This window comes from Seriola aureovittata, chromosome 12 (genome assembly GCF_021018895.1).
Source record: "Seriola aureovittata isolate HTS-2021-v1 ecotype China chromosome 12, ASM2101889v1, whole genome shotgun sequence".
Classification (NCBI taxonomy): Eukaryota; Metazoa; Chordata; class Actinopteri; order Carangiformes; family Carangidae; genus Seriola; species Seriola aureovittata.
This window is the reverse complement of record NC_079375.1, coordinates 20,577,419-20,699,314: the sequence shown is the minus strand read 5'-3', so window position 1 is coordinate 20,699,314 and position 121,896 is coordinate 20,577,419. Positions and strand designations below refer to the sequence as shown.

The 121,896-nt window shown below is 41.6% G+C and overlaps 6 protein-coding genes and 1 long non-coding RNA gene across 13 annotated transcripts in view; 2 read left to right on the top strand and 5 right to left on the bottom strand.

The window, feature by feature from the left end:
- Positions 1–922: 922 nt before the first annotated feature.
- On the bottom strand, positions 923–48,746 carry LOC130178387 (cAMP-specific 3',5'-cyclic phosphodiesterase 4B-like). 4 transcript variants are annotated; one of them, XM_056390533.1, is made up of 18 exons: positions 48,731–48,746; positions 46,042–46,111; positions 36,274–36,453; positions 31,644–31,891; positions 26,127–26,312; positions 25,990–26,026; positions 25,060–25,130; positions 24,317–24,366; positions 14,875–14,987; positions 7,305–7,398; positions 5,699–5,913; positions 5,514–5,612; positions 4,922–5,086; positions 4,542–4,641; positions 4,151–4,305; positions 3,897–4,019; positions 3,628–3,810; positions 923–3,534 (listed from the first exon to the last, which is right to left on the bottom strand). In XM_056390533.1, exons 3-18 carry the CDS (start codon positions 36,313–36,315, stop codon positions 3,157–3,159), a joined length of 2,259 nt encoding a protein of 752 aa, XP_056246508.1. In that variant the 5' UTR covers positions 36,316–36,453; positions 46,042–46,111; positions 48,731–48,746; the 3' UTR covers positions 923–3,156. The 4 variants fall into 4 exon arrangements, with proteins under 4 accessions (XP_056246508.1, XP_056246507.1, XP_056246509.1 ...); XM_056390532.1 differs by lacking the exon at positions 48,731–48,746 and adding an exon at positions 48,148–48,199; XM_056390534.1 differs by lacking the exons at positions 31,644–31,891; positions 36,274–36,453; positions 46,042–46,111; positions 48,731–48,746 and adding an exon at positions 30,252–30,496.
- Positions 48,747–48,750: 4 nt separating this feature from the next.
- On the top strand, positions 48,751–51,611 carry LOC130178393 (uncharacterized). Its single transcript, XR_008829153.1, has 3 exons — positions 48,751–48,933; positions 49,468–49,639; positions 50,417–51,611. It is a non-coding gene; the product is annotated as an uncharacterized LOC130178393 (long non-coding RNA).
- Positions 51,606–54,851, bottom strand: LOC130178392 (leptin receptor gene-related protein). The gene is made up of 4 exons (XM_056390544.1): positions 54,649–54,851; positions 54,204–54,279; positions 53,275–53,461; positions 51,606–53,172 (listed from the first exon to the last, which is right to left on the bottom strand). Exons 1-4 carry the CDS (start codon positions 54,662–54,664, stop codon positions 53,056–53,058), a joined length of 396 nt encoding a protein of 131 aa, XP_056246519.1. The 5' UTR covers positions 54,665–54,851; the 3' UTR covers positions 51,606–53,055.
- A 1,322-nt stretch (positions 54,852–56,173) lies between these two features.
- Positions 56,174–64,674, bottom strand: LOC130178334 (phosphoglucomutase-1-like). Its single transcript, XM_056390449.1, has 11 exons — positions 64,255–64,674; positions 62,667–62,829; positions 61,663–61,809; positions 61,292–61,417; positions 59,100–59,290; positions 58,797–58,951; positions 58,442–58,557; positions 58,205–58,340; positions 56,862–57,045; positions 56,558–56,686; positions 56,174–56,434 (listed from the first exon to the last, which is right to left on the bottom strand). The coding sequence occupies exons 1-11, from the start codon at positions 64,510–64,512 to the stop codon at positions 56,345–56,347; spliced, it is 1,695 nt and encodes a 564-aa protein (XP_056246424.1). The 5' UTR covers positions 64,513–64,674; the 3' UTR covers positions 56,174–56,344.
- Positions 64,675–65,253: 579 nt separating this feature from the next.
- Positions 65,254–70,756, bottom strand: LOC130178332 (angiopoietin-related protein 3-like). Its single transcript, XM_056390446.1, has 7 exons — positions 69,500–70,756; positions 69,184–69,294; positions 68,126–68,246; positions 67,657–67,770; positions 67,209–67,304; positions 66,756–67,028; positions 65,254–66,653 (listed from the first exon to the last, which is right to left on the bottom strand). The coding sequence occupies exons 1-7, from the start codon at positions 70,151–70,153 to the stop codon at positions 66,442–66,444; spliced, it is 1,581 nt and encodes a 526-aa protein (XP_056246421.1). The 5' UTR covers positions 70,154–70,756; the 3' UTR covers positions 65,254–66,441.
- Positions 70,757–76,585: 5,829 nt separating this feature from the next.
- On the top strand, positions 76,586–90,785 carry LOC130178346 (KN motif and ankyrin repeat domain-containing protein 4-like). 2 transcript variants are annotated; one of them, XM_056390459.1, is made up of 11 exons: positions 76,586–77,032; positions 82,357–82,431; positions 82,540–84,042; positions 85,601–85,676; positions 86,339–86,668; positions 86,844–86,928; positions 87,255–87,299; positions 87,822–88,041; positions 88,138–88,280; positions 88,862–89,062; positions 90,165–90,785. In XM_056390459.1, exons 2-11 carry the CDS (start codon positions 82,413–82,415, stop codon positions 90,255–90,257), a joined length of 2,715 nt encoding a protein of 904 aa, XP_056246434.1. In that variant the 5' UTR covers positions 76,586–77,032; positions 82,357–82,412; the 3' UTR covers positions 90,258–90,785. The 2 variants fall into 2 exon arrangements, with proteins under 2 accessions (XP_056246434.1, XP_056246435.1); XM_056390460.1 differs by lacking the exon at positions 87,255–87,299 and having other exon boundaries at positions 76,588–77,032.
- A 2,353-nt stretch (positions 90,786–93,138) lies between these two features.
- Positions 93,139–121,896, bottom strand: part of LOC130179043 (low-density lipoprotein receptor-related protein 8-like) — a 78,781-nt gene continuing 50,023 nt past the window's right edge. The window contains exons 6-18 of one of the 3 annotated variants that reach the window (XM_056391753.1): positions 120,185–120,307; positions 119,011–119,133; positions 114,208–114,327; positions 113,468–113,593; positions 109,915–110,086; positions 108,065–108,292; positions 105,598–105,716; positions 104,956–105,095; positions 101,983–102,124; positions 101,113–101,265; positions 98,897–99,187; positions 97,816–97,884; positions 93,139–95,888 (exon numbers count right to left, since the gene is read on the bottom strand). In XM_056391753.1, the coding sequence (XP_056247728.1) occupies positions 95,548–95,888; positions 97,816–97,884; positions 98,897–99,187; positions 101,113–101,265; positions 101,983–102,124; positions 104,956–105,095; positions 105,598–105,716; positions 108,065–108,292; positions 109,915–110,086; positions 113,468–113,593; positions 114,208–114,327; positions 119,011–119,133; positions 120,185–120,307 (2,147 nt within the window). In that variant the 3' untranslated portion in view covers positions 93,139–95,547. The remainder of the gene's footprint in view (positions 95,889–97,815; positions 97,885–98,896; positions 99,188–101,112; positions 101,266–101,982; positions 102,125–104,955; positions 105,096–105,597; positions 105,717–108,064; positions 108,293–109,914; positions 110,087–113,467; positions 113,594–114,207; positions 114,328–119,010; positions 119,134–120,184; positions 120,308–121,896) is intronic. The other 2 variants (XM_056391755.1, XM_056391754.1) reach the window with 2 other exon arrangements.

Sequence of the window (121,896 nt, the reverse complement as noted above, 5' to 3'; positions counted from 1 at the left end):
AACAAAGGACGTCTAGATCAGTGTTTCTCAGCAGTGGCCCATGACTACTGCCAGTTTTGTCGTAGCGTGTAGTTTTCATAGCTGAGTAATGAACGCCTTTTCAAACCTCCCTGACCACATGAATACAATAAACCACCTGGTAGGCTTTTAACAGACACACAGCGCTCTGTATGTCAGTTGCAGACCTGAGAACTGATGGCAGAATAAATATCTGGCTATTTATTAAGGTTTAAGGTTCATTAAAGAGACCTTCACTGAATCTACATTGTCGTCACAAAGGTCACTGAGCTTCCACAGAACATGAGCAGTGAAAATGAGATTACATCAGTAAATGTCTTAAGTTTTCCCTCCTCTGCTTTCTTGCACTTAGTCAGGCCCTTAAATCTGTTACAGTCATCTCTGCCTTCATGCTAATTTCACTCAACATCCCTCCTGCTGCTCACGTATTCCTGATGCTTATCAGTGGGTCAAGGTGCTCGCGGCTATGGGAGAGTGAATGCCCTACGGGCCCAGCACATAGCCGCACTATCTCTACCTTTCCTGTTTACATTGCTGCCTCAGTGTCCAGCACCAGTGGACTCATATCAGAGGGAGGAGATGGTGTCACTGGTGTCACTGCAGGGAAGTGACTAAAGACTGACTCGAGATGTTTTTCCTCCTTCTGTCATTTCCGCCTGGTTTTCCGCTCAGAGGTCCAAAACTGGAACCGTGGTGTGAACACAACCACATTAGCTGGTTTAATGTAACTGCATGTTTGTGCCTGTGGCTCTGAAGACGGATTTAAACTGAGTTGTGTATGATTGTTTCACTGCAGCTGGATATGAATAAAACACATCTGGCTGCCATGACATGTACATCAAACATTTTTCATCAGTCCTCCAGGTCGATCAGAGGACGATACAAAAATCTCTCAGACCACAGCTTTCTGTAATACATGCCCATTTTAATAATCTGATAGAAAACATTTGTTGAGCACAACATACACCATTTTACCATATATTGTGAGGAAAACACTGAAAAAATACATTTGAAACAATGTTATATATTTCAGCAAATATTCCTATAGCTGTACAATGACCCGTCACCGTACACAATATACTGCAGTAAATATCCAGCCTTCATAATCCGCCAGGAACAAGAGACAAAAAAACAAAAAGCTTCTTCTGCACCTCGTGTGAGGTGTTGTTGCTTCAGACTGTACAAACTTTTCTGGCTGAAATCTCAAACCAAACATTTCAAATCTGCCAAAACTGAACAGCATAACTTCATGTTATGGTCTTATAGCAAAACAGCTTGCTGAATACAATAAATCAGAACCACCAGACGAGTTCAGTCAAACTGATTTGACACGTGGTAGTGCATATAAATAATAACAAATATACAGTGAATATTATCAATCAATATCAATATTATCATGTACAAGGAAAAGATAATAAATACACTGTTACAAACAGCTGAAGGGTCAGCACAACACAGCTGGGTGCAACAAGGTTGTGCAACTGTGTAACCACTTACATACATGCACACGCACACACACACACACACACACACACACACACACACACACACACACACACACACACACACACACACACTCACACACACTCACAGGAGGTATCATGTCATGACACGATATTGACCTCCGCCTAATTCTGAAGGTTGCACCTTACAACGTGGTACCTTTAAGGTAGTGTTGGACAGATCAGCGACCAGCTGCAGAACTGTCGACATATTCAAAGTGCTGCAATAATAACTACAAGATACAATTATCATATCACTGACATGTGTCTGTATAAATGTGCACGCAGTCTTACAGTCATTCAAAGTTCAAAATGAGATACGGTGTAAAGCATATTCACGAGGATGGAATGCAGTTCACCACAACAGGTGTGTGTGTGTGTGTGTGTGTGTGTGTGTGTGTGTGTGTGTGTGTGTGTGTGAGCTCATGAAAAGAGGAATTACAAGGTGGAAACAGATTTCTAATACTGGAATATAGCTCAGCACAATACAAGGTTATGGATTTTATTTTATAAGATATTTTTGGTGCAGTTTAACTTTGTAATTAACTTTCAATGGCCTGATCTTTTTTTAAGCTACAGGAAGATGTGAAGGATTAATTTGACTTCTGGTTGGAAGTTCGACTTTTTACGTTAGAGAAGCATGTGATCACACTTGTCAGAGGTGGCAGTGAATTCATCAAAGTGCTTTTTTACAGGATCTTTGGAGTTTTGTTTTTTGTTTTTTTTGGTTGTTTTTGGACTCAAAAATATAAAATGTTTTTTCTCACTTTCAAGGAATCTGATCGATGAGTTATTTAATTACTTATGTAATGAATTATTGGAAAAAAAATATTTGGATAAATCAATAAAGTCTGTAAATTACTGATGCTTTACACACTCCTCTTTCTTTATGCCACAAAGTGCAAATTGTGCTGGGAAGTCAACTGATTTTTAGAAATACATCCACTGAACGCTTTTGTGAGAACAAGCTTATACTATTGCCAGAACATTAGGAAGACTGTGTGAGACAAAGATGTCCTCTCTGTAGAAAACTCGACACATTTTACAGCTACATGAATGTGTTCAATAAATTATAAAAACACTTACAAAAAAGACACGGCTGTAAAAAAAAAAAGGCACACAACTTTTTTTTTTTTTTTTCTTTTTTAGACAAGTGTTAGAAAAAACTACTTGGTTACAAATAACTTGCTGACCAGTAGTTTTGGTTGGACACTTTACCTGGTGGCATCCAATCCTGACACAATACTAAGAATCGTAATGAACATAAAAAATGTCCTGAAGTGCAAGTTTTGGATTTTTCTTTTTTTTTTTTTTACTTGTCCCAGTACACGGATTCATATCGTCCACTTCACCTTTTATGTCTGCGAGGACCAAGATGCAGCTCTGCCTCTGCAGTCTGACAGTAGTCCCTTCTTTAAAGAACAGAGGCCACACTCTTCCAGCTCCCTTCTAGAGCTCAAAAACAAACTGCCACAGGGTTTCCAAGCCTCGTTTGCAGGGGTGCCCCACATTTAGTCAGGCCCTCTTAGCCAGGCAGCTCCAAGGAGCCAGATTGCAGGATTGCTCCACTGCAATAAAATGAATTCAGCCAAAAACAGCAAAAACGTGCTGCACTCTAAGAACGCCATCAGTTCAGCTATGTTTCCGCTGGGGAGACGTCGCGCGTCGCCATTTCTACCCCGTCTTCATCAGAGGGGTGGCTTTGGAGTGTCACAGCGTCGCATCCGTCAGTTGTCTCCATCATCCCACTCTCCTCGTCACCACCCTCTCTGTCCTGGTCATCCAGAGTCAGTTCAAACTGAAATTTACTCGCCACAGGCCCCCCCTCCAACTCCCCGTGTGGGCCTCCTTCTCCGTCACTGGTGTAGAAGGGAGGGGAGGGGCTTTGGGGGATCATGCTCTGGTACCAGTTCCTGTTGTCCTCAAGTGTGTCAAGGATGTCCTGGGCGTCGGGGTGGACCAGGTCGGCCCACGTCTCCCACAGAGGGTGGACGATGTAGTCGATGAAGCCAACCTGGGAAAACAAACAGGGATGACGTCAGTAAAAAGGAAAAATAATCACAATACTAACTCGTCATCTTTGGAGCTGGATGTGTGTGTTGTCTACCTGTGTTCTCTCCACTGACGCTGTGTGTTTGTCACACATGGGGCTGATCTCCATCCCCCGCTCCCTCTCTCTGTCTCCCTGGTGGAAGAACTCATCCATGATCCTGTCTGTCCACTGCCGGTACAGATCCAGAGGTTTGGTGGGGTTGCTCAGGTCGGCACAGTGAACCATGTTACGCAGAACCTGCAGAAAGAAAATCAACAATTTAAGCATACTGCATATCTCTGTGGTGAGAGTGTGTATCGTGTGTGAAGACGTACGCCTCTTACCTGCATCCTGTCTGTGTAGTTGTCCAGCAGCAGGACTCCAGAGCTGGTCACCTTCTTGGTTTCCACCATCGTCTTCAGATCAGCCAACAGGCTCATGTGCTTAGACATGTCAGTTGCCAAAACCTAGGAGACATAAAGACATAGAGATTGATGTAAGAAATAATTCAGGAAAGGAGCAATAAAGTAGCCAAGACGTCATTTTGAATGCTAAAGCTGGCGTGCCGCCTCCGACAGATATGCAGACATTTCCTCACCATGTCTATGACCATTCTCCGCAGCGTCTGCTTCTGCTTCTTGGAGAGGTTTTGGAAGATGTCGCAGTTGTCTTCCTGCAGCAGTTTGAAGCCCACGGCCAGGTGGTGGTTCTCCAGCACTGACTCATCGTTGTACATCAGAGCCAGCTCCGAGTCTAAAGTCAGAGGAGGGAGGGAGAAATGACAGGAAGGGAGAAATTAAATTGAGCCTTTTAAACTCAGGTCAGGTAACTATGGTAACCATTCAAAGTCCCTAAAAACCCACGTTGTTGCCTTTGGAGACATATCCCGTTAAACCATGCACATATTTCTGCCTATTATGCTCACGCAGACTAAATAAATCAGAGCTCTTGACTTTTGCGACAGACGAGTGGCGGTGAAGAGCACTTACTGGTGTTGATGAGGAACTGGTTGGACACTCCTGGGTGGTCCACGTCGTGAATGGCTGCAGCGAAAATGGCTGCCAGGATCTCGAGATCAGTGAAGACCGCCTGTGTTTGAAGAGACGGAGGAAGAATAAACACAAATGAGCTTTCACAATTAATAAACTGGCTAAACAGAGACTGGTTATTCAGTGTGTTGTCCTCTAAGGAATGCAATTTTGAGATCATGCCAGTATTGGTGACGGTAATACCAGTCGCTTCAATAAATCATAGTAAATAGCTTGAGAAAAAGGCGAGGACATTTTAATGATGTCACGTTGCACCTACTAATCAAACGTGACTATTTTTCAGCTGCATTTTCGACCGAAACTGATTCTAAGTGACTTACATCCAGCGCGGGGGTGGACAGGAGGATGTGTGTGGACTGGGCTACGTCGGCGGCGTGCAGGCTGTTGTGGTAGGCCACGTCGGAGTGATAGTGGCCCTCCAGGGTCAGCATGAACGTCACAAAGGTGTCAGTTGGAATCTTGAACGTCCTCATCAGGTCTCGCTCCTGCGTGCGACACAAGAGGAAGAAAATGAGAAAAACAAGGCCTAAGCGATTCCTGAATGATAACGTTACAGCAGGTTGTTTGTCTTTTCAAGCATCTCTTACGGTGGATGTGTTCATCCGCAGACTAATAAAACCACATTCATCAAATTGTGAATCATATACTACAGAAAAGCAAAGGCTGAAATATGAAAATACGCTCTCCTGCCAAGAGGATGCACGGCTAGAAATCAATTTCAGCTGCTAATGTTCCTCTAGCAGATGCTCCTGCAGTGATACATCACAGAGGACATACTGTACACACCGACGTGGGCCACGCTTCATGCCTTCTATAGCAGCGTCTGTATGTATGAATGCTTTCACACTTTTATTTTGTTTTTTTCTGACTGGATGGTGGAAGATGAGGAGGATGACGAGGCAGGACACTGACCTGAAAGATGGTGTACATGATACATGTGAGCGGTCGGTTGTGGGTGTGCTCAGCCACTTTGAAGATATTCAGTCCCCATTTGTTGATGTCTTCCAGGTCCTATTAGAGAATAAATAAGACGACTGTGAGCGTCTCAGCAAATCACATAATTTATTTATTTTTTGGCTGTATAATCTGTCATCTACCTTCGACAGCAGCTCCTCCTGGTCCGTCTTGACCCCGAAGCGATTGCCTGTGCTCCCAGAGATGCTGGGCGTGTGGCTGACCTTCCTCACCCCGCTGATCTGAGTCATCATCCCCCCCTGCTGCTGCTGCTGCTGCTGCTGCTGCTGGCCCTGCCTCCTCTTCCTCTCCCTGGACTTTGGAACTGGACATGGAAGCTCCAACTCATTCTGCTTGTCTGGAGAAAATGGAGACGGGACACACAAAAAGATTAAGACAATGTTTTTCAGACAAAAAACACGACGTCAAACTAAGCTACGGGTTGTTGGATATCACCCCGGCTTGTGTTGCCACTGTACTGAGCAAACAAAGTTAACACAGGGAGACAGTTGACCTCTCACACCTACATGACAACACTTTAAAACTACACTGACAGTTATCTAATCAGCAACCAATTCTTCAGTTAGTCTTCTTCACTAAGAATACATTTCTGTTGCCAGCAGCAAAGACAAAAGAATTTTGTTTTAATTACATACAGAAATATTCCAATACAGAGGTGATGAGAATGTTATTACAACATAAAGGGTCAAGTGATCTGACCATGTGTCAGTGGCCCATGGATTCGGAGAAACTGAGCCCTGTTGTAACAACAATCCAGAGAATTGTGGAAAACTGGTTCATATTGAGCTGAAATGTTTAGAGGAGGGACTTATTAATATGCGGGTTTGTTTGCAGCATGTGATTCAAGTCTGTCTGCTGGTTGAGTGTGATTCTCACATGCTGCACACAGCTGACAGTGTGTGTGAGTGCAAGGCTCCGTCAGTCTGTGCATGTGCACCACACACACCGCAGTGAGAAAAAATATCTCAGCTGCATCCTCCACAAAGCACAGGAAGAGAAAGATCTCTCTCTCTCTCTCTCTCTCTCTACACCTGACAGGAGTTAGCTGCAATGCAGATGACAACAATAACCGCTAAAGCTTCAAAGAAAAGTTCTCGCGTTTGTCTCCTCTCCTCGGAGCAGAAAACGCTCTCGCTGCACCACTTCTATTGTTAGGAAAGGTCTAGTTTCTCCACCATGCATCATCCATCGCCTTGTTGGATGGGGAGGTGGAAAAGCTGAGGGGCAGACTGGCTGTCTGTTTTGCAGGGCGAGCGAGCTGGCTGACTGGCTGCGAGTCACGAAACGCCGCCGGGCTTGTAAGAGACAAGGAAACACTGCTGTCCTGATGATGAATAATGCAGTGTCTATCTGAACCTGATGGCACTGTGTGCACACAAACATTTTCCCTCTCCCCCACTCACTGCCCTGATCTCTCCTGAGGGAAGTCTTCCCTGAGTTAACCCCCCCCTCCCCTCCCCACACACACATCTCTCTGCAGTCAGAGCGAGGGGACTCTGTCTCTCTCTCTCCCCCAGACCAGATCAGACTGGTTTGAGAGCAGTGGTGCAGACCAACTATGAGTTTCTCTACTACTTATCACATGCCCTGCGTAACCTCACAACCTCTGCCACAAACAGACTGTGTGAGTCCCGGAGGATGTTGGCTCATTTGAGTCTCTCATTGCAGTGATGCATACAATACATTTTGTGATGGTCTGTGTGTGTGCGAGTGTGTTGCAGTGCTCACCTAGGAAGGTGTTGGAGATGTACTCTGACACTTGGTTGCCTGAGCGACTCATCTCAGACAGGTGGCTTAGCTCCCGGTTCAGCATCCTCTTGAACTAGAGGCAAAGAGGTTTAAAAAATACATCAGGTTAAATAATCTGTACAAGCAAACACATATTCATTAAATCATTTTACTTCTGTTTCCAGGCAAACAGAAGAAGCATTTCCTGTTATTTTCCACTGGAATATGTCCCATGAGAACATGGCCTCTGTTTCTTATGCGCCATATAAGGTCTGTGTTTATGTTTTCTTGGTCCTGGTTTGAGTTAGCCACTAAGACACTTGACTGCTTAGCATTTCAACAAACAAAATACTGCAATGCATAATATACAAAAAGCTAATGTTTATGCACAATTTTCCAGGGGAACAAAATGCGCCAGATTTTTTGTCAGTGCACGCAACCACTGAGCTAATCAAACACATCCAAGTGTGTGATCAAAACACAATCAAATCAATGTGGGTAATCTGAGACACTTCAACAGCTGCAATGAAAAGGCATGAACACACACACACACACACACACACACACACACACACACACACACACACACACACACAGAGAGTCCCATCTATGGCAAATCTCCTCTGGGACACACCTTGATGTATCCCCAGGACACAGAGAACAGGTAGTTGGCCTCAGGCATGGTGCTGAGCTGTGCTGAGCCCCTGGTGCTCCCCAGCAGAAGCCCTGTATGCTCCTCTCTGAGTGGACCCCCAAGGCTGCGCTCAGCCCTACTGCCTGAAGCTCAAGGCGCCACCAAATCGCCGCTGTTCCAACGGTCGACTATGGTAGAAAAACGCCCTGAACTCTCTAGAGAGGGGCTGTGGTGGACCCCTACATCCCTGGCCAAATGCGCCTCCTCATAGCGTCGCCCACTGTTTTCCAGGATCGCGAGCCACTGGCGAGAGTGATGGAATCCCCCTGGACGCAATCAATTTCCAACCCTTTTCTCTCGCTCCCGCTGCCTCCGTCCGTCTCTCTGAACCTCTCTCTCCTCTTGCCACCATCCAAATGTTATCCAGTGACACGCAGGGTGGGGGGGGAGGTGGGTGGGAGGGTGGGGGGGAAATCCAGCCTTCCCAAGCCCAGATTGAGCAAGGAAGGAAGAAATTGCAGGCGCTAAGACAGAGAGAGAAAAGGAAAGGAGGGACGGAGAAAGGCGGAGAGGAGGAGGAGGGGGGTGCACTCTTGCTGTAAGTGTCCCCTGTGGCAGACAGGCTGGTGGAGTCTCTCTCTCTCTCTCTCTCTCTCTTTCTCTCTCTCTCTCTCTTTGCCTCCCACCCTTGCTAAAAACTGAGCCACGCACAGCACTGCAGAAAACGGGAGTTTGGAGAATCCCCCCCCCACACACATCGTTCTCTCTCTTTCTAGCTATTTCTCTCTCTTTCTCCCTCACTCCTATGCTCTCTGCAAAACCCCTCCCACCGTCTCTTTCGCCCCCCCATCTCTGTCTTCCTCCCTTCTTGATTTGCTCCCCTGCACAGTAATGCAGAACAGATCCAACGCATACTGCGCAATGTGAGGCTTCAAAGCACCGGAGTGTTTATCACATGGGCGAGGAGACGCTGGGTATTAATTTAGCAGACTGGGTTTGACTCTTTTTTATCTACATTTTAAGACTGGAACCACAAGCTGCTGTTCAGTCCTTAATCACTATGTTGGACTGTATTGTTCTCAGTATCAGCTATTGTCTACAATGTTACCCCAAGACAGTTTCCTGTCTCACTGCAGCAGTTTTCTGTATTTAAGACACAAATAGAGACGATGGGAGACGAACAGATGAAAGAGTGTTCAGTCTGCAGCCCACCAGTGTACCACCAATTGCACGACAACCTGAACGCCATGGCAACAGAGTCACGTGGCCCCCTCCGTCGTTCTCACAGTGGTCCCTACTCCAAACACATTGCATCACATCACACGCACACACACACACACACACGGGCACGTACAACCACACACATTCAATACACAATCTACAGCAGAGAAGCTCGAGACAGACACAACTAGGCTGAAAGCTGCAAGGACAGACTCTGTCTTTCTTACAGAACACAGATTCCGATCAGTGGTGCAAAATGGCTTTTCTTGTGAATAAAGAGAAGCACTAATGGAAAACCACATCAAACTCTTTATAATTAATACAATGGAATAATGGTGCAATCAATTCTATGTCCTGAAAACGTGATTGTGCTTTCCTGCTTCTATAATGTGTTCAAACATTATGAGAAAATAAATCAACCATGATTCTGCCTTTTGCCAGGGCTTTTATTATTTCTTACAATGGGGTCTTTTCTTTTCAGACTGGACCAGACTCTCTCTGGTCTCAACAGCTGTCTAATAGCTGTCAAGCAGACAGCTAACATCTACTTGACTGTGAAACTTGAATACCACTTTCAAAGCGTTGGCTGCACTCAAAACCCAGACTGCCAGAGGCAGTCCATAAAAATCAAAGAGAGCTCGTAAGAACAAAAATTTGAGCTTGGAATCAGACGGCTTTATTCCATTCAAAGGGAACTTGTAATTGATTCTTTAAAGCAGCGGAACAGTGTGGATTTGTGTGACCTCTAGGAAATGAATCAGGCACGAAGCCACATGTCAGTCACCCAGGGTCATGTAGTTCAAGCTCAGACACACAGCATACGCTCACGGCATGGTGACAAGTAGATGACTGTGCTCGGGAGAACAAATTACTCAAGGCATGGCATTAACTCATACATCCTTTTGCGTTAGCAGAGAATGCATACATTCAGAACAAACCCTCAATTTATGAAACCCAGAGAAGTTACATAAACGCTACCGAAAAAAAAATGTTGTGGTCAGTTCCCAGACATTGATGAGCTGATGCCTCATCAAGTTTGAATATTCAAAATAGGTGCACCCTGAAGCCATTGTCTTGCAAAATGTAAAAGTAAATGATATGTTAGGAAGTAGGCTAAAACACGATTAACACCTAAACTCGTCAAAATTAACACAAAAAGTTTTTTAAAAGATTATTAAGCCACACTGCAAGCTTTGTCCTGCTGACCTGAATCCTAAAGGAACCGAACCAACACAAGATTCTCAATGTAATCTGTAAAAAAAGAATCTAAATTCAATATTTAATCATTTTTTATAAGGTGATTAATTAACTTAGATGAAATCTATAATATATTCCTGGATAAATCACACTCTCCATGTGGCAAACCACACTCTCACACACACAGTGTAAGCAGCTTCACAACTAACTCACCTTTTTCCAACTCGTAAGCATCCCAAAGTTTTTCTTCTGCTTTTCAGAACAACATAGTCCCATTGTTACTTAAAAAAACCCAAACACAACACAAAAGAAATCCCGTAAAGTTACACGAGCAGTAACTCTTTTCAGCGTGTCTGAGACTCTGCCTGCTTCCTCTCTCTATTCTGTTTTGTGAAGTGGCACCGGGCAGGAAACGTATAGCGATAAAGCTGACTTGACTTGACTGACTGGCCTACACAGTCTAACAAGAGATCGATGGCTCCTCCCCCCCCGACACAGGCCCGAGCATGTAGTCCCACCTACTTCCCTTTTACTTGATAAAGTAATTCACTGAGGTCATTTACTGGTAGACATCCTGCTTCCTAACATGGCCTCAGGCACCAAACAACTAACATACCTGAGCTCATCACTGAAAAGTCCCTGAAAACAAGCTTGGCAGATTGTAATACTGACACACTGTGGCGGAAAATGACAAAAAGATAGATATTTGGGACAAGTCTTTAAAAGTTGGCTCAGTTCCTTGAACCTTGAATGAAACAGCAGAAACAGAAACCTGATTGCACAGCAGTGGTGTTGCGATATGATGTCAAAGCTGTTCCTGTGCAATCTGACAAAAGCCCAGAGTGAGCTAATGCTGCCTCCGTCCCATGTGTGGCTGTTTACAGTGTCAACACACGGCGGATGAGGCCCAGCAAGTTTTCACACTTTAGCAACATTAGAAAGACACATTTCCTAGAAGGTGTTGATCAAAAGTAGGTAAGAAGCATGGAAACAGGTTTCATATTTACCTCCCTCATTCTGCCTTATTTTCCATGATAACAGAGGTTAAACTTTTTAATTACAATTAGGCACCATAATCACTACTGTAGCTTGTCTGATCTCCTCACCACCCTTTCAGTCAAAAGGAATCACAACACTATAATTTAATGTCCATTACCCTGCTACAGCTACAGGCCCACCACTACATCTGTTTCAATAATTTTGTCATTTTTTCCCCACTGAAGACGGCGGGGCTTCAAAGATGAAGTGACCACACGTGAGTTAAAGTTTCCTACCCGCTCGCGCTCTGCTCGGGGGCTCGCTCGCACGCTAACCCGCAAAGCGCTAAACTCCTCTAACTGGATTCAGATGGCAGTGTTTGTCCAAGGCCGTCACCAGCATCAGCATGGAAGTGTGGCGAGGCTAATGATAGTGAGGGGCAGGGAAGCAGCGCCTCGCACTGAGGTCACAGCGACCAGACTGGTGGTCAGCAGGGTGTGTGGTCCCATAGCCCCGGATACACCTGTGCCCTTGGACACTGAAAGTGGAGACACCCTGGGTTTGATCGTGGGTTCAATTACATCCTCTCTGGTTCCGAAAAGAAATGGTCTCTTTGTCGGGCATCATGTCATATGAATGCTGGGGAGAAGCAAAAGTCTGCAGATGCTGCATTAATGGTGCAATAATATAAAGGTATTTGACACCAATTTTGCAATAAAAGCATGACTGATATTATTTATTTCCAACTCTGTACAATTGCACAACAATCCAGCCCACTGATAAATCTGAACTGGAACATGATAAACTGCTGACCTCTGCTCTTTCAAAAGCATCATTGGTCAACAATTGTTAGTGGGGGTATTGGTTCATATTGAGACTCTGAGTCATGGCAAATTATGTGCCCGGCCAGGGCGACCAGGCGGCTGTGCTGCACTGTGCTGCGCCTGCAGGGCCTTGTGCTCATTGTCTTGACAGTCCCAGTGACGTCCCAAAGACTCAACCTGGCCGCCTGGTCAAAGCGCAGCTATTGTCGTCTAGTAACCAGGGAGCAGAGGAGGAGGGGGGGAGGGGGGGCACAGGAAATAAAGAGACGGGAAACTGGTGTCACGGTCACAGCCACCCGGCACGGTATGACAGCACCCCTCCCCATCCCGATCCGCCCTCAGACCACAGTATAGAAGACAGGAGGAAATGGACAACGCCACCCTGGGTGTTCAGAATCTGACGCCGCCACACAGTCTCCACAGTCTGCTCGGGGGTTGAGTAAAACTGTGCAGTGTATAGTAATTTGATTGAGCTCTACACAAATGAAATACGCAGCAAGAAGCATTTTTCTGCATCAAAGCAACGGGAAGTAATTAGTTCTAAATAGCTGCTTTGTGTAGTCTTGCAGTACCACAATGTGTTTATTTAGCTTCACTTAAAACAAATAAGAAAGCTGACTTTATAAAATTTTAAACGACAAGTTGGATTCATCCAGTCCATCATGCCAATTAATGAGAATGGATTCTTTATCTTTTTAACTACTCTAGCGGGGTTCTCCAGGGTTGGTTTAGACATTCATGGGGCCTGGAGGATGAGTTCCCGTGACTTTGGGGATCTTCTGACTTTTCCTCCAGAGCCGCTATGAGTTTTCAGTTTTTTTTTGTGCAATTATTAAGCATTGGATGATTGCCATGAAAGTTGTTTTCAAAAGACACAAGTCATCTACGATAAATTGGAACAAACATTGCTAAACAGAGGCTCACATGATGGCCAACAACCCTCGAGGTGTTAATCAGCCCACAAGAAGTTAAACGCCTGGAACTGAAGACGGTGAAACATCCTCAAGAAACTCAGGCAAGTCCACTCTCTTTCGTATGGCACTTAGAAAGGAACCGGCGCCACATCTGAAGGATTTAGCTTGCCAACATTTGTGTCGCCATTTCTAAGTTCCTGACATGCTAATATGTGAAATTAATATGGGAGCATTTATTGTTTTGACTGACCAAACTGCGTTATTGTCTGCGTTTGTAAATTCTTAAATTACAAATGTTTGGTCCGACATAAACTTCAGAACTAAATTGAAAAATATCAGCTATTGTTGCAGCACTGCCTCTTTGTTTCAAAGCAGACATGCACCAGATGTGACCTTCCTTGCTCAACAGCTGGTGAAAAATATCAATACAAAGGAGAATAAATTGAGTGTTTTTAATTGGCAGTCTCTGCAACAGAGACTCACGAGTCATTACTACATGTGAATAAGACAAGAAGATTTGATTGATTGGGGTATTCAGTTAAAGCTACTCTGAACTTTAGTCTAATCAGTCTTCGTTTTATCTGTTAATCTTAAACTATAGTCTGGATCAACTTTTGTCTGTCAGTTGAATGTGACCTTTTAAGATGACGTCAGTTGAGAAAGAGTGCCCATGTCCCACAAAGCCCAACATAACAACAGAGCCAACATCCACGCCACCATAACACAATGACAAATGCATCTGTGTGCAGTTTAAATCACACTGTAACTACTCCTGTATAACAGCCTGTTGCATAACACACCATGTGTCTCAGGTCGTTTGAATAAGGAAAGGACATTGAAGCAGAACGCTTTCTGTGGAACACAGGCAATGCTATGCCTGCTATGCTATTCAAAGATAACAGGAACTCAGTCATGTATGCAAAACAAACACTGCACACACACTTTTTTTTTTCTTTTTTATACAAGAGATCCATAAAATGATGATGCCAGCTGATACACTACCACAGAACAGCTGTTACTTTGCAAGTGCGTCAGTGTGGCAAAAAGCAATTTACATTTTGCATACCCTGTGCAAATGGACAACCACACTGCAACAAAAACCTATTGTACAGCTGTGAACAAGTCAGTCAAGCCTTTAGTCTCAATATCATGGCTTCTGACAGCATACTACAGAATACGTAGTTGTTTAGTAGATATATTAGATATAGCTAGATTGAACCTGTGAAATTATCACCTCTGGTCTAAATCTTTGTTTCAGTGTGCTGTGTTCCTGGGAGATCTTATGGTGATCATTTGTGCACTGGGTGGAACAGGCACTGACACAGTGAAATGTATGTTAAGAGTTTAAGCTGCACTGTAAGACGCGTTTATAATTATCAGACATTCTGAGCACAGAGCTGTTTATGTGCCAATATCAGATTACAGGTTCCTCCGCTGAACTTAAAGAATTATCGATCGTCTCAAACTCCCTATTTTCTGAGTTCACTTCTTTTTTTTTTTTTAACCCCAGATCCCCTCATACATGATTCCCTTCAGCTAATTGTTCAAAATATTCAAAATATTATGTTCTGTTTGAAGAAGAGAAATGTGTGTTGCACAGGAAGATGTTTAAATGAGGATCAACATTAACAATTGCAGTTTCATTTGCAAAAGTCCCATCCATCCGAGAACAGATTTTTAACATTTAAAAAAAAAACAAAAAAACACTGCATTTGATGTATGGATATAAAAACATTTGAGCAAATACATTGTTTGCATATATACACACATAAATATATTGTATATTAAATGAATTGTCTTACCTTGTTGGAGGCCATGTCACTGACAGAGCGGTAGGTCTGGATGGTCTCCAACTGGTCCAGACACCAGTCCAGCTCCTCCATGGTCTCCATAGCCAGCTTCTGGTAGGACTCATCTGCCAACAGACACATGGACACGTAATCAGGGCCAAGAGGATCCATGTCCATAGCCGAGCCCCCCGACACCATGCACGCAGGTCCGAGGGTCCCAGAGTGGCTTGATCGTACTGAGGACTGGCCCGCAGGACATCCGGGAGAGGCAGAGGAAGAGGGGGAGGTGTGTACACAAAGCTCCTTCATCTCGTTACGCTCCACCGCCTCAGAAAGTTCAGGGAAGTCGTACTCTCAGACAAACTGAGGCTAGAGTTACTGTTTGCTGACTCTCCCTCTCTGTAGGCTCTTTCTCTCTGTACCCCCTCATTCCCTCGCTCTCATGCGCTCTGCAAACCCCCCTCCCACTCTGTCTGCCCCCCCCCCCCTCTCTCAGTACCAACTGAGCCAGTGGCTTGCAAACTAGGCGGTCTGCTGCCTCCTGCTGTTGATGTGTCTGTGACCCCCCCCCCATTCAAACACATACAAACTGTGTGTACATAGAGGTACAGTACACAACCCCAAAGCCTGAGGAGAAGCTTTTGGTGAAAGAGATCCATCTGGCTTTGCTTTTTTATATTACCTTTGTAACATTTTCATACAAACAAATGCATCAAACACCTAATATTTTAAAAGTACAGGAACAAGAAGAGAAACGTCAGGAAGATGAGGCAGAGACAAAAAACACTGCTTTAGCTTATTTAATGCACTTTGTCAAATACTGATGACTTCCTTTCTGAAACATGCAGACCACTTCAAGGCTGTACTCTGCTGAACTGTAGCAGCAGCTCACACCACACCACCATGCTTCACAAACTGGCTCTCTCCTCTCTGAACCTCTCTGAGGGAGAGAGAGAAAAAAAAAAAAAATTATATCAAACACCAAGCTCTGTATTTGCACAAGCAACACGAGAGGCAAACTTTGACTCCCTGAATTGGAGGGAGGCCAGGCCAGGGTCTCGCTGTGTGCCAAAGAAACCAAAGCACTTCCTCTTTGGCCCTGAACTCACACAAAACATGGAGCGGAATTACTGAATGGCGGAGTGACTGTTTAGGACAATCATAGCTGTCATTCGGTGAAATAGCTCTGTCGTTAGCAGCTATGACTCACGCGCGGTAGGCGGATTAGTTTTAGGAAGTAAAAAAGTGGTTTATAAGAAACGCACTGAGATGATAAAACAGGAAACAAACTAAGAAGCATCATATTCTGATATGCCAGGGAGAATGTTGATTCAACAAATTTCTGCCTGGAGGGAGCAAACACTCAGCGCATCTGGATCGCCCCGTTTTCCTTTTTCTACGGAAAAGACTGATCTCTACTTCATAGGGCTTCACACATGGAAGAAATTTGCTCCATATGCTTAGCACAACAGGACAGCCAGCGTGCTGCTCCCCAATTTACGTCAATATAGTGGATCAAAGCACTTCAAAGCACAGCGATGGCGCACAGACTCTGAACCACTGGCGTTTAACAAAGAACTTCAATCTCAGACAACCTATGTGCAGTTAAGGAAACCTCCCTCCATTGAAAAGGCATCAGAACAACATGATGAGGGCGACTCTTCTGAATCACAAAGGACAATCACATTTTGTCGTTTAAGTTTGACTGTGTGTGTTTTTTGTTTTTTTTAGAAATCATGCCACTGGCTCCTCAGATTACATGAGGAAGACTGCTAGCATTAGCCACATTCCTCAGGTCAGAGCAGTTTTCCTTTACTTGCGATCCAGGTTGGAGATTCAAAGAACCCTTGGCTACAATATACCGCTGGACGCCAAGCTTCGTGGTCCAAACTATTCACAGGAACCACTGGCATCCGAGCCATGTAAAAATCAGTGACATAGAGCAGAAAGTACAACATCAAAGCAGCTCATGCACAAGGTGGTGAGCTGTTGAAACTGGGTATATATCCATGTGCGGCCGGCTTGAGCCATAGGGGCAAGTTGCTGTTGCCAAGAAGGTGCGACCACATCCTGCCCCTGTTCCCTCCGATGAGGGTATATAGAGACATTAGACATTTTAACAGGCAGTCGGCGAATATCAAAGAGCTGGCTCTTTCAAACCACCTGTATGACCAGGGTTCAGGTCATTTTGAAACTGGCAGCTGCTTCATGCACACAGGCCAGAATTTGATGGCAGTAAACCAGTCAGATGTAGACTGCAGAACAAAAGTTTACTGGCTTTGGTCTCTGGCTTCGAACCATTTGCGTAAAAGCAAGATCACTGAAGCAGAACTTCACACATTCATCTCTGGTGTTTCCTATGGATGACAACAGTTGGACCCCGGGGCCATGCTGCGCTAGTATGACTCACGTAATAATCAGATTTGCGAGTAAAGTTGTAATTAATGTGCACACACGCACACAGTAGGAGTAGATGGGACTGCTGAAGCCATCGTCACCTCTGGTCGATCATAAATACAGTGCTAAATGGGCTGACAGACGTTTCACAATGTCACCAGTCAAAGGTGGCGTGACGAAGTTTCAGTCTGAAAAACCTGCTCCCAGACAGAGTGCGAGGTACTTTTCCAGCCTGTTTTTCAGTGGAAGTCTTTTTTTTTTTCTTTTTTTTTTCTTCAGCGAGTCCTAATGCTTTGGCCATATGCTGGAGGCTGCCCAGAGGACAACAGACCTCAGTGTGCAGACAGACCCCGTCTGCCTCCCCTCTCTCCCCCCTCTCCCTCCATCTCTCTCCCCCTATAGGGCCACAAACCGACCTCTGTGAGAGCCATCAACTGCACTAACGACCGGGGCTGGGCTCAAACACCCCCACACTCCCCCACCTCCATTCCCGCCCGAGACACCTTCCACTCACATCCACCTCACACTGCCCCTCTCTGTGCTCTCAGCCCACCCCCCAAAACCTGTTTCTCTTGCTGTCTGGCTGAAGCTTGGTCTGCACAACTCTTCTGTCTCATCTATTATACCACCTACTGATGAGCTGTAGCCAGTCATGGATTAAATATTCAGATCCTTTATTCAAGTAAAAGTAATAATACCATAGTAATAAAAATAAAATTATTACAAGAAAAGTCCTGCATTCAAAATGTTACTCAAGTACAGAGACATTATCAGAAAACCGTACTTCAGTATTAAAAGTAAAGTTTGCAGAGTGACTCCCGTCAGAGATGTTATAATTGTCTATATGTCATTATTTCAGTTTTTATTACTAATGCATTAACATGTAAGCAGCAGGTCAAGAGGAATCAAATTAAAGGGGAAACCAACATTAAGTGTCTTAGTAAGGTGTCTGGTCACCACGTGCCTCCAGAGCAGCTCCAATGCTCCGTGACACTGATTCTACAAATCTTTGAAGGGATGAACGACTTTCTTCCAAACGACGTTCCCCTCATTTAAAGTGTTGAGCGCTGTCTTACATGTTGGTCCAAGATCTCCCTGTGACTGTGATGGTCACAGCACTTGATTCACATGATTTTTATACTTATTAAACAATTCAGTGACCCCTTAAGCCCAATGGATGGGGGCATTGTCATCCTGTTCCACTCATTTTATGTTTATCCCTTTATATACTGTTAGGTAGTTTAGTCTATAAGAATGTATCATGTTTTTTGTCTGTAAAATCAAAATCTGCAGAAACTTGTGATTATAAATTTCAAATAAATGCAGCACAATAAAAAAACAAAAAAAACAGAGAGATGCATAAAGTAGCATAAAAATGGAAAAGCATAAATTAAGTACTTTTCCCGTATAATGTACTTTATTATTCAGTAAATGTACTCAGTCATTTCCCACCATAGGTTTCTGTGTGTAAGCTGCTTTACAGGCTTGACATACTGTACAGTTGAGTATTTGATTTTTCATGGTGAGGTTGACTTCAACACAGTGACTAATATGACTTAAGTTGTGTTTATTCATTCTAGTTGGACTCGTCAGAGAGTAATGCAGCCAGTTATAACAGCGAGTCAATGAAAGAGACTTGAGTCACCGCCGGCAGGTAAAGAGAAAACAGCTATGAGCTATCTGCATGTACGCAAACACACACACACATTCCACATCTTGACCTCAGCACGTTATGAAGATAGAAAACACATACTTGGACACTGCTACGTGCACATACTCAGCTCTGTTTGTGCCTCACTGCGCACTATACGTGGAGTTGAGACAGAAAGGGTGGTTGGGTTGGAATGAATCACCTTTGTATCACCCCACTGCCCCCACCCCACCCACCACCACTAATGTACGTCAGTGTGTTCACTAGTGCAGAGAAGCAGAAAAAGAGTGTGACATAAGGAAACAGAGAGAAAGAGAAAGAGAAATAGGGAAGTATCTTAATTCAACAAATGTTTATCAGATCACAAAGGAACACAAAGGGGTTATCTTGACAGGTGAACAGTCAACACTTTACACACCTGGTGGGAAAATACACTCAGACTAAAAAGAAGACTGTAAATATCTTGAAGTTGTTTAGTGACTTGCCCAAAGCAAAAATTAACTGTTTCCTCTTAGAGTAAATCATTTGCATAGTGTTGCTCTACACTGCTTCAAAGTCAGAAAATATCTGCTTTGTCATTTTGACATTTAATATACTCATGTATTTTATTCATGTTTTTTTTTTAACAAAGAATATATTTTCAGAAGAAATGTAATTTATATATATATTTAGGAGTTTTGTTTAAATATTGGTAAAACATATTTTTATATATAATAACACAGATCAGATAAATATTGAGTTACAGAAAAAGTGAATTCATTCATGTGCTGTATGTAAATCCTTTTGTAGTTTAACATTTGTAAAATTGTACACAGATGTGTACGCAACATTTTTGCTTTTATTACTTTAGAACTGTTTACTTGGTTGTGCCATTTCAGCTGTTTTATTAAGTGTATTTTTGTGCATATAATTTACTTTAACGGCAGGATCATACATAACCTCTCCCCAAGGGTCAGTAACATCTCGTCTGATCTGTAATCTTTATTTATTTATTTTTAATCAGATTATGAGGAAAAAGGAACCAGTCACAGAAAAAGACACATACTTCCCATTTACTGATTATCAGAACAATAAGTGACGAATTTCCGTATATGCAAGGTTTGATATTGATACCTCCATTGAAAAGGGTGACTACTGTATGAGAGAGAATCTGATAAGACGCCGCGGTGTCACTGTGTCGCTGTGGAGTAACCTCTGGGGAACCAGTGGTGTGATGGACATTCACAGAAAGTCCAACCCTGAAACCACTTTATCGCCCTTTTTGTCTTCTGGTACAAACAGCCCTCACAGCTGATTATGTGTCTTCATAGTTTACAACTATGGTATAATCTTCTCACCTATCAACACAAAAGGCCTCAACAGATACGCAAACACACACACTGACATACACTGACATACACCTCATCAAGGCCAGTTTGACAGCTCCTTCACAATGCACCATGGAGCTGTGTTGGCATGGGCCAGCTTGAGGGATGGGCCGCAGCGAGGTTTATGACTGTGCTGACGTCAATGACATAATTCAAATACTTAACCAGGCTGCACGCTTCCAGCCCTGCAGATCCTCTCCTCTGGCTGCGAGCCTGGAAAACCTGACATGGATTCATGCTGCGGAGCAGAGTAGCTGTTGCAGACAGGAGTGGAGCGGACTGGCCAGACTGAAAATGACCGCTCAAATTTGTTCTGGGCGTCAGTGTGTGGCCTGCTGTCTGTCTCCGTGTCCATTCACTCATCTGGTTATTTGTATTTCAAATGTGAGCGAGTAGACTTCCTCGTATTTTGAAAGACGGTCTCACACACAAACACTCTGTGCTTGAATAAATAATAAAAACTTCAACAGTGCTACCACAATGTTGTCAGACAGCATATCGTTAAACATTTGCATTGGATCCAGTATTGATCCAAGTGTTAAAGTATCTTTACAACTAGACAAAATCATCAAAGCTAATTTAACATATACTTTAGTTACAGCAGGTTTGGTTGCAACTGTTTCACCTGAGAAATTAGACTTCAGACACCACAGCTTCACTTTGTCCTTGCAGCTGGCGTCTGTATCTTATGATACACTTCTATGTGTGCACATTCACACTTACACAATACAACGACTGACTAGACTGCAACACTCCTAGACCAATTTAAAACTGATTACTCCTTGTTATTTGTCATCAGAGTGCATATTACCGGTAATTGACACATGCTTTTCTCTATCTTTATGCTGTTGGAATATCCTGTTAGTCCTTCATTATTTCTCTTTCAGAACATGTTTACAAAATGAGACAATAGATGAATGAGTAACGCTTATTGTGCAGGGCCCCACACCCTGGCCTGTTTACGCACAAAGTCACGTGTTTTAAAGGCAGAGAATGTGTATGTATGTATGAATGCAGCTGTCTCACATACTGAGTTCATTTTGCACAGTTTGAACTGTATCAGATTCACGGGAAACGGCTCGCTGAGCAGCTGACACACATGCATCCCATGAAGAAAGACAAGCAGGGTGCAAATAAATAAGAGGAAAAATAATTAATTGATGAGAAATAGAAAATAACCTAATAAAAACATCATAGCAAGTGTATGATGATTTAAACCCTAGGCACAATGTCTCTGTCAGGGCAGTTGCTGCTCCTAATAACATACTGTGCATAGTACATCCTATGAATTTGAAAGGGATCCACAGTGCAATAAATCCTACAGCAATAGATGTAGATATTGTTTTAGAGGAACAGCTGAACATTTTGTGAAATACACTTATTTGCTTTCTTGCCGAGAGTTCAATGAGAAGGTCGATACTCTGCTCGAAACTGTCCGTTAAAAAAAGAAGTCGACAGCCGGTAGCCATTTAGCTTAGCTTAGCATAAAGACTGGAAACAAGGGGAAACAGCTAGCCTGGCTCTGCGCAAGTGTAACCAAATCTGTCAACCTGAACTTCTTGAAAACAATATCCAACAAAAACCAAAGTGCAATCCCAAAAATGTATATTTTTATGGGGGTTATTTACCTGACTTGACCTAGAAATCATCCGGCACGGAAACAAAACAAACAGCCATAACAAAAACATCAGCTTCTCATTTTTAATCTTCTGCTTATGTACAAATTAAACATATGAGATATAATGTGAAAAAAGGAGATTTTTGTTACTTTTGGACAAAGCCAGACTAGCTAGCTCCTTTTCCCTATTTTCATATGGTGAGTCAAGCTGAAAGGATAAATAAACCGGCCTTATCTGGCCCCCCACGCTCTACTTTGGACAGCGATGCTTTAAACATTCATTTCTGGCCATTGTGTAAACAATAATTTGTAAAGGCCAGTCAAGGGGAACTTTCACTATGAGAACATGATGAGGTTTTACATCCTGCTTCTTGGTCAAATGACTAACCAAGTACCCTGGAGTCCCAACCCTCTGCGACAATATTCAGCTAGCGATAGCGGTCACAGATTATTTACCAGCGCTTGACGGTTAAGGACGTCATAATCCAGCATTTTCTTCAAAAGTGCTATTTATCAGTGGTAATATAGAGCAAAGCCTATAATCTGAATCAGTCAGGGAAGAGTGAGCCCTTTGTTGCCCGCCTGGCTCACGGGACTGTGTGTGAAGGGGCCAAGTTGGTTTGTGAAGCGTAAACTGCAAACTCACATGGGAAAAACTACAATCCCCTCACGTTACTGGAGTAAGATGTTTAATAGTGTAAACAGTCTGTGCTGACGCATTTGCAGCTGAGCTGATTTTTCTTTTTATACCCCCCTCCGCTCTGCTTCTTGTGTACTTTTACCCAGTGACTGCAGTCACGTTCCTGCTCTTATTGTTTATTTCATCCAGTTTGACCTTTTTTTTTTTTTTTTTTCTTTCTGCGTCTCCCCGATTGCATCTGATTAAAAGGTTCAGAAACTGTGACGTCTATGTCTGACCTTTGGTGTGTTTTCTTCCCGTCTCATTCCCTGCAACGATCTGGTAAATCTCTCACTCTTTCTTGAACCCTCTCTACGTCTGTCTCTCTTAATTTCGTGTTTTATTCTATGTCAGTGTGTCCTTCTCAAATCCCTTTATAGCTGTATTAAAAGCGCTCATACTCAGCCATCCCCGCTGAGCTCATGCCCAGAAAGACGCAGGTACCGTATCTTTTCCACCATTGGGGATAATATTGCCTCACTGAAAACACAGACGCAAAACAGGAAAAATCTGTTCTCCTTTTCCGGTTGAAGAGTTGACGAAAACGAGACAGAAAGCAGCACAAAGGAGGATATGAGGGCATCTTTTTTTCTGTGATATTGTTAATTGTTATAGTCCTCCTGAACAATCTGAACAATCACCATTACATAGCAGCAGGTGTAAACTGCATGTTCTTTCTATGCTTGGAAAAAGTTGATGACGGTGATGTTCTCTTGTGGGACTGGAGTTAAAAGCTGTGTAATGTGTCAAAGAGATTTCAAACAAATTCAAACAGACATTTGTTTTTCTCATTTTTATCTTCCCCATGCGTCACGATGGAAGGCAATAACGGGATGGTTTCACTCATCAGCGATTGCTTGGTTAGGTCAAGGTTTGTGAGAAGTGTGGAGGAGGAAGGACAATAGGAGACTCACACTTGTCTTGTATTTTTTCCTGCTGCGGGACTCTCCCAGCAGCTCATTTTGCTGATAGGAAGTGGAGGGCACCCGCGTGCAGGCTGTGCTGACGTCAGTCGGGCTTGAAGAACCAGTGCAGCAGGAACTAATATCCCCACCTCCCTCCTCCCCTTCTTTCACTTGTCCTCTCCCTCCTTCACATCTACCTGATCTGAATCCACACCATTAAATCTCTTTCTTCCGCTCTCACCCTCTTCCTTTCCGTGCCGACTGGTTGTAGCATCAAAACGTGGGAATTTTTGTGTTGTTATCAAATCACAGTTCCCTGTATCAGTAACTCAAAACATTTGTTTCTCTATGTATGTGTGAAAATGACACGGTGTAAGCATCTGTTACAATGCTCACATGGACATTTTCATACAGACACTGATTAGGTATTTCCATGCAAACGCTCACTTTGAGTGTGCACTGTATTTGCAAAGCCACACTCTATTTTATTGTCTGCACAGATATGAGACACAACACACTATCTCTGGGTTTTATGCATGAAACTGCACCCATTGGGATTAACACACTGGTGAATACCGACTAGGGCATATTTATGTTTGGATCATTATCCTTCATTCATTATTTATGTCTCTCAAATCTTTAGCAGGGCATTGTCTTCCACCAGCAGTTAATTCTGACATTTGCCTTCTTAGGACTTGCACAACTTCGAGAGTAAAAAGAACTGCATTGCATTGCATGCATGTTACAGTTTTCCACATTTCCTAGAATCATAACCTCGGATGAGGGTGAACCTAAACTCCCCTTATCATGCACTGAGAAGTTGGTGACGGTACTCACCTGACAGGCAGACTTTGGTCATAGAAGGCTGATTTGCAGCAGGAGACCTCCTGCAACCAAAGAGAAAAAGTCAAAAACTATTAAAACCAAAAGCCATGATGTGTAAGAAATGGTTGCATTTTTTTTTCTATAGTGTGATTTGGTTTCAGCAGTAGTCATTATTGCCACAGCACAAACACTGAAAACCGGGCCCTGTCACTTCTTTAAACTGGTCACAGGTCAGATTTTCTACCGTGCGACACCGTCATGTCTAATCCGTTTTTTTGGCTCACAGTGACCCCTCTCTCTGAGGTCGTATTGACTATGTGTCCACCTCTGGCCGACCTGATGCAAGTGCAGCTTTAGTGCTGACCCAGTTCAGTGATCAGAGGCAGCTTTCATGCACTCGAATGGGATGAGGTCACCTCCTCTTCTACCAAACATAAAATAAAAATGTCACGGGGTCCAGTTTAGGGTTCCAGTGGCGCTGCTGCAAACCAGCTTTAACATTAAAAATCCAAGCTTTCTGGATGTTTGAAGTTTAATGTGAGCGGCTCCTTCATGAGGCCACAGCACTAGAAATATCTTTGGTGCACTGGCGCCCCCGAGTGAGGGATGTAGGCATCTTGAATTGTGGCATTCCAAGAACTTCTATCAGCACACAAATGAAAATCACAATCCTTATACAGAAAGCTTCACTGCAGCACGTAGGCACTCTCACAAAACACAAGCAGATACTGTAACACATTTATGAGATGACTTACTTATTGGATGCACATTGTACATTTGTCAAGGTGGTGAAGTTGTTCCTGACAGTGCGAAGGCTCGCAAGAACCTAACAAAAATAATAAGAAGAGAAAAATTAGAAGACAAAGTCATATGTGGCAAAAAAAAAAAAAAAAAAACAGACAAAAAAGTTTAAGATACATAGAAATGCTCAAATTTCAATTTGACACTTGCAGGAGGGAATATACACAGTGATAATGTTAAATGTTCGGAGACACAATATTCATAGTATTGTGATAATGCGATGGCTGCTCCAAAGATGCACAAGAGTTTTCTGCATTTCTAAGCTTTTAAGTCGTCTCTTAAAGGGTTGGTGTATGGTGCAGCTGATTATGCAGACTCACTGACTGAGTGTTTTATCTGAATCATTTACAATAATTCATTAGTGGTGAATTAAGTCTGTGCAGCTGCCTCTCTATGATAAATGGTGCTTGTTGTTCCCACCCCCCCAAATCAACACAAATTAATTCTTAACCTTTAGGAATGATCTGCATTAGTTTAAATTCAGCAAATTCAATGTGTTTATTGGAGAGCAATCTCAAAGACTGCACCTCATGATCAGCAGTAATGAGCATCTAAGTTTCAAATAGAAAATATTGTCACGTGACATTATGATTGTTTGGGATTAACTTCATTCATTAGATTGAACAGAGTAAACAGGAATAATTGAATTAAAGTTTGGGATAATGGGTCTAAAATGACATTTCCATTGATGAGCAGACTTTGCAAGTCTAGTACAGGCCACCAGGGGGCAGACAAGTTCATCATGACTGAGTGAGAGAGGTACTTTCAGGATCCATGATCCAAAGTCTAAAAAGCCCTTGGCGAAATTGTGTTTCTCAAAAATATATTTAGGATGATTTTGATGTTTGCTGAAGCAGATTTATTGACTTGTAACAAGCTCTTACCTGAGCAAATGGAGTCACAATCAAGTCCTCTCCATGCCTGAAATGGGATGAAAGCAAAGACAAGTTACATACAAACACACACACAGTTGATCGTAGTGAAGTTGATATTTCAGAGGGCTGTGATGTAAACAACTCACAGTTCTCCAACAATGGAAGAGTTTCGAGACAAGGACTTTGGGGACAGTTCGTAGTCGCTGTCAGAGCGGTACAGGAAGGACTCTCTGCGCTGGCCATGGCTCGCCAAGTTGGGGTGTAGAACCAGACCCGGGGACGCCTGCAGGTCTGAAGGACTGCAGCACGTCGGGCCATTCTCCACTTCAAAGCTAGAAGCAGAGAGACGCACAACAGTATTCAGTACAAAAGACAGAAAAGGGGAAGAGACTCTGCAGCTGAAAAGGTATTTAGAGAATACTTACTATCATCAAATGAAATCTGTAAAAGTGTGTGGATGATATCTAAATCAACTTCTTGCACTGCAGGATTTCAGAAATCTAGTGATTTCACCATGTCTGAGTTTGATCAAACATCAGTCTAATCACTTTCAAAATCATCATCTTTATTTACAACGGCCTTTCAGTAAGCCGCCACTAAGTACTGACTTAGTGCAACATGCCAGAGAAGATGTAGTTGCATATACCCTGAAATGATCACTCAACCATCCATCCATGGCCTAAAAACAAAACTATTGTGCTCATTAAATAAGTAGGCATTGCTGGTCAGTGGAAGGGGGGGGGGGGGGGGGGGGGGGGGGGCTTTATTGGAAACTTCAGATCTGGTCTGTCTCACTGGAATACGTCCATGACAGCGCCATTTATCCCTATCCAGTAGAGAGAAAGCAGCACACACAGAGAGAGAGAGATTAGCTTCATGTGGTGGGACCACATGAAGCTATGGCGGGATGAAGGGCAAACTGTAGTGTTTATTTTTATACCCAACCATACTCAGTAGTCTTTGATACATGTACACATGATCTATTGTGTATAATAGTGTTTGTAATGACCTGCCCGGGGACTGCAGAGCACAGTAGCTAACAGCTAAATCTGAAAACAGCATCTCCTCAGTGCTTAATATTTTTGTACATTGTCCTTGACAAATAAATCTAATAAAGAAGAAATAAAAAAAATAAAAAACAGTCTAATTGAACACTGAGATATTTAGCAACGGTTGTCCATAGGCTTTTATATTAATACATAGAGTGCAATATAAAAATAACAATTTACAGAAAAGACAAAGGACGGACACTAAAAGCATTTATCACATATATGAAGGAAGAGCAAAACAACAAGCTGCGGATTTGATACACCATTTGTAAATTTTATCTGTAAGTCCTTTCAAGCAGCACGTTTTCTAATACCACAGCGAAGCCGCCACAGATGCTCATATGGATATAATCTTTGTCACCGTGGAGTCGGAGCAGGAGGAAAGGACAAGCTATTATGTAATCAGATGATCAAGTAAGATAGACCGGAGTTCAGAGGTGAAAGGTCAAGGTATCAGTGGCTTACAGGAACGACAGATGGCGAAACCATAAATAATAAAAAAAAAAAACTACTAAAAGTTTAGCTTGTATAATACAAACTCACAGGTTTATCGAAAATAAATTAGCATTTTATATTTTAGTCCGATTCTAGCACTCAACCATCTCCTCTCTAATCTGTCTTGTAATGGACTGACTGACCCACAGACCACTTCCCTATTTGCCCCACATTCATCCCCGCCTCTAATTTCTGATACATTTGGGATTAATTTGGCAAATATCCCGCTGAGACACTCTCTGTCCCACACCTCTGCCAGAGGAGCTCAGCTTAATGGGAAATGAGCAAAGTCTGTTTACACACATGCTGAACGATGAACGTCATCCGTGTAGTGTTTTGCGTCATCCAAATCTCAACTTCACACAACGTTAACAACATGCTTTACCAGCAGCAATCTAATCTTTTAATCTGATTGGGTCAGAAAACCATACTATGTTGATGACCGATCATTTCTGTGGATCTTGATAAACTGTAAACTCACAGCGACGGTCTGCCACAGTGGATGAAGGCTGCACATTAAACTCTTCTGGTAATGTAGTGCATAGTTATAGTTTCATGTCATAATCTACCGTTGATACAGTCGTTCTAAAACATAGAAATGTAGAGAATAAGAGAAAGAAAATGGCTCAAAATACCAAAACAGAGTCTATATTCAAAATGTCTGTTACAGGAACATATTTTTTAAATGATAAAAAAAGACATACTACAAAGAAGATCAATAAAAAGTCACCTGGGAGCCGAGAGGTGTGCTCTACTGATCACCTCCTCGCTGAAGTCAAAGTACCCAGCTCTGCACCTAGGGGACCTCCGTAACATTCTTCCTTCCCGTACGCCTCCTCTCTTATCATCAGGCAACAAAAAACACTGATGCTGCGGCTGCTCACTTGCACACACACACACACACACTAACACACTGACAGACCCCCTTTCTGTCCAGTAAGAGGCCACGTGCTGGACTAACGTAGGCTTGGCAGATGCTAACAGGCAGATCTGGGCTGGAACACAGCGAGCGGACTCACAGTGGCTCTGTTAATCTGACCGCCTGCCCCCTTTCCCTCTATATTAAACCACTGCAGATTAATCAGGGCGTTCATCATCCGACCCGCCCTTCAATTGGCCACCTATGACGCTCCATAAATGCATATGCATTATAGTGTACAGTGAAAAGGAGGGTATTAAAGTAGAAAATCCAGATTTTCATTCATCAACTCAGAAACTCTCACTAATGTGCATGTGAGGCAGTGTAGATATTTCACAGGAGGTCTGTGTTAGCACAAAGTAACGGCGAGTCCCTTTCACCTGGACTACGGCTCTCAGGTCGGGTCACAATCACAGGACCATTTTCCGCTTCCAAGGATTAAAATAACATGATCAGAAACACAGGAGAATACAGTTAGGTCATAGGTCACTCCTGCTATGAAATATGTATTTTAGGTAGGAGAGCAGGAGCGAAATGGTCCGAGGAGCAACTGTTAGTAGGGTAGAAGTGTGTGGGACAAAGTGTCACTGAGTGATATACAGTGCAACATGATCAGTAAAAGCATCCAGTTTAAGAATAGAGAAGCATGTCTGTTAACGTGACAGGATACTCTTCTTTGTCAGAGTGCTATCCTTACAACATGACCTAAAATAACATTCATGTTCTAGTTCTGGCAGAAAACAGCATATTAATGATCAAAATTCACTGTTAATTCAACAGTTTGTCAGTGTTTATATACTGCACTTCCAAATCAGTAGAGTTGGTTTACATTAAAGCTATCTGAATAGTGTTACTGGGTGACATTTGGAGGACTGAGAAGAACCAGAGCCTCCCATTATTATCTGAGTTAAAACAGGAACAAAGAAACAAATTTCCCGTCTTAAAAGGAAAAAAAAAAAAAAAAAAAAAAAAAAAAAAAAAAGCAGGACTCCAGCAGTAAAATCAGAATCCAGAGAATAAAATAATATCTGCAACTCAACTAAATAATCTTGAGCAGTGGTGAGTATTTATTCATGCCAGGGTCAGAGGAGCACAGTTCATTCCAGAGGAAAAACACTTGGCACTCTGCTCTGCTCAGCTTGTACTTTTCAGTGTTTCAACAATATAAACACACTTTGGGATGAAATAAGGTCGTCACCTTTTGCACATTCCAACAAATAAAGAAAAGCAGCACATGATTTCTACAAGGTTTATTCAATAAACTCTTCTCAATTTTGAAAATTCCCAACTCTTGTAATTCCACTACAGTTCCTTCTGTCTATACGGCAACATGTTCATATATAGCATCTGTAGACATTCTTATATCGTACAGATCGTAAAGCACTTTGAGACGAATGTGTGAGTTTGGGCTTTATACGTGATCGCCAGAAAACCTCGACTGGACTGAACTCAAGAAATGCAGGAAACTGTGGCGAACTGCCATCATCAGACTCTGCAAGTTATTGTCAGAGTGTTTTTAAATACCAATCAATCTCTGATAAAAACCTCGGGGATCCAACACACACCGGAGTAGGGACATTTCTGGATACTTGAAATAAACTACTGCTAAATAAGGGGTCTGTGTGAGTCAATAACTACATGTAAATCACCAGGCACTTACTGTAGCTCTTCAAGCAATCAATAAATAAACTGAGTTGACAAATAGAGACAAACAGTGCGGAAACGGCTACTTGAGTTACGTTTCTTTTACTGTCTTTGACGCAGCCTCTTTCTCTCACACATAACAAACAAGCCAACCAAATCCTTACCAGGTGTTTGCTACAGTGAAGCGTCTGTATCGACGTAGATGCCTGTTCACGACCTGCTTGCGAAAGCATCTCGGTGAGCTGTGTGGAGAGAGTTTCTGGCCAGGATCAACGGCAACAACACTGCAAGAGTCAGACTGGTCCAACCCGAGCTCCCTGTTCTCTCCCCTGTCTTCCATTAGCGTCTCTGCTTTACAACCAGGTACAGAGTGATGGCACTTTCCTGGCATTTAAAAGCTGCTGCCTTCCCGAGAAACAGCTGCAATCACACTGTCCGGAAAACTATCACGGCCTTTTCTAACCTGTTTTATAATAATACAGAATCAGAGCTTATCATGTTGTAATCAGGTTTCAAAGAGCAACACTGAGCACAAGACAAATATTTGCTCATAATATGACTGATTAATTTGATTGGTACATGTCTTTCGAACATCCTCCCTGCAAATCCAAATCAACACCCTCAGCAAGCTGATTGGCTAGTCGGCAACAGCTGGAAAAAAACACACCGAGAGTTATGGAGCGTCCGCAGTGTCACGCAATAAACGGAGCAAAAGTTTTCCAGCTCACGAACTTTCATCCAGATAAATGCAAGACAGGCTTTTAAAAAGCAGTAGAGCAGAGGATGAGTGTGACAGAGATGAAAGCAACAGATGAGAGTCAGCGTACAGTGTGTCTCTGAAGCCCACAATCATCTGTGGTTTTAGTGGGTTCAAAGAAAAAACTTGCAATTTGCAATTCAATAATGTAGAGTGGTAACCATCATAAAAAAAAATATATATAAATAAATAAATCTGATGCATGTTTCCTAAATTAATGCTGCCATGGAACAGCAGCCTACTGTAGTCTACCTCAAAAAGTAGACACAACAATAACAACACGCTCAGTTAAATGCCTGCCAAATGATTTTGTACCATCTGATGCTTTGGAGAGGTTTTCCTCCTGGGCGCAGAAATATATTTATTACTGTAAGAACTGACAAAAACTACGAAGAAAACAACGGCGTTGAAAACACTGTTGTGAACTGAAATAAAAATATCATATAATATAATATAATAAAAAAGTCTTTGCCAACTTTCCTGCTAATTTGCAAATCTAATGTCAAAACTCGCTGGGAGCAAACACCAGCCTCCCACTGTTACCAACACACAGATTCTGCTTCTACAACGACACAAGACTAAAACAAAGTAAAATAATTAAAAATAGTTCCCCAAAAAAAACTAAGAAGAAAAGCTGAGAACTGCGTAAAAAAAAAAAAAAAAAGGAGTCTCATTCTCCTTACACAACAAACCTTATGCACAACCATCACAGCGAACAATATGTTGCCGTTACTTTTCTGTGGTAAAACCGCACTGTTGCGTGACTGCGATGATCGTCCCTCGTTTTGAGGCGCCTCACCTGTCGGGGTCGGCCTGTGTGATGTCGATGCGAGGCAGGGAGACGATGGGCAGGCTTGTGGGTCTGGCCCGGGTCACTGGATCCTCTTCAGGTGTGAGCGGCCTGCCCCTGTCCCTTTCCTTTTCTGCCTGTCGCCATGACAACGGAGGCAGCTGCAGGTTGCCAGAAAACCGCCTGTGGACTTTGCACACCTCCACCCCGAGGGTGCTGGCTGTGGAAAATTGTCCCACAGGAAGCTCTTTATTCTCCTGAAGGTAAAAGAAAAACAAAATTGACAATGAGTAACTGGGTTATACTGGCTCACAATATTTCTTCTTCCAGACTGGTGATGAATAAACATGGAGAAAATGAACATATTAGGCTTCTATCTTCTTGAAATATAAAAAGGGGAATTAATTGTTAGGGTGTTAAAGATTGCAATGACAGTATCACAAAACTAAATATTGTTAGGACATATAAGGAAACTGTTTTCCAAAATAGAATTAGAAGAAAGAAACAAAGAGATTTAAGGGACAGACATAAACAAGCCTCTTTTAGAGAGGGTCAAAGAAATACAAATGTTTAAACACTAACTAAACAATCTGCCTGCCCTGCACATGCACACATCTCTGATTTAACGAAGCGTCGTACACTATACTGTCTGTATTTCCGTTTTTATTGTCCTCATTAAACAAACAGAAATGAACCGTTTCAAATCAAAGCCCATTTCAAGTCCCTCGACACCTGAGCTGCCAATTGACATTTTTATGAAGCTGTTCTGAATACAAATTGTGTGTTTAATGCGTCTGGCTGAGAGTGAAGGTTCCACTGAGGAACCCCGGGTGCTTCACTCTAATGACTGGTTGTAAACAAGCCAGGCCACGGAGGAAACAGAGGCGAACTGCCAGAGCCCGTTCTGCATACATCACCCTCCACTTTACGTTCGCCCCGTGCAAGTGCAAATGAAACACGCCGACAGCTTTCAGATGAACAAGGGAGATATTACAGAGGCACGGTGGGAAACGGAGGAATTCCTAGAACACAGCCGTGGCAAACAAGAAGCGATTGGTCTCTTTTATGTGTGTGCGTGGCGCAGGAGGCTAGATGGAGAGGATGAGTGCGAAAGAAAGTGATTGACAGTGAGTGAGAGTGTGAAGAGGAGAAAGAGTGAAGCAGTCTGACCTCACTGTCATCATCAGGGCCGACAGCTCACCACAATCTGACACAATCACAGCTGCTGATGATCAACTGCCAACTCTCTCTCGATTTACAGTATTTCCTCAAATGCAGTTACAACTGGATAACATTAGTTGTAAAGAAGTAAAATAAAAATCATCCAGTAATATTTTTTTTTTTTTTAACAGAAACACAAAACCGATACAACAGTGTTGTCAGAACTGTGACAACATGGGGACATTTTGCAGTTGAAAACGTGGCAGTGATCTCTAGTGGACAAGTTATGTAGTGATCACAATGCGTCTATATTACCTCAAGCCTAGCTTTCCAATGTACATATTGATACTGATATATCTGCAACAAGTTCAAATCAGCTGATACATCAGTCAGGTTGATTTATTGTTCTGGCTCAAGAAGATACTAGAGCTGCAACTAGTAATTATTTCCATCTACTTGTTACTTTCTCAATTTATCGCTGAGGCATTTTGCATTTTTCATAGACCAAATGATTCTCACTACAGTCTTATTTATACCCATCAGAATTTGTGTTTGCAGAGCTGCTCATGCAGTACAAATACTACATGAATATAAAGTAAAAGAGGTGCTAAAATCTAAAAAAAAAACATCCATGGTGGTAAAAGCATATTATTCAAATATTAGCATAATGTTATCCATTGCGCCAAAGTGACATGAATGTGATTACACTCAGTGGTTGTTTCCCAGAGGGATTTAATTTATTATCATTAGAGACAGTAAATCATCACATTTGAGAAGTTGAACCTGAGAATATTTAAATATTTGTAGCAGATTCATTTTAATGTGAATCATGAATGTTAACAAATAGGAGAATCGTGACTGGTATCATTTACCTAAGCTTGGTAAGAAGTCAAAAGGAGCACTGTGAGAACACATGCTCATGTATCTTGTCCAGGTGAAGTGTCCAAAAGACTGAATTATATCTGCCAGGCGGCTGCCAACGCTGTCATCGGCGCCCATTACTTTTTTTTTTTTTTTTCGTTATTGCACCAAAGAAAAGTACGACAATTCAAGTCCAAATTGGCTGTTTGTCATGGACAGAGTGCTTCTCTCTGAAATTAGAAAATGTTGTGGGTTCTGTTGGAGATGAAAGGTCAACAGGAAAAACGATAAAATTCAAGTTAATGAGTGAGTGAAGTGAGACAGAGTGGTGTCATATGAGGTGGAGAGCTAATGATCTGAGACAGAAAGGGAGAAGAAGACAACAGACAACATCCCACATCCCACATCCTCTTTCCAGTGAAAGTGAAAGACGCTAACAGAAGAGAGCAAAGAATGACATGCGTAAACTGCAAAGAAGACGAGACTACAAAAGTTTCTGAGTGAGAGAGGAGAGGAAAGAGTGAACGGAAGAAACCACAGACAGGAGTCTGACTTCCTATCTGATAGTCGGTAAACACAGCTCTGCTGACTCGCCTGCTCCTTCTAGGAAACACACTTTGCCTGATTTATTGTGCCTGTCTTTCTAAGGACACACTCTTCCTGTCTCAAAGAAATGGATGAAAATGAAATCTGGCAAAACACAACTCCGTTCCAACGACTCGGACAAGTCTGTTGTCAATATGTCGCACTAGCCACTGCGACGACGCTGCTGAATTAATTATCAATTCTGTACTGATAGCACCTCTGACATCTAGACATGAAATTCTATCTCTTCATTGATCTCTTGTCCGTGATCCAAATGGCATTAGGAAAAGGAAATAAGTGCTGATTTACTTCGAGTGTACACTTGTATAAACCCAGGAATAGGACAAGGATGTCGTTATTTTTAGAATTCAAAACATCGGTAAATTTAGAAACCTGGGATTTGTCATGTGTGCAGGAATGTGGTCATAAAAGGACAGGAACTGTGATGAAACGTAAAACAATGAGTCTCAAATGGAGGTAGCGTAGCTCCAGTGTCAAACAGAGGTGGAGTGGGTGTTTTTCAATGAAGATGAAAGGCCTTTTCTTGGCTGCAGAGCCTAAACAACTCCACTGTTCTCTGGGATACCTCCAAAGGGCCTTTTTGAAGAAGGTAATATAAATGAGACGGCTTTAGAAGAGAAGCTCTAACAGCATGGTTTCATGTGGTGCCTGAATTATTGAATCTAGGAGCCAAAAGGAAAAAAAAAAGTTTTAATTATTAAGTGTCTATAGAATCTGAATCAAAGATGGTAGATGGATACTCGAGGGTGTTGAGTGGAGTAACACAGCAGAACTGCATTTATCTTTTTTTTTTGTCTAATTAATTAATTAATCTCTATAAAGGTTGGAATTAACACCAGGGACAATGATGGAAATGAATCCAGGATTTAATCGTTCGATCACTGAGTCTAATATATTTTTCTATAAGTATGTGAGATTGTTATCAACAGACTAAAATAAAAAATGCTCACATGCATCTTTGGCTATGGGAAAAACTACAGCAGCTATTGATCACTGCATGCATGGAGGCTGTTGAACAGTATTATTAGTGTCTGTTACAGCACACTGAAATACAAAAACTGTTTAAACATTAAAGAAGCCTCAACAAACATCCCAGCTAGCAGAAAATAGCATTTTAGTTGCTATTAATTGAAGGTTTTGCCCAATTTTGAAAAATGTATTTGCTATTAACAAAAATCACTGCAGGCATGAAAGTAGAAAATCACCATTAAGCACTGCTGACATTAATGGCTATTAAACTGGACTGAATTCTCACTCATAAAAAGTGAGAAATGACCTTTGTTGGAAAAGTTTTATAATATGTTTACATTATGTGATGATGTGAGGCCAGTCACAGCAGGAACATTTTGGCATCCAGGATGTAACTTGGCCTCTGAGCTCCGGTTGGACAATGTCAAAGTAAATGATCTGGTCTGCCTGCCCAGTCATAAACACCGGTGGCATAGAGGAGAAACAGATGGGCCTCTCCGTCAGATCTGTATCCTTCCTCCTCTTGTCCATGTTTCCATTCACTCTAGAGTCTAAATTACTCCTGGTGTGAACACCTCCTCCCCCCCCTCTTCCTGCTCTGCCTGCTAAACTCTGCATCAGTCTTCAACTCTCTGTCTCCATCATCCGAACTCTCTCTAGCAAACACACACAACACATTGTCCTTCTCCCCCTGTCTCTGTTCCAACAGACACATCATCTCCCTCTCTGCAGTGTGTCCTGCCGGATAGCGGTCTGTTGTGTACAGTACAGTCATCTGTTTATGAGTCACCGACAACCGCACAGACATGCTGCACTCGCTGCCTCACTGTATTCTCATTGCATCTTGGTTGGGGAGGAAACAGGAGGGAAGGCAAACGTTACAAAATTTACAGTTAACTGTGCAAACTGCAGAATTCAGGCTGTAAACTTTAGAGGCGAGATGCAGAATTTCAGAGGCAGAGAAATCATGAGTGGCTGTGTAATGTATGCATGGATGGATACATGGTTGCACAGATGGAGGGTTGGAAAAATCAATACTTACATCGTCTGGTGTAACCCCTTGTGCGCTCCTGCTTTTCTTCATCCTGAGGGATGCTCAGCCAGACTCTCTCTCTCTCTCTCTCCCCCCTCTCTCTCTCTCTCTGTGTCTCAGATCTGATCCTCCCTCTGAAAAGGCAGCTCTTTCCTGCTTCTCCTGCTCTGGGCAGCCTCACCAGTACGCCTGCACATGGGAAACAGAGAGGAGGAGGCAGGGAAGGGAAGGCAATGATAAAGTAACCAGTCCCAAAAGTTATTCTGCCTCCCTCACACTAAACATCACGTCTGCAGGTGTTGCTTGACTTGCGTTATGGTCCTGACTTGACGATGCAGTTCTGAATGCAGTAATTTGACAAGTCTACACTGCGCTGCATTACGCACTGAATTACACAACTTAAACAAAAAAGCAGACATTACATGAACTGTGGGGATTACCTATCTCAGCAGTTACAAGTTTGTACAAGCAGATATTCATATTGTATTGGAATGAACTGAAACAAAAGTAAAAAACACAGTAAAAAGCACCAATACCAAAAAAAAAAAATCCTTTTTTGATACTTTAAGAAATGTTTCTAGCCATGCTAGCGGCATGGCAGCATGACTCTGGGGATGGCAATATTGGTTTATCGTAAACACCTCGGCCCAGACTTAAATATCTCAACAGGTATCGATTGAAATGAAACTTTATGTAACTTTGTGTTTCCCTGATTTTTCCCTTGGCACCAGTATGAGTCTGACATTTCTGGTTTTATGTGAGATATATAATCTATTGGATGGATTGATACTCGTGTCTCCCACAGAAATGAACTGTAGTAACCATTAGCGCCACTATTAGGGCAAAGTTTGTATTTGTCCAATATTTTGGTTTATGACCAAATACCTGCAAAACCAATGACATTCCCATCAGCTGCAATTTGTGTTTAGTGCAAATGAGCAAATGTTAAAATGCAAACGAACTAAAATAAGATGGTGAAACATTAGCATGTTAGCATTGTCATTGTGAGCTGTTCCCACATAGAGTTTAACAGAGCTTAAGCACAGCTGTAGACTATGTCTGCCCCTTTTGCCATTTAACAAATAAATTAAACTTCTTAAATGTGTCTAAATACCAGATTCTGCACTAAAGTTGCCTAAAAAGTTTAAAACTGGCCGTATTCTGATTTGAATCAAAAACCGGTAAAGACCAACGAAATAAATGTCAGCCCTCAGTACTTAATACACATGGTGATTAGTACATGAAAAGGTTAATGTTAGCTTCATGGGTAACAGTGATGTCGAGTGGGATTTGTAGTAAAATCTGCTAAAATATGCCAAAACAAAAACAAGGCTCGTTTAACCCTGGTATGCATCAGGGCTTAACATACACCCAGTGGAGGGAGTTGTGTGATAGTATGTGCCTGAAGGTCTTTTAGTCGGGTCTCCTCTGGCAGCCTGTTCTGCGTACACATGGGTGACTAATCTATGTGGCAGAAATGAATCAATATTTTCCATGTCACTCTTGATCCACCCTGTGTCAACCCTCCCACATTTCCCCCTTTGCCAGGCACTGTGTCGTCGTCAGTGTAGGACGACTGCTGAGGGAGGCTGTTGTCGCTGCTCTCCAGCTGCTGCCAAGTCAAGTGGCACGAGAAGAGAGTTTTTCATCTGTGCAAACAACCCAATCTTGTTTGTAGCTTTCAAAACAAACTGTTTGCGGCTTCATCCTGTCCTCAGCGATTATTTAAAAAAAAAAAAAAAAAAAAAAATGACGAGAGGTGAAATGGCAGCAGATCACACAGCGATTCAGTGCTGTGAGTGTTTCAGTGTTTCTGTAAGAAAACTCTTCAGCTGCTGGTTCAAATCTCAGCAGGAGGGAGAGGTTCTCAATAATGTATGAGGTCGCATAGATGTATTCGGTGGTTCATAAGAAACTATTCAAATTATTTATACATCATGATACAGTTACAGTTAAATAAATAAATCAGATAAGTGTCAGTCCAAGTTGTTCTCACTGTCATATATGTGCTCTAGTACCTGCCAGCTCTAAAGTATACACATTTTCAGCATATGTTAACTGGATCAAATCATTTTCTATCATAACATCCCCGCTAAAAGACAAAACTAATGAGTCTGTGAGGCTGCACTTAGGCACAGCAGGGCTTTGAGATAAATTTTCAGATGAATATGCTGACATGCTAACAGTGGCAATGCTAACATGCTGATGTTTAGCAGGTAAAAGGTTTATTATGTTCATCATCTCAGTTTAAAATATTAAGATTCAAGCACTTGTTAATTAGCACTAAATACAAATTGCACTTAAGACTGATGCGAATGACACTAGTTTTGCAGAAATTTGGTCATAAAACAAAATAAAGAAATTCTGATCTGATGATGGCGCTAGATTAAAAAAAAAAAACCCACATCTCTAGAGTGGCTATAAACATTATGGTTAAGTTATTTTTCATATTGATCAAGCGAAATAATCAAAACATTATAATGACAACTTGTTAGATCATTTAACGCTTCAACTATGATCCTCTCAGAAAAGCCCCATTTCATAAATTTTCTTCCCATCAGAAAATTGTTTTATTGTTCCAAATTGAATGTAAAATTAAAAAAAACCCTGGGGAACCTCAGGCTCTTTCAATCATTCTGTCACAGCATCCTTAAAAAGTTTTTCTCAAGTCCTTCCATAAAAGATCAAGCTGGTATAAATTAAGGTTGGATGAATGGACCCCAGAGCCAAAAATTTCTTTATGGAACAAGCAGAGACGACAGACGGAAAGAGGTTTCAGCAATGATAGGTGTGATCCTATAATGGTTTTAAGACTATTAGCACAAATCATCAGAGGAAATGTTCAGAAAGGTCAGGACACTAAGAAGCACTTCCCTCTGTGCACACCATATCCAAAAGGCTCAATAAACGGCGACCGTGTAGCTGTGTTTTATTTTGTCACAAGCAGTTCGGGGAGTTGTTTGCCTCCAAGAGACCACTTACTGTGATTTCAGGTAGCATACAATATTTAATTGTTTGTTTCTGTGCTTCAAAAGTTCGTTTGCAAAGGTTGCGGTATCTCCAAGGACTTGACTAGTGTGAGGAAAAAATTACTGTTCAGGGTAACTAAACACAGTTCATCAGTGTTCAACCAAAGCCTGGATCATTTAATGTTGGATTGAAACATAAAAAGTCCTTTATCAATGAGTATTTGTATTTTACAGCCACAAAGACTGATTTGTTTGTTAACATTGCCAATGTATTAATCCATTCACGTCACTTGTGCCTTGAGAATATTTCTACTCGATGAGATCATTACACTGCTAGCTTGGATTTTAATTAACGTATGTGTGCATCTGGTTTGTAACTACTTTGTAGGGCTTTGGTTTTCATTATCTATTACTCTGTTTGTTTGAAAAGACATAGTAGTAATTACTGTTGAAGCTGTACTTGCATCCGTGGAATAAAGAATCTTCTTATTAAGACTACTACGGGATGAACGGGGGTTACATAATTGTTTTCTTATGATGCTTGTTCCCAGCTATAATCAGTTCAGTGTGAAAGGTCAGAGCTCTGTCAATACAGGAGGGAGGAATGAGCATATGAGTGTCTGAAGAGCATTTAAATCCAAGAGACCGCTCAGTTTAAAGAGGATAACAACAAAACAGAGAGAAACTTCAAGTGACCTCTCATACTTGTAACCCCAGCAATAGGCCATCCCCGTGGTGGCTGCCTGTACCTCTACAAATAATTGGTTGTTGATGTGAAATCGGGAAAAAACAGATTGTAAGGTCATGAGACAGCACTCAAGATGCTGATTGTAAGAATTTTGAAGAGAACACCAGGGGATAGTGTGTGAGGCATTTATCATCACTGCAACAGCGAAAATAACAAAAAGCAGACTGCTTCTTTTCTTTATGTACAACTCAAGGACATTTTGAAGGGCCATGGATGGACTTCGCTTTAAGGCTATTATTTCTGCCATCAAACCTAAAAAAGTTTTCGACATATGCATTAAGTATGTATGAGGACAGTGTGTTGCCTTTGGGCGAAGAGAAGAGAGAAAAGACTGCAGCAGATCAAGTGCATCATTTTCCCCAACACACTGTATGGTGGCATTTGAGGCAGCACTGAGGCAATTTAATCTATTGTTGTTGATTGAGAGAAACTTAATTGGCATTAATTCATTATCATTTAAGTTATTTATTAAGCTAAAATGCATAAAATGTACTTGATGCAACTTCTAAAATCTGAGGATTTTACATTTAATATCATTGTGAATTGTATAGTTTGAGCTTTGGACTGTTGGCCTGACAAAACCAGCTATTTAAAGACTCCACCTTGGGCTCTGGGAAATTCCTATCGGCATTATTTAGCTAATTGATCAAAAAAAAAAACAACAACAACAAAAAAAAAACTGATCAGCAGACGAATCAATAATTAAAATAAGTGGTTAGTGTGGTTGGTGGTTTTGTGTGGAGTTGTGTGGGTCACAGTCCAAAGACGTGCACATTAAGTGAAGTGAAACTCTGACTTGTGTGCCGGTGTGAATCTGAGTGTGAATGGGCTTGTGCATGTGATAGACGAGTGACCTGTTCAGACCCTTTTCCTGCCTGTATCCTGAAAGAGACATCAGCTCCCCACTACCATCCCCAGTGGCCTTGAACAGGAATAAGCTGGAGTGAGAATGGATGGATGTTAATGCTCTGATGGCATGTACTGTAAAATGGGGAACTCAAAACGCTATCATAACCAATGTTTGCACATCTGTCACATATTTTACCTACGAGGTTAGCAGGGCTGCATTTCTGCCTATCTGACCAGTCAATCTACGTATGTCACACGGTGTCCACGCACAACGGAGAACTGTAGCGGGTGAGTCACTAGCTGTCATACACTGAAAATCACCAGACACCCACACAAAAGTAGCTTTTGTGGCACCAAAACAAAAGAGCCTCAGGAAATAATGTTTAGAACTCCATTAATAATACATTCAATTATCCTGCAGTCCAACAATGCGAGCTTTCATAACCATCTGTGTGCCACAACCATGATGGATTGACTTTACAGTGGTCACTCATTAACATCCAGAGAAAACCATTAACAGCAAAAACCAAAAAACATGCTAGGCAGTTATTAAGCCTGAACTTACCCAGCTTTGAACCATTCAGTGGAAGATGAATCAATATTCAACGTGAGGTTTCAAATATCACTTCATCAAACTGTGACTGCTAAATGGAGAAGTAAGCAGCTGTGGTCACAAGACACAGCTGCTGTTGACAGCACAGCGGCAGGTCCTGTTTGACTGTTGGGCCCACCCACATGTATCGGTTCTTAACAACAACAACACACCCACTTTATTCACACCTCAGGAACAACAATTGGAACGCAACGCAACGCATGTCCGCTGACGACATAACTGATGTCACTGATGTTCAGTGTCCATGGAAATACTTTGAATCACTGCCTGTCAGACTTGCCCTTGGGCTGATTTTCTGACACTGAGCTGAAGTTAAAAGACCAAATAAAAAGACACTGTGCATTTACAGAACATTCAGAAAGTATTCAGACCCCTTCAGATTTTTCACATTTGTTATGTTGCAGCCATATGCTAAAATTTAATTATTATTATTTTTCCCTTCATTGATCTACACCGCATAATGAAAAAGCGAAAACAGAAAATTAGACAAAACTGACATAAGTATTCAGACCCTTTGCTTTGGCTCTTGAAATTCAGCTCAGGTGCCTCCCATTTCTCTTGCTCATTTTTGATTGGAGACCACCTGTCGTCAATTCAGCTGATTGGACATGATTTGGAAAGGCACACACCTGTCTAACAGCGGACAATGCATATCAGAGCAAAAACCAGACCAGCTGAGTGTGTGCCTTTTCAAATCATGTCCAATCAGCTGAATTGACTACAGGTGGTCTCCAATCAAAAATGAGCAAGAGAAATGGGAGGCACCTGAGTTGAATTTCAAGTGTCATAGCAAAGGGTCTGAATACTTATGTCAGGGTGATATTTCAGCTTTCCTTTTTGACATGAAGCTGCCACATAACAATGCAAAAATTGAAAGGGTCTGAACACTTTGTGAATGCACTTTATATACTGTATTTCTCAGGTGATAAAAAAAGATTGCACAGTAAAAAATACTAGCTGTTCTGACTGCAAATTGAAATGCATCTACTTTATATTGTATTTAGTAAAAAGATGAGATTTCGGTATCTTATCATATGGCATCTACACTGGACTCATTTTACTGATACATTCTGAAAGCATGTGAACATTTTATTGTTTGTCATGTCAACCTTCAGAAAATCGAGCTCAAGGTTGAAAAGAAGAAAAAAACAAAATCACTGTTGACGATTCCTAGAAGCAACTAGAAGAAAGAGGAGACGGAGAAAAAGAAGCTCAGCCTCGTCTCTTTTGTTCCACAGGTTATAGAACGTGCTGTCTGGAGCACAAAGGCTTCAAACTCACTGTCTTCTTTTAATTACACAGTTACAAGGTTACTTAAAAGCACAACGACACAAGTTTCATGAAACCAAGCGGTTGTTGTATTGTTGTCGTTAGTCCATTAACATGATACTGTTGTGTGCAGCCTTTTGTTTCATTTGTTTCATAATGTTCGCTATGAAAGCAGTTATTTTAGAACAAAAGACAAATGTTAAACAAATGGCCGAGAGGATACAAACTAATTCATTACTGCTCATGATGCAAATCCCACCTAGGACCACACTGCCCCCCCCCCCCCAGACTAGTTTTGCTGTGGCTAAAAGTATATACTGTACATCGTTAGCCATGGAATAAAACCTGAATCTGGTTCAAATGAAAACTATGTGACCTAATTTTTGAAACATTTAGATGGACATTTTAATGAAGTTATAAAACAAACATTACTTTATAAGATGATGTGCACGGCTGCTACTACTCTAAATAAGCGCAGACATACATGACTCCTATACGCAACAACAAAACACTCTACTGTATAAACTACAGCATATTGATTACAATTAGTTTCCTTTACTTAAATGTTTTGTGCTCAAGGTTTCTAAACCCCGTCTGGCCCACTGCCTTCTTAGACACATCCATTTTAATGCACTTCATACAGCATTGAATATGATGCCGATCAATATTTGGCCAGACATGTTCAGTGGAGGGTTAGTTGGTTAATTTTGTATGAATGTATAAGGTTGAGAACTGTATGTCAACAAAAAGTAGACAGACAGCGCTAGAAGGTTGCAATAGGTTTTAAAAAAAGGCACACACTGTGTTATCTCGTCTAAACTTATCCCTTCTTCCCACAGTGTCTGTGTGGGCATGTCCTCCACACAAAGCAGTTGTTGGGCTTCATGCACGTGTCTCTGCACCCGCGGACTAAACCAGACTTCAACCATAGAATATTATTAAGGATATTCTATCTCAATGAAACTGTTGTATCTACAAATATGAACTGTCACTCCAGTGTGAGGGACAGGCAAAGTTATCAACAACTATTTAATCAGCAACTATTCTGATAATTGATTAATCTTTTATGTTATTTTTATAACTAATGCTTTTCTTTGTAAAAGTAAACTGAATATTTTGTTTTTTTGACTGTTGGTCATTTGGGCTCTGCATGGGACATTTCACCATTTAATACACCAAATGACAAATCCATTATTATTTTGGATGAAAATAATCATTAATCGCAGCCCTGCTTTTAAGACAGAGCCCTCTAGTCTCCTAGGGCACAAAATATTATTTTTTAAAAGGTTTAAACATTTTCCTTGAAGTTACTCTTGGCTAATTTGGAGGCCTGTCAAAATACACAACACGCTACAGTAGCAAGAATGACCGTCAGGGAGAAAGGTCACAGGTCGTTATAAACAGCACATACACATTTAAACAGTTTATAACACACCGTAATGCAGTTGTAAACATTATGGGGTGTTATAACAACTATACCTCCTCCTGTTGACTTCCATACGTGGATAATTGAGAACAACATAGTAAAACAATGTTGTAACTGTTGACAAAACTGTCTGTGTTCATTTAACTCTCAGCTTCTAGACGTCAAAATAATTTCTTGGATCATGTAATATTGGCAGACATCTATCCAAGCTCACTCAACAGTTATACATTGTTCTTTTTAATCACTCACCCCAAAGCTATGTTATTTCTTTGACTGAAAAAACAAAAAGCCAATCAACACTTGTCAACTAAGATCACTTCTAAAAATCAAAACCCAAGTCACAGTGGAAAATTTGCATTCCACGCAGCGAAGCAGATTCCAGCTTTTCAGACAAGTGAAGACAGAGGAGTTTGTTGAGGAGGAAGAGAAACAACACATCAATTTGTGGCAGCTGAAAGATGACGTCACTGTGGAGGTCACATGCAGGGAACCCACTGCTCTACTGAACAGACATAAAGAGAGAAAGAAAGAGGCTGAGAGACTGGACAGGCCGGACCCTGTGGCCACATGTCACAAGGATTGTAAAGGATTGTTCTGCTGTCGCACCGTGTGTTTGTCATGTTGTAATGTAAATATCATCATAGTCAGGAGGAAGACTTTCAACTAAAACTGGTGGAAGCGGTCTGATTTCAATATCTGCTGTCTTACAAACTGTTTTAGTTTTAGTTGGTTTCTAATTTAATGAACAGGTAAAAAGTTCAAGATTTACTCCTTAGGTCATGTTCAGCATTCATCACAGATTCTATCATTTTTCCTTTCTAATAATTTGATGAAAAAAAATGAATCAATGCTAATTTATCGTGAGCTTTTAGTGCCATGTTGCTGCCACTGCCAAGACGGATATCTATCAAGCTTGAAAAAAAAAAACAAAGAAATTATAAATAATTGATGAGCGAGGACACATGGCAACTGTGACTCTTGATGAGTCATTGTTTGATTGGAGTTGCTGGAAAAGCCCATTTATTAAGATGCAGTTCCACCCCATCAAACTCAAACACCCACACTCACATATACTGATATAATAAACACATATAATGACCTCATCGTATTCAAGCCACCCTATGTAACACCTCTTGAGGTATTGTGATTGAAGTATTGTCTGTGTGAGTACTTCATCAGTTGTGCATTCACTAAAAAGAAACTTCCTGCTGCCAACTACATGGATTAAAGCTTTTGTGGTGAAACATAACAAATGACGGAGGTAACAGAAGGGTTGGCAGAGTCTGCAAGGTTTGAGGCACCGAGCGACGCTTTGGTTAGTGTGACCAGCTGGCACCCCCCGTGTTAACATGGCTGTAAATCCTTCAGATGACAACAGAGACACAAAGGAATCAGTGTGGAGCTTTGACCTGTGCTCCTCGGAGACACAGGTAGTGAACAAATAGATTTCATCGACCACCACCTTTACACACAGGCTGGCTACAGCATTATTATCCATTATCCATCATTGATGTGATTATTCAATTATATGTTCAGTCAATACATTATCATGAAATATATATAGTGAATATATTTTCCCAGAACCCAAGGAGACACCTTAAAATGGTTTGATTTGTCCAGCCAGTGTTTCAAAACCCAAAGACATTAGTTTACTATCATTTAAGATAAAGAAAAGCATGAAATTCTCACATTTAAAGTGGTAGATTTCTATCGCAGTGGAACCAAGTGGTACAAATGCATTAAAGAAATGTCTTTTACTCAGATCAGTGTACTGTACTTACAGTAATTTCTTCAACCAATAGACCCGTAATTCATGGAAAACTGATCTCTTCTGCTTAGAAACCAATGAAGAAATATTATACAGTACTTAGTCAGCAGTAAAAAAAAAAAAAAAAAAACTTACAGATGAAGCTTTTCTCCTTGAGCCAGTGGCGAGAGGAGGAGCGGGAATTCACGTCAGCAGACTGTCAAGCCTGAGAGACAAACAATGTCTGGATTACAATTTGACAGATCACACAGCACAGCAAATGAAAAAAGAATATATATGTATATATGTGTGAGAGTGATCTTAGATCAGCAACAAAGACCCCTGACCATATTACCCGCATAAAATGGACACAATACTTTCTCTCTGACAAGCATGTAAAGGATCATAGATATTTACACATTACAGTAGACAGTATAAAGTAGTTTTGATAAGTCTGAGTTATAAGAAAAGTCGGACGCCCAGAGAAGTGAAAAAGCTGCTGGACTTCTTCTCTTCATGCAAGGAATCTAGCACAGTTCCTACGTTTTCAAATAAAATGCTTGACAGTTCAATTTACCATCCAGCACATACACACAGATATAATTACACACACAAATACGATTCTTCCTGTTTTCACAGTCAGCTGTTTTTTCATCACTGCTCCTTATATGACAAACTCTGACCAAAGTGACTCAGTCTGAAACACTAGATGCCCGGTGCAGACAGGCATGTATTCATCAGCTGGAAACGAAACATCAGTGTCCAACAACAGAAAAGGCAGTATAGTATTCACATGGCCAGTAAAGCCATTAAGCAGCCAGTAAGTGAGTCATCAGTCTGGCAGCCGGAGTCCTTTTATCAAGAAGCTGGATGTATGTGCCCTGTTGTTTCAGCACTTACAGACGATAAAAGGGGCAGTGGCCACATGACCGGGTGCACAGAAATGTACAACTGTGTAGACATGCAATAAACTAGGCTTAAAAGGGAAATGGAGCTAAATATCACAAGTGTAACGTAACAGTATGGCACGCCAGTGAAATGTCACTGCTGTGGCGTGGCAGAAGAGCTAGTGTGGGATGGCAAACTGATGCACAGCTCTAAAAAAAATATTTGCAAAAGAGAGAAATTCCCAGAATAATATTCTCGAGATGAATCAATTTTACGTTTTTAATTTTTGTGTTTTGGGAACGGAAATATAGCCAACAGATGTTCAGACAGATGTTCAAGTCAGCAGCAAAGTTAGAATAACTGTATGTGGTCTGTCTGTAGTAGAAGTTCCTATAGTAGAGTTTCACAGATAATAAATCCCAGTATAGGTGGAATATTACAGGAATAGTGGTGGTAACAATGTCCATCTGACCAGACAGAAATTAACTGCAGTGGTGTGACCAATTCACACAATTCCTTCCTAATCCCTACCAAATTATTTTGTATACACATCCTCACACATGAAGAAAATTTTTTAAGAAGACATAATTACAATTAAATGAGACTTTATGTTTAAAATGTTGGGACACATTTAGGTTCAATAACACATCTGTAAAGGAATATCATAAGAATTTCTCACAATAGCTTTCATTGTTAACGGTGCATTGAAAGATGAAAGCCACCAAAACTGATCAGTTTCAATTCCCCCATTCAACATACGTCTATCTGATATTGATATCTTCGTGATATGTTGGCACATTTTTTCCATTCGTTGCAGTGTATTTGGCAACTTTTACCAAACAGTTGCTACTTTTGTGCCACTGTAACAGCGGAACAGTTTAATTTTCTCCATAATTTACGTATGACGCTGTGGTCGTTGTCAAATGACTTGCTGACAAACAGTAGCGGCTTTAATCAAACACCAAAAGGTTCAACACAAACATATTTCCAGTCTCCACTGTTACAGAGATTACAAAAGGTCACTTTCAAGTCTCTGTATTGACTCAAGTCAGACACATTAAGCCCTTCCTGGTTTATTATGTTGATTTATTCAACTGGGTAAAATAATGAGACCACCTAGCTCTATTTATCGACAGCAAGTCTTAGCTGACCTCATTTGACTTCACTGCTAAATGGACAGTGATTGATTATGTGAGGGCGTGTAACACTTGGTTTATGGACCCAACCAGCAGCTCTGCCATTACTGTGTCAATGTGGGTTTACCCAGACTTTCCATAACATCATTTACACATATATATTCCCTTTTTCTTTTTAACTGTCCCAAACTCAAATACTTCTCTGCAAGAGTAACCACTAACTGGGAATGTGTCTTACCTCGTTTGCCCTCATCATCATTCTTCATGGGAAACGTGTGTTTAGGCTGTAACTGGGTGCAATACATCATTAGTTAGAAATGTGTTTCAAACCACACACATACAGACAAAAAACTGTCAAAGTAGGCTGTCAAAAGGAAGACAGATGCCAACAGTTCAAAGTCCTGAGAGGGATGAAGAGCGCAGCCGAAATACAGACAAGAAGCCTACGTGATGTGACTGAGTCGAAAAACCTTTCAGTGCAACTCAAGATGTTTCACTGCTGATCATGTTTTTTCTCGAAAATAGCGTCTGTGAAGCTCAAATGACGGAAACCTGCCACCTGAGCATCGTTAAACATGAGTTTTCTGCACCAATGAAATCCCCTATGCTTTCGCATGATAAACTTCAGACGGATATTGCGCAAATTTAGCAAAACTTTAAAAATGTCGCGCGGTTTTAGGTTGTAGGCTACAGAACAAAGGCATTACTACACAGTGCAGACAGGATAGCGTCGGCATAAGATACAAAGACATTATAATACTTCGTTGGGAATTAAGGAACATTCACATCTTATCGATAACGAGATACGTTCAGTCTCTTACCGGCGCTATATCCGCTTTCCTACGCGATGCTGCCGTAGCGACACAACGCACCGTCTCCTGTTTCTCTGCCGCGCGTCAGAAGCACGCGCCCCTTTTTATCAGCTTCCATTTGTGCTATTCGCGCTCGTTCCCCTACCCGACCCCGGGAGCGCATCGATTGGCTTTGACACCGACGACGCAAATGCTTCCGTTTACCAATGGCTGTAAGTGCGCACGCCCTCTCTACCTTCCCACTGCTGCCTGCCCTGTCCATTTGATTTCCAGCCAGAGTATAGATCTGTTTCACCGGTTCAATAAGGCTGCAACTCCCTGGCTCTGCTTTTCATCGACCTCCTCATGTGTTTTAGCTGATTGTCTCTTTAAATAGCTGTTATATGTGTACCAATGTAGTGATAGTTATACTCGTTGTCTTTCTGGGTATGATATAATGACGCAAAGTTAAATTAAAGTTTGAAGTTTTATACTATGGGTCATGTAGTTCATTAGAAAGAGCAATGGTTACTGCTATAGGCCTAACAGGTTGTTCCAGTAGCAAAATTAATATAGGTTAATTAAATATATTACAATTTCCATAACTTTTATCTAGCTATCTAACAAGATATGTATTTGCCTGTTCTCCACTGTTGTGCTGCTTTACATTACATAGTTAATAGGTGCATTTATATAATAAAATTCATCCAAAACACTTACACAGAACAGTACAATTTGCCTCTCATTCACACTCTCCCTAATGGCAGTGAGCTGCAACGCAAGGTGCGGGTCTAACACCAAAAGCAACTGGGGTTCTGAGTCTTGCTCAAGAACACTTCTACATTTGGACAGGAAAAGCTGGGGATCAAACCACCAACCCTGTGATCTGTGGATGATCCATTCTACCTCCAGAGCAGCCCCATAAATATTAGCCTATACGTATATAATGTTGTTGATCTGTGTAGTTGTGCTGGAAAATGAATTACATTGCACAATGTTAAATTGTTTGTGCTAGTTTGAGGTGTATTGATAAATTACATTGCATCACTTTGTGTTACCCAATTCTGCGTTGCGATGTTGTGTTGCACTGTTCAGTTCTTTTTCACCTTGTGCTGTGCTGTGTTGTGTTAAGCCATGTGGCTGCACCTTACTGTATGTTTAACACCACAACCCACAGCGATGCCCTATATATTACAGTATCTCACAGCAACATAATAGGCTGTGTTGTACTGTGTTACATTACTCTAAACTGTGTTGCACTGTGTAGCGTTCAAGGCCAGACTCAGTAGTCTTTGGAATAATTTTGATGCCTTAGCTGTTGCCAGGCAACAGCTGTCCTGGAACAGAGATGAATGGGGGTCCCTGGGCTCTTTCGCTTTCTTCATCTCATCTTTACCTTCATCTTTTTTTATTTTCAGTGTCTCTCACTCGCAGATTATGTTGAGTATAAATGCAGTTAGACGTAATCACTTCCTAGCAGTTCCCCTTTTTGAGCAGAGAGCCTACTTATAAACCATCAAGGTGTCAATCCATGGGTTGAGGGATACAGTGCAACTCTGATTCATATGATCTCATTGTCCCTTTTGTGAACCAAGGGGCAGTAGGTGTTTCTTTCAACATCTGTCTTACCTAAGTCTTAACGAAGTCAGGATTAATCAATCTCCAGCTTTTCTCCATGAAATATGTAGTTAACAGATGGCTTGTTAGGATCCACAGCCACCTTAAGGGCTCTCTCGGTTGCTGATGGACCTCATCTTGCACATACTGGCCCAGGAGTGGACACTTGGCCTGGAAACCCTATGCAGAGAACCTTGATGGGCAAAGGCATCACCCCTTCCTCTGGCACTGTTCCATATAGTTGTATTTGGCCCTGTTCATCTTGCTGATGCTGCTGACAACCAACAGGGGAATTTAAGCTACATCAGTGGACAAACGTTTAGTGAAAAATCTTTGGTACGTCATTCCATACCATATACAGTTTACATTAAATATTGCACATACACAGCTTTGAAAGTCTTCTCCATAAGCGCTTTTCACACAGCAGCATTGATGCAGCCACTAACCTGTCTGTGGGATGTTTGTCCATACGTGCTGAATCTCCCCCCTTGTGAAATGTGATCGCTGGAGGCGGATAGCACAGATGTTTTTCATAGAAATAATTCATTTGCAGAGTGTGGGTTTCTTTTTTGTGTGGTGGAAATGCACTCCAAGCAAATTGGTGAGGCAGCTTCAGTGCATTCCTGACACACGTGAATAGCGAACGAAATTAAACCAGTCAAGTTTGATGCAGCTGCGGGGCTGATTTCTAACACATTGTATTTAACCCTGAAAAGATAATGTTGGCTTTTATCATTCTTTTGTTTTGCAGCTTTCTCACAATTGGCAATATTGTTAATCTGTACAATTTAATATTAATGTTTCTGTGCTGGCAAAGAGCAAAACAGAAAGGGATGTAGGGAGATGTTTTTCAGTGAAAATTACAGGCTACGAGGCACAACATGGAGCTGTTTTACGTGCTGCTTGTTGAATACTGCAAAATATCTAAATTATTTAGCAGCTGTTCACACCTGAATTTCTGTTTGTCAGGCCTAAGGTCCGGTCAGACAGAAATGTACTGACCACCAAAACACACTGACCCACACACAACCTCTCCGTCTTTTCTATCCTGTGCCTCGTGGGAGGCTGTTACTGAGGTCCGCTCCAGTCACTCCTGCTGCTGTACTATATGAACAGTGTGCAGGTGTCTATTTGAATGCATCATCCATCAGCACTGGACAGAGATAAGCTTTCCAAAAGTCAAATCAAGTTCTCAATCCGCTCGACTGAGCCCTGTGAAATTCACTTTCCATACCAGCATTCATCTCGTCGCATCATCAGCAGTGAAACAGAAGACAAAGCCCACACGTTTCTTTCACTATACAGAGAGATTTAATCAATGTTAGAGAAACAAATGCAGTCAGGAGGTTATGAAATAACCTTTCAGAGCTCTTCAGCACTTGTTAGTGTTTTCAAGGTTTGGGTATGGGTGGCACGATAGACAGAACAAACTTTCTTCCTATTGATGATGTCAGTTGTGAGACACAGTATAATGCTTGTCCTTTCAAAACCTATCTTTGATAGTCTCTGAAGTGGGGCTATCTACACAAAAAGAAGAACCTCATTAATAGTTACCAACAGTGATGAAACAGAACATGAGGATGTAATATTGATTTACAGATTCCAATGGCCTCTGATGATGAAACATTAAAACTGACTTGAATCTCAAACAGAGATTTTTCCACTAACAGTTTGCACAGGCACTTGTGACTGAGTCCGCAGGTTAAGCCCTCACCATTAGCATGAAGCACACTTTGCCTAAAAACATACATGTACAGTATTTACCATTCAACATGTAAAAATATAATTCACAAACTGATCTTTTGTAAATATTATGAATCTCTTTGTCATCTGCAGGAATATAAAATGAATGTGGGTACGGCTCACACGAGAGTTAAACACAGATGCTCAGATGTATGATACATACTAACCAGTGCTTTCTCAAATGCCTCTGCTAGCTTTTGAGCATCATGTTGCTGCATAGTACAGATCAAAGCCTACAGTTCAGTGGTGAATATGCTCCATTTTTGCAGTCTACAATGATCTTTGGTGAGAATGTAAACAATTGCACCAAAACAAAAAGCAAGGCTTCAAAGTCTTGAAAACAAAAACACACAAGATCTCCATACAAATATATATATTTCACCTGATTAGGAATCCTAAAACTAGTTGTCAGATAGCATGGATTAAGATGACTTGCCCTGCCTTTACACTTTGAACACTGTAAACAGTGCTCATATTAAGCAAGCCATAATTCGGTATAGCCAGTTCCCCCTTGAACAGTGAGGACAGATAACACAGTGAGTATTGTGGTGAGCATTAAAATATAGTTACTCTTTTGGATCCCTTTATGATATTGATTAACTGAAGCGTAATGAAATAGCAGGTAGCTGCAATGAACAGGGTGATTTGGGGGTTGAAGCAAAGGCGAGACAAGCTAAAATACACTGGTTAAGGTGGATAGTGACGGTGTTAAAGCATAAGCAGGGTACAGGCATCATTGTTTCCCTAGTCCCAGACATAAGGCACATTAATAGGGTACATAGTGTTGTCTATAATACCCCCTAACATATTAACATCGGCCTGATAACATGCCCAGTATCTGACATTTTCAAGCCTGATAATCATCCCCATGGAGTGCACAACAATTGTGCCCCTTAGTCTGCAGTTTATCCATTCAACTATCCGTCTACCCACCTATCTATCCATCCATCCATCCATCCATCCTTCTGTCTGTCTGTTCACTGTCCAAACGCACTCTACCACTGCTCCCAGCTGAAGTCATCGCCACCTCCAAACACAACAAAGAAGCCAAGGATGGTGAGGAAGATGACAGCGTTTCCCGTCATGACCAGACCGCAGGCACCCCACTGGATCTGTAAGAGAGAAATATCTTAACTGAGGCGGCCAAAAGATATCAGTGGTCATATATTTGCATTCGCATACAGAATATTTCAACATATGTCAAGAGAACTCACTGTGCTATTGCGGGCTAAGACAATAGGGAGACCAAAAGATGATACGACGATGCCAGTTGTTAAGAAGTAGGCCAGCTCTCTGCACGCATTGCTGGAGGAGTCAGTGTCATCACTAACACGTCTGGATATAAAGGTTGGGATGGGGCTCAATATGTAGAAAATCAGTACGAACAGAGGCCAGTATACCCTACAAACACAGGTATGGAACAGTTAAAAAGATGGTTCACATTTTAAGACAAACAGTGGTATGAGTTTGCAGCCTCTCAGATAAATATATCATGACTAAATGTATTTAACAAAAATATATTAGACCAAAACAGCTAACCACACACAACAGAATGAAACTCTACAGATTTTGCACATGAAGGTCAGTTTGCACATCACAAGAGTTACTGTTAAGCCTGTAAAAAAAAAAAAAAAACACTATACAATGTTTTCTGTGACTCTGAAGGAGATTTCTAAAGTCTGAAAAAATAATCCTGATGACATCAGAGATATCTCAGCTTGGGTCGAAGTTTAAAGTTTTTAACAGAGAGCCGGCATTACAAGCTGGGAGCGTGGGGTTAGAAAGAAGTGGGCATTTAGGGGCAGGGGGGCTCTAATGAAAGGCGCTATTGAGTTGAATTATGGAAATTGTGGGATTCAGCATTTCTGAGCCATAACAGGCTATATTTCTGGACGTCTGCTGCATTGAAGATTACCTTTTTTTTTTTTTTTTTTTTTTTTTTTTTAACCCTGCCACTTAAAAGTCCATCAACTTTAATACTAAATTACTGGAGGGTATTTATGAGTACAGTCATTTCTCTGTAATAAATTACCACATCACTGGAAGAAATAAATGAACTATCCCTTTAAGAGTCAACAATGTATGTTAAGTCAAGTCTGGTCTTTACAATGACATAGATGCTTTGTTGTAACAAAGAACCTACCCATACTGTTCCAGTGCACAGCCCAGCAGAAGAAATGTCAGCCCAATGGCTCCACTAAAGGACAAACCAACCAGTGCTGAAAGCAGAGAAACATCAGTTTCATTATATTACATAGGCACAGATATTTATATTCTATCCAACGTGTAATGAGAAACAAAGCAGACTTGTAGCCCTTGGTATTAACAGTTTGTGGCTAACTGTTAAATATACTGTGAAAAATAGCAACAACATTATATTCAAAACCGCTTAATATCATAATAATGGAAAGAAATAGCCTGTAAACACGCTTAATGTCCGCGGACAGCAATGCAACGATAGCTTTCGACATGATTCAGCACAGGTTTTAAAACATTTTAAAACTCGGTTAACAAAGTTCTGAAACACAGTCGCCAAAAAAATAACCGTCCACTTGTTAAACGTAACTGCCAACTGTCGACTAAAATACCTTTAATGCCAGCCATTACGATAAATGTGTGAAACTTTCTCTTTTGACTTTTGTTCTGCTCCTTTGCTGTTGTTTATGTGCTGAGGCTCTGCTTCTTGGTAAAACCACTTCCTGCTTCCTCCATCGGGTCCTTCTTTGTCATCAGGTGACTGTTAAAGCTACAGTTCAGTAGCTCGCGATCACTCGCTGTGCACATGCACCCTCACTTGAACACAACCGAGTGCTGCCGACTCTTCTTCTTCTTCTGTTTTTGACCGCTTGTGGTGCGCGAGGTTCCCGGGGGGCGTGTTTAACACCCAAGAAGGCTTCCTCAACCACTGTGTTTTATATTTAAGCAGTATACACTGTTATACATTATTTATATTATTAGCCTACATAAGTTGTAAATAGTAACATTAATAAAGGCTGACGTCTATTTAATTTCTAATTTATTTTCACACATTTGTGAGTGGTTTTACTTCCTCTTCCATTATCACATAGTTCCCTTGTTACATACTCTTCATGTAACGTTAAAAAAAAAAAAAAATTTTGGAAATGGTTGCTCTGAAAATTGTTGGAGGAACTACAAAACCACAGTAAAAAAATACCCTCGGTTGAACCAGGGCTAAACTCAGTGTGTCTCCCCTTTGTTAGGCTTCAGGCCCACTATAATATGGAGATTAAACTGGGTGAAAGGTGCAGTACTTCAAAGGGCATGACTGATCACACAGCTAGAACAGATGTTAGCGGACTGATGCTGCTGCCGTACAGCTGGAAATCCTGTATCCACCATACCTGGATAAGTTCCCTTCAAAAAGTTTCCTGTTACAGCTTAAATGTCTCCTGTTTCACCTTGGTGTGGTAAAGAAGATTTAGTAAAAGAATGATCAATTAAGTCTGATGTTCTGGTAATAAACTGCGCCTTAATATCGCTTTGCTGCTGTTTCTTGTAATTTTCAGGACAGTTACTGCCAATGGAAAAATGTGTTTGTGTCTCTCTTTGTGTTTATGTTTGCACGAGCTGGCATGTTGTCACTCATCCTGCAGCACCCACATGCTCAGCTTCAATTTAAGGTTGTTATTAGCTGATGAGTTTTAATTTCCCTGAATGACAGAGTAAGCATCATCCAAATAATAATTTGAGGCTTCATAGCAGGAAACACCCAGTTTCTTTGAAAATGATAGCTGGGTGCACAAGGAGGTGTTATTCATGAGATAAACCTTATGTTGCTTTCTTATTATCTTCAAAATCAACAAATCTTTAGTTCTCCTTTCTGCAAAACCATTGTGCTGATACGCTTTGCAAAACCACAAATCTTTAAAAAAGAAGTGAGAATAGATGCTGCTATAAAGAAGTTTCAGACAGGAAATGAAACTGCTGTTTTCAAACCACAGTGTACGTTTAATAAGAGAACATTATGTCATAATAGGTTGTTTTGATCTCTAAGAGTGATTTTGAAACCCTACTGCTTTTTTTGCCAGTGACTCATTGCTACAAATCACAATCACAGAAGTAGAATCGACATGGACCACACGTCACACGTAATCCAAAAATAAAAAGCTGTTTAATGTGTTACAGAGACAGTCACTGAATATAGTTTCAACCTAAAACGCATGCCGTGCGGCTACATTTGGAATTTAAGCTCAGTTCATACAAAAATCTGGAAGGAAAAACAAAATGGGCATTACTGAAACCATGATGGAGAAAAGTGAGGAATCATGTGATGACTGATGGGCCACTTCGACCTGTCCTGTGATGGAGCTGGGAAATCTTCAGAGCGATTGTTGCCAGGGGTGCCAGGATCACCTGTAACAAACAAGGACAATATATAAGCAATATTGTTTGTTAGTATTTTTTACTTAGAGATATTTTATTCCAGAATGTTCAATTTAACATATTTTTGGGTTATTTTGATAATTAGACATCTACCTGTGTGTCTTCAAAAATGTGCTCCCTCTCATAGCTGTCAATGTAGATTCGAACAGTCGCCCCGTCACTACCTGTCCCACTGAGTCTGTAGATGATTCGAGAACCATCAGAGAAGATTATCCGCAGACCCTGCAGTGAAAACAGCCCAGCACAGACCACATGAAGCTTTCAGGATTTGCAGGCACAGCTGAGTGGCTATGATGCTGAAAGAGCCCAAACACTCAGTGAGCATGGGACACAGGATGTATCTGTTCATATAATAAGATTATCATTACCGGAATATATCTCGGTGTGTGTCATGTACCTGGTTCCTGGAGATGGTGCTGTCAACAGGATCTGTGTACTCAAAGTTGTCTGCTTTTTCCACTTGGTAGATTTTGTCTTCCACAGCAAATCTCTGCTTCACGAAGGACTTGTCTGAAATCATGAACTCCAAATCCTCCATCATCTCACAGGCTGCGTCTATGTCGACATTCTCATAGTCATATCTGGACCAAACGACAACACATTTAAAATACAAGATAAAAAGTGTTTTATTAATCAACAGGTTCTTATGTGACACAGCAAATAGATTTTTCTGTAACAGTCAGTGTTTAGAGTTTAGAGTTTATATTATCTTAAGGCGGTGAAAACTGTCAAAAATTTTAAATTAACTCCAATAATTTAGAAGAATGTTTGCACCATAGAGCAACAATACCCACCAAATGTACATTTCTTTGCTAATGTAGTGTTTTAAGATTATTTGTAACCATTGTATGACAGAAGAATTTTTTTTTTTTTTTTTAATGACAGATATAAGCTTCAAGTTGAAAATATATGCATTTATAGTGATGGCAACACAGGCAAATAACATGAAAGATTGCAGAGTCCCTGACTCATTATTTTACATTATCATTCACTGCACAGCACAAGGCTTGACAGAATGTGCAATGGCATATATTTTCCACTAGATGTCAGTCTTTACATGTGGCAGCACAGGGGATTTCTCAGCCTACCTCTTAATAGCTCCATCTAAAGACAGGTGACAGATTAAACAAAAAACCTGAAAAATGGTGGAGAAACAGGATGACAATGCCCCCATCCAAAGGGTGGAAATGAAAATGATGCAAATCAAACACTATGATCTTCGCAGTCACTAGATCTCAACCCAACTGAACACCTACGGGAGATCTTGGACCAATGTGTTAGACAGCGCTCTCCACCACCATCATCAAAACACCAACTGAGGGAATATCTTTTGGAAGAATGGTGTTCATCCCTCCAGTAGAGTTCAAAGACCTGTACAATCAATGTCAAGAAGCACTGAAGCTGTTCTGGTGGCATGTGGTGACCAGTATCTTACTAAGACACTTGGTTTTTCCTTTGATATGTCACCTAATCAAAAATAATTATTCCCCCGTTACTAACTTTTTGCTGTCCTCTTCCTTGTGATTTCAAAACATTTTGTATCGAGTGAGATGAATGAAAGATCCGGCCCAAATTGTCAAAGTAGCAAGCGGGAGTGTGTTGTGTGTTGTGAGATCTCTCTTCAGTTTCAGTGGTTGTCAGTGGTTTATGATGGTTGATGCTGTAAAACCACGAATACAAACTCAGAAAAAACAATTGTGTTTACTTGTATGATTGACTCTCAATCATTTGCCATCTCACCTGGTGAAGTAATTTCTTCCATATTTTAACCAGTGGTCCTTAAGAATATCCTCCACACTCTGTCTTCTGCTGGCCAGAATGGACAGCCATGCCAGCACAGCCCAAAGCCCATCCTTTTCCCGAATATGGTCTCCACCTGAAAGATGATATGATGATATCATCTTTTTTTCCTCCCACAGTATTTCAGTCAAGATGAAGCATCTTTTGATAAAATAACTCACTGAAGACGTACAGTACCTGTACCAAAGCTTTCCTCTCCACACAGAGACAGTCGGCCTGCGTCCATTAGGTTCCCAAAGAACTTCCACCCAGTGGGAGTTTCATATAGCTCTATTTTTGTTGCCTTGGCTACTCTGAAGGAAAATACAGTGAAAGAGTTTTCTAAGAAAGCACAGAGAAACTTTGAAACGCCAGCAGAAGGCAACACAATTTATTCAATACAGGTCCGGTTATATCGTTATTGTACATCTAAATACAAAGATTAAATCATTCAACCTTGAAGAACTCTTAAGTTTGACTTGGCCACAACTTGGAAAAATCTAAGGCTCATTGGTTTTGATAGTGTTATGTGAAAGCCAGGCCAAGGTTTTACCTGTCTAAGGCTGCACTTGTGGGCATGCTGCGAGCGAAGCCTCTCACCCCTGTATGCTGGAAGTACGGGATGCAGAAGATGTTGTCAGCAATCACAGCCACAGAGTCAGACGGGGTGACGAAGAAGCCGTGTTTACCAAGGATCATGTTACGGTCCTAGAAAGCCGACAGCCAGACAGAGGTCAGAGATCAAAGCCTTTGGTTCAGGCCCAGGTTCCAGACATGAATGTAATGGATCATTTTTGCTTGATGTCATTTTATAAATTTGAGCAGAAATAAAGAAATTAGAAACCAGTGCACACACCCCATCGCCATCAAAAGCTGCACCAAAATCATGCTGTCCATCTCTCATGCTGTCAACCAGATCTGCAGCATAGGTGAGGTTAGGGTCTGGGTGTTGACCCCCAAAATCCTCCATTGGGATACAGTTAATTGCAGAATTGGCAGGACAGCCCAACTCCTCACACAGTATTCTCCTCACATATGGTCCTACCACTGGGGAGACAGGGATAAGACAGGGCTGATTATAAAGACTACGGAAGTCAGATCTGGTATGAAGTAGCATTATCGGCATTGCTCTCTTTAAAGCAGTAGTTGGACATTTTGGGAAGCTCCATTGAAAATGTTATTAAAACTGAACAAGTGTGTACGGGGTGCCTAATGTAAAAATTCAGTTGCAATTTTTTAGCTGATATAATTTGAAAATTTACTCACTTTCATTGCATTGAGGAAGGTGTAAGGTTCTTTATGGACCGTTTTTACCGTTCACTCTACATGCACAGAGAAGATAAGGCCAGCCATCACATCATATTTCACCTTTGCAATATAAAAGTATTGTTAACCAGATTATTTAATGAAGGGAAACATCATATACAGTCACTACAGGTGCCGTCCACACTATTAACGGTAAGGTAAGTATTTTTAATTTTGACTTTTCAAAGCATTCTGGAGGGAGATATTGTTAGCTAACCTGACCAGCTAGCTAGGTTTTGTGTCACTTGGATGCTAGCTAAGGTTTTTCCTTGTGTTGTGGGGACCTGAAACAAGAGCCAGCATTTTAAATGTCAGATATATCTAACTTGGTACATAGCTATCTGGGAAAGTCACACATTAACAACATCATAGGCTTCATAGAGTGGTCATTTTGTTACCGGTAACCACTAACTATGTTATGGGTAAGTAAGGTTACCTATTTCTGAAACATAGCTGCAGAAAATCCTTTCAGTGGATCACAAAACCTTAGCTAGCATCCGAGTGACGCTAACAAACGGTAGCTAGCTGGTCAGGTTAGCTAACAGTAACTCCCTCCAGAATAAAACCACTTACCTTACCGTTAATAGTGTGGACAGTACCGGTGAAACTGCACCTTGGGGTGCAGCCCGCACACCTGCCTCGACTGAGTCACCCCTCTCACCGACTGATCCGCGGTCAGTGGCGGGGGCGGGGCTTTGTGAGCTGAGGCTACTGCAAGGGGGCGTGGTCCAGAGCGCGGCCTTGGGTTATTTGCATATTTTCATTTAGATTCAACATTTAGATTTAAATGTAACATTTTAGATTTAACTTTTTTTTCCACATATAATATATACACATTGTCAACAATTAAATATAGCATGTTGTTTTACATGAATTTCTGTCTCAAATGAGAAAAAAAATTAGCTTAATGTGAGGAAAGTGAGCTAAATATTCAAAATATATCAGCTAAAAAATTGTAACCGAATTTTTACATAATATGGCACCCCATATGATTCAAGCTGAGAAGCCAGATTTATAGTGATATACAGTATAAGGTTATGTGGTATCTACTCAGTAACAATATTTGTCATGAGGGAGTCTATATTGAGCTGTTGTGGTGGAGGATTTAGTTCCTACAACCCCATATCACCTCTGCTGGAACAAAGCCTTAAACAACACTCTCACAGGATTCAAAATTTCTCTGATCTTTTGGCAAACATTTCTCATTGTCATCACTGATATGAATATAGTAAATGATTTGGATGGTGTAATTGAAGGAACTGTGTCAATGGAATTACCAAAACAAAATATTACGCAATAGTTGGAGGTTTTGGTGACTGAGGCCAAACAGATTGTTATTTACTGACTGGTGACTTGACTTGTCCTTCGCATTTGACCGTACGCAAACAATTGGAGGAACATGGTCATCATGAACATGTTGTTTTTCCTGATAACTTGACTCAGTTTGAAAGATGCATAATACTGAGCTTTGATTGTGAGAAGAACCTACATACACTGGCCTGTGTGCTCCTATTATATTGTTAAGAATGCATTTTTCCCTTTTATTAGATATTCAAACATGAAGCCAAAGGTCCAGTCTGCTTTCAAACCCAGAACAGTTGTATGTAATACATTAATACAGCAATTAAAACCAACAGACACATGATTTTTAATGCAATATTTGTATCATATAATCTTTCTGTCATGATGTTGTTTACAGTGTAATGGAGAAGATCTTAATGAGATGAAATGCTTTCCTCTCACCTCCGTGCATGGCGTCTAGTCTTATTTTGATGTGGTTCTCTCCAGACAGAAGCTCCTTCAGAGCTGCAAAGTCAAAGATATTCCTCAACAAGTTGGCGTAGGATTCCACGGAGTCCACAATTTCCACTGGACAAAACCACAAATGAGAACAAATAATGTATCAGTCGTCAGTGACTCTCTGATTTGAGCTTGTGTTTTATCTCAGTAGTCAATCAAATCAGTCAGAATTTATGTTTGATCTCAGAGAGTTTGTACTTTTCTTATATATGCAACAATAAAGGGAAAGTTTTCAGTGCTCTAGAATATTTTCTTCTCTTCCATTCCCTCTGTCTTTTCCCGATCTGAAGTGCTGGGATAATGCGACACTTCACCTGTGAAGGGTTTGAACTTGTTCTCCAGATCAAACATCTGTTTTCCCAGGGTCGTCAGATCCACTCGAAGTCCAGGGCAGATGGCAAACTCCTCGATGGTTCTGCTGATTTGGAAGATCTTGTTTGTGACAGCCTCTTTGGCTGGTCCTAGATGAAGTAGATATTATATTTATGGTTTAACACTGATGGTCAGATGTAGAGTACTGTAAAAGTAAAGTAGGGTGACAAATGAAAGAGAAAATCAGATGGAGTCATCCTGGAAAAGACTGCTCCCATCAGGATAGAAATGATTCATCATATAGGATAAAAGTCATCACTCAGAACAACTTTGTATTTATTTGCAGTGACCCTTCACTCTAAAGGGACAAATGGACCTAAACCATGTCAGCAAAATGGCCCCCACTGCATAACAGAGCCACCAGATCCCCTCACTGTAGGGGTCAAGCATTCAAGCATCCCTCTCTATGTAACCGTCAACGCCTGTTCTCACTTACACAGTCCGGTCACGTCCTGCATCAACATTCTCAGTCACCTGAGGACAAATTGCTCTTGTGTTTTTCCTTACACAACCACAATGCCTTTTCCACAGATCTGAATGTAGATGTCGCTTTAGTCACTGTTCCTACTCAAACATGAGCTAGTTGAGCATCTCTGACTGAAGCTCCTGCCATCTGTGCCCCAACAATGAACCCTCTTTCAAAGTCAATCGAATCTTTTCCTCTTTTCATCTTGATACAAAATCAGAATCAGTCTGCTCTGCATTCTTTATACATGATGCCACAAAACATGACTGGATGTTAACTGCTTATTTGTATCATGCAGTGCACCTGTGTGGAAGCATTTGCATTCATTATGTTTCTCCACTCATTTATTCAGGTTTTTCCTTTGTGCCACATGTCTGAATGAAGCCTTGTACAGCCTTTTTCAATGTCTGACTTCTCTTGTGTCACTATTTTGCACTTGGCTGATGACCCTGCATGAGTCCTCCTCTCCAGTTACCATACCTCCATTGACAGTATTGAACTTAATGCCAAAGTCTCCATCAGGTCCACCGGGGTTATGGCTAGCAGTGAGGATGATGCCTCCGATGGCTTTGTATTTCCTGATCACACAGGAGATGGCCGGCGTGGACATTATCCCGTGGTGTCCAATGATCAGACGACCCACCTGAGGAAATGTCACACAGGTGGGTGTGAGATGGCTGGCATGACTGTGTATCTTAATATATCTGAGTGGGGGAGGGGTGGGAATGCCACTCGATATCATACTTCTTCCTAAAGGTAAGCGGGTGTGAGTGTATTTTGAATCCCACTGAGTATACCATCCATCCGAGAAAGCATCAGACGCTCACAGCTTATGATATTTAAACCTGAGGACCACAGAGAGCTCATGGCTTTGGCTGGCAAGAGAATGGAAAACAAAACAGGTTTCATATGTTTCTATTTGAAGCTTTGCAGTTGCAGCAGCAGCTACCTAGAGTTATGGCTAAAAGGCAGTATTCATCCTTTAATTTCACAGTGTTACATTGTTCTGCTCTTGTGTTGCATTATACGTTTTTCTGTCAGTGGTCTTGTATTGCTTGTGGCTCACAGATACACTCAGTTGGTTGCTCAATAGGAGCAAATGCCTCTAATCCAACAGTCCTGTAATAAATCCTTCTTCATGGGTTATAATGTGCAGTTTTTGTTGAAATTGTCTGGTCGTTTTGGATACTGCAGTTTTGGGTGCTGTTAAATAGTATTGTGTTATACACACAGGTGTTGCTATTATTTTGTCCTCCCCATTTATATCAATGAGGGAAGGCTAGTTAACAGAGACACCTCTCTGTATAATGTAATACAGTGCAGCAGTACAAACTGCAGAAGGAGCATTTATTACAGGACTGTTGTATTAGACTCCATTAGTTTCAGCTACATGTTCTGAATAACAACAAAGGGACAACTAAATGTATTTTAATGAATTATTGAAGTTGATAAAAGCATCAGCAAACTGCTACAAGTTACTGGTTGTAATTTTAACTAAAGGATATTATGGCACTAGATGAAAAATGAAAAGTTACCAGAAGTCATCCATAGATGGGCATTTTATGGCAATTCATCTGATAGTTGATGAATGAGATGAACGAGTGTAGACTATAAACAATATTTTACCTTTCATTTAATTTAATTATGTTTTGTATAATAATGTAATATACAAAAGAAGTTCCAATCATCTGTTTGGATTTCTCTTCTGTTTTGTTTACCTTTGGATTAAAAATTATACCTTTAACTTGTTGGATCTAGGATACATATCTTTATGTTATGTTCCAGATATTCATAATGCTTCCATGTGTCAAAAACTGCAAGTGAATTCTAATACAACATGAAGCTGGTAGAACCAATGACAACAAAGTGATAATAACAGGTGATCAGGGCAAGTGACACTGACATACGTGAAGTGATCTGCACACAGTGATATCGGCCCATGTGCTCAACCACCCACACACTTACCAGCATGCATACACACACACACACACATACACACACACACACACACACACACACACACAAACACACACAAGGCGAGTAAATACACACACATGGTGACACTGACCCCATTGGCAGCTGCCATCTGCACAATGACCTCAATAGCTGTTTGGTTAAAGAAGCGTCCGTCTCCCCCCACCACCACTGTTGAACCCTGGCGGTCACGTAGGTCAATGGAGGAGAAGATACTCTGGATGAAGTTGTGCAGATAGTTCCTCCTGGACTGAAATACAAAGACCCTTTTCCTCAGGCCACTGGTGCCAGGTCTCTGGTCAGGGTAGGGGGCTGTAGGGACAGTCACCACCTGCAGAGGACTGTTGTCCATTGTTTCAAAATGAAGATCCAAACTAATGTGGTGGCGTAAAGAGCTGGGGAACCTGTTGTTTTGAGGGAAATCCCCCTGTCAGTGGACATGGGGAATGGTACACAGCAGGGGCAGAATGGGAGGGTAAAATCCTGACTCCTCCTATTATTTAACTGGAAGCACAGGGTCACAGTGGTGCTTCTGCAGCCCAAAATAACCCTCCGAACTAATGTGTGTGCAGAGGCAGTAACTGAAGACGCTCCTTCACACATGTGCCAGGAGATCACTGTCAAGGCTGCAGGCCCAGTCACAAAGACGTGTGTGTGTGTGTGTGTGTGTGTGTGTGTGTGTGTGTGTGTGTGTGTGTGTGTGTACGTGTGTGTGTGTGTGTGTGTGTGTGTGTGTGTGTGTGTGTGTGTGTGTGTGTGTGTGTGTGTGTGTACGTGTGTGTGTGTGTGTGTGTGTGTGTGTGTGTGTGTGTGTGCGTACGTGTGTGTGTGTGTGTGCGTGTGCGTGTGTGTGGGTGTGTCTGGTGTCTGACTGGAAGTTACTGAGTTGTTATGGGAGCAATTCATCCATCTGTTAAGGGTTGCAGCTGTGCTTGGGGTAATGATATACAAAAAGAAGGATGGCATCTCTCATCGAAGATGCACTTGGTGCTATTTTAGGAGAGGATATTTACCCTTTTTAAAAGCTGAGTGTGAGAACAGAGAGCGTAAGGAGCAATTAGAGACTAATTAGGAGCACATACTGATATAGATATGTGGTTTTAAGAAAGTGTCTGTTGACACAACAAACATAATTTATTGAATCTAATTATACAAGCAGCCGAATCAAATCAGAGTAGAAGGTTATCTGCGTGAGACAGAACAACACTGCCCTCTACAGTCTATTCAGGGCACCTTATAACACAGTACAATCACACTACAACCTCCCAGTGCAACATACAGAAAGTTTTAGTATGTAGTAATAGCGTGAACTTGCATTAGTCATTTACTAGACTTTGGCATCAAAACAAAGTTGACATTACTCTATTACATAAGTACCAAACAATTGACAGCCCATGGTAACAAACAGGACATTATATATGTTTTTGAATATAAGCATTAAATGAAGTCACCATCATTCTTTTATTTTTTCAAGTTAAATAAAATATAGCAAATGTATCAAAAATAGAGTATGTAAAGTAAAGATGAGTGTTATCTATAGCAGTGGTTGCTAACTAATCCCTCAAAATGAAACAATGTCTATCTGGGACCCCTTGTCATTCATTGCGGATGTTAAACTGTAACAAGTGAAATTTCACATTGTTGCTTCTGAATCATTTTTAGAGGACAGAAGGGATAAATCTGTGCACAGTACACTTGTGTACATTTCACAAGACAAAGAAACAATTAATGAAGAGTCAGAACTATGTTTTGTAGATGTATCTTGTGACCTGCTCAGTGGGTCTCCCACTTCCCGTGTTGGGAACCACAGCAGCACATTGTGAGTCAATGTGACCCAATATAAAAACTGCTCATATATGGCTGTCTGTTTCAGTTTCCTCTGTGTAACTTTTGATGTCTGCGATACTGTGAGTGAAGATAGATTTCATGCCATGGTATGAGGTTCTTAACAATAAGCTAACAGCATTTCAGTGTATATTAGATTTCAGTATACATTTTGATGTTCTACGACATTAGAAACTACATGCACAGCATCCTGGCCATAGGAAGTAAGTCATTCTTGGGGCTTTCTGTTTATGACACAGGAGTACGCAGGGTTGCAAAGCTTTGTTAGTGTCCTATGTGACTACCTTAAATCTATTAGGACTTGACAGCTTCCTCGCTGCCCAAGTCTTCTAAAACCATGGCTGCTGACAAAAAGCATTGCCACGGCTCTCCTTAGGAGGCCGCTGTTTGATGCTGATTGTTTTGAGGATTTTCACTGGAGACTGTTGGTACCGGATCAGAGAAAGATGCCTGTCTCAAAGGAAGCTGAGGAGGAGGAAGGTGAAGCTAGAGGGTAGACAGAGATCTGGGTGAGCTTGAGGAAGTAGGGAGCTTTCCGGGCAGGCTTCCACTGAATCCCTCTCCGACGCTCTGAACGCCCCTTTGGTCTCATGTGGAAATATCTCCCATTCAGGTTGGTGTCTCCGCAGGCGTTGAACCACCATCCGCCTGGAAGAAAGCAGAAATGACATGTTGTGCAGCTGATACTAGATGACAAGTGTTCATGAATCCCCTTATTTGCATAACATTGGGATAAAACATCTGCTGTACCTGTGTAGCTGCGTGCACAGTTGAGGTCCTGGTGCTTGTCATTGTCCCTGTCCTTGGTGGAGAACATCATGCCCGTGTGGTTGCTGATGGGGTCCGGCAAATCTCCAGACAGATGTGTGAGGTGAATGGTGTAGTTGCTCTCTGGACCGTCGAGGTAAAATCTGTATTCGATGAAGCGTCTCACCTGTTTCCAATCTTCCAGCTGGAAGTGAAGAACAGAGTCGCCCTGAGCGGCTAGAGAGCGGATCTTCCTGAGACCCAGCCAAAACTCTCCTGTCAGAGAGAGAGAGAGAGAGAGACATCAGAGCTGGGTTAACAAACGCAGACATGATGCACACAAACTCATATACAGAGCTGCAGAAATAAGGTTAAAAAGTAGTTGTGGATTTGGCAGCTGAGAATTAATTTTCCAACATTTCTAACATTAATTGCGCACACAACAGTGTCTGTTACCTTGAAAATATCCAAACCCATTTTCATACTTCTCCCAGGTTTGATCAAAATTCACTGAACCATCCCTCCTCCGCTGGATGACTGTGACTCCGTACTCTAAATGGAAAAAAAAAAGAAAAAAAATTGGATAACCTCATTAGAATTTATGATCTTTAAAATTGTCATTAATCAGTTTTTAAAATGATTTCAACTGTTATTCAGCAATAGACATTCAACAGACGGGAATTTACATTCTGTTGCATTCTTTTATCTTATTGATCTCAGCCTCAGTGTTAACTGTTCACTCTCACACAGCTGTGTCACAGCTGCATTAAGTTACCACTAATGCAAACTGCACATTTGCTACTGCTGCTGCTTTACATTAAAAATGAAATGGCTACTTTAGTTAAGACAGACAGTTGGACTGATCAAAAATGAACACGTGATCCTGGAAAGGAGTTTGTCGTACCTTTGCTCATGTCACAAAAGGCCATGAAGGGCTCTGATCCGTTGGGTCTGATGGCGTAGACGCCACTGGCTCGCTCCCCTCTGCTGAACAGCTGGCTGCAGTCTGATGGCAGGTCTGTTGGAAAATGACCACAAACCTCACGTCAAACTTGAAACTGTCCTGAATAAAGTTTAGCTGTGGAGCAGAGAAGCTAATGCACACATGTGACCAGAGAATTCATATCAGCTGCATTAATGGGGTGTGCAGGATAATTGATTGCTCAGTAAGTAGTGACACTGTGGATGTAGCAGGCAGCTCCCAGCTGTATGAATATGAGGCAGAAAATTGCTGGAAATTGCCTGGACACATTCTTAAATCATGAGCAGTGACACAGAAGGACTGAATACTTAATCTAAGTCCTTGCTGACGGTGTATGTCAAATAAAAGGTTCCAAATCCAAATATGACTCTCAACATTTCCTCCATCTTACTCATCATTTCGGGGTTGTTGGTCGAGCTTGAGGTCAGAAAAGGGGTGAGTGTTGGTGCTTCACTGTTGAAGTTTTCAGGCATCCTCTCAATGGTGTCCTGGGCCAATGTGTTGGCTGTAAGCTGGGGAAAAATTATAGGGGAAACACTTTATCTTGCAGATATAATTCTCGGACTGACTGTAGAGGAAAAACTGTGGGTTATGTTGTTCTGCAAAAGTAGAAATTTTCCAAAGTTTTTGATTCATTTTATTGTAATAATCCGAATTTTCAGCTCTCAAGAATCAATGCAAATGTATTCTATCACTGAGGCACAGGCTGAGATTATTCAGAATATGGACAGCTCCTTCATCATGTCTGCACTCTTCAAAGATTTAAAGTCTAAATTACACGGCACAGTAGCATGACTCCATTAAAGCTTCTTTCTACCAGAGCAGTCGGTGCAGTGCCATGATGATGACAGCTCATAACTCAAAAGGCAGCAAAAATAATCGTAGGAAACTGATGGAGAAATGCATAGTTAAAGGGCTGTATGAAAATGTGTGTGTGTGTGTGTGTGTGTGTGAGTGGGGAGGTGGGGTGAGTGTGGGAGTGAGGGGCAAGGCCCTCCCCCCATTAACAATTATTTCTTTGGCCCCTCTCCTCAACAAGGAAAACCCTTGTTCCAAGTACCTTAAAAATATTACAATTTGACAAACATAACAAAATGGTGGATATTCCACTTAATAAAAATATAAATAAATGTGATCTGATGATGCTATAGCCTGACACATATGACATCAGATATCTGTCCACCAATCAAATTAGTTAAATGATGCCTGAGTCACATGGTTGGGTGTGGCGATGTTTTTTTTCCTGACAGTTTCTACATGGTGCAGTGTTAAATATTAACCTTAAAGTCTTTTTTATGGTGTAAAATGGTATGGTCTTTAATTTATAAAGTAAATATCATAAAAGAAGAATTAATCAAGGTAAGAAAATTTAAAGGGGCCATACCCTGCCACCCCCCCAAAAAAAATGTATTCCCTCCCCGTCTCTCCTTCCCAGTCCCTAACATCTACCTTTTCCTCCAGGATCTTGATCTTCGTCTTCTGGTGGTTGATCTGGTCGTTCTGCTCCTTCACAGCGTTTAGCAGCTCAATGATGCTCTGCTCCTGGCTGTTGATCACATCCTGCTCATGGAAAAAAGTAGGAATTATGGGATCTGTTACACAATGGTGTTATTTAATTGTTAATATTATACGAAATTCTTTGAGTCGGTATAGAAACAAAGTATAGTTAAAGATAAAAATATATTCTACTTCTTACTAACAACTACTTTCTTGGCAGCTTGTTAAAGGTTGAATCAAGTGCAGGTTTCGACAACAGGTGACTCACCCTGAGGCCATTGATCTCTGCCACTTGTTCGCTGGTCACCAGACCGTGCGACAGAGTGCTCAGCTTCTTCTCCAGGCCCTCCACTTTGTTCTGCAGTTGACTCTTCTCCTGCATGATGTTGTCCATCTTGGAGTTGATCTGAACAGACAGGTCTTTGATCTCGTCATTGTTGGCCTTCAGCACCACGGTGGTCTTCTTCAGCTCCTCCCCTTCCTCCTTGATTTCACTGGCGAGCACAGACAGCTGGTAGAACGAGTGGTCGAAGATGTTGAGCTTCTGGAGGATGTCATTTATCTGTCCCTTCGTCCTCTGCACGAACTCCCGCAGGCTCTGGCCCAGCTGGAGGAGGCCGTTCGCCAGGAGACGCACGTCATCCAGACCAGCAAATCTGGACCGGGTTTCGGCCGGCGCCCCAGGCTGGAGGACAGGAGTTTCCTCGTTGCCACAGAGGGCAGGGACACAAGCAGCAGACAGAACAAACAATACGGGAATTAGTATGGTTCTCATGTTGTTGCCTTGATGCTTCACCGGCTGTGTGTTGATGGTGTCAGGCAGCTCTCTCCCTCCTCTGTGACTGGACAAAGAGCTACTGAGTGAGGAAATCTTGGGTTTTATATGTGCACTGTCTGCTATCAGGTTAATGATTCTCCTCATCTGGTCAATATCAGTACAGCGGATGGAGTTTCCTCCTGCTGAGTGGACTATTGAAACTTGATCATATTCACATCATCATCCATGTTCAAAATCCAGTGGTTAGTTTTGATATTATCATAAAGTGGAATGTTTACAGTTTTTCTGCATTTAACGTGCTCCACCCATTTTTCAGTGCGTACGGTTTTGCTCCATATAAACTGAATTTGTTCCACTGAGCAGGTTGAATTTACTGAAAGGAGAGTGATTTATCTTTTTATCCACTTGCCACTGCAGCAATGTCAAATGATATATATTCGGTTTCAGTTCTATCTAAGGCATTTCTTTTTTGTTTTCTGAACCCGGATGGTGTGACACGGTGTGACACGGTGTGACACGATGTTTTCTCCTGACCGGTAGTTACCTTTGACGAGGCCATGGCTTCTCTCTGTTATTGTTGTGTAGTCTAGTTTATTTTTAAACAGGAAGATGACCCAGTTTACATATAGGATTGATTGAGAAATATGACTTATGCAATTGTGATTTTGCAATGTGTTACTTCATCTACTTTGATCCCCTGGTGGGTAGGTCTAGACGCTATGCAAGTACAGACGCATGTAACGTCACTAGCTGTCTATGACAATGAAACCAGGCAGCATGGATCTGTTTCCACTGTAAATCTAAAGACAAAAACGCAAGTCGAAACGTTGCCTCTTATTTATGAATGGAAAATCTGCAGCCCTGCAATCAAACATTATTCCATTATCTGCAAAAAGAGGTTGACCTGCATTTGTGCAACAGCACTCCTTCACTACACACACACACACACACACACACACACACACACACAGTGCAAGAAAACAAAAGACTCATTTGTGGTGCACAGTCCCTACAACTGTCAGGGGGAATATGAAGACCTAGCCTCTCCTCTGTTAAATGTTAACTATACCCATATGAGAGCAGGATTGCATGAGCCCCACAGTGTGTACACAGTAAACAGTGTCCACAACCCTGATTTCAGCCAGTGAGGTCTGCTCTCTGGAAGGTAAAATGTATGGGTGCATGGTGGCCCACATTTATGAACCCTCTAATGACGCAGCAGCAACGGCTTCAAAGAGTAAGAGACACACAGTCTAGGGGCCACAGGGAAATCAAGGATGTGTGTGTGTGATAAACAATGAACGGAGAGTAAGTCAGTCACCATTATACTTGACATGTGTGAGGGTTGGAGATGGAATATTGAGCTCATGAATACGTATTAACATAATTTATCACTGTGGATTTCGCTTCTATTGATTATTTATTGATTATAAATACAGAAACATACACATCAAGAGCTACTGAATGAAAAACTGTCATGCCACATGCAGAACTCTCCAAAACGAGAGTGAATGCAGGCTGACAACTCCTCACCCTTTATATTATTATCACCATGGAGATTGTCTTATCTTATACTTTTTGGGCCCCAGATTGTTATAACAGCAATTAGAGAGTTGTCAAGTTACCAAGGTTATGACATTTTCTAATTTCGGGATTTGGATTACATACAACAAATGTATTTCCCACTGCTTTATTTTGGACAAAATTTATACTAAATATCAATATATCAGTGTATATGTGTGTGAAAGTGACCCCACATGAACTCCAAACCCAAAGTGATCCGATGGAGACTCTCCCTCAGGGGCAGAATGTAATGTGCCTGAGGAGAACACCAGCAGCCATCAGACTGTACAGCTCTGCCTCCCCACTCAGCTCCTGCTGGAGGGTGAAGCAAGTCTCCTGCAGCATCTGCATTGCTTTGTGCACACAGAACACTGTGGACTGACCTGTATGTCCTTTGCTGCACTGTTGAGTGATATTTCGAGCATACAACAGTAGACACACATTTTCACTCTCTTTAAATTGATACGATTGAGTGATATCGTTTAGCAGGTTTTCTTCAGCCCAAATGGAAAAATGCAGAAGCATTTGCAGGTTTAGCTGTTACACTAACTTTTATTACACTCTCTGTTTTGCCATTTGGCACCTGCTATTAAAAAAAGATAACAGTTCACATTATTTCGTAATACTGTTTATCTACCATACACACAGACTGTTTACTTGTTTGATCAAACCGCCAAAGCCAAATAGATTTTTGTACAGCTGGCATATTTGTGGTCAAGCCACATACACACACGTGCACTCGCAAACACACACAAACACACACACACACCTACTGTAGCCTTTCTATTATATGTCTGCATTTTGAATTTTCTTGGCGTATTATCAGTAAACTGGGAAGCAACAGTCCACAGTTTGATTCTAAAAGCTATTTTTAAATCTGTCAATATTGAATATTATTAAATGTTAATTAAAGGTAATCCTAGAATTAAATAGAAAATATCGATTTATTAAGCTTCACTTTAAGTTTGAACAATGAACTACAAATAACATTCATTTGAACATTAATATTTTCCTCAATTTAACAGTAAAATACGGTACCATGACCTTCTCGAGTTAGATTTAAAGTTTTCTGTCATGGAGAAAGAAAGTAAGTTAGTAGATAAAAAGAAAAATTGATAGTGATTTACCAGTAAACAAACCTTGACTTTAAAAACTCTCACACTGACTTTACTGACAGATTTACACCGTCTTGTACTGTTTACAATTAGCTGAAATACTCTGAATGGTTCATTGTGATTGATAAAAATGATTAGTTTGACACCGATCAGAGAACTATACCATTCTAAAAGATAAACTACTTACGGCAGCCTCAGCCTTAATGTGAACTTTCACAGTGAGTGTCATATAGCCTGTAACTGACATCTATAGATTCAAATGAATCCTAGTGGCTTTACTTAAGACTTCTGCATCTTGAATTGTAAATAACCTCACTTGTCAAGGGTGTGTGGCCTTGGTCTTGATTCATAGGTCACTGTTACATGACTACAGCATTTCAGTTGGCCAATGCAGCTACAGTACAACCTGTAACTCCCCTGACCACAAACCACAGTTACATAATGAATGTCTAATGGGAGAAGATATAGGCTGTGACAAACCTTTAGGTGGACTGAATTACTTTAAACTTTTCCATCTGTTTTGTGTTTTCCAGTTAAATGTCCAACTCCGTAAAAAAATCATTCAGTAGATGTAAAAGAAACAAAAAAAAACATGTAGAAATTGACTGATTAAAATCCTGGGTATGACTGGCATCAACATAAAACGTTACTGAACACTTTGCAGCCTCCTACAAAAACAACATTGCTAAAAAGAGGACCTGCCTCTTGGCAGTATTTAACTTACCTCCAGCTATACTTTCCACCAGGATGCAGCTTCCACAAGTAATAACAGTAAATGGGAGGAAAATTAATGCCCTGCAGCTGGCAAGCCTCCAGCCTCATGTATTTCACTGTTTGGGCCCAAAAAGTCTATTTGTATAAGTTAATAATTAACAACTAATTTTTCAACTAATATTTTAAGTCAATTACAAAGTGAATGTATACCCCCCAATTCTCTCTAAAATATGATGCAACTCTACATCTTTCTCTGAAATTGCCTTTGAGAACATTTTTGCTTTTTGGCCAAGTTTTCTGCAGTTTGTGGTCAGTCAGTCAGCAGTCATTTGGTCCAGTAAAGACTGTTTTTTCTCTCTCTCCCCCTCGAGTCAAACCACAATCCCTCTCGGAGTCAGTTGTCTGCTTGGGTAATGGAAAAGGAGTATTTCTTGCTAATTCTTGCTAATTCCTTTTCCATCCATGGTGGGGCACAACGTGGTGGTTGCAGCCCCTCGAGCGACTCTCTCTCTCTTCATCATATCATAGACTTTTCATAACCATTGCCCAGTTTATTTTTCTTTCAAGTTAGACTCAAGATGGCTGCTGCCAGTTGGAGACTGTGATCAACAATTTTCACTCTGGGGCTCATAAAGTGTTGTGGGAAATTAGAATTTTCTTTTGGCCTGAGGAGGCAAACTGAGCCACTTGTACCCCAACACAAACATACACGCAGTGAAAATAGATGGAGAGAAGAGAAAGAGACATTAACTTTATATAGAAAAAATAAAATACACAGATTGAGAGGGGAAGAGAGAGAATTAGAGGACTAGAAGAGTCTGCAGCCATGGTAGCATCTCTGTAGGGTTGCACTTAACCACAGCAGTGCTTTGTGCTAAATGCCTAACTTTGGATGCTAACATGCTAGCATGCTGACATGCTATGTTTACCATGTTCACGATCTTAGTTTAAGATATTAGCACACTAACTTTTGCTAATTAGCTCTAAACGCAAAGTACAGCTGATGATGGTATAAACCAAAGTATTGAATAAATAACCAAATAAAAGCACCTGACAAGGCCAAAGGATCAGGAGAAGTACGGGAATGTATGTACCTCATGCCAATCCATCAATATGTGACACATTTCACTGATTAATACAAATGTCAGCCTCATAATGCCAAACCATCAAGTGGATCTTGAGATACTTCAGTGGATATGTCCTGCTAGTGGCACAACAGAAAAAGGAGGATTGGAAAAATCATCATGATTAATTCTCTGGGCACCATGAATGTTTGTGCTGGAATTTCCAGGCAGTCAATTCAATAGTTGTTAAAAGTGTTCAACAAAAATGTCAACCTCATGATAACACTAAAGTTTTCTAAGGGATTCATCCTCTGGGAAACATTAATGTCTGTAGAAAATTTTGTGTCAATCCATCCAAGGGTGAAGGTTTGCATATGGGCAGTAGGGACATGTCCCTACCAATATTTTGGGGAGGACAGAATTGTCCCTTCCAGTATTTGAGTGAACTTGTTCACACTATGTTTGGAGTGAAAACATATCCGATCATTCCAATGTGCCCTCCAAGAGACTTCGTCTCCAAGACAACAGATTTAGGCATGCTAGCATTTGACTGACTGAAAGGACAGGGGCTATCTGATGGTTAGTGGTACCTAACGTCACCAGAAAAATGTGAACTGATGTTATTTAACCATGTTAGCTAGCGTTAACTAGCAAGCTAACCCTGGCTTCTGTCTTCTGTTGGCTAGCAGTCAGGTTGCTAGCAGGACTAAACATAAAATGGTGGATATATCAAAGTATGTTACGATAAATACTATGACTTTTTCATGCCTTATATTACTATGATGTTTTTATGCCATACTATACTATAGCATTTTTATGGTGGTGCAGTGGTTACATTTGTTGACTCTCAGTGAGAAGGCTCTGGGTTCAAAAGCTGCACAGTCCAAACAAATTCAGTTCTAACTGGCCTCATAATGCCTTGCTATACTATGATTTTTTTAACATTTTTATGCAATACTTTGACATTTTATACCTAACTATATTATGACGTTATTATGCCTTACTATAGTAAAGCAAAAAAAAAAGTCAAAAATGATGATGCAATGACGTTTTTCGCCATTTTTACTGTACTATGAAGTTTTCTTTCTTACATTTTTATACATTATAATACTGTGATGTTTTTAAAATTTTCTTGTACCTTTTTATGCCTCAGTATACTATCACGTTTTTTGACAATTTTATACCTTTAATTCTACGATATTTCTTTACTTATTTATGCATACCCTACTATGGCATTTTTTATGCCTTACGATACTATGACATTTTTTGACATTTTTATACCTTAGTATACCATGACGTCTTCATGTCTCACTCCCTGAAGAGCTTCCAGGTGGTGCAATAGTAAACAATGATGTCTCACACTGACAAGATCTTGGTTTGAAGCCAGCATCACACCTGCCTTCCTATACAATAGTATGTTTATACCCTACAAAACCTAGATGCTTCAAGACATATTTATGCCTTAGTATACTAACTTAATAAACATTTGTTGATGGCAATAATCTTTGTTTAAGGAGGGGTGGCTGGGTTGCGTCCCTACCAATGTTAAGACCAAACCTACGCCCTTGAATCCGTCTACTAAATGATAAGATATTTAATTGAATAAGAGATCACTAATTCCTGGAAGCGTCACTCTCTGGGAGATGTGAATATCTGCACTGCAATCCATGTCATAGCTGTTGACATATTTTTCCCTGCACCAAATTGTTGCATTGACCAATAGCTCAACAAACCAACATTTTCATCCCTGGAACCAACTCCAAATTTTTCCCAACAAATTTTGTCATAAAAGACCATCAATCAGACCAGACAGCTGTTACTTATGGTCCACTGCTCTTATAAAGAGCAGACAGTCTTTCCAGGCATGATAGTGGTACTCCTGACGAAGATGCTGGTAACAAGCTGAAAGAGGATCCCTGAAGAATGAGAGGCATGTACTGAGAGAATGAGCCCCCATGGATGGCACCAAGCCCTCTGCTCTCCCTTCCTGTTTACTTGATTAATGGGGACAGAGACGACATAGCACTGGACGGGGTTACACTCTGCTCTATGAGGCACAGCATAGTCACTGATGTTATCTGAGATTGTCGATGATAAACAGTAAGGTGACTCTGGAACTTTCTCTTGCTTCGTACCAGTTGCTCCATATTTTGACATGTTATCACCAGGGTCTCAGAAGTGTTGCCGTTTTTCCCAGCCAGCTACACCTCTTAGCTCCAATTGGCTGCTGTCTGGAGGAGAGGGTGTGGTTCCTCATGTCTAGTCTCCCGTATTTCAGTCTTGTTGGACAGTGGGTGGTGTAGGAAGGCATGTTCACAAGCCCCTCCCTGCTCCATGCACTCTTTTACACACAAGCAACCCCAGCTTCTGTTATGGCAGGGGCTGCACATTGGCATTTACCAAACAGCCGCGGCATGCCACTCTCCCTGACAGCACCTCCCTGCCCTCTCAGGAGACAGACAGGCAGGCTGGTCTGAGCTGAGAACAGACTGTAGTGCACTGTCTGGCGTACACGCCCTCACATCAGCAAGATAAAGTGGAGGAAACTGCCGAACACATGTCACAAGGTAAGCTTCTGATTTAATATTTATCTCATCTCTCCAGCCAGTGGAGAACTGCTGGACTGGATAGTTAATCAAATCCGAGATGCTGAATGTTGACCTTGAAAGTCTTCGATCTGGGACTAGCTGATCTAAATTCAGGGTCAGAAAAGCTTTTGACTCTAAAGTGGTTTAACAAATTGTGTGGAGTGGACCTCTGGGCCTGTGCTGAATACTGATCAGACTGGCGGGGGAATACCTTTGCCTTTTAAAGATTAAATGCTGAATTGTATTTATATATTATTACATCTATATTTACACAAGCTGTACAGGAATGCACATGAAACAACACAAACACACATGCCCATGTGAACACACACCCAGGCAGCACACTTTCTATTTTAACCTCGCCATGTTAACATACCATAGCTTTCTTCCTTGCGTGAAGCCACTGGCAGCTGTTTCATCCTATGAGCTTTGGTTCCAATGAGGCTTAGATGCCACAATGCAACACTGAGCCTGCTGTTATTGGAATAAGACCAGGACAACTCCAGTGGTCCAAAATCCCAGGATGAAATACAAACATGAAAAAAGCTCACAGGACCTGAGGGATTTCGAGGAAGTCTTTATGGAGACAGTGAGAGAAAAATGTGAGTTTGACAGAAAAAAGAGGAGACAGATACATCAGGAAGGGAAAGGGAGCTTGAGTCCAAACAGTTGGCTTTGGTTTCTAAATCAACTCCGAACAGAAGACAAGGTTTAGAGTTATGTGCTGGAAAAACCACAGTCTGTACAGCCAAAAAGTGGAGGAGAGGAATTATTTTTCCGGGAACAGGGAAACATGTAGACATACAGTATATACTGTACAGATGGACAACTAAAAGAGGAATCAAAATGAAAAATGCACAGAGAGAGCTGTGTTACGTTACTTTACGAATACGTTAATTATCTAAAATTTTAGAAGACAGGCATTGATGCCATATAGTGGTGCAAAAAACTGTACAACACAGAGTATAAGTGAGTGGGTGGATGGGACAATGTGATAGAGAGGCCAAACTGACAGCTCAAGTTCGCCCCATGTGAACTCATGAAAGTAAAAACATATGAGACTGAATGAATTAACTCCATAAGTTGTAAAAAGACTAGCAGTTCTGAGAGGCTGTACTTGGTGGTGCTTTGATCTAAATGCTGACATCAGCATGGGCTCACAGTGACAATGCTAACATGCTGATATTTAGTAGGTATAATGTTTACTATGCTCCCCTAATCTACCTTAGTTTGTTAGCATGCTAGTGTGCCAATTACCACACAAGTACAACTGAGGCTGTAATACTGAGGCTGATGGAAATATCATTAGTTTTACAGGTATTTAGTGTATATTTAACTTTTGACCTGATCAGATGAAAGGTCACCAAAAGTGATAACAATTCATCCAATAGCTGACAAGCCATCACCCAAAACAACTTAATTCAACCTCATGATGGAGGGAAAAGTGTGGGGACCACCAAATGGCATTCATCCTGTGGGGACTAAGAATGTGTGTACAAACTATCAAATAGTTGTCTCAATATTTCAGTCTGGACCAAACTGGTGGGCCAACTGATGTTGCCATCCCTAGAGACACCGTTACCATGGCTAAAAATAACCACCACAACAAACGCTTGCTGTTACCGTCAGTGAGTAAACCAATTCTTAACAGCTATTATCTCAAAGCTTAAATGATCCCTTTGTCCTTATCGGAGATTCAAGCATTTATCATTGCTTCACAGGGAGGTGAGATGAGTTCATATTTAATTCGTGGCTTTAGTAAAAAATGCTGTGGACAGAGATGTTGTGATTATGAGGTTTATGCTGATGCGGGGAGAGCCTAAAGGTCTGTGTGAGGAGGAACACATTTACCCAGAGGAGGAGGAGGCCAGCTGTTGTGGGAACACAGAGATGAAAAGAACTCAAATAAAGCAAAATGGCCTCTCAAGAAACTGTAACACTTCCCCTGACTGAAATACAACAAGAGCTTCAGCTGGATACAAAGGGAACCTTGATTTTACAAAAGCTCGAGAAAAAAATTGTAACTTGACTTTGGCTTAAGTTCAACGTGTGCAGAGGTAGCAGCGCTGTAGCGCTGCGCAGCACTGTTTGGCAGGGGCCTGTTTGGGGTAAGGCGAATATTTTATGTTTCATTTCTTGGGTTTCCTGTGAGGTGGGCCTATTGCTCCAAGCGTACACAATTAAAGCGTGTGCCACGGAAATGTGGAGAGAGTTAGGCAACGACTCTTGGGAACAGCCTAACCGTAACTCTGCTATATTGTTTCCTCTGTGGTAACCTGGTCAGGAAGAAATATATGAGTGTGTCTATATTTGTATTTAAGGAAGATGTAGGCTACTGCAGTTGGGCCTCACTTTGTTTGTCTGAGAGCGCGCTGTAAATAGCCTAAAAGTTAACATTGCTCTTTCTCAGTGCTTCAAATACAACTTTATAAATGTTGACATTACATAAAATCCAAGGACAGCTGAAAAGGAATGGTTTGACATTTTTGTAAAATAGGTTTATTCACTTTAGAGTTAGATGAGAAGATCGACACCACTCTCGCCTCCCCTCTGCCTCCAGTGCATGCTAATGTAAGGTAATCGTCTCCTGCTGTAGTGTCATATTTTATTTATTGAACAGAGTGTAATTGATCTCCTCATCTAACTGAGCGAGAAAGCAAATACCCTAAGCGTATTTCATTTTTCAAGTAAATCTTTAACTGCAGCGTTTGATTTAATATTAACTAATAACTGTTTTATTTTTCACTTAGTAAACATCCAGTGTTGAGATGAAACTTCATTTTTTACTACAAAGCAGAAATGTTAAAGGAATTTCCTGAAGTCCAGCCAGCGGCCGGCTCTCTGAGCTCGATGACAGCCAGCATTGAGATGTCTGCAGTAACAGGTGCTCTGCTGTCTGCTGCGTTGACTGACAGAGGCAATGTTGAACACAGCCTCTGCTTGTAGTCAACATTAGGCTCTTTTCCCTAATATTAATGCCTCACTAGCTCTATGGAAAACTGTTGCGTTATCCTCCTGGTTTGTGCTTCTGTGTAGCTTGTAAAATAAAGACACGTCTGGGTCTACCTCTCTTGGACTTTAGCTTCACACCCATGTGTATTGGCTAAACTTAGACTTTTCAGTTCGAGTGCTGAAAGATTCCTCTCAGCATCATAAAACCCCACTGGTGATAACAACATACACAGCGTATCAGTTTCAATGTAGTCAGTGTAACACATGTATTAGCTTTCTGTACGGACCACAGCACAGATCATACAGTGAGAGGAAACTCTACCATGATAGATCATTTTTTACCAGATTTGGAAAAACAATATTTAGCTGTTTATTTTTTTTTTCTTAACGCAGGCAAACAGATTGGTGGAAGTTTCCATATCATGTGATACAGACAGGGCTGGATATTAGACTCAGTCCTGCTTTTGGCAGCTGACTGAAACGTATCTGTCGCTCAAAATATTGAAAATGATCAAATATAGAGTGCTGGCATTGAATGATTGCTTAAGTTCATACTCTTCTCTACTTCTCTACTAATCATATTTTACCATTTTTATAGCTGCTTGTTTTCGCAGAACATCTAACTTTTGAGAATGTGGCTTGTTTATTAAAGCTGCTGCTGTTTCTATGTAAACAATGGATCAAGTTTCTATGAGTAATATGAGTCACTTGTGACAAAGCTACAGATTAATCACCTGACTGAGTAGTTCCCCTCAGCTCCACAGAGGATCTTTCAGCTCATTGTTTTGGTTTTCTGTCCCACACCTCGACTGTCTTGGTTCACTCTCACAGCTCATTTTAGCTTCATTTTCAGCTGTTTTCAGCACAAAATCTCTGATAAACACACTGTACAATACCTGCCCAACACTCAACAGCAGAAAGTCAAAGTTAGTGACTAGCTGGGGAAGAATCCCTCAACTAAAGAGCCAGATATTTGCATCAGGATCAGATGAAAACAGAGCTAAAAGAAACATATCTCCAACTAAATGCTAATGTTGTTCAGTGTCTGTTGAATGTAAATAAGTGACTGTTTGCTAATAATGTCAGCCACCATATCAACTTAAATGGTAACTGCTGCTCTCAATGGCCAAAAAAAGAGGTATCGGAAAAAAGTGTCTCACAGAAAAGTTTGCTTACTTGAATTTCACATATTTTCTTAAAATTACCAAATTTTTTTATAATATTTGAACATCCTAAATGACAAACTCATCCCATCCCATTGCGAAACTACCAGCCAAAGTGTGCATAGTGTGCATGCATGTACAGCTCTGTAACCTTGACTTCAAGTATACATGTACTTATCTCAGTGTTCACGTCTTAGCTTGTGAAAATGTTTGCATCCCTGTCTGTAATTTTCAGATTTGTTTGCCGTTTCTTGTTGGCCATCAGAGAGTGTGTGAATGATGGAAGATAAAATTCCCAGCAGGGCCGTTCGGTGGTGTTTGTCTGTTTACTGCATAGCTGACATTGTTTGGGGTTGCGGCTGGGTGGCTGCGGTGCCTCAAGAGGACAGAGAGCTGCCACAGACGCTGGTGGTCAGGGGAAGGGAGGGCATGGGAGGAGGGAGGGAAGAGGTGAGGCTGGGAAGGGGGAGACACTGAGAGAGTGAGGAAGGGGAAGCAATGACTACTCTCTATTCTCTATAATTTTATTATATTTATTATAATAGTATTTAAAGAGGAAAAAAATTTAAAGGGCAGTCGAGCTATGTACTGAAAAAATCTACACAGTACAAATACTGACATGAAACATGAAAGAGTAAAAGGAAGTTACAGTTAGATTCAGTTCAGCAAAAGTAACCCAGGGATCTGAAAGAAGACTGGAGACCTAGTAGGAGGCAAAGAGAGAGCAGGAAGGGAGGAAAGTAGTGAGTCAGAACAATGGTTGTCTGTATTTATGTCTGTAGGAGTATATTTTGCCCCGCTGGCCATCGCTGCTGGGCGAAACTGTCTCAAGCTATTTTCAGCTCTAGTCCTGGATGGCAGAGCTGTAATCAACTCAACATCAGGCCTGCCACTGTTGAATAATAGCTGCCTGATTCATGGAAGAAATGAAGCAGCGAGAGTGTGAGAAAAGCAAAAATCTCTGGGAGTAGATGAGAATGAGAGGAAAGAAGAGAGAGAGAGAGAGAGAGAGAGAGCGCACTTGAGTGTGATTGGATGTTAGTGTCTTGTGCTCGGTGCTACATGAGGGAGAATGAATAAGAGGGAGATTGTGAATGGAGTACAAAAATGGATTATTGCTGTTCCATCTGGTCATAAAACTTCAAACTGATTCCTCTATTTCTGATTTCATTTTGTTTGCTTTGTCAGATTCCAAAGACCAGATAATGTGACAACAAATTGTTTGGAGAACTGAACAGAGCAAAATGATGGAAGGACAAAATGGTAAAAAAAACAAAACAAAAAACAAACAACATCCACAACATGACGGAATTTTACTAAATCTGCTGTTTATTTGTGACGGATACTAAATTAGTGTTTTAATGTTTACAGGAAATATCGCGCCACATAAAACAGCACAGAATGGAATTCAAGGGAAGCCTCCTTACTCAGTGGAAACCCCTTACGGCTTCCGACTTGACCTGGACTTCCTGAAGTACGTAGACGACATAGAGAAAGGCAACACCATCAAAAGAGTCCCAATCCAGCGCCGGAGCAAGGGCCCCCGGGCAAGCACTCTTCCCAGGCACCTCAACCCTTCTGGGTGTGGCTACCGCCCAAGCCTGTGGGGATCTACTGGAGCTCTTGGCCCCAGGTCCCGACCGTCAGATGCCCATCATCATGGCTACACTTCCTGGGCATATGATCACAAGGCGCCCCTTTCTCCCACGGGGCTTAAATCCTTGGCAGAGATGGAGGCAAGAATCAAGGAGTTTGATGAGCAGCCTCTAGGTGAGCACATCAGACCTCATCTCCTCCGTGCCTCCAGTCTGCCTCTCACAGTATTACTAAGACAGGGCTCCGAGTCCATGGATGACCCCGGCAGCCTCCGGAGTTCTAGAGATCACCTCGGAGGAAAAAACACCTCCTGTGAGGACGTTTTCTACTCCTCAGATAGCCCTCGACCCCAGGACGGCTCAGGGCTGTTGAGGCGCCTGACCGAGGCCCTTGAACGTGTGGGGGAGCTGGAGATGGAGGTGAGGGTGATTCCAGAGCTCAGGGCTCAGATCTGCATCCTCCAAGAGGAAAGAGAAAGACTTCGTCTGGGCCTGAATCCACATATCCATTCACCTTCGACGAATGGAACCACAGACCCTCATACCTTGCCCCATTACGGCACTGTGGATATCAAAAGGTCTCGGCATGAAAGTCATATCATGTTTCTTAAAAATCAAAGTGTCAGTCAAGATGACTCTAATCCAAAACATGAGTGGAGGACTAGTACAGATCTGGATGAGCTGCTGACGGTGACATCCCTGCAGGCTAAGGTAGCTGTGCTGGAGCAGAAGCTCCATGAAACTGGCCTGGACCTGCAGAGGGCCTTAGGTCTGCTGAGGGAGCAGAGGGAGGAGGGCAGGAGGAAAGACGAGAAGGTGGAGCACCTTATCAGGAATCCTGGGGTGTGGGTCCGGGCAGAACGGGTGGTTGTAGACCAGGTGGGAGAGGAGACGGTGGTGAGATCCATTGAACCAGACTATGATAAAGCGTCTTTCTCAAGAAGCCCAGATGGCTTCGGTGGTGCAACTGTTACCACAAATGGACAAAGGAGTCGACAACAAGACTCTGCACTCGATTCCTTGTCTGCTGAACCTGGAGAGGCTTCAGATGAAGACACAGCAGTTGTTGTCCACCACATAAAGAAGCTCAAAAGACTCCTAGATCAGCAGTGGGAGTGTTTGTGTGCAGACAGGGAGTCGGGAGAGGAGGGTAAACCTCTAAAGCACCCAGATCCTAAAGTCAACTCCCTGCAGCAGGAGATGATGGGACTTGTTGACATCCTCACCTCCTACTACGCCCAGCACGGACACAGTGATGGAGAAAGGATTCGTCACAGAGGTACTGAAGTCCACAGATTGTACATTATATCAATGAAATGATTGAATCCGTTTTACTATAATTAATGCACATAGAGCGAAAAAACGTGGTTGAATTATGAAGACACTAACGATTGTTGCCCTCTGTCTGCATCTAATACACAAGAGTCAACGAAAAGCAAATTATGTAACTGAAAATGATTGACTACTAAATTTGTGCTTCATACAGGCTTTGCTCCCCACAGACCATTTTGACCACAGTTGTAACAGAGAAGTACACTGACTTCATGTTCTGCAGGCCTCATGTTGAGAGGCAGCGCTCTCACATTATATGAAGTCTAACTGGAATCCTAATATTGTGGTTTGGACGTGGTTTGGGAAAGAAGAAGTCAGTCTGTTTACTGCAAGGCAGAACACTATAGTTGGACCTCCCTTCTTGACTTCACTCTTGTTCCTTGATGTGATTTACGTCACATCTAACTGATAAAAAAACTTGCTGAGTTGGAGTTCAGATAGTTAACAGGTTGTATTTAATTGGAGCGCGTGGTTGGTTGACTCTAGTCAGTTCCCACAAAGGCTGGTTTTAAGTGTTTTGAACTGCTGTTATTTTGTTTTAGAACATCTACCTATTACAATTGTCAAACTTTCCAACATGCTGAAAGCTGAAACAGCAGATGTGAGTCTCTGAGAGGAGTGTGTATTCAAAACACTTTCCCTTCGAAACCAAGTGATTTTAATCTCCTGAGAACATGCTCAGAAACTGCAAACAATAAGGCTTTGATATTATTATTCTAAGATTTGAAATCCAACTTTGTGCTTTTAAAACCACAAAGAATCCTTTAAACCTTACTATCAACCTTTTATATTTATTGATTAGGAATATCATTAAAGACACAGTGGATGAGGAACAGTGTTGCTATTGCTTTTATATAAGAAGGAGCCCCAAAGGATTGAATAAGGTTTTGAAACTTCAGCATGAAATGATCCAGTGTAGTTCTCTATAGAGCAAAGCCTGTGTAAACTAGAGCTACGGCTAGATGTTATAGTGACACGAAATAAGAACCAACTCCACAGATTCAGTGGTAACAGCTGTTGCAGTTTAACAGCTGTATCAACACAGGAATAAGAGCAAGTTGATGAGTTGGTGAAAAACCACTCGTTTTAATTTCAATAAAGAAACATTATACGTCTCCAAAAAGGTTGAGAAATGTGTTTAAAGTCGTATTCTCACATTTGTCTCATAGCACAGAAGTCCTGTCAAAATAAAGGGAAAGCAGTGCAATTTCAAAGTAAACACTGAAAAACTAATTTGAATACCATTTGCTTTAGAAGAGGCTTCATCATGAGGCTCCTCTGTCGTATTCAGACCCATTATGAACTTATTAGGCGTAAAGTTGTTGGTTTGTGTTTTTGTAGTTTGTGTTTATGGCACTTGACAAGTGGCTGACCCACAGTTTTCGTGAAGAAACTGTTCTGTCCAAAAGAATCATAATAAGCCATAGAGTCTGTCAAAATGTTGTTGTTCAGCTGTGTGTTGATATTTCATCATCGTCCTCCGTGTCTGTCTTCCCTCCCTGTAGCCTCGAAATCCATCATGAAGACGGATGGATGTGCCTGGACGTCAAAAAAACAACTTTCTGGGGGTGTTAATGAAGGGTTAGTAAATAACTCTCACTGACTTTAGTGACTTTAAAAGCAATGATTATTGGTTACGCAACTGTACTTGAGGTTCTTAAAGCTACTGTTATATGGTTCTGACTGAGAAAAACATCATGATTTAAATCTGAAAGATGAATACCGCTCCTTCTAAAGCGTGGTCTCCAATGTCTTAGGATGACAGTGTCACAGTGAATGTTTGCCATTTTCCAAAGCCTCAAATGAGGATGTGTGTTTTCTATCTCAGTATTACAACAATAAAGTCAATTATTTTGGTTGTGATAATCAGATGAATTTTCTTGGTTTTTTAAAATGAGGACACACAGGCATCACATGTGAATTCGTTTTACTTTGTTCTTTGAGGCTTGAAAAAGATTGGACTCAAAGTATTGATTGAAATAGTCTACACATAAATGATGCATCAGAAATCTCTTCCAAAACTCTCAAATTCCCAAATGAGTCAAATGAGATATTGCAGAGGAAGATGGTTCACTGGTTTAATGCTTATACCTGATGCTGTAAACTTCGACATTCAAAGGAGTTAATGAGGTTTTTGAGGGATTTAAACAACTTTTTCATTCTTTAAATCTCAGTGTTTGCAAGATCAGAGAATTCAGTGCTGACACATTTATTTTCCTGCCTCATTTTCTTCTCCTTTAAAGATGTAAAACAACCGCAAGTGGAAATCTACTCTGGGAGGACGGTGTGAACCAGAGCGTTTGTGGCGATTGGGAACAGAAGGAGAGCAGCACCAGCCCGGGAGAGATGGCTGCTGCCCAGGTGGATGCAGACCCGGAGAAGAGGCGGATAGAGGGAGTGTGGCAAATGAGCCCAGACAGACAGATGATACTGGGAGGAGCAGGATCAGGGACAGATGGAGGAGTAGCGGCTGTAGAAGCTGAGGCTCCAGAGAAAATGGCCAAGATGAAACTAAAGCCCCCAGGAGAACAGATGGAGAGGTACTCTGGCTCAGAAACAACCACAGGGGGCAGGTGAGAGGACCATAACAAATGCCTTGGAAAATGTAATTGTAATATTTACTCCTAGGGGAATACTTCCAGTAATAAATGTGGGGAATATGGGAATATATTCCTAATGCTGTGAGGGGAAATTTCCCTTATTGTCTCTTAGTCTGGTACATCAGACACACATGCTCTTTTCTTTCAGGGAGACTGTGAGTGCAGATTTTATGGCTGCCTGTCAGTTCCTCAGTGACCACATGGACAACATGGATAACCCCAACGATGATGTGGTACGTAACTTTGATTCATCACCAAGAAACTTTTAATTAAACCTAAAGAAGCTCATTGATCAATATTGAAGCTGTTTACAGGAGTGACATTCATATATCTTTAGGTGAATGGCAACGTTTCTCAACTTACTGAATTTTATTTGATCTTAAAGCTGCACCTATCAATATTTGAAACAAATCCAAAACAACAATGGATATTTGTAACATGAAAAGTGTCTCTCGTAGTGACGAACCCACTAAGAACTATCACTCAGCTCTGCAGCTCCGCTTAGCTCAGGGCATTTTAGCATCTTTCAGCTCATTGTTTTGGTTTTTATGCCCTGCAGCTTTGCCTTTGTGGTTCTCTCTCACTGCTCTCATCAGCCGAGGAGGTAACTCGTGTTTTCACTCGTTGTCTATTTGTCAGCAGGACTAAAGTACTGAAACAAAGCAGCAACAAACTAGGTGGGGGGATGTGACATGGATCAGGGACGAACCCATTAGAGTTTGTTTGACATTGGCCTCTGCGTTCTCTGTTTCCAGCTGTATTCAGTGGAAAAGCTCTGATAGACATATGCAACCTGATCAGCACCAAACAACAGACAAATTTAAAGACTTGCTGGTGAACATATTGGAGTCCTTAGCTTTTATAGAATTTAGCGAGTCAGATATTTGTTGGTGGAGACCAAAACAGAGCGAATATTAGACTTATATTAGACTGTTAAATGAATGCTAATGTTGCTACCCGTTTGCTGCATGCGAAAGTAGGCATTTGTTGGCATGTTCACCATAACAATATGTCAATGTTATGTTCTGTAGACAAACAAATCACTGCATATTTCTTTAAAGTGTTTCAATGTCAGAGAGCTTCATCCAAAGTTAGTGTCCCTCCTACGTTCCTGTCTCTTCTCCAGAGGAAGGCCCTGGTCGTGTTGTTTCAGTACTGGTTCAGTGCGGCAGCAGAAGAGGCTTCAGTGACCAGCAGGGTGGCTGTGTACCTGAAAGAGGTGAAGAAAGCCACACCTTCACTGCTGGCCTTCCTCATCAACCTGGCTGACGACAACGGCAACACGGTGCTGCATTACAGCGTGTCCCACTGCAACTACAGCATCGTCAGCCTGCTCCTGGACACAGGTAATATACTCATAGTACTCGTGTTTGGAGTTATTGTACATAGGATCAGCTGGCTTGTAAATGTCAAAAAATATTGACATTTTCTCTGCACCGCAGGTGTGAGTGATGTGAACCTTCAGAACAACGCTGGCTACACAGCAGTGATGCTGGCCTCGCTGACCGCCCCTGACGGCCCGGGTGGCATGGAGGTGGTCCGCAAGATAATGGAGCTGGGCAACATTAACCTTCGCTCCAGCCAGGTAAATACGACCAGTACGAACACTGAGTCATTAAAAGGGTGGAGTTAAGGACAGAAAATGAGCAGTTCCCGAAAGACTGTGAGTTTGATTCCCAGCAGCCTGTGCAGGTTGTTTTCCAGTTTTTCTAAGTGGAAGATCCAACAATCCCACACAATGTCAAGGGTCACTCCACTGACTTTACACATGAATATCAGTTTACATGTGATTAAGAGTAACACAGTTGTATAATATCTGTCTGAAAAAAATATTATAACAAATTAGGCTCAAGCCAACAGGAAGTCTATTACAGATTTGGGGGTGCAGTTTAAAAGATACAGTAATCTAACAGGCATGGAGGGTCTAATGAAAAACTCATAAGTTGCATTATAGGAAACACTAGAGACACTAGAGACTAAAAATCACAATAATGTGGCCTCTGCAGCTTCAGCTTAGATAATTCTGTTTTACGTTTGTCTCTTGTGCCTTCATGAGTGTGCAACACTACATTTCTAGAGTGTTGCTCTAAAGGATCCTTCAGCAAGAACCGATTTCTAAATCTTCAGGCTCGGTCTCTGTCCCATCATCTCTGCCTCTCCACACAGACGGGCCAAACCGCGCTGCACTTGGCGGTGAGACACGGCCGAGTTGTGATGGTTCGCCTGCTGCTGAGCTGCGGAGCTGATGCGAACATCCAGGACAGCCAGGGAACCACGGCCCTGATGTTTGCATCTGAGAGAGGCCACACACACATCGCAAGGCTGCTGCTGGAGAGGAGCCAGTGTGACCTCACCCTCAATGACAAGGTGATACTGCAGCAAACAACTCCCCTTGACTATTTACTTCCAATATTATCATCTAACCCTTTAATAAGAGAAATTATGATTTGATAGTTATAACTGCCACTCACGTGAGATATAGGCAGTTGTTTATGGTCATTTTACCAAAAGAATAACAGTTAACTGTTACCTGGACAATATTTTTTTTCAAATTCTACAGGCATCACGGTTAGTAAATTAAATTTCAGAGGTCAAATAATGACTCCAACGCCATTTCCCATGTGAAATCCTGTTAACAAAATGGCATATCTCCTTTTCTTTTCACATAAGTAAACACAAAAAGGAGCTTAGATGTATGAAAGCTTGAATGTTTTGACTCGTGCTGTGTGGACGTGGGTGGACTGACAGTCTGGATGCAGCAGAATAGAGCTTTCCCAGGATTAATCAGGGCTACAGGAAGACAAATCTCCCTGGGCTGAGATGAGCTAATCCGCCAACAGTGCCTTATCTGCCAGTCTGGAGCGAGTGGAGGCAGGGAAGAGAGCATGCATATGTATTTTCTACTTTTGACACAGCCTGCCTTTAAAGCAGAGTTTAAGAGAAGAAAAAAAAAGAGCTCAGCAGGCGTCCTATTGCTACTCGAAAAGTGTTTCACCTTGACACAAACCCAGATTAATTACACTAGTTAAACTCTCATGTAATTAATTCTTAACCCATTTATCTTTTTGAACTGAAAATGCTACCTTGCTTTTAAGTTTGTTATTTAATCTGCCCTATGGGAGCCTCAGCTCTGCACCTTGAAACTATTCATATGAAAACAATACTGTCTCCTGCCCTGCCACCTGTGTGAGGCTGCACTTGAGCTAAACGCTAATGTCAGCGTGACAACATGATGTTATGTTGACATGATATAATGTTGACTTTTCTCACCACTTTGGTTGAGGACGTTAGCATTTACATGATGACAAAATTTCAAGGAAATCCACCCAGTAATTTCTTGAGGTATTTCATTCAGGACCGAAAGACACTGCCATTCTGCTAGCATGGCTAAAATTACAGGTGGTTTTTTTTCGTGAGTCAAACTTAATATGTGTTCTGAATTTAAGTTTTCTCTCTTTCTGTCTCCCAGCGCGGTCAGACTGCGCTCTCTATCGCCATGCGAGGTTCCCACACTGATACAGCCGCCCTCCTGCAGGCCCACGCTAAAGCTCGAGCCCTGTAGTACTGGAAAACAGGAAAAGAATCTGCAGACATACGATTCCTCTCACATGTGCTCTTTTCTGTCTGAATTATTGGATAGAGCTGTTTGTTTCATGATATTGTTTTTGAATACTTCTGCATGAGCATCAGCTTGAGTTTTGGAGATGTCGTGATTAATGTCATCAACGAGTGAGATAAAGCTTTAGCTGAGTGTTTGTCATGATTGCCGGTTGATGTTCATAGTTAGGTCTGATCTTTGCACATCCAAACAGCAGCTTCACTCTGCAAACTATGCAACGAAAAAATATATTTATTATATGTTTATTGTATTTGTCACTATTGCTATTTGCATTCTTGCAGCAGCTCAGCACTTTTTAATAAAAATTTAAATAAAATGTGTGTAAAATATATCAAGGAATGCAAAGTATTTGTCCGATGCTGCATGAAAGAAAGACAAACCTAAACCAACCTGTTGATTTCACTCACTAGCGATTTCTATAATTGATGTTAACATTGTTTGTTTTTAATAAAAATGACAGAAAACTGTTGAGATTGTGTTGTTTCAACCAAGCAAACATAACCTTTAAATACTGTGGTTGAGCTGGCGAGCTGCACTGAAAACCCAGCGGTCAGCTTTGTTGCTGTAGTAACAAACACGACCAGTAGGTGGCACAGCTCCTCCATTCCAGCATCACTACTGCAAGTCAGATACAATAACACATGGAAAGCAACAATATACATAAATCTGGAATTCTAAAATGAGCATATCCAAGGGATTAGATCAAATCCCTTTCAAGTGTGACAGACAATTATAAACATGACACCCACCGAATTGCACTAATTCCACTGTGAGCGAGGACACAATGAGATTCACCTGCAATCCAGCTGTATGGCAGCTGGAATGGCCCAGTCAGGCGTGAAAGCAGATGTGCTGTGAGTGGCCCTTTGTCCCAAAGACTTGAGATAAAACAAAAAGGACTGAGTGTAGAGACTGGCAGGAGGCTGGATTTCTGTCTGACAAAGCAAAGCCACCTCATTTCCCCTGAAGGTTTTTCCCAGCCTGACTGACTGACTGACTGTCCTGCTGCTGTAATGACCCTGAGCAAATAGCCATCTTCAGAAAGTGTGAGAGAGAGGGAGGGGTGGATGGATGGAGATGGAATCAGCCCCTTTTCTATCAGTCAAGTGTCATAGATAAAATATTAGCACACAAATTCTATAATAAAGTGATGTAAGTATTGAAATCTGTACTGCTATATCAAATAAAACACCGTGCTTTGAATAGATGACCTTTGATATAGATGAACTGTGGAACCATGTTCCTGCTCCACACACATATATAGGTGTAAATACACCATCCCCCACCCCAACAGGCCTTCACACCACAGTGAATAAAGGTGTACATCTTGTGCTCATGTGGACCAGTGAATATCTGTGACAGCTCTGCTGCAGGCACCGCTGGACTGATGATGAAAAAAAAAAAACCTTATTACATTATATCCAAATGCGGTATGGCACAACAAAGAGGCTGAAGGCATTTGCCCTGCTTCAGTTTAATAATGATAATGGGTTGGATTTATCTGCAACTGTTTTTCTGTCTGCTGATGGATCACTTTGTTAGGGGATGAATGTAAAACACATCTCAGTCAGCATGGGTTACAAAACAGAGAATGCTTCTCTTCTTCTGTTCGGTTTTTAAGCGAGACTGTGAAGAGTGAGACTTTAAAACACAAAAATAACCCATTTTCCCTCTTAGAAATAAAAACCGGACTTCATAAGCAATAAAACACTTCTTTTGTCAGTTCAACACATGCAGGTGTTTTGCTGCTGTGGCCTTACTTGCTCTGATAAGATCAGTAGCTCAGAGCAGCTACTTAAAAGATCAAACTTAAAGGTCCTATATTGTATAAAGTAATATTTCCATGTTTTCTTTGATTATAAAGCAGGTCTATGTTCTATATTAATACTGTAAAAGTATCAAAGCCTCAGTCCACAGAGAAATGCACACAGCCTGTATTCAGAAACTGAGCCTCACGATGAGCCGTCAGGACTTCTGTAACTTTGTGATGTCACAACAAAGCAGTCACCACCCTCAGCCATGCCCCAAGTCTGGCCCACCCAGGCCCACCATCCAACATTGCAGGATTTGGTTTCTCTGAGTGTTTACCTGAAATCTGTTATATTTTTATTCGATCACTCAGAAAACACTCAGCCAATCAGAAGAGAAGCTCAGAGCCTCTTCTCTGATTGGCTCCCTGGCCTGTTATTCAAGTCTGAGAGAGGAGATGTGAAACTGCGTTGAGATCATTTAAGACAAAAGGTTTTCGGTCAGTTTGCAGGATCTTCTTGTGCTACATATTAGAAAGACTCAGATAAGTAAAATGGATGTTAAAAATATTACAGCTATATGGCTAAAATGTTATATAATCACCCATTTAGAAATCTAGCAGACACATAGCAATATTAGCATTCATTTGGAGGGGACTCTTTTGGGTAACCTGATGAATGTAAGTCCAATATTCACACACAACTTTAGCTGTTTTTGACCTTGACTATTTCCTGAGGGAAATACACGGCTAATTAGCTGCTAGATGCTTGGCTGTGTTCACCAGGTATTTGGTGACTTTGTGCTTCTGCTGTTTGATGCTCGGCAAGGTGAGTACGCATTTGGTTTATTTTTTATTTTAATGATAAGAAAAAACTGTGAAATTGTGGGCAACATTATAAACCATCATTTGACCCATATAAAAATATTAACTATTGCAGCTTTAAAGCAACCAATGGCTGCTGTTCAACAAACGTTACATAGGCTTGATTAAGTGCCACAAAAGAATTCTCTTTGAGCGGTCGGTCCGTGATACGATTGATTATTTGTAGAAGAAAATGAAACAGCACACATTGAGGAAATTTTCAGTCAGATTTTATATATCAATATATAGAGATATTCAAAAGTAATCCATTACGGAAAATCAAAAAGTGGAACCAGTTTGGTCTTATTACAGTATATCTTTGCATGTACAGTAGTTGGCTGATCCCTGTCCGTTTAATGAAAAACCCTAGAGGAAAATGAAAAAACTAAACAAAGGCACAAATAAACAAAACCAATCATCTCATTAACACTGAGGTTGGGAAGCGTTGCAAAGATGTGGGAGTTTTTTGAGAGGAGACACCATATGTTACGTGGGTTAACGAAGAAAGAAGGGTTGCACACAAAGAGGATGCTAAATGATGCACAGCAAGAAACAACACAAACCACTTTGGTGAAGAATTCAAATCTCATACAATCAGGGAATGCAGTGCTCTCCTTTATACAAATAAATTAATATACCTGTCAACACTTTATCTAAAATCTTATGTACATCTTTTCTTTTACATAATTGTATAATACATTATCAAAAACCTTATGAAAACATATTTACAAATCAATGAATCAAAAAGCACCCTCAGAGCTTCTCCAGTGTCACACACTCACACACATACAACACGCACACACACACACACACACGCGCACTTACACACCTGTGTATCCACACAACTGTGTATCATACACTGTTTTTCTTCCATGCAATACACAATACAGAAGGCATTCTAAGAGGGTTGTGCAACAAAGAGCATACAAAACAGTTTCAAATATGGCTGTGGGATGAACATTAGCACTCACATGCATAATAATTAACACACACACACACACACACACACACACACACACACACACACACACACACACACACACACACACACACACACACACACACACACACACACACACACACACACCTACCTAGACTTTTGAGGTTTATGGATGGAGTAACAGCTTTAATGACGGGACTTAACCAGCATGAAGCATCTTCACCGACAGGGCAAGTTGGCCTCAACCTCATTACATCAGAGTCTGATTTTTGTTTTCTGTGGTTACATCACATAACAAGTCGTTCTCATCATGCAGCCACCAGCTGGGCCCTCCCACATGGCACGATCCAAAACTGTCTGCTCAGATATCGGCCATCTCAGGGGGAAGAGAGCAGGCGTAGAATCTAGCTCGCTTTTGTGAATGTGTGCGTGTGTGTGTGTGTGTGTATTTCGCCTGCAACAATGAATGGCTGCATTGTCAGTTGGTGAGTATTTATGCATGCTATTTGTGTTTTCGGAGGGCAAGTGCGCATTGTCTCCGTCCTCTGGAGAACAGCGTGAGTTTGCTATCACTGCACCCTGTGTGTATTTATGTGTAAATTTGTCACAGTCAAAAGCAGGTGATCAAATAAAACTCTAAACACTCAAGGATGTTTGTCAAACATGTGACTCTGCGGCCTGACTAAAAGCTGCAGTCTATTGCTTCTCACAAACCATTTAACATCTAAAAAAGAAAAGTCACAGTTAATAAGACAGAACCCTAACCTGCGTAAAATCCACTTCCCTCTGATCTCACGACCGGTCTGCTCATAGAAAGCAAAGGTCTAAATACTGTATGTGTCCACTTTCTCCTTTCCGGTCTGCAAAAATGTTGTACTCTCTCAAAACTCTGGACTCTTGAGGGTCAAACAAATACATAACACCGCAAATCAATTGTGTTCAACTGCACTCTGGTAGACAACTCATCCTCACAGGCTTGCCCCTGAACCAGAACCAGAGAGAAAGCACAAAATGCGGATGATAACCTTTCTTTAAAATTAATCATAGAATGGAAAAAATCTCATAAAAAAACCCATCCAACTGTAAACTACACAAGACAGCTCCAGTAATGACATATATGATTGATTCTAACATGAATCTGTACAGATTGTCCCATCAACGCAGGTGCTGCCCTGCTTTTACAGCTCCTCCTCCTTCCTAAACAGTGTTCCCAGAGCTCCACAGGAATAACACAAAGCCCAAATGAATACATCAAGGACGAGACGTGACCTCTCACTAGCCCTGTCACAAAATATAAGACACACAGCACACACCTCACTCAGTTATCAAAGTAAAAAGACTGACAGTCTGACTCCATATCCCATCTTAGGTCAATGTTGGGAACACATTAGCACACATTAATAATTCTGTAATTAATTCTCAGCATTTACCAGAGAAAAAATAGATCCAGCTCCAGCACAGAAAAGGTATGAAATTACTTATATTAAGAATCATGTTCATCTCATTTAGCACTGGAGTTTTTCAAATGGAAATTGGCATAGTACATGGATGTGAATGTCTGCATGTAACACTTGATGATATGTTGTTTGTCCCTTCAGAAAAACTCAGTCCAAGTCACCCCTGACCTCACTGTGTGTGCGTGTGTCTGAGCGGCCATCTTCTCCGGAAGTCGCACCCGAGGGTCACTTTGCAGTGGAGAGCATGGGCTGCTCCGTGTACCAGTGAGTCCCTGGATCGGGCATGCTGCCCCCGAGTGGCAGGGCGATGAACTGCGGGCACGTTCCACCTCCTGCTCCCACAACACCCATGCTGACGCCCTGCGGGTACGGGTGATGGTGCGTGTGGTGTCCCATGCCGTCAGTCCGCCCGATGTGGATCTCGTCCTCCTCGCCCTCGCCGGTGGTCTTGCGGTAGACGGGGTTGTCGAAGTTCATGCTCTTGGTGGAATTGCGCCGCCAGTTGCGCCACACCAGGTAGACTCCGGCACAGACCAGGCCGAACACCACTGTGGCAACGATAGGAACTGCATGCGTTTAACACACAGCGGCGGGGAAATGGGAAGGGGGGAGCGTTAACGAGGCATAACGAGTCCATGGCATGAAATGACAGGCACAGAGAGGAGCAGAACAGGCATGCGGGGGACAGAGAGGGCAGGGGGCGGCGGTACAGAGGTTGTTTGTGTATGTGGCTCCGCCAAACATCAGGTCAGAGTCGGGTCAAGCACCAACCAACTGATTTTGAACACAGACTCTAAATCAGCTGTGCAGAGCACCATTAGTGGCCTCGCTTTGGAGGAAATTACTTTTAAACTATCCTTGGGGAGAACAAATTTAAACTATCACATTACATCACAATCTCTTTGCAACTCATTCACAGCAAATCATCTGACCTTGAATAAGCAATGTAATTTAATAATGCCTTTTTAAATTACACCACTAATGCACTAATAAAGCTTTCATGCTTTATTGGTGTCTTTTTTTCCTCTCCTGTACTGTCTGTTCACCTTATGAAGTATAATGAGAGCAGTCCATCTCAGCTAATTGGCTGACTCAATTTGTTTGGGTTCATTTACTTCACTATTATTTATTGGTGTTGCTTATTTTAACCTCATACTGTAGATGAACAGAAGTCTGCGCTTAAGGATGTTTATTTTCCTACAGCCTTTAGTTTTATTTATTGTTTTTTTTCACGAGTGGTGTCAAAGCAGGACCAGTATTCCCGGGGGAAACGATTATTTTAATCAAACTGTATTCTTCTTTAAAAGGGGGTCTTTTTTTTCTAGTCTTTCCTAAATAAAAACATCCGAGCAAAATGGTGAGGAATGATTAAACGGTGTATTTATCTGCTCTATTTATTCTCTTTATTATATTTATTCTGCAGTTGCTAGCATGTTCGGCTAACTGGTTTTCTACTTACAGCTATAAACAAGCATTACTTTGAAGGGACGGGCACATCATTAAATAAACACATTTTGGATTACAAGTTACACTTAAAAAGACCTGTTTACAACGATCTCACATATTTTCCCAAATGTGTGAAAGCTGGTTATGGATGCTATCAGAGTTTGGGCTAACGTTGTGTTCTTCACTGAATCTAAGGAAGTTTACACCCAGGGAACGTTACCTGAGATAGCGTTAAAATTGCCAAAAACATCAGTCTTCATCCTAAATGCGTTTGGTCATGTAACATTATAAATGAAGAGAAGTTCTACATTGTAATAAAAGAACAATGCTGTTTCTTTATTCTACATGCAGCATCAACTGATTAGCATGCTGCCGTTTTGTCTGGAGAATTCAGGTTCAGCCTCAGTGTGTTAGCGTACTAGCACATCATATAGCTTTGTTTTATATATTTAAGGTTTTAAAACAAGTTACCTGGAAACACACTGGACAGTGTTTCAACCAACTAATGGAGCTGACGTTAGCGTAATTTGCTACAGCTAATAGACAGTGGTCATTTTAGCTGGTAAAATCAATGGACACTGGCTAGAAATGAGAAGTTGATTCAAGTGCCACTTGTTTCAGTAATTAAGATTTTCAGGGTAAACTACCTATGTGCTGAGAACGAAAAGAGTGACGGGTGTAGCAGCAGTAGCTTACCATTGGGCTAAGTGAGGGAATGTTTTAAAAGCTTTCTTATTGCCCTATAGTATGTCAAGATAAATGGAAACAAAAGGTCTGACAGGGAGTCCTCTGGCTGTAGCAGAACCCAACACAACAACACAATGTGAGGTGAGTAATGCAGTGTGGCAGCAATGTCAGACTCACAGAAAATGACTTGTGAAAAAACTCGAGGAAGACCTGTGGGCCAGGTTTTCTCTCATCCTGCCACAGCAGGGTCAGTGTGAGCGGACTACAAAGAGAGTGGCCATAGGCAGCAGGTAGACAGCAGCTTTACACAGCCCCGCGGGCCTTTAGTGCAGAAAGACAAACACAGACAAGGAAGCTTACCGATGGGGATGACCACTCCCAAAACCGCCACTGTCAGGTTCTCGCCCATGAGGAAATGCTCACCTCCAGCTGTACAGAGAGATGAAACGAGAGAGAGGAGTTAGAGCAAGAAGATGAAAACACAGCGGAGCGAGAGAGGATAAGAGTGAGAAAGCGTATAGGATAGAGAAAGAAAAATGTGTGAGAAATAGAGTGAGAGATAAGCAGGAAGGGAAAGCCGGTGGTAGAGAGGGGAGATAAAACAGCGAGGCAGGGAGCAGGTGATCATGCGTGCACAGCCGTGAGTGTTTTACAAAGAGGAGTCAGATAGTGAAAAAGAGGCCGGAACAAAAATGAAAGAGGGAGCGAAAAATGACGAGTTGGTTGACATTTGCCGGAGTGCGACCTTGACACTACCCCGTGACCTTCTACTCTTCATCCGTCTCTGCTCCATCAGGCTCCGATGTCACCTCACCGTTCACACTCATTTACATACCACGCGCTTACTAACGCGTACTCCTTGCACCGTGCACACTTACGCAGCAGCACCACACGCACTCGATGGCATGCAACAGCCCACACAGAGCACAATTTATGGAGGGAAAGGTGGCATTTCCTCTGTGACAAGGTACCATCCATCACTCTTATTAAAGTCAGCGGAGCGTGGCTGTTGGGTCTTGCAGATATCTCACTTTAATGCCATCATTACAGTGAGGGTGAGGTTGTTAGCTACATTACGAGTAGGACCAGAGGATGTGGTACTTGGCAGGAGATGTGGGCGCGCAGGTGAAAGCGGCTCTTTATCAGAAGACTGAGCCCCATCTCTTGTGAACTCCTGAATGGGCCACTCTGCCCTTTTCAAATCATACAGAGCACCTCACATTAGAGATGTTGATGGCGTAGGGCTGGAGATTTTAAAGTGACAAATCTCGAAATCTGAATGTTCAAATGTGACATCAAGGCATGAATTCCCACGTCTGTTTTTAAGACTCCACATGAGACATATATGCAGTATTAGTATATTGTATAGTACATAGTAGAGAAGTATTTGCCGTAATCACACAGGCAGAACTGATAAAAAAAGGATTTTGAGTTCACTTACAGTGCTGCGACACGCTGCTGTCTCCTGCAGGTGTGGTGGAGATGACCATAGTGGTGGCTGTGGAGTGGGAGCCCAGCGCCTTTGACTCCTGTGACGACACAGGCTTAAGCGTGGAGAGGGGTGTGAGGGGCTCTGGGGCATCAGAGGGAGCTGTGGTCAAGTGAGGGGTGGCGTCCGCCTGTGAAACTCCGCCCGAAGGCGGAGGGAAGTTTTCAGCAACAGTCGCTCTGGTGCCGGGTGTAAGTCCAGCGGGAGGTGTGGACGTTGTTGTTGTGTCGTTTCTTGGTGCTGTTACAATTAAAGGAAGAGGGCAGCTCAAACCTTCAGCTCAAGAAAATGAATTGGTATAAATGTGTTAAAGCCCCTGAAAATGCAGTTTCAAGTCAGAAGTCTTTCTCTATGACCTGAGTAGTACTTTGACATTTGAGGAAATATGCTTATTCACTTTCTTGCAGAGACTTAGATGAGGTGATTGATACCACGCTCGGTTCAGAGTCTCTCTATTAAACATGAGGCTACAGCCGAGAAATGGTTGGCTCATCTGAGCGTGACTGGAGACAGGGCGAAACAGCAAGTTTGTCTCTGTCCAAATGTAGCAACATCCAGTGATTTCACTTTTGGAAAGAAATCGAAAAACTTATTCAAACTATTCCATTAAATATTCTTTAAATATCAGGGCTAATAATCTCGACATTAAAGTTCAGGGACAAACTCATTAACAGCCAAAAAACTCAGCTCCTATGCTCCGTCAGTGTGGGTGTGGTTTGCGGATCAAATGTGATTGACAGTTGCCTGCGAACATATACAAACAACCAAACAACTGTGGCCACATTTTGATCAAAATGTTCCAGTGCGAGGAGCAGAGATAACGCCACAGATACGGAAATCTCTCAGGTAAACATAGTAAGATTGAGAAAATGTGTTTTCAGGGCCTCTTAGTGCATCTACTCCTACTGTAGTCTGTTTACATACTATTTCATATGGATATATTCATTGATATTTCTGTATGAAATGGCATATGGCTGTAGTCATCTGCATAATGGTGCTGTGAGATCCATGATAAACAAAACAACCTAATAACCAAAAATCAACATTCTGCGCTCATATGACCCGGAGGCTGGACATAAACATCAACTCAAAATACAGCAGTGCACTTCATGTCATAAATACTTGCTCTGTGAAGTTTGTAATGCTTCTTTTAGTCACAATATTCTGCTTTATAATTACGTGGAACACAACTGATCCCCTCCCCTCCCTGGGGCGACAGACCGGCATGTACACTGTACTGTATGTAATAAAGCAACGTGACACAATTTCATTAGCTATCCAGAGGTGGTATTTGTTCCAGAGATGTGTTGTGTTCGATTGCATTACGTTGCAAAGTGGTCCATGTTATTGTATCCACCCACTGCAGGTGTTGCTTAGCAACTACCTTTTTTAATTCAGGAGCTACAGTATGTTGCTTGGAGGAAGCATATCCAATAATTTATTATCAATTATCACCTACTACAAATAAATTATTTATTAATTCACTGCATGTGTTCCACTGTATTACCTCTGTGATAAAATGCAAAACGCCACCTATAGAGTTTTATGCAGTTCTACTTACTTGAATAAAATGTGAAATAATAGTTTAACTTACCTTGAAAAGTTAATTATGATATATTATTTTAAAATTTTTCTCCTTATTAAATGTTAGTTATACAGAGCTGTTATAATACAATAGAGAACACGTGCAAGATTACCAAGTCATACATTTTTAAATTTTGCCAGATTAACCATGAATATAATTCAATTCATTATTATGTTTATTTTATTAAGAATCTCTCCTGCCTTGTTAAATCAATGTTTTAGGAAATTTTACATTTTCTATGTTTTGCTTCATTGTTTTTACTGTAAAACACTTTGTAACTGTGTGTAGAAGTTATAGATAATTAAAAAAGTTTATTTTTATTATTCTTACTATAACACTATCTACTCACTAAACATCTGTCAGCACCAGCCTGGTCTCTTTTTAATTCAGTAAGCAGCTGCCCAAAATTGTTCTAAGTTCCCCCTCTGATCACACTTGACACACACACGCACAAAAAAGCTTCCTTAAGTGAGGCAAAATCAGATTATCTGCACAGTAAGCACTGTGGCGCTCTGCCCAACAAATCCCTTTACGTGCTATTGATTACTAAATACTCTCAATTACCAGTCATAAACACACTCACCTGGCACACAGCCCCTCATATCGGGGCCCAGGTCCTGTCCGTCGGGGCAGGCGCAGGTGTATTTGGGTGAGTGTTCGGTTATCTGTGGAGCCTTGAGACACAAGTACTCACAGCCTCCATTGGCCACGCTTCCCAGATTACAGCTGTCTGGGCCTGGAGACAGTGACAGAGAGAAAGGGAGCCGACATGAAGAACTACACAGTTATGGTTACATAAATAAGATTATCACTTATTCAGCTTGGGGAGATAGCGGAGAGTCAGACAGAGACAGAAGAAGCTGCTGTGCTCTGTTGTTCCCTTTCATCAAAGCCTGTAACTTTGTGTAAACAAAATCAAAAAGAATACACAGAATAAAATCCAGCAACATACAGACATGTGATGTAAATATTAACCAGTTTTCGTGCTGCTGTCCCAGGTACAACTCCACTGTGTTCATCCTTAAGCCTTTAGTTTAAATACAAACTTGGAAAGACAAGTTCCAATTGTAAAGATGGTGATGAAATGCAGTGAAAGATATAGAAATGGGCATGGACTAAACACTGGGAGGGAAGAATAGATAAGAAACAGGCAGGCAGATATAGATATGGAAACTGACACAGCGAAAGAAAATACAACCAGCCACCGCACTGATGATTAAGAGCTCTGTTCAGTCTAGATTTGACAGACGTGTGAATGTGCTGCTGCTCCCGCAGCTTTGATCAGTCTACCACAGTCACAAGCCTCATTATTATTTATTCATGTGCCGGAGTCGGCACGGACCCACGGAGGAAACTTGGTCACAGAGATACGACTCGCACAGTCGCAGTGAGATGAGGTGTGATGAATAAACAGGCACACGGCCAAAGTCTCTCACGCACACTGTTCACTTACCTTGCGGCTGCCGGAGTTGGTGGAAGACAACAATGTCATGAGGGTCGTTGAGGTTTTCAGCCAGTGTGTGGATTTCCTGACCGGTCAGCCTGTTGGCCATGAAGACTGCTGCTCTGTCTCTGTCTGTCCAGTAGATCCGATCCTGAGAAACGGGGAGAAATATATCTTGATATTAGTAATACACAAGTTCACCAGGGTTGTGTTGGGCAAACAGGATTGCATAAAGCTTTCTATCCCTGAATTTACATGTAGTTTTTAGATTTAGTTTTTAGTTACTTGAAGTAATTTTATTTATGATGATATGGACATTGGTCACCTGGACTCATACATCCGTACTATTTATAGCCATGCTAACGGCGTGGCTCTAGGATTGGCAGTGTCGGTCTGTTGGTTAGTCCAACTCTTCACGGGTTGCTGTGAAATTCTGTACAAACATTCATAGACAGACAATGAATCCTCTGAGTTTTCCTCTAGCGCCACCATGAGGTCAACAGTTGTGGTTTTAAGTGTGTCAGCGACTACAGGATACATCTGGTCTACACTTGTCAATTTGTCCAGCTCCACTTAACACTATAAATTTGTGTTTTTATGGCTAAACAGTTGCAAAACGAAACTCCTGGGGTGCTAATTAGAATATGACAGCATGCTAACACGCTGAGCTAACATGGTGAACATGGGAAACATTACGCCTACTTAACATCAACATGCTAGCTTTGTCTTTGTGAGCATGTTAGCATGCTGATGTTAGCATTTAAATGTACATTCACTCATTTAGCATCCATGCTTTTATCCAAAGCGACTTCCAAGTGAGGTGCCGTGGGAGACTTTGGTGTAAGTACTAAGTTCTACATCTGTTCATTCAGTTCATAGCACTGTGCCAATGTAAAGCCTCACAGAGCTGCTAGCAGGGATGTAGACTCTTAGTCTTCTTACATGAAGATCCACCATGGAAGTAAGTCTTGGATTTATTCATGTGATCCTGGATGATTTGAGTTCCTTCTCCTCATAACGTCAAATCAACTAAACTAAAACTAGTACATGTTTTATAACATTTTATAGTATACAGTATATAGCAAAATGTATTGATAGTGCTGAACAGTTCAGTTTCTGAAAGTCATACATGTAAAGAATCCTTCGATATAAATGTATTTATGTTCTGGGGACAGAATATGGGTCAATGGAACAATAGATAAAACTGATGACTGAAAAGAAACTAAGGGACAGAGACCTAAACAGAGAGAGCAGAGAGAGAGGAGGCAAGCTGAGGGAGATTACACAGGGCTAGATGCTGTCACTGTTTAACTAACAGTGCTCACAACTCTAATTTATTGGAGGGAAAATGACAGAGAGAAAATTAGGGCAAGTTAAATATGCACTGATACATATTTGTTTCCACATACAGTTTAATTCATTATCTTTTATAGAAAAGATGATGTTAATTTGGCTTTTTCTGCAAATATTATAAGTGGGTGAATATATCAAGAAAATGCACATGCAGGTTTGGTGGCAACTAAGGGTTTTTCTTTCAGTCTGAGCAGCAGGCATGTGATAAATGGGACAGTGACACGTTGTTGTAGAAGAGGATTCAATCTATCATTTGGCTTTCTTTTTATTGGTTTTCAGAGTCTGCCATATCCTTTGTGGTTTGTTACAGCGTTGGCTCTTAAATGATTAAAACGTATCTTATTTAGATCAAAGTACAGTAGCTTAATGGCAAATTTTCACCATCCTTGTTGTTTATTAATTTATTTGTTTGCTTTGTTTCCCGAGTTCACTCCCACAGCAGTTAAAAAAAAACTGTTTTAGACAGGAGCTGATATTTTTTGCGGTTGCCTTAGAAACTACACACTAATCTCCAGCAACTGGCGAGACAGTATGCCTCGCCACATGAGCGTGTGTCTGTGTGTGTTTGTGTTGAGTCAGTCACTGAGTCAGACAGAGATGGTAATGTGATGTACACTACAACTACCTAGTGTGTTCAGCTCCCTGAACAAGAAGGTCACCTTGTAGTCACAACAGGGTAGAGAGCAGAGAATCCCCAGATCGATTACACATCACACCAGAGGGGATTTATCATCGTTACTCCGACTTACGCTACAGCGCAGGGGAGTCTGCAGGAGTGAAATTTGAATCCAGTCTTAGTGTTTTGACTTGATCACCCCGTACAAGTGTCATGACTCCTGACCTCACAAATGTAATTCAAGACTAAGTGGATGTTTTCTAAAATTGATTCTTGTACATTTGCACTGCTGCAGAATGAAATCTGTATCTCTGCTCCCACTGAGACCAGTTCCTCTTGAGAGGAGTCTCACTGGGAAATAGGCCACTTGGGTGATGTCATTACCACCCATCTGAAACTGGCTGGGAGATAGCTGCAGTGGCAACAACAGGGTCATCTCAGACAAGAGTTTGTAAGCAAAAGCCTGGTTGCACACAGGCACAAACCACAAGGTAGCGGCTTTACTGGACCACTTGGCATCGAACCAGAATCAAGCACTCTGATGGCTCTGACATATCACACACAGGGAAGCTGGCTGATGACCAAGAGCATAAGTGTGCGTGTGTGTTTGTGTGTTGCATTGCTTTAGGCTGCTCTCTATTCCGTATAGCAGTCATCTGTTTAGTATGCTCAGCCTGTCAACCCCACAAGGGAAAACATCCTAAAGACAGACACAAACACACACATACACACACACACACACACACACACACACACACACACACACACACACACACACACACACACACACACACACACACACAGAGCATACAATAAATTGAATTTAACAGTCATTACATTCAAATTCCCAGTTACACTGCAGGCCCCTGAGAGGCTAATGAGAGAGATGTAGATATGATGAGTTGTGGGAGGCTGGATGAGATCATGGACAACTGCCCAAAATCCTTCTAGTCTATTGCTGAGTGTTACAGCACGAGAGACTGAGATCTATAAAGTGGCGCACATGCACAAACCTCAAAAACAGCCAGAGCGTAGGGGTGTCCCAGCCTCTCTGCAGACGACATGTGTGTCCTGCGGTGAGCTCCGTTCAGGTCCACGCTGGCTATGAGGTGCAGCTTTGAATCCACCCAGTACAGACGCCTGTTGGCTACGTCTGGGAAACACACACACACACACACACACACACACACACACACACACACACACACACACACACACACACACACACACACACACACACACACACACACACACACACACACACACACACACACACACACACACACACACACGCACACACACGCACATAAAGATAAGACTTTCCCAAGCTGAGTGGAAATTGATTGTCTTCACGATAAGCACAACAAATCCCTTCAGGTGATATTGATTAAGTTTTAAAATGTCAGATTCTCACGATTACATCACTGACACACTTCAAATATCATTCCAAAGCAAATGTGAGAACTTCAAAACAACTTTAAACATTACCCCTACTATTTCAATTACTATTGACCTTTACCTACAATGAGTTGAATGAGTGTTTTAGCTCCTCTCAGGCACATTTAGCAACACACAACAATTGCTAGAAAAGTGTAAAATACAGTTCAGTGTAATACCGAATTTAAGAACATGGGTTGAAAAACAGCTGTTCTCACCTAAAGTGATGCCATTGGGCCATTCAATGTTATCAGCCACCAACACCTGTCGATCCACTCCATTCATCCCCGCCTTCTCTATCTTGGCTCGTGTGCCCCAGTCTGACCAGTACATAAAGCTGGAGAAAAAACAACGTATTATATTATTGTTATAGCGTGTTGATGAAGCGCTGCTGTGCTCAGCAAGAAATGTGATATTAAAACTACAGTGTACAACTAGACAACTGTTTTCTTTAATAATGCAGTTATTATTCTCTGGTGACACTGGTGTGACGTGTATTCTGTAACAATCAGTGTGTCCAGAACATTTCCCTCGAATTCTTCAGTTTAGCGTTTCTGTTCAGTAGGTAGGGCTTTGTTTCCATTCCCCCAGACACCAGCACGGCTGCTTTCCTAAATTTTTGTCTAGTTTTTTTTTAAATTTATTTATTTATTTAGGTAAAAGTCTTTTATATCTATATTTACTATGGGGACTGCACCACAGGACACCACAAGATGAAAAGCAATGGTGCTAAAACAATTATGCACTATGCAGCCTATTGTAGGTCAATCCTATACAAAAAAAAAGTTAAATAAAAACAGCAAAGAGAATGAACATTTTTAGAAATGGCAGCTGAAAACATGATTTTTCAATAGGACTGAACAGTACTGCAGAGGTCTTATCGACCACTCAAAGCGCTTTACACTACAAGCCACGTTCATACAACACTTTCTTTTACACATACAGCACTTCTACCAAACACACACTCATACACTGATGGAACAGCCATCAGAGGCAATTTGGGGTTCAGTATCTTGCCCAAGGACATGAGGACCGGAGGAGCCAGTTGTTGAATCATCGACCCTCTGATTAGTGGAGGATTTAACATCTGTGAATACCAGAAATTTCTGCTAATAGCCACTGGTACATTATAAAACCACTTGATGGCAGATGTAGCGACAGGAATTCAGATTACTGCAGCAAGAACAGATCTGTATAAAGCTCAGTTTATGGGAGCTGTCCGTTCAGCACCACGAAACCACAACACAAGTGGATTTGTCTCTCAGTTGCTTCCTGCTTTAATCTTCAGTTTTCCTGACTTAATAATAGTAGCCTTGTGCCTTGTTATTAGGAGGCAGCAGATATATATATATATATATATATATAAAAATTAGTTCATATAACTTATTATACTTTACATTTTTTAAATGACCAGAAATCCCCCAGATTGTTCTTTTATAACTCCAGGAAGCCTCTGACCTTGTACAAGCTGACAGGAATATTTAACTATTTTATTACAGTTTTTGTCCTTGAGGGTGGAGTATGTCCTTCCACTTGATATTTCAAGTTTATTAGCAGACAACTTCCATTTTCTTGTGCACGTTCTTGCTTTCCAGATGTGTGCAAGACACACGGCCCTTTATGTCATAATTAATAGCTTTGCATTCAATTTAACTCTGTGGCTGTGCTAAATCACCAGCGTTAGTAAATACTCTGCTAAACCAGCCAATTCAAATGCTGTTGCTGTACGAGTTCAGCATAGTTTGAATGGTTATTGGGCAATCAGACGGAGATCATAGCAGGAAAGTACACACTGATTTACACAGTCATTTCCATGTAAATGATTATTACCGACATCAAGTGAATTTCCCTGCAAAGACTGAACTTTCATTTGGCATCACAGTGAGCGCTCTGCGTGTGCTGGATTCCTGTTGGGCAGTTATGATTGGGTCTGTAATGTGTATAAAATCTCACAGTGTGTACGCCTCTGTTTAGGCTATGTGCCTGTTTATTTTAGTTCATTTCTGTGCATGTTTGTTTTCATCTGGGTTTGGATCACCAGAACAAAAAAAAAAAAAGCTGCAGAAGCAAACGCTGGCACAAAAATTCATAAAGCTTCCCAGATTAGGCGCGATCATCTAGGACAGAATTTCTAAAAAATCATTGAGTCAGGACTCTAAATGGGTCACAGGCTTGTTACTCTGGATCCCCATGTACAGCAACAAGAGTTCTCTTATGTTTGTCATTAGACATGGTCCCGGAAGAGGATTATGTTTATTCAATTTCTGGGTCCCAAGCTGAAATCACTTTACAAATCTTCATCTGGGGTCATCGACCATCATCTTCAGTATTGTAGATGAGGAATAAACAAGATCAGCACAGTGACTGCCAGAATATTCAAAGAGATATGGAGGAGGGTACTTACATATCAACAGTCTGACACCATTTTATCTTGACGCACTGACAGTTGTTATATAAATTTACAGCATGCAGTTCAGTAATTAGCATACTTTTTGAGATCAGAGCCAAACTGCAGGTTGGTGGTTTCTTGCACTGTAATGATCTATACAGATAATGGTTTAATGATCATAAGTATTGATCCTTTCATTCAAATCTTTAGAAAATTGCCTCAATGCTTGATTTGTGAACCTAGGGCAATTGACATTGTGCGCCTGGACAAAGACACACTTGACATATCCATCTCACCCATGGTGGGGATCCAGTGCTATGGCTCGGGGCTCACTAAGGTCAGTGTTGATGAGGACACGTCTCTTGGTGCCGTCCACTGACGCCACAGAGATGGATTTGTCTCCAGAGTCGGTCCAGTACAGGTTGTGTTGGAGCCAGTCCAGAGCGAGGCCCACAGGGGTCTGCAGAGATGAATCTACCAGCGGCACCTGCTGGGAGGGGTCACTGGCCTCGTGGATAAACGCACTGCAGGGAGACAGAGAGGGAGCAAGGAGTATTTTGAAGGGAGGAAAATATATAAGGAAACATCTACAGGAAGCCAGCCATTCCATTATTGCAAAATCGATGTGAAGTGGAGGGAGGCTGACGACGTGGTGGGCCTTATTTTGTGATAATGACTCTGTAAACACTATCCTCCTTATTAAGTGGAAGCCTACCAGAAACATTTATCATTGTAAAGTATCGACTGCAGTGATTTCAAAAATAACCACAGAAGCAAATCTGAATAAATGAAGGGATGATAAGTTAAAAAGCTTTTATGTTTGTCTAAATTAAGCATAAATTAAAGTCTGTTTGTGTTTGGTGCATTCATTTGATCACTTGTGAGTGGATATAAAGTGGATGTATTGGCTCATACAGGACAATCACAGGACAAGTGGATACCACATACAGATAATGTGTGATCACTGTTGACATGTGCTGTAAAGCGACTGCAGAGCAGAGAGTGGGACCGGTGTGCGAGCTGTAGCCTTGGGCCATGCGCTGAGCAGGTTCATCCGGGGGTTAGTGTCCTTCTTAGATGGACCCCTTATCAGAATAGACAAGGCCTCACTCAGGGGTTGCCCTGCCCGCTAATGACTTGGCCCCAGCAGAGGTGTGAGGTGAGGGCCAGGCAGCTGTGCTCCTTAACAGGAATTTCAATTTTAGTTTCCCCAGAGATCTTTTCTCTTAACATCCATTTTATAAGGAGAACACAGTGCTCCAATTAGAATAGACTGGGGGGGGGTGTCGTAGTTGGGATAACAAGAGGAGGGCTGGAATTAATCTGGAATAACAGCAGGTCTCGGCCATCGACTCGGAAACAAAAACATTCATCTTTCAAGATGCGAGTATTTTGGTAGAATTAAACTTATTCATCCTGAAAACAACAAATATCATGAAAACAAACAGACGAAACATCTGTTGCATTCACGATTCATGATGCAACTACTACATCAATTAACTGTATTTAAAATAACATCTGTGTTAAAATGCATTACTCAGAGCAAAGTCAAACTTTTATAAAAAATAAGGCATAAAGTGAAGCTTCCCTTTCTAGACTTTCTAGCCTCAGTTTCAAACTTAAGTTTAGACTTTTAATCTAAGGTCAAGTTTGCTGCTGGATGTGGTTTAAATGAAGCAACGTACCAACAAAGGCAGGGAAGAGGAGGACTGCTAGTGGGTGAACATGAATGTAAACAATGCATGGCTCATATTACACCCTTTGTAAAACACAATTAGATACATGAATTCCAAAGAATCTTTCTTTTATTATCTAATCATAATCTGGATAACAATAAAAATTCTTACTTTAGTTGTTCTAACACTAGTGCCACCCCTTGACATTATTACTGGTGGGACTTTGCAGTGCAACATTTTGCCAAACAGCTGAGAGTTTTACACTATTTACTGGAAATCAATTCTTCTTCACTGCTCTAAAACAGTAGTTGCCAGTGGCTGCACAGCACTACTTCCTGATACTAGTACTGGTATCGGAACAACTCTATCCTAAAATCCAAATTCAAACATATAAAATCAAATCAACATCAAGTTTCTGATCTACCACATCAGGTAAGTAACTGGAACTCCGGTTCCCGTTCTTCGTTTACCTGTAGATTTTGCGATGAAAGCGATCGCACCAGAAGACACGGTTGTTGGCCACATCCAGGTCCAGAGCTACTGCGTTCTTCTGCGTGGACACCACCTGGCTGTAGTCCCTCTTCACCAGGTCGATGCGTCGGATCTCATGCCGATTGGTAAACAGCAGATAAGGGCTTTTCCCTACGAGCAAAGCAAAGAATATTTAGGGATCCATTTTGGTGACAATGAAGTCAGCATCAGAGTGTGGATGAGGGCACACAGCTGTATTTTACAGTGCAGGGCAATTTATAAAAGGTGCGTTAGTGAGAGGAATACATTAGAGTTGGGATGTGCTTCAGTAATGCCCAGTCAAATCAGCTCTGACAGTTTGGTAGTGGGCCAAAAGAAGGGCTCAAGCTGGTATCTCTCATTAGAAAAATGCTCTCGTCCAGGAGCTCCACACATCATCTATGCACAGCACCGTTAATGTGATTTAAATTCGGCAGCAAGGGCAGTGCATTAAAATAATTCCAACCTATATCTAGCAAAATCAAGTTCACTAAACACATTCTGAGCAAGCATGGTCTGGATTTAGATTGAATCAGAAATAATGGCTGTGCCTGCGCTTATGTCAATAATTAAACCCAAAACATACAGCCCTGTTCTGGGGTAAAGGAAGGACATAAAAAAGAAAAACAGAAGATGCCGATAAGCCTGCGAGATTGTTTTTTCACACCAGCATCGTAATGTTTGTGCGCTGGACTCGAGACTGTTGACCCTGATGGGAAAAGCTGCGTGTCAGGGAAGGATGTAGACATTTCTCTATGGTAACATCACGGTGGCTTCACCACTGTGTCAAAATGTGCTGCACCTTAATGTGCTGCTGCACATCTGTAGCACCAATGTCAATATGCTGAATGTGATCTTTTCACACAGATAAATAACACAGAAAAGCTTGTGTGATACAGCTCAATATCCTCCTCTAACAAGAGTGCAGGGACAATAATCCTTCATTAAAAACTGCTGAATAGTCGTAGTATTGATCAGTGCGTCTGTATGCATCATTAAGTTGTACGCTCCTTATTATTTTCTGCTTGAGAATATAGATCAGGAATACCTTAGCATTCTGTTGCCTCTCCTTCAACAGCACACAGGCAGCAGAATTAAATACACATGAATGAAAACACTCACACACAGTAAAAAACTAGTAATTTCCTCTGAAGGCTGAGAAACAACCTTGAACAAAGTGAAAGAGTGTTCTCTCCTTATCTTAGCCTTAGCTAACACAAAACAATCAGGATCAGTTACGGAGTTCCCTCAAACTCAGCTGCAACAAAATTGGACCCATAAATACAACAAAATAAAATTAAATGTTGAGGCCGGCACTTTGCCTATCAAACGGATTGGTCTCACCTGGCAGCACAATGCGCCTTAAATGCTTCTCTTGTGATCACTTGTGATTGGATTTTTCCATTCCACGTAACCATTTGATTTTTATCAGTCAGCCAACATTTTCATACAGAGACAGAGAAGAAGACTGCAGTAGATATTTGCATACTGGAAACAAGTACACAGAGAAACACATTTGTCAACAAAATTGTGATATGACATTATATGTCATTGAGACATGTACGGACTGCAGCTAACAGCTGTGTAATGCTATAATCGTGCTAAAGAGTTGACTTTGCATTTCCTTGCTTGGACACATGTCCCTGCACCTCAGCACCTACATCCAACAGTGTCCTTGTTTCATTTTGGGTACATTCACACCTATTTTTAGAGCTGTCCGCTCGTGATAAGGTCAGTTAGGATGCATTATAATTAGAGTCAGATGTGCACAGGGGCCTTAGACACATTTATATTATCATTTCCCTACACTGATTCTGTTATAAATCTGGCAAGGAAAAAGCCAAGTGAGTAACAGACTCAGTGTGCGCCTGCAGGGAGGGTTTTATCACTCTAGCTAGCAACTACAGCCCACCTTTGTCTTGTAACATCTATATTGAGCCTATATCTTCCTGACAGTGTACGGTAATAGGACGGCAGCTGCAGCCAGTTATCTCCAGAGGCAGATATGAAAATCTCTCATTAATGGCTCGCTGGCCTCAGTTTCCCCCTTTGACAGTCTGTGTCGTAGCCTCATTGTAGTATTGTACTGCCGCATGTTCCCTCTTCCTGCCCTCCCCTTCCTCTCCCAGCCCAAAGTCTGAATGATGAGAGAACCGTTCAGGACTAAGTGTTCTCCAAAAAACTGGCCATTACAATGACAACATTTCCAACCTCTCTAAAGCGGAAAACGGCCCCCCTGCTGGTTTTATGGGCTGTCACGGCGGCAGTAGTTTTCATAGCCTCGAAAACCAAGAGGTGGAACAGCTGCATTCACTGTGACTCTGCTTTGACACACAGCCAGACACACAGTTCTCTCCTGGCCGTGATAAACTGATAGCAAATACACTGGGCAGCCATGCATGGAGAAATACACAAGTGCAGACGGCGGCAGGGAGGTGGGGGTGGGGGTGGGGGTGGGGTGGCAAGTACAATCCACACACAAATACAGTACAGACAAATGCAAACACACACACACACACACACAGACACACACACATACACAAGTGCTGAGCTTTGATATCAGCTTGGTTTAATTGAGGGAAATAAAATCACAGCACTTGACAGCCACAGGGACCAAATCAACACATTTCATTTGACTCACTGTTTCCTGCCAATTAAATAATGAACATTTTGTGGGAAATGAAGTGTAAACATATAAACTGGCCTCTCTCTGTAATCCTCTTGCTAATAGCTTTTGGCCATAGTTGGAGGTCAAGAAAAATGATTTGGCCTCTTAGCTGTTCACTTTGTTCTCCACTAGTCTGACAACTGTTGTCAACAAGCCTAACGGGAGAGCAGATTAAATTGATGTAATTAGCCTCCACCGTGACTCAGCCAGGTACCCCCGAAGAGTTGCTATACCTAATTATAAGTGTTTGGCATGGCTAAACACATCAGTCTGTCACTCATCACACTGTCTAATGGGACGGGACACTGGAGGACAGATTATGCCTGGGAGAAAGTGAGTGGTTGCCTTGGCGATACTTGCTGTATTTTCATTATTTTTTTTAATTCTTTTTAAATTTTCTTTGGTGATTCAGCAATTATGTCAAGTGCACAAGTGGGTGCAGAACAATATTAAGAACCTAACAGCAGGAAGATGTTTGTGATTATGAGATTTGACACTGAGGCCCAAAAGGAGCGAGAGAGAAGTGTTGCACTAATGAGGCAGCACAACATCTGAGAGAATGTCTTGTTATCAACAGCGCAACACGGCTTTTTAAACTTTCAGCGCCGGCAAGTTTCTCTAAACAAACTGAGCTTGTTTTGCCGGCAACTTTGTAGGTTACACTGATTTATAAACTTGATAAAGATAAAATAGACAAAATACAGCATTTGTGCAGTTATGAAATCATCCAAAATGAAAAAGAAAAACGGAAACTAAAAGCTCAGAGTTCACCTGTACTCTGGGAAGTGCCATCTCGGCCGCCCTGTACTCGACTGCACTGTTGACCGTTCATCACTGTAACTCACCCTCCGCCTTGCAGGTCTTAGTGACGGGGTCCATCTCATAACCTTCGTAGCATTCGCACTTAAAATCCCCCTTGTAGTTGATGCAGATCTGGCTGCAGGCGTCGGGGTTCTCACACTCATCAATGTCTGCAGAGAGAGGAGAGAGACGGGTTATCAATCAGCTGGAAGACAGCGAGAGACACAGAGGCAATCGGACGCAGACAGACAGTGACTAATTCACCCTCATGAGCCGCAGCAGATCAGAGGCAACTTAAGTCCTAAAATATATATATAAATATTCATGCTTTTAAGTTAAATAACAGCTATAACAGTTGAGTGAAAACGCACATTTGTGGCTGTAAGTGCAGGAGAAACACAGACATGTTGCCATTTAGAAGAAAGAAGTGGACAGGGAGACAGGAGGGTGTGTCCCTGTCCACTTCAGGCTTTTTCCTTGGGTGTGATGGGGAAATGGTAGTGTTAAAAGGACAGGGAAGGGTGTGAAGGACATAGTATGTGTGTATGCACGTGAGTGTGTGTTAGTGTGTGTGTGCGCGTGCAAGAGACTAGTATGACTGTGCTATGAAGTTCCCTGTGGGAGTGATGGACTGAGCTCACAGAACAAACACAGACAACCAGAGAGCTGCCTAAAAGCTACACACACACACACACACACACACACACACACACACACATACACACACACACACACACACACACCCCTCTTTCCATCTATCCACCTGAAATGTTTCTCTCTTTACCTCCACAAGTCTTTTTGTCCAGCAGCTGGTAGCCGGTGGGGCACTGGCACTCAAAGCCGATTGGTCGGTCCATGCAGACATGAGAGCAGCCGCCGTTGTTGATCATACATTCATTCAGCCCTGGGAGAGAAAGAGAAGGCACCAGCGGTCAAATGCAGCAAATCACAGAAGAGGTAATCCTCGAGGTGAACATCTGAGTTAGGAAAGGCCTCAGCTTCATTTCCTATAAAATCTTCCAGAGTGAGGGGAAGAGCAGTGCCAGTGATCTTTGATAAAGGTGTTTAAATATGTGTGGCACACAGGTTGGGAGAATGGATGTCATCTTCACTATCTTCATTTTATCTCAGCTCTTGTGCTCAGCTCTTTTCCATCCCTTTTTGAATCCATATCAGATATTCTCAAAAGTGGAGGAGGAATCAAAGAGACACGACATCACACACACAGTAAGCTCTTCAACTGAGAATCAGGTCCATCTGCAGGGATATGAAATATGTGTGTAGAGGGGATTAATGCTGTGAACCGGGATGTCCCATAAGGATCCATCACAGGAGCGAGCGAGGATATCTAAATTAGACAGGCACGCTGAATCGAGGCAGAGTGATGTAAACGCATCCTGAAAATGACAGAAGCTTAAAAACAAAAAAAAGATGTTAAAACACAACCACTCTCATTTAAAACTAGGTCAAAGCAGCTGGCACAATGCTGGCACACAATAAAGCAAGCAGAGGCAGTCAGCTTGTGCTGCACACAAAGGGTTTATGAATTACTTGATCGCAACACAGGCTCAGGAGTCAGCGGGTGAGATTTTAGGTTCAGTTTTTAAATCTCCTCCAGAAATGTGTTCAGTACAGTAGAGGACAAAATATCATCTTCACCTGGTGGATAAAGCAGCATTTATCAGCAGTGTATATGAACTAATTATAAAGCTATTATATTATATTATAACCAACAGCGTGTCATCAGGACAAGAACTTTCTGTTGTCTCACAACAAACCATAAACGAAGCACTGTGGTGCTACAGAGAAATCATATTCTCCAGACCTAAGGGAACATGCTTGTTTGGTTCAGACACCAGCAAAAATCACATTATCATCATCTTTATATTTTTTTCCAGTGAAAGTTAAATGCAAAAATTAGCCTACCATTCCCATTATAATTGAGACTGATTTTATTTGCATATCGTTTAGCCCCTAGTTAGCACACTATCAAAGTGGAAGCGATGTCTCTCCTTACACCTGATATTGCCAGTTTGCATTCATCATGAAATGCAAACTGCTCGTCTCCGGAGGCTAGCTTCACTACCTGCTGTTGCTATCTGTCATGTCCCATTGACAAAGGCTGTGGCTTGTCAAGCAGAGGGGGTGGGTTGTTATTGGACGTTTGCATTATCAGTTAATGGTAAAAGAAGATTACCATAGAAGTGATATTCTTTCAAGGATGTTTTTCCTCTAAGCTTCATATTTTACACGTTTACTGTCAGTTGAAAGGAGTAATCCCAATATTTCTCGAGCCAGGAAGGAGTGCAGAAAGGTGAAGATGTCCAGGAAGAGAGCAGCAAGACGCAGGAGAGAGACTTCCAGCACAGGAAAGACGAGCAGCAGATGTCATGAGACAGAACAGGCGATGAATTTAAAAGAGATTTGCTACTATTACTGAATCGCATATTGAGATGGTGGTTTCTTGGCAGTTCTAGTTGGTTCTTTGGCTCTGCTTGCCCATTTGTAAAAGTCACTTACTGCCACTGTCTTTAATGCAGATTTCTGTCCATGTTTGGTTTGAAAAAAAAAAAAAAAGCCTATTGTCTAAATGAATCATAGAAGGTAACCAGAAAACATTCTCTCCTACACTTCATTCAACTGCATACAGGCTTTGTTTTTTTTACACAAACAATTAAGCATGGCTGCACAATGAACGACTGACAACTGGAAAGGGATGATAAAGAGAAAAATGGATTAAACTGCGAGAGAAACCGCGCTCCTCAATACCACAGACTGCTTATTTCTGTCAACAGTATCCTACCCAATCTACTATAACACATTTGTCAATAGCCAGTGATCTTTATATCATCAGTCACTGAGAGCAAGGCCACTGTGTGTGTGTGTGTGTGTGTGTGTGTGTGTGTGTGTGAGGCCAGTGAGCCTTAAGCAAAGTGAAGCTTCAATGAATTCCCCACTAAGACACTCACTTCCAAGATAAATCCTAACGAGTTAAATATATAAACAGCAAACTGAAAAATACACAAACCTTTTGCATGTTCACTTCACTTTTCACACCTCATGAATCTGTAATGCTTCCCTTTTGTGGATATTTGTCTGAGCAAGTGTAGTAGTGTGTGTGCTATTGTGTTAAATAATGAATAGGATATTATAAATTCTGATAAAATCCTATGTGGATTTGCCAAAGACTTAATTCAAAAGGGTAGAGGCAAACACTTTTTTATGGGAGTAAATAGAAATAGAAATATTTTAATGTTAAATTCATACACTCTTCTGTGTTCAGACAGAAAGCTAAAGTGCATTTTAATACAACGTGTATGTGTGCAGGTAGGCTAGCTTTACTTCCTCTCTTCCCCAGGTAAGTACGAATTTTCTTCCCATACTTTCCTTTCAGTATTATCGATGTATAAGTGATGTAACCTCAAACGAGTTTAAATGGAATATTCTCTAAATTATAGAGCTACACTGTTAGTTATTTTAAACCTACGATAACTCATTTGTTGCCACTTGGGGGCAGCGTAAACGAGCTGTGAACACGGCGCTGACAACGCGTTAGCAAACAGTTTATTCAGACATCCAGCAGATATGGAGCAACACTGGTATTCTGTTCGCTTTTGTTTTGCTACCTGATTATTGTAAGTCTAATATTCAAAAAGTGGGCAGAGTTTTACCTGGTGCACCAGTTCTGTGAGTGCCGCAGAGCTTATTTTCTGAAAAAATCAAACAGCCAATGTAAAAATATCATAGGAGTTTTGTCGAGGGAACCAGGGTGATGCTAACTCGTGGGTAATCCTACAAAAATATGTCTTCCCTGCGGCACTCCATACATCGACTGCAAGGACTCAAGAAGACCAGTTCACCTCACCCATGGAGCAGTGAGGAAAAACAAAATATAACATAACAATATTCTTTAATTATTGTAACAACAAAAAAGATGAAGTCTCCACAGACTGAAGGTTAAGATTTGTGGGTAAATTCTCATCTTTGCTTTGTGCCGGTCGACTCTGTATCCGCCGGCATTAAATTCTCACCTATAATTCAGCTAAATGGGTGACAACAATCTGCCACTCCCAGCAGCTCCGTTTACTTTCTTTCTGTCAGTTCAGAATTAACTGCAGACAAAAGAAAAGACTAGGATGAAGCTGTATCTGAGGACTCACTTATCCCTGTTTCTTTGAGAAGAGCTGGGTGGGAAACAAAGACGCCCCAGGGGAGGCTCCTGTGTGAAAACATGAACTGCTTTTTCCAGACTGCTTCCAAGGACACGATTTAGAGGTCACCTCTCCTTTCTCATGGGCAAACAAAAGACAACGTCTCTCCTTCTCTCCTCCGCCTCCATCTCTCTCTCTCACCGTAATGTCCTACATATTTTCAGCCGTTTCTCTGAGTGAAAACAGAAAGCGATGGTGCAGCGTTAAGAAATGAATGGCGTGGCGAATAATGAGTCAGTACTGTGGTAATATGCCATTATTTTTAATGAGGTGTGAAACAGAAACAGAAGAAAAAAAAAATGCATGAGTAGAGTAATATATTGTCTAAGTTGATCAGGCGAATGCAATCACACTGAATATCTACGGATCAGTGTGTTTCAGTGCAGTGGGGAGGATTGTTGTCTCTGTGTGGGGTGGGGTTTTTTTTTGTTTCAGTTGGGGAACATCTTGTGGATAAACAGATGAGTGAGCAGAGCGATGAGCGAGGTGTGTGTGGACACGCTTTTAATGAGCTGAGAACAAGACCCGAGTTGAAGGAGAGAGAGAGCAAGAATAACAGAGGAAGACGAGGGAGGAAAGGAGGAGACTCTGGGATACCTGTGTCGGTCTTGTAATTTCTGCCCATGGCAGAGGTCAGTCTCCTCTGCCAGCTGTCACTTCCCCCTCCTCAACTTTATCATCCTCGCAGGAGATTTCATTTTATGAGTGCATGCCTGCTTCTCACCGTCTCTAATGCCTGAAACTTTCTGATCGACATCTTCAACACGGAGGGAACTAGCACACACGCAATGTTTAGTTTCTTTAACTAAGACATCACCATCATTTATTCATGGTCAATAAACAGGTTAAGAGACGATGGTGTGTGGAGTGAAGAGGAGAGATGGAGAATAGAGAGACCATCGCAGAGCAGAAGAAGCCCCTTTTCTATCGTTTGATGGTAATTAGTACACGCAGGCTCTTGTTCTGATCAACGGAAGCTGCAGCTCATTTGAGTGCGCTTCTAAAGCCTTTGAAATGCGAGGTAATAGGAGGGAGGTAGCCGCATTTTGTTATGGCAAACACGATTACGCCGCTACATTAACTGCTTGAATCCATTTACAATAGATACGTACGCGCTCTCTCGCTGCACGAGGCTGAAACAAAAGCTCTGCGGACACACACACACACACACACACACACACACACACACACACACAAAACAAGAGATTGTGTAATGTCACTGCTGAGCATTTCACACAACTGGGAATCGTGGAAGAAGCTCTGACCTATGAGCAGAGCGGACTAAAAAAGCAACACACTTCATTTGCGTCAAGCGTAAAAAAACAGCTTTTGGCAACAGCCGACAAAAAAAATAGAAATAGAAAAAGTTGTCTTACCGCACTCTTTCTTGGGCTCATCAGATCGGTCCTTGCAGTCCTTGACAGAGTCGCACACCTTGGAGCTGTCGATACACTCTCCATTCTTACACAGAAACTTCAGCGGTCCCTCACATTTGGTGGCTGTGTGAAAATGAGCAGAAGAGCGATCAGCAACTGCATCACAAACTTCAGGAACATTTATTTGCTCAAGCTACTGATTCAGAAGCTCATGCATGCAAAAAGTGTGTGAAGTTAAATTGAATATCTCTAATTATTGAAGACTCATGTGAATCAAGTGATGGCAAAAAAAACAAAAACTTCCCGCTCAGATATTCATATCATCCAGCATAAAAAGTCTAGTGTAATAAAAGCTGAACTTTAATTTGGTCCGGTTTCACAGTGCTGGGGTTTAATCTCCTGCAAAATATTTCTGCTCTACGCTGGTAAATTATGCATCTGAGTCAGAAGAGGTGAGAAGGAAAAAAATTGGCTTACAAAAAGCAGTGGGCTGGATCCACACAACATAACATCAATGGTCATTACAGCAAATGATTCAAAAGTAATATATGTCCAGGCTAGAATTACCGCCGCAATTCACGGTTGTTTGCCTCCGCCAACCGATCACGCTGCAGTTTACATCCATGTCTGTCCACACTCACAATATATGTGGTGAAGACTTGGAGGGAATTTAATAAAAATGGAAGTTATCACATTGAGAGTTTTTAGTTTTAGGGTTGGCCTATGACCACCAAAATTTAATCAGTTCATCCTTGTGTCCAAGTGAACGTTTGTGCTGAATTAGAAGAAATTCCCTTAAAGTGTTCCTGAGATAACGCGTTCACAACAATGGGATGGACGGATTGACAAGCCAAGAGCAAACTGTCTCCAGGCCTGGCTTCTCCAGCACGGAGGCATTAGGAGCTGTTCTGATTCATTGGTTTTCTTAACACAAACCAGACTTAAACACTTAAACTGAAGTGAGAAAGCAGAGCAAATATACAAGGGCCAAATTATATAATCAGTGTTACACAGGTTGACATTTACAAAAAAGCATTTATAAATATAAATACTCGCAGATGCAGCAACAAATAGGAAGGAAGATTCAAACAGACACATCCATAAAAGAAGAAGACAGGTGAAGAGACAGAGAGGAGGACAGGTTGTGGCAGCCAGCGATGACATGCGTACCCACCGTTGACACAGCCAGATTCATCGCTGTGGTCGGGACAGTCATGGACCTTGTTGCACTGCTTGGTGCCGTGGATGCAGGAACCGTCACCGCACTGGAACTCATCGGGACGACACGTCAACAGGGCTGCAAGAGGCGCACAAACACACATATGTGAGATTCGGGCGCTATTTTAACGGTCCAAAGCGCACGGTGTAAATGAGGCAAGTGCATTCAGGGCATGTCCGTATTCACTTTTGCTATTACAGTGGTGGGAAAAACAGGATCATTGTTCAAATGGGTTGTACTTAGTCTCTTAGATAATCATGCGTGTGGTTCGGGCATAACATGCAATAAACCACGAGAGTGCCATCTCCCATTCCCTTTAACAGCCAGGTGTGTTTACACCTTGGCAGATTGCTATTATAACGGAGCAGTGTTTCACGCAGAATTAGATTCTGTGTGTGGCGAGTTAATTACATATTGTGACTGACCAGTGCGTCCAGTCAGGCACACGGAGGCGGCGGCTCTGTGCACCCCGAGGGGCTGAGCAAATCAATGCTTTGTGCACAGCTCTTTTATGTTATGTTGTGATTATTATAAGTGTAAATACATTTTTTGGTCCATTGTGAACCGAAAAGGTGGCGATTTATCATGAACTAAGAAACAAAGGACGCTTTCACTGCAGAGCTCCATTCAGGTCCAAGAAACATCCATGACGCATAGCAACGTTATACAACCCACAACACGCCACACAGGATGCTCCGATCTTGTGAGGGCTGTATTGTAATGTTCCACCTGACTTATCCAACCGTCTAAGTGCATTTTCAGCACTTAGATTTCAGAGCGTATGTGCGTTGTGCACCCACCTATGTAGGCGTATGTTATTCTCTGGATAATGCGCACATAAAATAACAGTGAAATACTGCGCTGCTGACTTATGGCCAGATGTTCGTTGGTCAATCAGGCAGTCGCTTCCCACTGCCTCATGATAGTGACGCGCCAACAATGCGCCTGACCACTGCTCATTTTAAGACCAACACACCCTTGGGTGTTCAGGTGGGTGAAAGATTATTCGCTATTTAAACAATGGCGGTGCCGGACGAGAAAATGACAACTGCGTCGATCTGAAAGTAGAAAAGACATTTTGTGTTAAGCCACTTTGTGCCGCTTTGTGTAAAATAGGGCGCTTTAAATCCCTTTTAATACCAAAACCAAGTCGAGACCATTTGTCGCATTTATCAGTTTTAATCAAGTCTCTCTACTTTCACCTGTTGCAGAGCAAAGGCAAGAAAATCCCCAATGTGCAATAACATATACTGCACTTCTATGCATTCACAGCCGGTGTTCGGTGTTGCTTAAAGGACAGAGACTGTTAACCTGGGGGCGTGTGATGAATTATTTTCAATATAGTAATGCAGCCACACCAAATTTCATTAATATCTCAAGCACAGAGAAGCTTTTCATCAACAGGGCACAGTCTGCTCATATAAGTCCTCTCTCAAACACACTAAAAGGCCGTATATATGACTGAGGGGGATATGATTTAGTGTTATCACAAGACGAGCAGGACACGGGGAGTGTAATGGAGCCAGGGCTGCTGCAGCCCGGACACACACATGCACACATTGGTGCACATACATATACACAACATCATCTTCTATAGAGTCTATATACTCCGAATCTAGAGATCGATCTACAGATCTAACTGCCAAATAACCTGCTGCAGCATACAG

Excerpts from the sequence above, each read along its gene's own strand:
- LOC130178392 (XM_056390544.1), bottom strand. Across the intron at positions 53,462-54,203 it reads TGTGCACTGGAACAGTATGG|GGTATACTGGCCTCTGTTCG; the intron begins GTAGGTTCTTTG and ends CTGTGTTTGTAG. Across the intron at positions 53,173-53,274 it reads TCTTAGCCCGCAATAGCACA|ATCCAGTGGGGTGCCTGCGG; the intron begins GTGAGTTCTCTT and ends TCTCTCTTACAG.
- LOC130178387 (XM_056390533.1), bottom strand. The coding sequence starts at position 36,315 with ATGAAGAAAAGCAGGAGCGCACAAGGGGTTACACCAGACGAT. Across the intron at positions 5,914-7,304 it reads CATCTCCAACACCTTCCTAG|ACAAGCAGAATGAGTTGGAG; the intron begins GTGAGCACTGCA and ends CATTTTCTCCAG. Across the intron at positions 4,642-4,921 it reads TGTCCACCCCCGCGCTGGAT|GCGGTCTTCACTGATCTCGA; the intron begins GTAAGTCACTTA and ends CTTCAAACACAG.
- LOC130178346 (XM_056390459.1), top strand. Across the intron at positions 86,669-86,843 it reads GAAACAACCACAGGGGGCAG|GGAGACTGTGAGTGCAGATT; the intron begins GTGAGAGGACCA and ends CTTTTCTTTCAG. Across the intron at positions 86,929-87,254 it reads ATAACCCCAACGATGATGTG|CTTTGCCTTTGTGGTTCTCT; the intron begins GTACGTAACTTT and ends TATGCCCTGCAG.
- LOC130178332 (XM_056390446.1), bottom strand. The coding sequence starts at position 70,153 with ATGAGGAGAATCATTAACCTGATAGCAGACAGTGCACATATAAAACCC. Across the intron at positions 68,247-69,183 it reads TCAAGATCCTGGAGGAAAAG|CTTACAGCCAACACATTGGC; the intron begins GTAGATGTTAGG and ends ATTTTTCCCCAG. Across the intron at positions 67,029-67,208 it reads TGGGTTTGGATATTTTCAAG|GAGAGTTTTGGCTGGGTCTC; the intron begins GTAACAGACACT and ends TCTCTCTGACAG.
- LOC130178334 (XM_056390449.1), bottom strand. The coding sequence starts at position 64,512 with ATGGACAACAGTCCTCTGCAGGTGGTGACTGTCCCTACAGCCCCCTAC. Across the intron at positions 62,830-64,254 it reads AGATGGCAGCTGCCAATGGG|GTGGGTCGTCTGATCATTGG; the intron begins GTCAGTGTCACC and ends ACATTTCCTCAG. Across the intron at positions 61,810-62,666 it reads GTTCAATACTGTCAATGGAG|GACCAGCCAAAGAGGCTGTC; the intron begins GTATGGTAACTG and ends TACTTCATCTAG.